A 144,179-nucleotide genomic window follows, 5' to 3' on the forward strand; every position below is an offset into this window, starting at 1 on the left:
AGGAGGACGTACTCAATCAGAATGAGGAATTCACTTACCCCTCCCAGTGAGACACTCACCGACACAGTCACACTGCGGAGAGGCTGTTCACCTGCCCCACGTATGGGAAGGGATTTACTCGATCTGACAATCTGCTGAGGCACCAGAGATGGCACAGTGGATTTAGACCCTTCACCAGCTCCACGTGTGAGAAAGGATTCATTCAAATCTCTCATCAGCGGAGACATTAGTGCATTCCCACCAGGGAGAGGCCATTCGCCTGCTCAGTGTGTGGGAAAGCATTCACTCAGTCCTCTGACCTGCTTAAACACCAGCGAGCTCACTCTGGGGAAAAGGTCATTCACTTGTTCCCAGTGTGGGGGGAGATTCACTCAAATGCAGCATCTGTGGAGTCCCCAGTGAGCCCACACAGGGGGAGAGGCCATTCAGATGGTCAGTGTGGGAGAAGGGATTCAGTGATTCATTCTGCCCCCAAGACCCCAGTGTGTTCACACTGAGTAGGAGCTGTTCAACCCCCTGTGTGACAAGAGATTTGTTTCGTCTTCAACACTATTGAGAGCCCAGTGAGTGCTCACAGGGAAATGGTCACCCCCCTGCTCCGTGTGGACAGTAGGACTCTGATTCTGATGTTACTGTCCATCAGAGTCAGGAGTGGACCTTGTACATGATGACACTGCTGGAGTATTGATGTGGTTGTTGTTAACCACATTAACTGGGCTGGAGGTGACTGAACTTACATTCCCACTTTCTGAACCTCAGGATGTCTCTCTGGGCAGTAAGTCTCCACAAACAGCAATGTGACAATGAGCAGGGATCATCTGCTTTGATTTAAATTGTGACTGTAGCACGGCTGCTTCACAGCATCAGGTACAAGGTTGGAGTCCAGCCTTGGTCAACGGCCTGCGTCGAGTTCCCACATTCTCCCCATGATAGTGTGGGTCCCCTCCAAGTGCTCTGGTTGCCTCCCACAGCCCAGAGATGTGCAGGTCAGGTGGATCAGTCGTGCTAAATTGTCCACCGTGTCCAGGATTGTGCAGAATAGGTGGATCAGCCATGGGAAATGCAGTGTTACAGTGCTCTGGGCGTGATGTTCTTCGGATGGTCAGTCGGGTTTGATGGACCAATGCTCTCCTTCCACACTGTAGGGATTTTATTCTATGATTGAGGATAAAGGCTACACAGCAGGGTGTCCTTGGAGAAGGAGCATGTGGTGTGGATCAATGCTCTCGATGCCTTTAGATAGAGGTGGGCACCTCAGGGGATACAGTGCTTTATCTCCACCGCTACCCCCTCCCCCCCAACTCTACTTTGATTTAGTCCCTTCTCACTCTGTCACTTGTAATGGTTTGCTTGGCCTGTAATGGGCTTTGTTTAGAAATATTCAATTGGTTACACAAATGGTTTACTGCTGGTGATTATATGTCTAGATTAGAGTAGTGCTGGAAAAGCACAACAGGTCAGGCAGGATCCGAGGAGCTGGAAATCAACGTTTTGGCAAAAGGCCTTTTCCAGCACCACTCTAACCTAGGCTCTGGCTTCCAGCATCTGCAGTCCTCACTTTTGCACTGCTGGTTATGTTAACCAAAAGCAAAATGGCGTAATGATGATTTTGATGGTGGGAAGGTTGCTGTGATCACATTTCTGGGTCAGAGAAATGGGTAAAAAGAACACTTCACAGCTAATAGAACGAGAACGGAAAAGCTGTTAAATCAAACCAAAGGTTCAGACAGGGAGGGAATATTTCCCTGGAGTTTGAGTAGCTGGAAAGTGATGGTGTCTGGGAATAGACAGGATTTTGTTTTACAAAGTTTGAAAGCTTTAAAACTTTAATATTCAAACAGTTCATTTTATTTTCTTTAATTTTATTTGCGGTGCAAAAAGCTCTTACAACGTTTTAAAACCAAAATTTACAAACCTTGTGTTAAAGATAAATGTTAAATAAAATCCATCAAACCATCCCTCACTGAAAACTGTTGTGGAAATGCAATCTCCTGGAGAATCCCTGCCCACTCCTTCCTACCCGTGCTCCATGACTATATACATACCTGGGAGATAGCAGCAGGAGGAGACCATTCAGCCTTTCAATCCTGCTCCACCATTCAATGGGAAACAGCTGACCATCCAGCTCAGTCTCCTGTTCCTGCTGTGTTCCAATCCCTTTTCATGACTTTACCTCGAAGAACTATATCTAAGTCCTCCTTTGGCTTCACTGCCTTTTGTTCCAGTGATGTTGCTATGTTACTGTGTTGGTGTAAGTAGGGATAATGTGATGGTGCTGCCTCCTGGAGGATGCACTCAGCCTCCCTCATCATCCTGCAGTAACATCAACCGGGTTTCAGCAACTAGAGATAGAAACCATTTCCAGGATATGGGCATCACTGGCTCAGCCAGCATTTATTCCCCATCTCTCGTTACCCTTGAGAAGATGGTAGTGAGCTGCTGTCTTGAACCATTCACAGTCCATTTGGCGCAGAGAGACCGACAATGCTGGGAGGGAGAGTGTTGCAGGATTTTGGCCAAGTGAATCTCCATCTTTGGTTCTTCAAATGTTGTTTAACTTTTTCATGATCTGCACCTGATTTTGAGATTTCAGTCTGCAAATCTTCACTATCTAGCACCCTGTATAAAGGAATATGTACATATTAGAGAATCAGAACAGACAATTCTAGTTTCTCTGGAATACCCTTTTCCCCCTTTCTTCCCCCAAAACTGTAACCCTCCAGCCCACTTACTCTCTCCCACCATTCTGACTCTGCTACCCCTATTGCACACCCTCCCCATTCTCATGGAGTTACTGATAAACAGATCCATGCCACCACTTCCCGTCCCTGGTTAGACTCTGCACCCTTTCTGGGTTCACTTCCTTTCCCTTCAGTTGCTGCAAGTCAATAATGTAACAGCAGAATGAAACAAAAGGAAACAGACAGGGAGATGGCAGATCCTGGACAGAAGAGGAACCTTCAGTCTGGGAGAATGGGTCAGATTCTTCCTTGTTTCCCATTGGTCAATTCCCAGTGTTATGACAAGTTGCGAATAGAACTTGGTCCCATCTAGGCGTAGTGACACTTTGACCCCCCAACTGATCAGTATTATAGGCAGATGCGTCCCTTCTCCTGCCAATCACAGTGTGATATGCTTTCTGTTAGTTATCCCAAAGAACATGCTCCAAAACCCACCCACATTCTGTACATGTATAGTGCCGTGTTTCCTCACACACATGTGGTTCCTGCCTCAGGGACTGTGGGAGTTGTAGTCCCCATGAAGCCTCTGGAGACCTGTCCCTGGAAAGTGAAAGAAAGTGTGGGCTGGAGGGTGTTGTTTATAGGATATCCATTCAGACACACAGGACATGTGGGCTGTCACTGGGATTTACTGAGACATCCGCTTAGACACCCGGACTTCTGACGTAAGGAATATACATTCAGCCATTTGCGGGGTGGGGAGGTTATTAATGGGCAGCAGATTTTAAGCAGAGGTGGCTCAGTGGCTAGCACTGCTGCTTCATAGCGTCAGCGACCCGGGTCTGATTCCAGCGTTAGGCAACTGTGTGGAACTTACACATTCTCCCCATGTCTGCATGGTTTTGTTCGGTGCTCCAGTTTCCTCCCACAGTCCAAAGATGTGCAGGTGAGGTGGATTGGTCATGCCAAATTGCTCACAGGGTCCATGCATGTGCTGGTTAGGTAATTAGCCACGGGAAATGCAGGGATACAGGGAACGGGTGGGTCTGAATGGGCTGGTCATCATAGGGTTGGTGTGGATTAGAGGGATGAATACCCCGTTTCTGCACTATAGGGACTCTATTCTATTCTCATGAAGAAGAATGTACCTATCTCAATGTGTTGTGAATCTGTGGAATTCCCTATTCAAAATGCGGTGGATGCCAAGACAATGAGCAAATTTAATGAAGAGATACAGATTTTTAATTTGCAATGAGATAAAGGGTGAGAGAGAGCAGGCGGGAAAATCCAGCTGAGACCGAGGTGAGCTCAATCATCACCGCATTAAATGGTGGAGCTGGTTCGAAGGGCTGCATTGCCTCTCCTGTGCCCAGGGCTTATATTCTTACGGTAATAACCAGAAAGATGAATCCAAAACTCACCATCTTCACCAAAGGAGATTTTCAGAAAGAGCAGGATAGTCAGGTGGATTAGCGTTCCAAACTTAGATAGTGAGGAATCGTGGAGGAGATAATGGTTTTGCAATTTTAAACTGAGGGGAGACAGTGATTTATGGTTTTAGATTGCGTCGTACATTCACACCGTCCAGAATACTCTGGTGTGAATATCTATCCTGTACTTTATTACAAAGCCAAGGTCACTGACAATGAAACCAAAACACCCAGGAAACATCGCCTCACCTCGTAATCTGATAAAAAGACTTGTCATTAATCTGGTTGAATTTAGAACACAGATGGAACGCGAGAAGATTAAATCCAATCGCAAGATACTGTGCTTAAACAAAGGAGACTACAATAGGATGAGGCAGGAGTTGGCTAATGCAGACTGGAAGCAAAGACTTTACTGTGGGACAGTTCTCAGACAGTGGAGGAATATGAAAGTAATTTTTCAAATTTCTCAGCAAAAGTATATATCAGTGAAAAGGAAGGACTGTAGGAAAAGGATTAATCTGCATGTCTAAGGAAATAAGGGAGTCTATCAAATTGAAGTAGAAGACATACAAACTGTCAAAGACCAAGGATAAATTCGGAGATTGGAAAAACTTCAAAGATCTACAGAAAGCATGATGAAATTGGGGATAAAAAGTGATGAGTAGCTATCCCCAGGGCCAGAATAGCAGTTTACACTGCTAGAGGGAAACCTATTGTGTAGGGAACATATGGCCTCTGTAATTGTTGAAGCATTTAACAGTTACCATAGAGATAATCCTGATCAAGTTAAAAATCACAGCACACCCCAAAAGCTTGTACTTCCAAATAAACCTGTCGGACTATAACCTGGTGATGTGTGGTTTTTAACTCTGTCCACCCCACCCCAACCCCGGCTCCTCCACATCAGAGTCCCGATAGACAGCCCCACGGAAACTGAAGTGCCTGTCAGATACTTGAGGGAGCCACAGGGGTGTGGGGAAGGGTGTGCGGTTTAACCACAAAGTGCTGAACTGAACTAGACTTTCTAACTGCCGTTGCCATGGAGATAATACTGAGAGACAGTCTGTATTCAAAGTCCCAAACCACAAAGGTTTAAGAATGGGAGTGGCACATCCGACAGGCGGGGAGTTACCTGATGCTGCCTGGAGGTGTTTTCTATGTACACTATCCAGGTAACTGCCGTGTCTCATCAATAAAGACTCAAAGAAGACATCTCAGAGTTCTGTGCCCAGTTATTCCTATCCAGCAGGGTTCAGGAATATGAGCACACAGCAGTCAGTCTTCACAGTGGAGGATACGAAGAACATGCCAGTAATTGATAAGGAGACTGAGGAAGGTGAGGCCCTAGATAATAACCATTATCGTGAAAGAGTTAGAGCTAGGCAAGCTAATGGAGCTAAAGGTAAACAAGTCTCATTGCCCTGATGGAATACATCCCAGGATACCAACAGAGTTAGGGGGAGAAATAGCAAATGCACTTAGAGTTATAGAATCCGACAGCAGAGACAGGCCCTTTGGCCCAAACTGGCCCATACCAATCAATGTCCATCCACACTAACCCCATATCCCTGCACTTGGCCCATCTGCCTCTGAAACTTTCCTATCCTTGTATTTGTCCAAATGTCTTTCACTTGTTGTTAATATACCCACCTCAACCACTTCCACTGGCAGCTCATTCCATATCCATACCACCTTTGTGTAGAACACTTGCCCCTCAGTTTCCCATGTATTCTTTCTCCTCTAACTTAAACCGGATGCCCTCCAATCCTTGAGTCCCTGCGAAAAAGACCGAGGCATTCACCTTACCCATGCCTCTCATAGTCTTATACACTACTATAAAATATTCCCCCACAGTTACCTGTGCTCTAAACAAAAAAGTCCTCGCTTGTCCAACCTCTCCCTGTAACTCAGACCCCTGAGACCTGGCATCATCCTTGTAAATTTCTTCTTCACTTTTCCAGTTGAATAACTTAAACTGACACTGCATTCATCACATTTCCAGTGTTTCCCTACGGCGCTGGAACCGATGTGACAACACCAATGGATTACAATCAATGATCAATAATTCACTCCATTACAACAATCCCATTTTCATAGCTTTTTCCATGATGCAGGAATCCTTTTGTCTTTCTGGTTTCATGGCTAATTGTCCTCATACAAAACCAATCTGTGGCTTGACTGTTCCAGGGAAATGTGCCATGATTGTTTAGACTTTCAAAAACCAAGTCCCCACGCTAACATGGACTTCACTGTCTCAGTACTTTTTTCGTCACACGGACATTTGAAATATTAGCCCATGAACAGAATGCAAACCTTTCCTTCCAGATGAAAAGGCCAATGATATTCAGATCGGCACGGATCAAGTAACATGAAGTTCAATTTGAATTTCTCAACTGCAAATCCCCCCATTCAATACTCTATAACAGAGAAAACATAACAGAGAAAACAGAAAGTGCTGGAGATCCTCAGCAGGTCTGGCAGCATCTGAAACGCTGACAGATGCAGGAAACATTGCAGCCTTGAAGAAGTGTTTAGATGATCACACCAGGCATGTGTGCTTGATGACCATTATGGATAAGATGGGGGCAGGGAACCCTTTCTGGAAGGGCCTTGGTGAGACCACACCTGGAATACTGTATACACCTTTGTTCCCCTTTTCCAAGGAAGGCTCTCCTGGTTATTGAGAGAGTGTAAAGGAGGATCACCAGAGGAGTCCTGGGATGTGAAGATAGTTAAGGACTGCAGATGCTGGAAGTCAGAGTCTGTACAATGTGGACCTGGGGAGGTGCAGCAGGTCAGGAAGCATCAGAGGAGCAGGAAGGTTGATGTTTTGGGTCAGGACCCTTTGTCAGTCTTGATAAATAGCCCTGACCCAAAACGTCAACTTTCCAGCCCCATCGTATTCATGCTGGTCATCAAGCACCTAGTTATGCTAGTCGCACGTTCTGGCACTCAGCGTGTAACCGATATTGTAGTGCCTGGTGTGATCATCTAAACACTTCTTCAAGGCTGCAATGTTTCCTGCATCTGTCACCATTTCCAGTGCTGCCCGACCTGCCGAGGATCTCCAGCGCTTTTTGTTTGTATTGCAGATTTCCACCATTTTGCTGAAGCACAGAGTCATAGACATGTACACAGCTCCATATTTTGTTGACTCACATTCCTGGGATGTCAGGACTGATGGCTGAAGAGGGACTCAATCTTCGTTTAATCCTCCTTTTCTTTGGCTTTCTGAGCCGCTGACTACATCACTAATATTCTCCCTCCCATTCCCTGTCCTGAATCTGACCCATCTAAGCCTACACTTTCGTTCCCATCCACCTGCCAGACTAGTTACAAACTCACCAACAGAACTGGCAAAAGCCCCCACCAGATTTGTCTCAGCTCTACCCGGGGTAACCGATCAGGCTGGTATAGGTCCCACCCTGAAACAGTCCCAGTGCCTGAAGAATCAAAACCCTTCTGTGGTACACCATTACCCCAGCCACACATCCAGCTGATCTACCTTCTCATTCCTGCTCTCATTAGCACATGGCACTGGGAGTAAGTCTGACATTATTACATTTCAGGAGCTACATTTTAATGTATCTCTGCTCTCCCTATATCCAGCTTTCAGGCCCTCATCCCTCTGTTTAGCGATGTCGTTGGTATCTGTGTGTTGCACAACCACGGCCTGTTTACCCTCCAGCTCCAGAACGTCCTGCAGCCACTCCATGATATCATGGATCTTGGCACCAGGGAGATTACATACCATCCTGGATTCATGTCTGTGGGCACTGCAGTGCCTGGCTGTACCCCTGATTATTGAATCCCCTGTCACTATAGCCCTGCCACTCTCATTCCTCTTGTTCTGATCAGCAGAGCTCTCTGTGGTGTCATGAACCTGGCTGTTGCTGATTTCCCGAGAAGCCACCCCACCCATTCCCGCCCTTACAGAATCCCAAGTGGTATACAGTATCTGTATGAGAAGGGGATAACAACGGGGGACTCCTGTACTCACTTCCTGAGCCTTTTACTTGATCTGATGGTCACCCATTCCCTTTCTGCCTGTGTAACCCTCACCTGCAGTGTGACTAACTCACTAAACGTGCTGTCCATAACATTCTCAGTATTGAAGATGCTCCACAGTGAGTCCACTCTCAGCTCCAGATCTGAAAGGCAGTTTCCCCGTAGCTGCAGATGGGAACACTTGCTGCACAAATAGCCGTCAGGGACACTGGAAGCGGCCCTTATTTCCCACATTGTGCAAGAGGAGCACACCACGGGTCTGAGGGCTCCTGTCACAACGTCTCTCTACATTCATCTAGTTACTCCCATTAAGAGAATTTAAATGAGTGAGTAACCTTCCTTCACTTCAAACATGTCCATTATAATAACAAAAAATATCTTTACTTAAGCTGATATGTCATACTTTAAAAACTTAAATACTCCACAGGTATCACTGAAAAAATGGCTATTCCCATTTGGACTGTGAATTTCTGAAAGGCCTGAACTAAAACTGAGTTTCAGCTTCACCTTCTCCCTGTCTCACCTCACTATTTACACCCAACTCCAAAACACTCTCATTGAGCCAAGCAGCCCTCACAGTGCAGCCCTGTCATTTTCATTGTCTGCTCACACCTACACTGCCCTCAGTCTCCTGTACTGTTCCAATGCATCTCAATGGGAGCTCAGGACCAGCACTGCATCTTTCAATTCAGCCCTTTGTAACCCCAGAGTCAAAATGGACTTCAGCAGTTTCTGAATGAACAGACAGTTGTCAGAATCTGGAACATTCCACCTGAAATGGTGCTGGAATTTGAGTCCACGAGAAATTTGCAGAGAATTGGAAGTAGGGAGTTTACAGATTAACATTATAAAGTGGATGATTGAGACTAAATCTGACAGTTCCTGCAAAAAGACGAGGTGTAATTTGGATAAATCTGTGCTCTCTCTCGGGCCAATACCTCCTTCCACAGCTGCAGGGCCAAGAATTGAACACATACCCCAAGGGTGATCCAACCATGAACTTGAACATCTTTCTGCTTTTGGCTTGACAAAAATATTGAAGATATGTTCCCACAGACAGAACAGACAAACCTTTCTCGTTCCACAGTTAAATGCCAATGATATTCAGATCCTGATGACTCCGCTGACTGTAGAAACATGTTTTTTGAGATCCCAGTCTCAATTATTCTCAATTAATATTCTATAAAATGAATTCACAAAACAAAGCTCACAGTCAGTGCAAGATGAACAGTGAAGGTAAACACTTCTCTTGGTATGTGTTGGATGTGTAAATGCTCCTCTTCAAATCACCCCACCCCCACCCAGGAAGAGGACAAGTACATGCTCCTTACTGTACTTTGCCCCAAATAAAGATGGTGGCTATAACCAAGGACCTCTCACTGCCTGAGGCCCAAGCCATCTTCCCCTTTGCTGCAAATGTGGGACCAAGAGTTTCTAATTCAGACTAACGACTTGCAGAGTGTAACTAAACCCACCCAGTCTACACTGATACATTCCATCCGGTTTCTGCTGCCACTCTCCCCTTTCCTCCTCCTACACACACCATGGGTCATCATGGGTCCAGTGACCCTTCCTCCGAACCGATGACAGCTGGGAAAATTAGAATCCCTTCAGGAAACAGGCCCTTTGGCCCAACAATTCCACACCCACCCTCCGAAGTTTATCCCACCCAGACCCATTCTCCTATTCTATTACTCTCCATTTCCCCCGAACTAATGCACATCCCTGAACCCTACGGGAACCTTAGCTGGGCCAATTCACCGAACCTACAGATCTTTGGGCTACAGGAGATAGGGGTTAAAGAGTAAATAATAGGTGGGGACAGAGTCCAAAGAGACACAGGAACATTTGGAAAGATAAAGGAGTGGGAAGGTGGAAAGTTGTTAATGGAGGAGACAGGAACCTTCTAGCATTTCAGTGGCAGTGGTGGAAATGGTAGCTACATTGTGCCTGCAAAAAATACCTTGAGCTTCCAGTTGCCTGCTCTTTAACACACAAGACTGTTCCCTGTCCAACATCTCTGTCTCATGCTTACTGCAGTGTTCCAGTGAAGCTTGATGCAAGCTGGAAGAACACTTCAGAACATACTAAATGGCTTCCTATTTCAAGGGTTGCAATCTCCCCTCACATGTTGTTAACAATGCCTTCCAGTGTATCTCCTCCACTTCCCACACCACTGCCCTTGAACTCCACCCCGTCAAATTCAACTAAGATGGAACCCCACCATCCTCACCTTCCACCATCCGATCCAAACACCTGAGATATATTTCCCTCCCCACCCCTTTCATACCTTCTGTGACTTCCACTTTAGATCCACACTCCCCACCAACCCACTCTTCACTCCAGGCACCTTTGCTTGCCACTGCAAGAGATGGAAAATCTTTGCCCAAACCCTCCCTTTAACTCCATCCAAGGCACCACTGGATCCTCCCACATCCAGCAGACATTTCCCTGCCCACCCAAACACCTCAAATTGTGGAATATTTCAGGGAACATATCTGGGACACATGCACCAACCAAACCCACCGCCCTGTGGCCGACCATTTCGGCTACCCCCCACTCCCTCCGCCACCATGCTGCCAAGGACATGCAAGTCCTCCATCCCCAAATCCGAGCCACCCAACATCTGGAGGAAGAACACCTCATCTTTGCCCCCTACCCCACATACCAGGCCTTGTTATTACGTAGCCTACCATTACACATTACCTATGGTTAGCCACTAACAGTCCCCATAAACAGCTATTCACCTCCCCCCCCCCCCATCCGATCGTTATTCAGTCCTTTGTCCAACTGCTCCTCTCTCTCTCTCTTTGGACTCTATCCCCACCTATCATTTACTCCTTAACCCCTACCTTCTGCATAAAAACAGACTTTTTTTCTCAGTAACGTCAGTTCCTGAGGAAGCGTCACTGGATCGAAAATGCGAACTGATTTCTTTTCACAGATGCTGCCAGATCTGCTGAGCATTTCCAGTACCTTCTGGTTGTTGTGTGTGATTTACAGCATCCGCAGTTCTTCTGGTTCTAATTTACCCGGAGTATCTAATTCAGGTCCAGCAGAATGAAACAGTGTTTATCAACCTTCCCAGTCCACACTAACTCCATCTCTCTCCCAGTATCTGCTGTCTCTCCCACTCCTTCACATTCAGTCCCCTCTCACAGTGACACTGCGCCTGCAAAGCTGATGGTCATGTGTTGGCCTGCTGGACCCACCCCTCATTCACTCCCATTGGCTGGAGGATCACGCCAACTCTCCTATTGGTCTGAAGCTGTGTCAATCAGCCAGGCCCCATTGTGACCTGAGTGGTGGGATCCTCCCAGGTGCATCAGAGGCTGAGGGGTGACCTCATACAGGTTTATAAAACCATGAGGGTCATGGGTAGGATAAATAGACAAGGTCATTTCCCTGGGGTCGGGGAGTCGAGAATGAGAGGGTGTAGGTTTAAGGTGAGAGGGGAAGGATTTAAAATGGATCTGAGGGGCATTTTTTTCCCCACTGAGGTTGGTGCGTGTATGGAGTCTTCTGTCAGGAAGTGGAGGATGTTGGTACAATTATACCATTTGGCATCTGGATGGGTATATGTATAGGAAGGGTGTAGAGTGATACGTGCCAAGTGTTTGCAAAAGGGACAAGATTAGATTGGGATATCTGGTCAGAATGGCCCAGTTTAACCAAAGGGTTTTGTTTTCATGCTGTACATCTCTACGGCTCTGCCCTGTGATGAGCTTCATCATTCACAGTGAATGGGTCAGTGTCACAGAGGACAGGGGCTGAGGGCTATTCAGCCCATTGGGGCTGTACACTCTCCCTCTGGAGATGGTACCAGTCAGTCCCAACTCACCTCCCATTTGGACAGAGCCCTCCAAATCCTTCCTTAAAAATGTTAAATTTCAAATTTGTTTAGACAATAATTACTGAATCTGCATCCAGCTGTTGGTCAAACTGTTCCAGATGCTCAGAACTTAGTGAGTAAAATAATCTTCACATTTTTCTTTGCATTATTTGCCAGTTACCTGAAAATAGTTACTAAAAATTGTGACGTTAAAAATTTCTCACTCTGTCTCTCTGTAAATGAAATACCCTGGAAACAAATCAACTCCTGGTCGAAATCACTGCTTAACCTTCTCAGCTCCAAGGAGAATTGTCAGACCTTCTGCTAACTCTCCATAAAAGAGAAACCTATCTTAATTTTAATTTATTAGTGCCATAGAGATGTACAGCACAGAAACAGACCCTTCAGTCCAACTTGTCCATGCTGACCAGATATCCTAAATTAATCTCGGCCCATATGCCAACAGTTGGCCCATATCCTTCTAAACCTTTCCCAATCACAAATCCAATGAGATGCCTTTTAAATATTGTAACTGTACCGGCCTCCACACTTTCTCTGGCAGCTCATTCCATACACGTACCATGTTCAGCTTGAAACTTTGCCCCTAATATCCCTTTTCAATCTTTTCCCTCATGCCTGTGCTTTCTGGTGTTGGACTCACCTAAACAGGAATAAGACCCTGGCTGTTTACCCTATCCATGTCCCTCACGATTTTATCAAACTCTACGGTCACCTCTCAGCATCCGATTCTCCAGTGAAAACAGCCTCAGTCTATTCAGCCTCTCCCTATAGCTCAATCCCTCAACCCTGGCAATATCTTTGCATTATTTCTGAATCCTTTCAAGTTTAACAATATCATTTCGATAGCAGAGAGAGCAGGACTGAAAGCAGAATTCCAGAAGTGGCTGAATGAATGTCCTGTACAGCCGCAAAATGACGTCACAACTCCTGTACTCAATGCACTGACCAATAAAGGCAAGTACACCAAACACTTTCTTCACTACCCTGCCTATCTATGATTCCACTTTCAAGGAACTATGAACCTGCACTCCACGATCTCTTTGTTCAGCAACAATCACCAGGACCTTCCCATTAAGTGTAGAAGTCCCACCCTGATTTGCTTTTCCAAAATGCAGAAACTCATATTTATCTAAATTAAACTGAATCTGCCACTCCTCAGCACATTTGATTGGAGTCTCATTGTACTCTCGGGTAACTTTGCTGTCCACTGCACCTCCAATTTTGGTGTCTATTGTAAACCTACTAACCATAGCTCCTATATTCACATAGAAATCATTTATATAAATGGCAAAAAGCAGTGGACCCAGTACACAGCCTGACAGCATATTGGTCATCACAGGCTTCCTGTCCAAAAAGTACCCTCCACTCTGACACTGACTTCTCAGCAAGGTTAGTGCTCATGGCATACAGGGAGATCTAACCATTTGGATACAGAACTGGCTCTTCACACTGGAGGCCTGTGACTAGTGGACTGTTACAAGGATCACTCCTGGATCCACTACCTTTCATCATTTATATCAATGACTTGGATGTGAACATTGGAGGTATAGTTAGTGAGATGACACCAAAACTGGAGGTGTAGTGGACAGTGATAAACAGTACCTCAGAGTACAATGGGATCTTGATCAGATGGGTGAATGGGCTGAGGATTGGCATTTTGGAAACTCAAATCTTAGCAGGTCTTATACACTTAATGGTAAGGTCCTGGTGAGTGTTACTGAACAAAGAATCCTTGGAGTGCAGGTAGATAGGATAGTGAAGGCGGCATTTGGTATGCTTTCCTTTATCGGACAAAGTATTGAGTACAGGAGTTGTGAGGTCATGTTGTGGCTGTACAGGACATTGGTTAGGCCACTTTTGGAACGTTGTGTACAAATCTGGTCTCCCTCCTATTGGAAGGATGTTGTGAAACTTGAAAGGGTTCAGAAAAGATTTACAAGACCTTTGCCAGGGTTGGAGGATTTGAGTTAGGCTGGGGGGTTGAATAGAGGTTGAATAGATTGGGGCTGTTTTCCCTGCAGCGTCGGAGGCTGAGAGGTGATCTTATCTATGTATATAAAAACCTGAGATGGATTGATATGATAAATAGACAAAGTCTTTTCCCTGGCGTGGGGGTTCCCAGCACAAGAGGGCATAGGTTTATAGTACGAGGGCAAGACTTTAAAGAGACTTGAGAGACAACGTTTTCACACAGAGGGTGGGACGTGTATGGAATGAGCTGCCAGAGGAAGTGATGGAGGCCATTACAATTGCAACATTTAAAAGGCATCTTCATGTCTATATGAATAGGAAGGATATGGGCCGGGTGCTGACAGGTGGGACTAGATTGCATTGGGATATCTGATCAGCATGTACTGGTCGGACTGACGGGTCTCTGTTTCTGTGCTGTCCATCTATGACTGTTTGACCTTCCAGCCAATTCCGTATCCAAACAGCTAGTTCTGACAGAATTCTATGGTACTGAACCTGCTAACCAGTGTGTTATGTGAAACCTTGTGTCTTTCTCAAGTCCAAGGTACTGATTTCAATGCACAAAGCTATGCTGACTCTCCCTAATATTTTCTTGCTTTTCCAATGACATGTAAATCCCGTCCCTAAGAATCCCTTCCAACAACTTCTTTGCCACTGACTTCAGGCTCACCGGTCTATAGTTCCCTGGCTTTTCCTTACCACCTTTCTCAAATAATGGGACAAATCTTCCAGCACCTCACATGTGGCGATCAATGATACAAATATCACAGTGAGGGGCCCAGCAAAAGCTTCTCTAATTACCTACAAAGTTCTGGGATATACATGATTAAATTCCAGGGATTTATCCACTTTTATGCATTTTAAGACATCCAGTACTCCTCCTCTTTAATATGTACACTCGCCAAGTTATCACTATTTATTTCTCCAACTTCTCTAACTTCCACATCCCCTTTCAGTAAAAACTGACATGAAATACTTACAGAATCTCTCCCACCTCCTGCTGTTCCATAGACAGTCTTGTTGATCATTGAGGGTCACTATTCTCTGCCTAGTTATTCTTTTGTCTTTAGTGTATTTGTAGAATCTCTTTGGATTCTCCTTAAACCTTTTTCCCAAAGCTATCTCATGTCCCCTTTTTCGCCTCCTGGTTTCCCGCGAGTATACTCCTACTGCCCTTATAGTCCCCTAGGGACTCACTCAAACCCCATGGTCTGTACCTGCCATATCTTCCCTTCATTTTCTTGACCAGAGCCTCAATTTCTCAGGTCATGCAGCATTCTCGACACCTCCCAGCCTTGGCCTTAACAGGAACATACTGTCAGTGTACTCTCATTGTCGCAGGCCTATGGAGGATGTGGCAGATGAGGACAGAGAAACAATCATTATCAGTAAAGAGGTAGTGTTGGGAAAGCGAACAACTCATCCTTATCTCTGTAATTCCTCTCTAGCCTCACTATCTCTGGCATCAAAGACATCTCAATCTCTGCAACATCCTCCAATCTCTAATCTCCTCCAGTCTCAACACACTTTCTATCTTTAATCTTTTCCACCCTCTCAAATCTCGGTGATGTGCCTTTCTTTAATTCCAGCCTTCAAGATAACCCATTTTTATTTCAGATTCCTGCACCCAGAGATCCACAATGTCCCGCTTAACCTCTGTCACATTTTTCCTCCAAAAAACATTATTTAATCACGTATCATCTATTCTAATATCACCTTCTCTGACCTGGTTTCTATTGTGGCTTGTCATATTCCTATATTACGCGTTTGTGGTCTACATGAAAAAACCGGTTTGTGGTCCATTGGATTTATGCTGTAAAGAAATCTCCCAGCTAACTATTTTAATCCCATTTTCCAGCACAGAGCCCATAGACCTGTCAGCTTTGGCCTTGCAAGTGTGTTCCGAAATAGATTTTAAATGCCTTCAGGATTTCTGTCTCTCACTCTCTTCCAGACAGTGAGGTTTAATGCAACTGTTGCTCTATGCTATCACCCACAGGAACACAGAGCAGCTGGGTCTGTGCGAACCACAGATCGCCCACACATTGTGAAGGATGGCAGGGTCCCTGATAGGGGGCACAGGAGATTTACCAGGATGGTTCAAGGAATGGGGGATTTTAGTTGCAGAATTTGTGGGCCTTTTTTAACATTAATTGTTCACGTGACATGTGTGTTGCTAATACACATCAAGAATAACCATCCGCAATTAATGGACTCTCCTTTTCAACCTCTCCCCTTGCCTGCGCTGTGGTAATATTCAGGTTAACCACTACCAGACATCTCTCTCTCATGAGAGAGCAGTCCTATGGTCGGGGAGGACAATGCTGACTTGGTCTTTTACACAGTGATGCCACTGTGCCTCGAGGGTGGGGAAAGGAAATGCTGAAGGTGGTGGATGGGAACTCACTCGGGTACAGTACTTTATCCTGGAGGCTGTTCACTTTCTTTAATATTGTTGGGGGGGGGGGGGGGGGGTGCACTGATGCAGGCAAGTGGAGAATGTTCCAACACAACCCTGATGTGTACCTTATAGAGAGCAAACAGACATTGGGAAATCAGGGGTTTGGGGTGTTCTCCTTGTAGCAAAAGAAATTTGGGGAGCTGTGACAAAGTGGTTTACAAAAGTTACGCATTATTATAATAAACCTTAGACCCTTCAGCTCATTATACAAGGATTACAGGACACATGTTGAAGATTTGGGAAGATCTATTGAAAGGATGGTTTGTTTCAAGGGAGAACTTTTATTCAGCAAATGGTATTGATCTGGAACACAATACGAATATCCAGGCCCTGATGTATTGAGTAATTCTGTCAGTTTGGCGTTACAGTGACTGAGATTACCATCTGAATATCTGCCTATAATACAAGTTTATAAAATCCGTCACTGTCAGTTCAAGTTTGAAACTCATACAATCCCTTCCTCCTGGCCCAGGAGGACTGTACACATTACCCCTGGTGGAGGTCAGCAGGCTCTTCAAGGGCAAATCTATGTGGGTTTCTATGAGTTTCCACCTTGGGACTTCATGTGACTGAACATGGGACAGAATATCCCAAGATTCAGTGAGATATGGAGAGCAGGATTTCCTTCCTTTTCTTTCCTTCCATTCTGCCGCTGTGCCTCCTCAATAAGACATGGGGTGTGAAAGGCTCATGCACCTTGATGGGCAAGATGTCTCCATTCTGACCAATGGGCAACAAGCTCCGCCCAATCATGAAACAGAGTATCCCTGAAAGATAGCAACTGTGCATGCTTCCCACTGCCCAGTGCTCTTAGTACATGTTTCGAATTATGAGGGGGAAATCTCCTAGAAAAGGCATAACAGGAAAGTTCCAAAAGGATTATAAACAGTTAACAGAGAGATATTCACAGGAAACTTGGGCAACAAGTTGGCAAATAGAGTATAACTTGGGATAAACTGTAGAAAGCTGCATCACAAAGGGACTGGGGGAAAATGAGCAGGAAACAGAAAGCGAGCACACAGTTACAACAGGGAATCAGGAAAGGGAATGGAATACTGTCCCTTATTTCAAAGAGTTTGCAATATAAGAGTTTGGAGTATATACCTTAGGGCAACTAAACAAATGACAAGTGAGACCACATCTGGAGTAACGTGAACAGATTTGGTCACTTTAGTTCATGAAATAGAGCAGTTTATTGGAGGCATTTCAGAGAAGATCCATTGGGATGATCCCTGTTTTGAAGGGATTATCCTGTAAGCAAAGGGTGAACAAGTTGGGAATCTACTCACTGGACTTTGGAAGAATGAGAGGTGATCCTTTTGAAACATACAGGATTCTGTCAAGGTTTGACAGGGTAAATATGGAGAGGATGTGTCCCATTACGGTGAGTCTTGAACCAGATTCTGGATCAGTCGCGGAATCAAGGGTTCTGTTTCAGATTTCTCAAGTTAAAGGCAACACCAACACAGGTTAGGGTTTCAGTAGCAATGGAGCTGGAGTGAGAAGGAGATAAGCAACGTTTTAGAGATTGGAATTCCTGGTGTTTGTGATTGTGTAGATGTCTGATCAGAAGGTCACCTTGGGGTCAGATATGAGAGCAATATTGTGAAGAGTGTAGTTCTGCCTCAGACACTTCCCAGTGAGAGGGAGGGACACAGCAGTAAGGGAAATGAATTTGGAATAGCAACTGAAGGCAATGGGTTTAACAATGACAGTGTATCATTGGAGTGAATTGCAGCTAATCGAAGCGTGGTAAGCAGTTTGATAACTGAGTAATAGTGGAGTAATGGAGAGGGATGATGGGGAGGGAGAGCTGGACATTGTCAGTGTACATGTGAAACTCAACAGTGCTTTTGGGCGGTTATCTCCTGGCAGTATGTAGGTCAGAAACAGGACGGACCAAGGATAGACCCTGGAGGGACACCAAATACAAGGAATTCAGAAAGGAAAGGGAGAGTGGAGACGGAGCAGGATTTTCCAACAATGGTGAGGTCAAATATTAGGTTTTAGGAGAATGGGAGAGAAGGACATAACCAGAAAAGACAGACAGACAGATCATGGAACAATATCTGTGAATTGCAAGTGGGGGGGGGGGGGGGAGGTGACCGTGGTGGAAGGAGGGAGGGCGGTGACAAGTGGGAGGATGAGACAGAGATTTGGAATGTCCATGATTTATCTACACTAGGGTAAATGGTCAAGATGACCTCTAATAAGGCTTGACAAGGGACTCGAAATGCAAGTTTAGGACTAAAATGAGGAGCACTCTTGTGAGGCAGTTTGGCTCGGTGGGCTAGTGGAGAGGGAGGAAAGAAGCAGAGGCAGCTGATTGGATTGTCTCAATGTTATAGACAGAGAAACTCCATGTGCTCCTCACTCTTGTTGTTGGAGGGGAGGATGGAGGAAACAGGGTAATGGACAGTGTTTTTATTTCCAAAACAATAAACAAAACCTGTGATAGTGATTCTAAAAATAAGTGAACAAACCTGTCGTATTTATCATTTATCAAGAATATTAAAATATACAACTGAACTTCAGGTTTGAATCCCAAATCGGTAGAGGGTGGCTCTGAATTTAAGAAAAAAAATAACTGGCATGAAGAATCTACTGTTTGCCACGGAACCATTGGGGATGTTTTTCTGCCATTGACAATGTCCTTGAGGGAAAGAAACCCGACAGTGGCCCATCAAGTTACTCATTGTATTAATCACTGCACAGTCTCAACAAAGGAATGAAACTGGATGGACCACATTACATCTACCAATGCACTGGAAAATACAACACAATCAGCCCTCTTGACCCTGCAACTTCTGTCTCACTGTGGGCCAACAACAGCAGCATAACTGTACTCCAGCCCAATCTGAAATCTCATGGCCTGATATCCCCCACTTAACCATTAACATCAAGGCAGGGGAATCAACCCTGGTTCAATGGTGAATGCAGGAGGGCATGCCAGGAGCAGTACAAGGCATACCTAAAAATGAGGTGCCAACCTGGTGCAGCTACCAAACTTGCATGGCAAACAGCACAAGCAACACCAAATAGAACTAAGTGAGCCCATAACCAACAGATTAGATCGGAGTTCTGCAGTTCTGCCACACCTAGTCAAGAATAGTGATGGACAATTAAACTCCTCACTGGAGGAACCATCACAGATATCCCCACCCTGACCGATGGAGGGGTCTCACACATTCATGCAACAGATAAGAGGACAGCATTAGCAGCGCTTTTCAGCCAGCAGTGCCAGGTGGATGAGCCTTCTCCATTGGTCCCTCACATCACAGATATGAATCAACTTGGCTGAAAACTCATTTCAAATCAGATCAAGAAATGGATAAGCAGTGTAAATGTATGGGCCCTGCCAATATTCTGGCAATAATACTGTTGGCTGTGCTCCAGAATCTGCTGCCCACGAAGGCAAGTACTGTTCCAGCACTGGCGCCTACCGACTTTGTGGAACATTGCTCAGGGATGTTCCAACACAACACAGGGCAGATCCAACTCAGCCAATTGTCCTCCATCAGTCCACACTCACTCAGCAGTGAGGTGATGGAAGGTGTCATCAACAGTGCTGTCAAGCAACTGCTCAGCAATAACCTGCTCAGCGATGCCCAGTTTGGGTTCTGCCAGGGCCACTCAGTTCCTGAGCTTGTTGCAGACTTGATTCACAAACTGACAAACAGCTGAATGAGGTGAGGATGACAGGCCAGACCCCCTCCAGGTCCACTATTTCGACTTCAGTGATATCACCTGACCTCACCACAGTCTCAGCTCATTTGCTGAAACTCTCATTCATTCCTTTTGTTAACTCTAGATTTCACTATCTAAACCCACTCCTGGCCAGCATCCCACATTCACCCTCCCGATAATCTCAAGAATATTGAAAACACTACTGCCGAACTGCTCACTTGTACCAAAACTTGCTGATCAATCAAAAGACTCCCATTTATAAGCAACAACCATTTACTTTCGCACCTTTGAATTAATTCCTGGCTGTAATCATTCCTATCTCCCTGCACCACACACCCTTTCATATCTCAATAACTCATTTTAGTTCAGACTCTCAATGATGTGTTTATTTTTGAGTTCTCCTGTGTGAATGTTTCTATAGACTCCAAGGGAACTTGGTCTGGAATCCCCACTCTAACTCTCTAAGATCTACTTTCTTCCTTTAAGGCATTCTTGAAAAACTGCTTATTTGGCAATGGTTTTGGTTACTGTACACAATATTCTCCATCTGTAGCCTTATGTCCAAACTTCTCAATAATATTTTTGTGAAATTAAAACCATGATGATTTGCACAGATATCTTCTACTCTTCAATATCGCTGAGTGAATAATCTGTAACGTCTCTTACCCAACCACGTTGTGGGAGCACCTTCACCATACAAACTGCAGCAGTACAAGTCAGTCAAACATCACCCTCTCCACTGGCAACCAGGCTTTGGCATTGATCACTGGTTTCTGTGGAAGGAGAAATACACAGTTGATGTTTGAGGGAGTACAACATGAATTACAGGGAATGAAAATGGTGCAGAATTTGACTGTCAGAAATTGAAGGAAAATGCACTCGCTTATTGGAAAAAAGAATTCTTGACTGTCAAAGATATTGTGGAAAAAATAACCTGATAATCGAACAGCGTATGCTCAGGAGCCAAGCAGCAGTGGACAATTCATTTACCTTCCTGAAGAAGGGCTTCTGCCCAAAACGTCGATTCTCCTGCTCCTCGGATGCTGCCTGGCCTGCTGTGTTTTTCCAGCTCTACATTTTTGAATTCATTTACAAAACAGCTGTGAAAGTAATAGTAAAATACTATACAGAGCAAAAATATACCCATGAGAGACTGAGGAAGCTAGATAATGAACAAGTGGACATCAGAGAACCCAGAGGTGAACCAGAGCAGAGTTCACTTTTATGATCCCACAGTCAAAGATGTCTAGCACAAAAACAGGCTTTTTCGGTCCAACCTATGCCAACCAGATATCCTAGCTTAATCTATCTAAATTAAATCCTATCTGCCACTTCTCAGCCCATTGGCCCATCTGACCAATATCCCACTGTACTCTGAGATAACCTTCTTCATTGTCCACAATACCTCCAATTTTGGGGTCACCTGCAAACTTACTAACTATACGGCCTCTATTCACATCCAAATCATTTAAATGAATGACGAAACAAATCCAGAAAAAAAAAATCAATTTCTGTGGGTTTGAATGTGCTCTGTGTAAATCCTGCCCTATGACTCTTTTTACCAGAGAAGGCTGTACATACATCCCTCTGAACTTTGCCCCCTACAAAGCTGGCGGCCGCGCACGTGTCCAGTGACTCATTGCCCCGAATAAAGATGGCGGCGCTCACTCGGGCCGATTACTCAACGAGGCATTTTCCCATTTGCTGCAAAAACTGGACTGTAAGTTTCAAATTTGTATTTTCCGATGTGTACCAAATGATTGTAAAACCTCTCAGACCATACCAACACCATTTCCCTCCCGCTTCCTGCTGTTTATTTCTTTCCTTACCGACAGCTCTCCGCACACACACACACTGAACATCCGCGCCCACCGCGAGGATGATCACGTGATATAGTCTAGTCCCGCCCCTCATTCACTGATTGGCCGGAGGACCAACTGCCCCGCCAGGTCCTCCAGCTCCGCCCCTGCCTTTCCATTGGTCCGCCGCTGACATCAATCACTTCTTCGGTCCAACCTGTCTATGACAACCAGCTGTCCTAACCTAATCTATTTAAATTAAATCCTATCTGCCTGTCCTCAGCCCATCTGATCAATATCCCATTGTATTCTGAGATAACCTTCTTCATTGTCCACAAACCAACTGTTGGCTGGAGCTTGCACACGGCTTTTGTTGCTGTTTATCAGTTACAAGAGTGAGGGACAAAGTTAAAAATCACACAACCACCTGATGAAGGACCAGCAACATAGTGCTTCCAAATAAACCTGTTGGACTATAACCTGGTGTTCTGTGAATTTTAATTTTGTCCCTCCTAATCCAACACCAGCCCCTGCAACAAGCACCAAGACGTGGCTTGGCTGGCGGTGAGAAGGGCTCTGCCTGTGAGATCCTTTATGCACGCGCGGACTCTCTGCCGCACCGCACGCTGTCCTCGAAGTGGCTGCGGGGGGGAAGAGACTGTCACACACCTCCTTCTGGAATGTGCCTATGCAGAGGAAGTCTGGAGAGGAATGCAGTGGTGCTTGTCGAGGTTCGTCCCGAGCAGCGCCATGACACGGGACTCCGTGCTCTACGGCCTGTTCCCCGGGACTCACACCGAGACGAACATTAACTGCGCCTGGAGGATCATCAACTCGGTGAAGGACGCTCTCTGGGCGGTCCGAAACTTGTTGATCTTCCAGCTGAAGGAGTTGACCCCGACCGAGTGTTGCAGACTGGCACAGTCCAAGGTCCAAGACTACGTGTTGAGGGACACGCTGAAGCTTGGGGCAGCTGCCGCCAAGGTGCGGTGGGGAAAGACCACCGTGTAAGATCGGCCTGCCTAAAGAAGAACAGGGGGCCCATGCGGACGTTTTTTTGGGCTCTGCTGATGCCTCAGCCAAAAATATGTACAAGATTGAAAAATGCACAGGATTGTAAATGACAAGGATAAATTCGAATCTGTGTTTGGAAATGTGGACATATGTATGGCATGATCAAATGTACAGACCATCAAATCTTTTTATGAATAAAGTATATTTTTGAAATAAAAAAAAACACCAGCCCCTCCAAGTCACGAGTGATGGAGGCATGCATAACATAAGAACAAAAGATCGAGGAAAAGGAGAAGGCCGTCCTGCCCTTCGAGCCTGCTCTACCATTCAATAAGATCATGGCTGATCATTTCGTGGATGCAGAACCATTTACCCACGTTCTCACCGTTTTCCTTAATTAATTATTTCTTTTAAAAAAAACTAACTTATCTTTAAAAACGTTCATTGAACCAGCATCAAATGCTTCCCTGGGCAATGCACTCCATCAAGGTCAAGACGTTCCTTCTCAATTCACTCCTAAATTTGCTGCCTCTAACCTTGTGGTGATGCCCTCTTGTCCTAGCTTCACCTGCCAGTGGAAACATCCTCTCTACTTCTATTTTATTCGTTCCATTCATTATTTTATATCTATCCATTCTTCTGAATTCCAATTAATATAATCTCAATCTACTCAGTCTCTGTTAAGTCAAACCTCTCACCTCTGTAATCAACATAGTTATCCTCCTCTGCACCCCCTCTAGTGCCGGTACATCCTTGAGCAAGAAAGGAGACAGAAACTGCATGCAGTACTCCAGGTGTGGCCTCACCAGCACCCAATACAGCTGGAACATAACCTCTGCTTTTAAACACGATCCCTTCAGCAATGAAGGCCAAAATTCCATTTGCTTTCTGAATTGATTGTTGTACCTGGTGACTAACCCTCCTGCAGAAGGATGTTCAGGTGCCTCTGCATAGCAAATAATGTAACTTTTTAAAAAATTCAAGTAATAATCGTTTTATTAATGTTACTCCAACCAAAGAGTATGACTTTACATTTATGAATATAATATTTCACTTGCCAAACCATTGCCCACTCACTCAATGTATCTATGTTCCCCTGCAAAGTTTCCCAGTCCTCCGCACACTTTGTCCTGCTACTCATCTTAGTCTAATATGCAAACTTTGACACCCTACATGTGGTCCCCAACTCCAAATCATCTGTATCACTTCTAAATAATTGCAGTCCCAACACTGATCCGAGAGGCACGCTACTAGTTACTGATTGCCAGCCAGAATAAGGCTTATTTATCCCCACTCTTTGCTTCCTGTTAGTCAACCAATCTTCTATCCATGCTAATACTCTATCCCATGCACCCTTATATAAAGCAACAGCCACTTGCGTGGCACACTGTTGAAGGCCTTTTGGAAATCCACGTACACCGCATCCACTGGGTCACTGTTGTCCACCTTGTTCAAAATGTCTTCATAGATTTCCAAACGATTTGTCAAGCATGACCTGCCCTTTGTGAATCCATGCTCTGTCTGCCCAATGGGACAATTTGTATCGGGATTCCCTGCTATTTCTTCCTTGATAATAGACCCAAACATCTTTCCAACTGCAGAGAATAAACTAACTGGTGTAGAATTCCCTATCTTTTGTCCACCGCCTTTTCTTACAGTCCTTCCTTTTCACTGGAATATGCCTTTGCTGAGCACTTCCTAAAATGTCTTTGAAAATCTTTCACTGCTCATCAACTGTTCCACCATAAAATCTTTGTTTCCAGTCTACGTTATCCAGGTTCTTCCTCATTCTATTTTAGTTCCCCATGTTCAAGCACAGGACCAAGGTATTAGATTTTATCTTCGCACTGGAGAAGAAAGTGAGGACTGCAGATGCTGGAGCTCAGAGCTGAAAATGTGTTGCTGGAAAAGCGCAGCAGGTCAGGCAGCATCCAAGGAACAGGAGAATCGACGTTTTGGGCACAAGCCCTTCTTCAGGAATGAGGAAAGTGTGTCCAGCAGGCTAAGATAAAAGGTGGGGAGGAGGGATTTGGGGGAGGGGCGTTGGAAATGCGATAGGTGGATGGAGGTCAAAGTGAGGGTGATAGGCCGGAGTGGGGGTGGGGGCGGAGAGGTCAGGAAAAAGATTGCAGGTTAGGAAGGCGGAGCTGAGTTCGAGGGATTTGACTGAGAGAAGGTGGGGGGAGGGGAAATGAGGAAACTGGAGAAATCAGAATTCATCCCTTGTGGTTGGAGGGTTCCTAGGCGGAAGATGGGGTGCTCTTCCTCCAACCGTTGTGTTGCTATGGTCTGACAATGGAGGAGTCCAAGGACCTGCATGTGCTTGGAGTGGGAGGGAGAGTTGAAGTGTTGAGCCACAGTGGTTGTGTTGGTTGGTCCAGGTGTCCCAGAGGAGTTTTCTGAAACGTTCCGCAAGTAGGCGGCCTGTCTCCCCAATATAGAGGAGGCCACATCGGGTGCAGCACATGCAGTAAATGATGTGTGTGGAGGTGCAGGTGAATTTGTGGTGGATATGGAAGTATCCCTTGGGGCCTTGGAGGGAAGTAAGGGGGGGGGGGGGGGGGGGGGAGGTGTGGGCGCAGGTTTTGCATTTCTTGCAGTTGCAGGGGAAGGTGCTGGGAGTGGAGGTTGGGTTGGTGGGGGGTGTGGACCTGACGAGGGAGTCATAGAGGGAGTGGTCTTTTCGGAACGCTGATAGGGGAGGGGAGGGAAATATATCCCTGGGCGTGGGGTCCATTTGGAGGTGGCTGAAATGATGACGGTTGATACGCTGTATATGGAGGTTGGTGGGGTGTTAGGTGAGGACCAGTGGGGTTCTGTCCTGGTGGTGGTTGGAGGGGCGGGGCTCAAGGGTGGAGGAGCAGGAAGTGGAGGAGATGCGGTGTAGGGCATCGTCGACCACATCTGGGGGGAAATTGCGGTCTTTGAAGGAGGCGGCCATCTGGGTTGTACGGTATTAGAACTGGTCCTCCTGGGAGCAGATGCGGTGGAGACGAAGGAATTTGGAATATGGGATGGCGTTTTTTTACAGGGGTCAGGGTGGGAGGAGGTGTAGTCTAGGTAGCTGTGGGAGTCGGTCGGTTTATAGTAAATGTCCGTGTTGATTCGGTCGCCCGAGATAGAAATGGAAAGATCTAGGAAGGGGAGGGAGGAGTCTGAGACAGTCCAGGTGAATTTGAGGTGGGGTGGAAGGTGTTGGTAAAGTGGATGAACTGTTCAACCTCCTCGTGGGAGCATGAGGCAGCGCCAATACAGTCATTGATGTAGCGGAGGAAAAGGTGGAGAGTAGTGCCAGTGTAGTTGCGGAAGATGTTCCACATATCCTACGAAGAAGCAGGCATAGCTGGGGCCCATGCGGGTGCTCATGGCTACTCTTTTGGTTTGGAGGAAATGGGAAGATTGGAAAGAGAAGTTGTTCAGGGTGAGGACCGGTTCAGTCAGTTGAAGGAGGGTGTCAGTGGAAGGATACTGGTTGGTATAGTGGGAAAGGAAGAAGCGGAGGGCTTTGAGTTCTTTGTGATGGGGGATGGAGGTGTATAGGGACTGGTGAAGATAAGGCGTTGGGGCTGGGGAAACGAAAATCATGGAGGAGGTAGAGGGCGTGGGTGGTGTCCCGAACGTAGGTGGGGAGGTCTTGGACTAAGGGGGACAGGACCGTGTCGAGGTATGCAGAGATGAGTTCGGTGGGGTAGAATCAGTCTGAGACAATGAGTCGGCCGGGGCAGTCATGTTTGTGGATTTTGAGCAGGAGGTAGAAACTGGCGGTGTGGGGTTGAGGGACTATGGGGTTGGAGGCAGTGGATGGGAGATCCCCTGAGGTGATGAGGTTATGGATGGTCTGGGAGATGATGGTTTGGTGGTGGGAGGTGGGGTCATGTTCAAGAGGGCAGTAGGAGGAGGTGTCCACAAGCTGGCGTTTAGCCTCAGCGGTCTAAAGGTCGGTGCGCCAAACTACTACTCCCTTGTCTGCCAGTTTGATAGTGAGGTTGGGGTTGGAACGGATGGAGTGGAAGGCTGCACGTCCCGAGGTGAGAGGTTGGAGTGGGTGAGAGGAGTGGAGAAGTTGAGGCGGTTAATGTCGCAGCGGCAGTTGGCTATGAAGAGATCGAGGGCAGGTAATTTATCTTCACACCTCTCCATATGTATTCTAACTTCAACTATACAGTGATCACTTCTTCCAAGAGGATTCCTAATTCTGAGGTCATTAATTATTCCTGTCTCATTGCACAGGGGCCAGATCTTGGATAGCTTGCTCCTTGTCGGTTACATTTCATACTGTTCAAAAAAACTATCATGTATACACTTAATGAACTCCTCAAGGCTACCCTGACTGAGCTGGTTCGACCAATCTACATGTAGATTAAAATCACCCATGGTAATAGACATGCCATTTTTACAGGCATCAGTTATTTCTTTGTTTATTGTCCATCCCAATGTGATGTTATTATTTGGCCGACACACTGTGCCTATCAGTGACTTTCTTGTTAGAATTTTGAAAGCATCATTTCTGTTTCCCCTAATGTACAGCAATAACAACAACTACTTGCTTTATATGGAATCTTTCATAATGGCAAATCTCCTAAGGTGTTTCATGGATGATCAAAACATTGATTAAGGAGAATGATTTTAAAATACATCTTAAAAGAGGCTAGAGAAGGTTAGGGAGGGTATTCCACAGACTTCTGCTCTTGACAGCTCCAATTGTGGAGTGATGCAGGTGGGGTGGGGTGGGTTGAAAAGGGAACGTGCAAAAGGGAAATGGAGGAGCGTAGGCAGTGCATAAGGTCTTAAGGATAGAGGAGGTTCCAGACTGAGTCTGTCTGTCATAGACAGTGTGGCTGCCTCATGGAATTTGAAGCAACGCAATGGGCCCATGCATGTCATGTTAGTCAAGGATAGTATAACGGTGGCTGAGAGAACATTTGGTGAGGACTTGTCTACTGAAGTAGCGTGGGCTGAGGTTAGAAACAGGAGAGGGGAGGTCACATTGCTTGGATTTTTTATAGGCCACCACAGAGTTCCAGGGAGGGGGAAGAGAGGATTAGAAAAATTACTCTGGGTAGTAGTGAAAGTAACATGGTGGTCATTATGGGGGACTTTAATTCCCCAACATTGACTGGAAATGCTATAACTCTAGTACATTGGATGGATTAGTTTTTGTCCAATGTGTACAGGAGGGTTTCCTGACACAGTATGTCAAAGTGCCGACAAGAGGGGAGGCCACATTGGATCTGGTGCTTGGTCATGAACCGGACTAGGTGTTTGATTTAGTTGTAGGTGAGCACTTTGGAGAGAGTGATCATAATTCAGTTATGTTTAGTTTGGCAATGAAAAGGGATAGGTATATGTAAAGGTCAAGACTTATCGATGGGGCAGTGGCAATTATAACGCGATTCAGCAAGAATTAGGATGCATAGGATGGGGTAGCGAAATGCAGTGGATGCAGACAATGGAAATGTGGAGCTGGTTTAAGGAACAGATATTGCGTGTCCTTGATAGGTATGTCCCTGTCAGGCAGGGAGGAAGTGATAAGGTAAGGGAACTGTGGTTTACCACAGAAATTGCATCTCTTGTTAAGAAGAAATAGGAGGCTTATGTGTTGATGAGACAAATGGTACAGATGAGGCCATGCAGACTTACAGATCAGCTAGGAAGGATTTAAAGAGAGTTAAGAAGAGCAAAGAGAGGACATGAGCAGTCTTTAGCAAATAGAATAAAGGAGAACCCTAAAGCTTTCTAAAGGTATGTGAGGAATAAAGGATAGGGTAGGAATAGGGCCAATCAAAGACAGAAGTGGGAAGTTGAGTGTGGACACTGTGGAAATCGGAGAGGTGCTAAACAAACATTTCTCATTGGTTTTCACTCAGGAAAATGAGAATATTGTAGATAATGAGATAGAAGATGTTAGACTAGAAAGGATCGAGGTTAGTTACGAACAGGTGTTATCAATTCCAGAAGGATTGAAAGTAGACAAGTCCCCTGGGCTAGATGGGATTTATCCGTAGATTGTCTGGGAAGCTAGGGAGAAGTTAGCAAAGACTTCAGCTTTGATATTGAGTTGTCATTGCCTACAAGTTCAGTACCAGAGGACTGGATGATTGCAAATGTTATGCCCTTGATCAAGAAGGGCAGTAGAGATGACCCAGGTAATTATATACCAGTGAGCCTTACTTCTGTTGTAGGAAAGGTTTTGGAAAGGATTATAAGAGACACTATTTGTAATCATCTGGCAAACAACAATATGATTTCAGATCGTCAATATGGTTTCGTCAAGGGCAGGTCGTGTCTCACAAACCTCATTGAGTTTTTCGAGAAGCACACAGAGTAATAGACATGTAAACAGCTCCATATTTTGTTGACTCACATTCCTGGGATGTCAGGACTGATGGCTGAACAGGGACTCAATCTTCGTTTAATCCTCCTTTCCTTTGGCTTTCTGAATCGCTAACTACATCACTAATATTCTACCTCCTATTCCCTGTCCTGAATCTGACCCATCTAAGCATACACTTTAGTTCCCAACCCCCTGCCAGACTAGTTACAAACTCACCAATAGAACTGGCAAAAGCCCCCACCAGATTTGTCTCAGCTCTGCCCAGGGGTAAACGGTCAGGCTGGTACAGGTCCCATCCAGAAACAGTCCCAGTGCCTGAAGAATCAAAACCCTTCTGTGGTACACTATTTCCCCAGCCACACATCCAGCTGATCTACCTTCTCATTCCTGCTCTCATTAGCACATGGTACTGGGAGTAAGTCTGACATTATTACATTTCAGGAGCTACATTTTAATGTATCTCTGCTCTCCCTATGTCCAGCTTTCAGGCCGTCATCCCTCTGTTTAGCGATGTTGTTGGTATCTGTGTGTTGCACCACCACGGCCTGTTTACCCTCCAGCTCCAGAATGTCCTGCAGCCACTCCATGATATCATGGATCTACGCCCCAGGGAGAATACATACCATCCTCGATTCATGTCTGTCGGCACAGAAGTGCCTGGCTGTACCCCTGACTATTGAATCCCCTGTCACTATAACCCTGCCACTCTCAGTCCTCTTGTTCTGAGCAGAGCTCTCTGTGGTGTCATGAACCTGGCTGTTGCTGATTTCCCGAGAAGCCACCCACCCATTCCCACCCTTACAGAATCCCAAGTGGTATACAGTATCTGTATGAGAAGGGGATAACAACGGGGGACTCCTGTACTCACTTCCTGAGCCTTTTACTTGATCTGATGTTCACCCATTCCCTTTCTGCCTGTGTAACCCTCATCTGCAGGGTGACTAACTCACTAAACGTGCTGTCCATAACATTCTCAGGATTGCAGATGCTCCACAGTGAGTCCACTCCAAGCTCCAGCTTTGAAAAGCAGTTTCCCAGTAGCTGCAGATAGGAACCCTTGCTGCACAAATAGCCGTCAGGGACACTGGAAGCGGCCCTTATTTCCCACATTGTGCAAGAGGAGCACACCACGGGTCTGAGGGCTCCTGTCACAACGTCTCTCTACATTCATCTAGTTACTTCCATTAAGAGAATTTAAATGAGTGAGTAACCTTCCTTCACTTCAAACATGTCCATTATAATAACAAAAAAAAATCTTTACTTAAGCTGATATGTCATACTTTAAACACTTAAATACTCCACAGGTACAGATTACAGATTAACATTATAAAGTGGATGATTGAGACTAAATCTGACAGTTCCTGCAAAAAGACGAGGTGTAATTTGGATAAATCTGTGCTCTCTCTCAGGCCAATACCTCCTTCCACAGCTAGGGGGCCAAGAATTGAACACACAGCCCAAGGGTGATCCAACCATGAACTCGAACATCTGTCTGCTTTTGGCTTGACAAAAATATTGAAGATATTTTCCCACAGACAGAACAGACAAACCTTTCTCGTTCCACCGTGAAATCCCAATGATATTCAGATCCTGAGGACTCCGCTGACTGTAGAAACTTGTTTATTGAGATCCCAGTCTCAATTATTCTCAATTAATATCCTATAAAATGAATTCACAAAACAAAGCTCACAGTCAGTGCAAGATGAATAGTGAAGACAAACACTTCTCTCGGTACGTGTTTAATGTGTAAATGCTCCTCTTCAAATCACCCCTCCCCCACCCAGGAAGAGGACACGTTCATGCTCCTTGCTATTCCTTGCCCCAAATAAAGATGGTGGCTAAAACCCGGGACCTCTCACTGCCTGAGGCCCTTTGCTGCAAATGTGGGACCAAGAGTTTCTAATTCAGACTAACGACCTGCCCAGAGTGTACCTAAACCCACCCAGTCTACACTGATACATTCCATCCGGTTTCTGCTGCCACTCTCCCCTTTCCGCCTCCTACACACACCATGGGTTATCGCGGGTCCAGTGATCCTTCCTCCGAACCGATGACAGCTGGGAAAATTAGAATCCCTTCAGGAAACAGGCCCTTTGACCCAACAATTCCACACCCACCCTCCGAAGTTTATCCCACCCAGACCCATTCTCCTATTCTATTACTCTCCATTTCCCCCGAACTAATGCACATCCCCGAACACTACGGGAACCTTAGCTGGGCCAATTCACCGAACCTACAGATCTTTGGGCTACAGGAGATAGGGGTTAAAGAGTAAATAATAGGTGGGGACAGAGTCCAAAGAGACACAGGAACATTTGGAAAGATAAAGGAGTGGGAAGGTGGAAAGCTGTTAATGGAGGAGACAGGAACCTTCTAGCATCTCAGTAGCAGTGGTGGAAATGGAAGCTGATGATCTACATTGTGCTTGCAAAAAAGACCGAGCTTCCAGTTGCCTGCTCTTTAACACACAAGACTGTTCCCTGTCCAACATCTCTGTCTCATGCTTACTGCAGTGTTCCAGTGAAGCTTGATGCAAGCTGGAAGAACACTTCAGAACATACCAAATGGCTTCCTCTTTCAAGGACTGCAATTTCCCCTCACATGTGGTCAACAATGCCCTCCAGTGTATCTCCTCCACTTCCCACACCACTGCCCTTGAACCCCACCCCGTCAAATGCAACAAAGATGGAATCCCACCATCCTCACCTTCCACCCAGATACAACCCATCATCCTCTGCTCTTTCCACCATCAGATCCAACCCCCTGAGATATATTTCCTTCCCCACCCCTTTCAGCATTCCACAGAGATCATACCTTCTGTGACTTCCACGTTAGATCCACACTCCCCACCAACCCACCCTCCACTCTAAGCACCTTCGCTTGTCACTGCAAGAGGTGGAGAACCTGTGCCCACACCTTCCCCTCACCTCCATCCAAGGCACCACTGGATCCTCCCACATCCAGCAGAGATTTCCCTGCCCACCCAAACACCTCACCTATTGTGTCCCTTGCTCTCAGGACGCCAAATTGTGGAATATTTCAGGGACACATGCACCAACCAACCCCACCTCCCTGTGGCCGACCACTTCGGCTACCCCTCACCCCCTCCGTCACCACGCTGCAAAGGACATGCAAGCCCTCCATCCCAAATCCGAGCCACCCGACACCTGGAGAAAGAACTCCTCATCTTCCATCTTGGGAACTTTCAACCACACGGCATCAAGGTTTCCTCATCTCCCACCCCCCAACTTATATCAGATTCAACCCTCCAACTCAGCACTGGCCTCTTGAACAGTCCCACCTGTCTATCTTCCTTCCCAATTGTCCATTCCACCCTCTCACCACGACCCTCCATCTACAACCACCTATTGCCTCCGAGCTCCCTTCCCCCCAACCCCAAACACCCCTCCCTATTTATCTCTCAGCCGTATTCCAGCACCCACATTTCTGATGAAGTGCTGACATGCCCAATACGTCAATTCTCCTGCTCCTTGGATGCTGCCTGACCTGCTGTGCTTTTCCAGAGCCACACTTTAACACAAGCTGGAAGAACAACACCTCATCTCCCACTCGGGAACCCTGCAACCCTCTGGCTTCAACATCAAATTCAATAATTTTAGGTCCTCAACTCTCCCACGTCCAAGTGTCTTTGCCCCCTACCCCACATACCAGGCCTTGTTATTATGTAGCCTGCCATTACACACTACCTATGGTTAGCCACTAACAGTGCCCATAAACAGCTCTTCACCCTCCCCCCGTCCGATCGTTATTCACTCCTTTGTCCAACTGCTCCTATCTCTCTCTTTGGACTCTATCCCCACCTATCATTTACTCCTTAACCCCTACCTTCTGCATAAAAACAGACTTTTTTTTCTCAGTAAAATCAGTTCCTGAGGAAGCGTCACTGGATCAAAAATGCGAACTGATTTCTTTTCACAGATGCTGCCAGATCTGCTGAGCTTTTCCAGCACCTTCTGGTTGTTGTGTGAGATTTACAGCATCCGCAGTTCTTTTGGTTCTAATTTACCCGGAGTATCTAATTCAGGTCCAACAGACTGAAACAGTGTTTATCAACCTTCCCAGTCCACACTAACTCCATCTCTCTCCCAGTATCTGCTGTCTCTCCCACTCCTTCACATTCAGTCCCCCCTCACAGTGACACTGCACCTGCAAAGCTGATGGTCATGTGTTGGCCTGCTGGACCCACCCCTCATTCACTCCCATTGGCTGGAGGATCACGCCAACTCTCCTATTGGTCTGAAGCTGTGTCAATCAGCCAGGCCTCATTGTGACATGAGTGTTGGGATCCTCCCAGGTGCATCAGAGGCTGAGGGGTGACCTCATAGAGGTTTATAAAACCATGAGGGACAATGGGTAGGATAAATAGACAAGGTCATTTCCCTGGGGTCGGGGAGTCCAGACTGAGAGGCCATAGGTTTAAGGTGAGAGGGGAAGGATTTAAAATGGATCTGAGGGGCAAGTTTTTTCCCACTGAGGTTGCTGCGTGTATGGAATCTTCTGTCAGGAAGTGGAGGATGTTGGTACAATTAAACCATTTGGCATCTGGATGGGTATATGAATAGGAAGGGTGTAGAGTGATATGTACCAAGTGTTGGCAAATGGGTCTAGATTAGGTTGGGATATCTGGTCAGCATGGACCAGTTTAACCAAAGGGTTTATTTTCATGCTGTACATCTCTCCGGCTCTGCCCTGGGATGAGCTTCATCATTCACAGTGAATGGGTCAGTATCACAGAGCACAGGGGCTGGAGGCTATTCAGCCCATTGGGGCTGTACTCTCTCCTTCTGGAGATGGTGCCAGTCTATCCCAACTCACCTCCCATTTGGACATAGCCCTCCAAATCCTTCCTTAAAATTGTTAAATTTCAAATTTGTTTTGACAATAACTACTGTATCTGCATCCAGCTGTCTTTTAAACTGTTCCAGATGCTAAGAACTTAGTGAGTAAAATAATCTTCACATTTTTCCTCTGCATTATTTGCCAGTTACCTGAAAATAGTTACTAAAAATTGTGACGTTAAAAATTTCTCACTCTGTCTCTCTGGAAATGAAATACCCTGGAAACAAATCAACTCCTGGTCGAAATCACTGCTTAACCTTCTCAGCTCCAAGGAGAATTGTCAGACCTTCTGCTAACTCTCCATAAAAGAGAAACCTATCTTAATTTTAATTTATTAGTGCCATAGAGATGTACAGCACAGAAACAGACCCTTCCGTCCAACTTGTCCATGCCGACCAGATATCCTAAATTAATCTCGTCCCATATGCCAGCCCTTGGCCCATAGCCTTCTAAACCTTTCCCAATCACATATCCAATGAGATGCCTTTTAAATGTTGTAACTGTACCGGCCTCCACACTTTCTCTGGCAGCTCATTCCATACACGTGCCACGTTCAGCTTGAAACTTTGCCCCTAATATCCCTTTTCAATCTTTTCCCTCACGCCTGTGCTTTCTAGTTTTGGACTCACCTAAACAGGAATAAGACCCTGGCTGTTTATCCTTTCCATGCCCCTCACGATTTTAATCAACCTCTATGGTCACCTCTCAGCATCCGATTCTCCAGTGAAAACAGCCTCAGTCTATTCAGCCTCTCCCTATAGCTCAATCCCTCAACACTGGCAACATCTTTGCATCTTTTCTGAATCCTTTCAAGTTTCACAATATCATTCCAATAGCAGGGAGACTAGGACTGAAAGCAGAATTCCAGAAGTGGCTGAATGAGTGTCCTGTACAGCCGCAAAATGAGGTCACAACTCCTGTACTCAATGCACTGACCAATAAAGGCAAGTACACCAAACACTTTCTTCACTACCCTGCCTATCTATGGTTCCACTTTCAAGGAATTATGAACCTGCACTCCACGATCTCTTACTTCAGCAACACTCCCCAGGACCTTCCCATTAAGTGTAGAAGTCCTGCCCTGATTTGCTTTTCCAAAATGCAGAACCTCACATTTATCTAAATTAAACTGCGTCTGCCACTCCTCAGCCCATTTGATCGGAGTCTCATTGTACTTTCTGGTAACCTTGCTGTCCACTGCACCTCCAATTTTGGTGTCTATTGTAACTATAGCTCCAGTATTCACATAGAAATCATTTATATAAATGGCAAAAAGCAGTGGACCCAGCACCCAGCCTGATAGCATATTGCTCATCACAGGCTTCCAGTCCAAAAAGCACCCTCCACTATGATACTGACTGCTCAGCAAGGTTAGAGCTCATGGCATATAGGGAGATCTAACCATTTGGATACAGAACTGGCTCAAAGGCAGAAGACAGAGGGTGGTGATGGAGGGTCGCTTTTCAGACTGGAGGCCTGTGACTAGTGGAGTGTTACAAGGATCACTGCTGGATCCACTACCTTTCGTCATTTATATCAATGGCTGAGATGTGAACATAGGAGGTATAGTTAGTGAGATGACACCAAAACTGGAGGTGTAGTGGACAGTGAAAAAGATTACCTCAGTGTACAATGGGATCTTGATCAGATGGGTGAATGGGCTGAGGAGTGGCATTTTGGGAAAGCAAATCTTAGCAGGACATACACACTTAATGGTAAGGTCCTGAGGTGTGTTACTGAATAAAGAGACCTTGGAGTGCAGGTAGATAGGATAGTGAAGGCAGCATTTGGTATGCTTGCCTTTATTGGACAATGTATTGAGTACAGGCGTTATGAGATCATGTTGCAGCTGTACAGGACATTGGTTAGGCCACTTTTGGAACGTTGCGTACAAATCTGGTCACCCTCCTATTGGAAGGATGTTGTGAAACTTGAAAGGGTTCAGGAAAGATTTACAAGACCTTTGCCAGGGTTGGAGGATTTGAGATAGGCTGGGGGTTGAATAGACTGGGGCTGTTTTCCCTGCAGAGTCGGAGGCTGAGAGGTGATCTTATCTATGTATATAAAAACCTGAGGTGCATGGATAGGATAAATAGACAAAGTATTTTCCCTGGCGTGGGGGATCCCAGCACTAGAGGGCATAGGTTTATGGTATGAGAGGAAAGACTTTAAAGAGACTTGAGAGACAACGTTTTCACACAGAGGGTGGGACGTGTATGGAATGAGCTGTCAGAGGAAGTGGTGGAGGCCATTACAATTGCAACATTTAAAAGGCATCTTCATGTCTATATGAATAGGAAGGATATGGGCCGGGTGCTGACAGGTGGGACTAGATTGCATTGGGATATCTGATCAGCATGTACTGGTTGGACCGACGGGTCTCTGTTTCTGTGCTGTCCATCTATGACTCTTTGACCTTCCAGCCAATTCCGTATCCAAACAGCTAGTTCCGCCAGAATTCTATGGTATTGAACCTGCTAACCAGTGTGTTATGAGAAACCTTGTGTCTTTCTCAAGTCCAAGTTAATGATTTCAATGCACAAAGCCATGTTGGAGAATGTTCCAACACAACCCTGATGTGTACCTTATAGAGAGCAAACAGACATTGGGGAATCAGTGGTTTGGAAAAACTGAGATTGTTCTCCTTGTACCAAAGGAAACTTGGGGAGCTGTGACAAAGCGGTTTACAAAAGTTACACGTTATAATAATAAACCTTAGACCCATCAGCTCATTATACAAGGGTTACAGAACACATGTTGAAGATTTGGGAAGATCTATTGAGAGGATGGTTTCATTCAAAGGAGAACTTTTATTCAGCAAATGGTATTAATCTGGAACACAATACTCTCACACAATATGAATATCCAGGTCCTGATGAATGGAGTAATTCTGTCAGAGTTTGGCGTTACAGTGACTGAGATTACCATCTGAATATCTGCCTATAATACAAGTTTATAAAATCCGTCACTGTCAGTTCAAGTTTGAAACTCATACAATCCCCTCCTCCTGGCCCAGGAGGACTGTACACATTATCCCTGGTGGAAGTCAGCAAGCACTTCAAGGGCAAATCTATGTGGGTTTCTATGAGTTTCCACCTTGGAACTTCATGTGACTGAACATGGGACAGAATATCCCAAGATTCAGTGAGATATGGAGAGCAGGATTTCCTTCCTTTTCTTTCCTTCCATTCTGCCGCTGTGACTCCTCAATAAGACATGGGGTGTGAAAGGCTCATGCACCTTGATGAGCAAGATGTCTCCATTCTGACCAATGGGCAACAAGCTCCTCCCAGTCATGAAACAGAGTATCCCTGAAAGATAGCAACTGAGCATGCTTCCCACTGCCCAGAGCTCACAGTACATGTTTCAAATAATGAGGGGGGGAAATCTCCGAGAAAAGGCATAACAGGAAAGTTCCAAAAGGTTATAAACAGTTTCCAGAGAGATATTCACAGGAAACCTGGGCAACAAGTTGGCAAATAGAGTATAACTTGGGATAAACTGTAGAAAGCTGCACCACAAAGGGACTGGGGGAAAATGAGCAGGAAACACAGAAAGCGAGCACACAGTTACAACAGGGAATCAGGAAACGGAATGGAATGCTGTCCCTTATTTCAAAGAGTTTGCAATATAAGAGTTTGGAGTATATACCTTAGGGCAACTAAACAAATGACAAGTGAGACCACATCTGGAGTAACGGGAACAGATTTGGTCACTTTAGTTCATGAAATAGAGCAGTTTATTGGAGGCATTTCAGAGAAGATCCATTGGGATGATCCCTGTTTTGAAGGGATTATCCTGTAAGCAAAGGCTGAATAAGTTGGGAATATACTCACTGAACTTTGGAAGAATGAGAGGTGATCTCTTTGAAACTTACAGGATTCTGTCAAGGTTTGACAGGGTAAATATGGAGAGGATGTGTCCCATTACGGGTGAGTCTTGAACCAGATTCTGGATCAGTCGCGGAATCAAGGGTTCTGTTTCAGATTTGTCAAGTTAAAGGCAACACCGACACAGGTTAGGGTTTCAGTAGCAATGAAGCTGGGGTGAGAAGGAGACAAGCAACGTTTAAGAGATTGCAATTCCTGGTGTTTGTGATTGCGTAGATGTCTGATCAGAAGGTCACCTTGGGGTCAGATATGAAAGCAATATTGTGAAGAATGTAGTTCTTCCTCAGACACTTCCCAGTGAGAGGGAGGGACACAGCAGTAAGGGAAATGAATTTGGAATAACAACTGAAGGCAATGGGTTTAACAATGACAGTGTGTCATTGGAGTGAATTGCAGCTAATCGAAGTGTGGTAAGCAGTTTGATAACTGAGTAATAGTGGAGTAATGGAGAGGGATGATGGGGAGGGAGAGCTGGACATTGTCAGTGTACATGTGAAACCTAACAGTGCTTTTGGGCGATGTTATCTCCTGGCAGTGTGGAGGTGAGAAACAGGACGGGCCAAGGATAGATCCTGGAGGGACACCAAATACAATGAACTCAGACAGGAAAGGGAGAGTGGAGATGGAGCAGGATTTTCCAACGATGGTGAGGTCAAATATTAGGTTTTAGCAAAATGGGAGAGAAGGACATAACCAGAAAAAAACAGACAGACAGATCATGGAAAAATATTGCAATGTTGGGGCGGGGGGCGGGGGGGGGGGGGGGGGGGGGGGAGGTGACCGTGGTGGAGGGAGGGAGGGCGGTGACAAGTGGGAGGATGAGACAGAGATTTGGAATGTCCATGATTTAGCTACACTAGGGTAAATGGTCAAGATGACCTCTAATAAGGCTTGAGAAGAGACTCTAGGAAATGCAAGTTTAGGACCAAAATGAGGAGCACCCTTGTGAGGCAGTTTGGCTCGGTGGGCTAGTGGAGAGGGAGGAAAGAAGCAGAGGCAGCTGATCGGATTGTCTCAATGTTATGGACAGAGAAACGGCATGTGCTCCTCACTCTTGTTGTTGGAGGGGAGGATGGAGGAGACAGGATAATGGACATTCTTTTTATTTTCAAAACAATAAACAAAACCTGTGATAGTGATTCTAAAATTAAGTGAACAAACCTGTCGTATTTATCATTTATCAAGAATATTAAAATATACAACTGAAGTTCAGGTTTGAATCCCAAATCGGTAGAGGGTGGCTCTGAAGTCAAGAAAAAATTAACTGGAATGAAGAATCTACTTTTTGCCATGGAACCATTGGGGATGTTTTTCTGCCATTGACAATGTCCTTCAGGGAAAGAAACCCGACAGTAGCCCATCAAGTCACTCATTGTATTAATCACTGCACAGTCTCAAGAAAGGAATGAAACTGGATGGACCACATTACATCTATCAATGCACTGGAAAATACAACACAATCAGCCCTCTTGACCCTGCAACTTCTGTCTCACTGTGGGCCAACAACAGCAGCATAACTGTACTCCAGACCAATCTGAAATCTCATGGCCTGGTATATTCCCCATTTAACCATTAACATCAAGCCAGGGGAATCAACCCTGGTTCAATGGTGAATGCAGGAGGGCATGTCAGGAACAGTACAAGGCATACCTAAAAATGAGGTGCCAACCTGGTGCAGCTACCAAACTTGCATGGCAAACAGCACAAGCAACACCAGATCGAACGAAGTGATCCCATAACCAACAGATGAGATCGGAGTTCTGCAGTTCTGCCACACCTTGTCAAGAATAGTGATGGATGATTAAACAACTCACTGGAGGAAGCATCACAGATATCCCCACCCTGACCGATGGAGGGGTCTCACACATTCATGCAACAGGTAAGAGGACAGCATTAGCAGCGATTTTCAGCCAGCAGTGCCAAGGGAATGAGCCTTCTCCATTGTACCAATGGAGCCTTCTCCACTTGTACCAAAACTTGCTGATCAATCAAAAGACTCCCATTTGTAAGCCACAACAATTTACTTTTGCACCTTTGAATTAATTCCTGGCTGTAATCATTCCTATCTCCCTGCACCACACACCTTTTCATGTCTCAATAACTCATTTTAGTTCAGACTCTCAATGATGTGTTTATTTTTGAGTTCACCTTTGTGACTGTTTCTATAGACTGCAAAGGAACATGGTCTGGAATCCCCACACTAACCCTCTAAGATCTACTTTCTTCCTTTAAGGCATTCTTGAAAAACTGTTTATTTGGCAATGGTTTTGGTCACTGGACACAATATTCTCTATCTGTAGCCTTATGTCAAAACTTCTCAATAATATTTTTGTGAAATTAAAACCATGATGATTTGTACGGATATCTTCTACACTTCAATATCGCTGAGTGAATAATCTGTAATGTCTCTTACCCAACCACGTTGTGGGAGCACCTTCACCATACAAACTGCAGCAGTACAAGGAAGTCAAACATCACCCTCTCCACAGGCAACAAGACTTTGGCATTGATCGCTGGTTTCTGTGGAAGGAGAAATACACAGTTGATGTTTGAGGGAGTACAACATGAATTACAGGGAATGAAAATGGTGCAGAATTTGACTGTCAGAAATTGAAGGAAAATGCACTCGCTTATTGGAAAAAAGAATTCTTGACTGTCAAAGATATTGTGGAAAAAATAACCTGATAATGGAACATCATACGGTCAGGAGCCGGGCAGCAGTGGACAATTCATTTACATTCCTGAAGAAGGGCTTATGCCCGAAACGTTGATACTGCTGCTCCTCGGATGCTGCCTGGCCTGCTGTGTTTTTCCAGCTCTACATATTTCAATTCATTTACAAAACAGCTGTGAAAGTAATAGTAAAATACTATACAGAGCAAAAATACACCCATGAGAGACTGAGGAAGCTATATACTGAACAAGTGGACATCAGAGAACCCAGAGGTGAACCAGAGCAGAGTTCACTTTTATGATCCCACAGTCAAAGATATCGAGCACAGAAATAGACTTCTTCGGTCCAACCTATGCCAACCAGATATCCTAACCTAATCTACCTAAATTAAATCCTTTTTGCCACTTCTCAACCCATTGGCCCATCTGATCAATATCCCACTGTACTCTGAGATAACCTCCTTCATTGTCCACAATACCTCCAATTTTGGTGTCACCTGCAAACTTACTAACTATACGGCCTCTATTCACATCCAAATCATTTAAATGAATGACGAAACAAATCCAGAAAAAAGTCCATTTCTGTGGGTTTGAATGTGCTCTGTGTAAATCCTGCCCTATGACTCTTTTTACCAGGGAAGGCTGCACATACATCCCTCTGAACTTTGCCCCCTACAAAGCTGGCGGCCGCGCACGTGTCCAGTGACTCATTGCCCCGAATAAAGATGGCGGCGCTCACTCGGGCCGATTACTCAACGAGGCATATTCCCGTTTGCTGCAAAAACTGGACTGTAAGTTTCAAATTTGTATTTTCCGATGTGCAGCAAATGATTGTAAAACCTCTCAGACCATACCAACACCATTTCCCTCCCGCTTCCTGCTGTTTATTTCTTTCCTTACCGACAGCTCTCGCAGACATGCCGAACATCCGCGCCGACCGCGAGGATGATCACGTGGTATAGTCTAGTCCCGCCCTCATTCACTGATTGGCCGGAGGACCAACTGCCCCACAAGGTCCTCCAGCTCCGCCCCTGCCTAGGCATTGGTCCGCCGCTGACATCAATCACTTCTTCGGTCCAACCGGTTTTTGCCAACCAGATATTCTAACCTAATCTCTCTAAATTAAATCCTATCTGCCTGTCCTCAGCCCATCGGCCCATCTGATCAATATCCCATTGTATTCTGAGATAACCTTCTTCATTGTCCACAATACCAACTGTTGGCTGGAGCTTGCGCACTGCTTCGTGACTTTTGTTGCTATTTCTCAGTTACAAGAGTGAGGGACAAAGTTAAAAATCACACAACCACCTGATGAAGGACCAGCAACATAGTGCTTCCAAATAAACCTGTTGGACTATAACCTGGTGTTGTGTGAATTTTAATTTTGTCCATCCTAATCCAACACCAGCACCTCCAAGTCACGAGTGAGGGAGGAATGCATAACATAAGAACAAAAGACTTTGGAAAAGGAGAAGGCCGTCCTGCCCTTCGAGCCTACTCTACCATTCAATAAGATCATGGCTGATCATTTCGTGGATGCAGAACCATTTATCCATGTTCTCACCATATTCCTTAATTAGTTATTTATTTTTTTTAAAAAAACTAACTTAGCTTTAAAAACGTTCATTGAACTAGAATCAACTACTTCCCTGGGCAATGCACTCCATCGTGGTCAGACGTTCCTTCTCAATTCACTCCTAAATTTGCTTCCTCTAATCTTGTGGTGATGCCCTCTTGTCCTGGCTTCATCTGCCAATGGAAACATTCTCTCTACTTCTATTTTATTCATTCCATTCATTATTTTATATATTTCCCATTCTTCTGAATTCCAATGAATATAATCCCAATCTACTCAGTCTGTATTAAGCCAAACCCCTCACCTCCGGAATCAACATAGTTAACCTCCTCTGCACCCCCTCTAGTACCAGTACATCCTTGAGCACGTAAGGAGATAAAAACTGCATGCAGTACTCCAGGTGTGGCCTCACCAGCACCCACTATAGCGAGAACATAACCTCTGCTTTTAAACGCAATCTGTTCAGCAGTGAAGGACAAAATTCCATTTGCCTTCTGAATTGATTGTTGTACCTGGTGACCAACCCTCCTGCAGAAGGATGTTCAGGTGCCTCTGCATAGCAAATAATGTAACTTTTTTTTTAAAATTCAAGCAATAATCTTTTTATTAATGTTACTCCAACCAAAGAGTATGACTTTACATTTATGAATATAATATTCCACTTGCCAAACCATTGCCCACTCACATGTATCTATGTTCCCCTGCAAAGTTTCCCAGTCCTCCACACACTTTGTCCTTCTACTCATCATAGTCTAATATGCAAACTTTGACACCCTACATGTGGTCCCCAACTCCAAATCATCTGTATCAATTCTAAATAATTGCAGTCCCGACACTGATCCGAGAGGCACGCTACTAGTTACTGATTGCCAGCCAGAATAAGGCTTATTTATACCCACTCTTTGCTTTCTGTTAGTCAACTAATCTTTTATCCATGCTAATACTGTATCCCATGCACCCTTATATAATGCAACAGCCACTTGCGTGGCACCTTGTTGAAGGCCTTTTGGAAATCAAGGTACACCACATCCACTGGGTCACTGTTGTCCACCTTGCTCGAAATGTCTTCATAGAATTCCAAACGATTTGTCAAGCAGGACCTGCCCTACATGAATCCATGCTCTGTCTGCCCAATGGGACAATTTATATCGAGTTTCCCTGTTATTTCTTCCCTGATAATAGACCCAAGCATCTTTCCAACTGCAGAGAATAAACTAAATGGTGTAGAATTCCCTATCTTTTGTACACCGCCTTTTCTGACAGTCCTTCCTTTTCACTGGAATATGCCTTTGCTGAGCACTTCCTAAAATGTCTTTGAAACTCTTTCACTTCTCATCAACTGTCCCACCATAAAATCTTTGTTTTCAGTCTACATTATCCAGGTTCTCCCTCATTCTATTTTAGTTCCCCGTGTTCAAGCACAGGACCAAGTTATTCAATTTTATCTTCACACTCTCCATATGTACTCTAACTTCAACCATACAGTGATCACTTCTTCCAAGAGCATCCCTAACTCTGAGGTCATTAATCATTCCTGTCTAATTGCACAGGGGCCAGATTTTTGATAGCATGCTCCTTGTCGGTTACATTTCATACTGTTCAAAATAACTATCATGGATACACTTAATGAACTCCTCAAGGCTACCCTGACTGAGCTGGTTTGACAAATCTGCATGTAGATTAAAATCACTCATGGTAATAGACATGCCATTTTTACAGGCATTAGTTATTTCGTTGTTTATTGTCCATCCCAATGTGATGTTGTTATTTGGCCTACACACTGCGCCTATCAGTGACTTTCTTGTTAGAATTTTGAAAGCATCATTCCTGTTTCTCCTAATGTACAGCAATAACAACAACTATTTGCATTGTATGGAATCTTTCATAATGGCAAATCTCCTATGGTGCTTCATGGATGATCAAAACATTGATTAAGGAGAATGATTTTAAAATACGTCTTAACGGAGGATAGAGAAGGTTAGGGAGGGTATTCCACAGACTTCTGCCCTTGACAGCTCCAATTGTGGAGTGATGCAGGTGGGGTGGTTTGAAAAGCGAACGTGCAAAGGGGAAATGGAGGAGCGTAGGCAGTGCATAAGGTCTTAAGGATAGAGGAGGTTCCAGACTGAGTCTGTCTGTCATAGACAGTGTGGCTGCCTCATGGAATTTGAAGCAACGCAATGGGCCCATGCATGTCATGTTAGTCAAGGATAGTATAACGGTGGCTGAGAGAACATTTGATGAGGACTTGTCTACTGAAGTAGCGTGGGCTGAGGTTAGAAACAGGAGAGGGGAGGTCACATTGCTTGGATTTTTTATAGGCCACCACAGAGTTCCAGGGAGGGGGAAGAGATGATTAGCAAAATTACTCTGGGGAGGAGTGAAAGTAACATGGTGGTCATTATGGGGGACTTTAATTCCCCAACATTGACTGGAAATGCTATAACTCTCGTACTTTGGATGGATCAGTTTTTGTCCAATGTGTACAGGAGGGTTTCCTGACACAGTATGTCAAAGGGCCGAACAAGAGGGAGGCCACATTGGGTCTGGTACTTGGTCATGAACTGGACTAGGTGTTTGATTTAGTTGTAGGTGATCACTTTGGAGAGAGTGATCATAATTCAGTTATGTTTAGATTGGCGATGAAAAGGGTACATGCCAAGGTGAAGACTTATCGCAATTATAATGCGATTCAGCAAGAATTAGGATGCATAGGATGGGGTAGCGAAATGCAGTGGATGCAGACAATGGAAATGTGGAGCTGGTTTAAGGAACAGATATTGCGTGTCCTTGATAGGTATGTCCCTATCAGGCAGGGAAGAAGTGATAAGGTAAGGGAACTGTGGTTTACCACAGAAATTGCATCTCTTGTTAAGATGAAGTAGAAGGCGTATGTTTTGATGAGGCAAATGGTACAGATGGGGCGATGGAGACTTACAGATCAGCAAGGAAGGATTTAAAGTGAATTAAGAAGAACAAAGAGAGGACACGAGCAGTCTTTAGCAAATAGAATAAAGGAGAACCCTAAAGCTTTCTATAGGTATGTGAGGAACAAAGGAAAGGGTAGGAATCGGGCCAATCAAAGACAGAAGCGGGAAGTAGAGTGTGGACACTGTGGAAATCAGAGAGGTGATAAACGAATATTTCTCATTGGTTTTCACTCAGGAAAGTTAGAATATTGTTGATAATAATGAGGTAGAAGATGTTAGACTAGAAAGGATAGAGGTTAGTTACGAACAGGTGTTATCAATTGTGGAAGGATTGAAAGTAAACAAGTCCCCTGGGCGAGATGGGATTTATCCATAGATTGTCTGGGAAGCTAGGGAGAAGATAGCAAAGACTTTGGCTTTGATATTGAGCTGTCATTGCCTACAAGTTCAGTACCAGAGGACTGGATGATTGCAAATGTTATGCCCTTGATCAAGAGGGCAGTAGAGATGACCCAGGTAATTATATACCAGTGAGCCTTACTTCTGTTGTAGGAAAGGTTTTGGAAAGGATTTTCAGAGACACTATTTGTAATCATCTGGCAAACAACAATATGATTTCAGAGCGTCAATATGGTTTCGTCCAGGGCAGGTCGTGTCTCACAAATCTCATTGAGTTTTTTGAGATGGTGACCAAACACATAGATGAGGGTAGGGCAGTTGACGTGGTATACATGGACTTCAGTAAAGCCTTTGATAAGGTTCCACATGGTAGGCTGTTAGAGAAAATGCAGTGACATGGAATTGAGTGTGATTTAGCAGTTTGGATTAGAAACTGGCTTTCTGACAGAAGGCAGCGAGTGGTGGATGATGGAAAATAATCAGATTCCAGTTCGGTTATTAGTGGTGTGCCACAAGGATCTGTTTTGGGACCACTGCTGTTTGTCATTTTTATAAAAGTCTTAGACACAGGAATAGGTGGATGGATTAGTAAATTTGCAGATGACACCAAAGTCAGTAGAGTAGTGGACAGTGTTACAGGTTGCAGGAGGACTTGGATAAACTGCAGAATTGGGCTGAATATGGCAAATGGAATTCAATGCAGCTAAATGTAAGGTGATGCACTTTGTGAGGAATAACAGGAAGGCAGAGTACTGGGTCAATGGAAAGATTCTTGGTAGTGTAGATGTGCAGAAGGATGTTGGAGGCCATGTACATCGATGCCTGAAAGTTGCCACCAGGTGTACAGTACTGTTAAGGCGGCATACAGTGTGTTAGATTTCATTCGTAGATGGATTAAGTTCTGGATCCGCAAAATCATGCTGCAACTATCCAAAACACTGGTGCGGCCATATTTGGAATATTGTGTGCAGTTCTGGTGCTCATATTTCTGGAAGGATGTGGAAGCATGGGAAAAGGCGCAGAGGATATTTACCAGGATGTTGTGTGGTCTGGAGGGAAGGTCTTATGAGGAAAGGTTGAGAGACTTGAACGTGTTCTCATTGGCAAGAAGAAGGCGAGGAGAGCATTTGATAGAGACAAACAATATGATCAGAGGCTGAGAGAGTGAAAATATATGGCTTACTTATAATTATATGGCTGGCTGCCACTGTAAATATACTCTGCATTCGGAGACCTTTGGGGACACTCCGTCACGCGCGCGTGCAGGATAAGATCACGTGGTGCATCGCACCGTTCCAAAACAAGGTCACGTGATGCACTGTTGCACGCGCCGGAGGAGTGCAGGGAGGTCACGTGATGCACTGTTTCACGCGCTGGAAGAGTGCAGGGAGGTCACGTGGTCCTCCGTTTCGTGGGCAAAATGGGGTCACGTGGGACTCTGTTTCGCGCGCGACACAAGGTCACGTGGGGTCGAACATCCAGGAATGGAAAGAGGCAGAGAATGGAGTCCGACTAACAACCAATCAGAAGATAATCCCACCTCAGTGACTGCATGATGTTTTTTACTATATAAAAAGACTGGGTCAGGGACAAGGGTGTGGTATTTTTCTGAACTGACTCACTGTATAGTTTGTCAGGGATGGAAAGGTCTAGACCCAGAACTCTGTATGCTTTATCCACTTACTGTAAAATAAACTCAAAAAGTGTGACAACGAATACCTTCTCCTCTTGCTTCATTTTAAAGAACACGCAGGACTTGGCTCACACATAGAAGAAAGTAAGTTAGTAGATTGAGCCAGAGTCCGACAATAGGGTAGACAGTGAAAGTCCTTTTCCGAGGATGAAGACATTAGTGTGTATAAGGGGGCATATCTACAAATCAAGGGGTGATAGATTTAAGACAGATGTCAGAGGCAGGTTCTTTACTCAGAGTGGTTCGGGCATGGAATCCACTACCTACTAATGTAGTTAACTCAGTCAGTATAGCGAGATTCAAACAATCCTTTAGGTAAGCACATGGGTGATTTCAGGATAGTGTAGGGGGATGAGCTGAGAATAGTTCATAGGTTGGCGCAACATCAAGGACCAAAGGGCCTGTTCTGCGCTGTATTGTTCTCTGACTATTGTGCTACAAGAGATTTTTACTGACTTAAACAGAGTGATGGATCTTGTATTGTGGGCTTACGAAATGTCACTGATCTCTACCAAACATGTACGAGGTACAGAATGCTGCCTGACCTGCTGCGCTTTTCCAGCAACACATCTTTCAGCTCTGATCTCCAGCATCTGCAGTCCTCACTTTCTCCATGTACGAGATAGAGTCAGGTCAATAATAAGAGGCTGCAACAGGAGGGGGACAGGTAGCTCCATACAAAACCAGACTCCTTCTCAACTGTTTTCACCACAAAAACTGAGCGCCTTCCAGAAAAGCACCTCTATATCCCACCACTTTGCCCTACAATCGTGGTATCTGGCTGTGCACGAAGAGCAGTGCAACAGTCTGAACTGGGACCCTGAAATGCTTGGTAAAGAGTCAAATCATCTGAGCATTGAAAGCCACATCACATTGCATGCATTTTCTCTTGTTTTCACTGTTCCTGACTTCCCTTAGTTTTCCTAATGGACCTGCTAAAGTTGTTATTATACACATCTGCACAAGCAGTGAATTGAACCCAGGCCTCTCGTCCAAGATTCGGGATATTTTCACCGCGTCACAAAACATCGACTCGAACTTCCTTTGTCCCTTGCCTGCTAAGTCACGCCCGAGTCAACTCTGCAATTGGGAGGAAGGGGCGGAACAGGAGGACCGAGGAGTGGCCGGTCCTCCAACCAGAGTGAATGAGGAGAGGGGCCAAAGCATTCTCGGGAGTGAACGCTTCAAGATTGGTCAGAGAGCAAACTATTTTGCCGGATTGAACATTCTCACGACATAGTGGAGCATTAAACGTCTCTCATAAATCAATGTGAGATTTTTAAAAAATACTGTAGTTGAAATGTAAATCTGATAACGTACATATTTCCAATCGATTTACACGACTCGAGTAAGAAACTTCTTTTCAAACTCCCAGAACAGTTGGTAATTTACATAGCTGGCCGGTGTGGTTGATTTGGACCAGACAATATGCATGTTAGACATCCATATGATTATAACTCGACAAAGCAATTGTTAATGACTAATATTTTACCCATCGGTCTGTGCAGTTATGAATATTCTCTATAAATCCACTGATAACCTCAGACGCACGCGCAGTTTGGTGTCTATGCAGAGCATGCGCAGTGTCACATTGGTCAGGACAGAGAGAGACATGAAGCTACTTTCTTCGGCAGCGGCTGTGAGCGGCTTCAGAGAGCGGCGCTCAGAGCCGGTGTGTGGGAGCTTCGCCGGGAGAAAGGAGCGGAGAGAATTCACAAGTTCCGGATTAATTTTTTAAAAACTAGGAAAAGACCCACCAGGCCCGGGTAAGGGGGTGGCGGTCTCTGATCAGGGAAGGGGCCCAGGGCCACGGCCGCCATTTGTTTGAGGGAAGAGGGAGCGCGGAGCTGAGGGCCGCCATCTTGAGAAGGTCAAGGTGCAGGAGGGCGGGATTATCGGGGTCTGTAGAACAATCAGAGGAAAGGGAAGCCCCATTGTTATTGATTAATTCCACGAACACAGCGTCACTGGGCGGTCCTGCAGGAATATCCTCTCTCAGTCCTGCTGGGATGTTTCACCCCATCAGAACCAGCAGCTCTCCTCCTCTCTCAGCTCCACTTCTATCCTTCCTGCAGTATCTGTCCCCTGGAACATTGAGCTGCCTGTCCTGTCCCTCCCTCAGCTGTTGTTTCTGTAATACCTGTGATATCCCAGTCCCATCTTAGATTACTTCACTAAAGACAGGAATGCACCCGATGGATTTTTCTTTACATCAGCAATTGTTTAATACTCACTGACAGGTTTTTAATTACATCTTTTTTGAAGCATTTACTTCACATTCAATCATTTGCAATGGTGGGATTTGAACCTGTGTCCAGAGAACACTTGCTGAGTTTCTGGATAAATTGTCACACAATAATGCCATTCGGCCATCACTTCGCCTGCTCACAGGTTGTATATCTAAGTGCAACATGAATCAAAACCCTTTCTTCCCGCACAATTATTTGATCCTGAACTCTGGTGATATCAGTCAGTATTTTTCCATGTGTGATCCCTCACTGTATGCGTCTAATTGCTGCCTCTGTCAGTGTCTCTCACTCTTGCAGCTACTCCAGATCCTGGGCCAACAGAATTCTCCACTTCAGAGAGATGAGGCAGCACAGGCATTGGAGACTGGAATTTTCCAGATCTCTGTGGGCTCACTGCCATTCTACATGTGTAACCCTCAGAGCATCAGTCTAATTTCCCATTCTGCTTATATATGTGTCTACTATAGGTACTCGGGGAGTTCCTGACTCAATAGGCTTGCCAACTGCTGGTTGGGAAGATGATTGGTCAGCCAGAGAGATGAAGGTCTGGGAGGTCAGGAGGCTTTAATAAATCCTGCTGCCAGGTAAGATCACTCACAGTGCACAGAGCAGAGAGCAATGAGAAGGCTCCAAACATCAGCTAACAAGACATGACATAGACATAGTGCTGGAGGGGGAGCACAGTACAGACACACCCCAGGGTCAATCACCACCCCTACTTTAAGTTTTGTTGCACTGAGACAGCATCGGGAGTTCCCAGTTTTCAATCCAGATGTGTGCTGTCTTGGTGAGCACTAGGACAACAGAAGGGAATGCAGGCCTCACATGAGTAAGTGGTCATGCTGCCTGGGATCTTTCTGTTCTCTATTCCCTCTCGAACATTGTATCTATGGGCCATCTTGTGGACCAGTGTCTTCAATCATTCTAACTCCTATAACAGTTCCTATCTCTGTCATCTCCTCCCCTCTTACCAATTAATTGACATATTTGAAACCTCCAGTCCAGACGGCCATCCATATCGTTGTAACTTGCTTTAGTCTCTACAACATGCCTTGTCTCGATAGTCTCCTCCTCCAACAATTAGAGTCATCGGGTCTGTTTCTGTGCGGCATGACTCTTTGTTTGAGGTTTCCTAAACGGAATCAGTTGCATTTGCTTGTGTTTGGCCCATACCCCTTCCAATCTTCTCCTCTCCATGTACCTGTCCAATTATCTTTTCCATGTTGTAATTGTACTTGTTTTTACCAATTTCTCTGGGTGTCCATTCTGTCTATGCACCATCCTCTGTGGAAAATGTTGCCCCTCAGCTCCCTCTTTAAATCGTTGCTCTCTCACCTCACGTTTATGCCTCTAGCTTTGGACTCACCTACCCTTGGCTTTTCACCTTACCTCGGCTCTCAAATGGTTTCATAAACCTTTGAGGCCACCCCGTGGCCTCCTTTTCCCAGGAGAAATATTGACGACAATGTTACAAATATCTCCAACTCATGTACTCAGTGCTCTGACCGATGAACGCAAGTGTGCCAAATGCTGCTTTCCCCACCATGTCCCCCGATGATTCCATTCCAAAACAGTGTAACTGCACCCCTTGGTCTCTCTCTGTTTGACAACACTGTCCAGGACCCGACCATTACCTGTGTTAGTCCTCCCTGGTTTGTCTTATCTAAATCCAACACATGAATTAAATTCCATCTTTTATTCATTGTCCAACTGGCCCAGTTGATTAACATCCCCTTCGATATCTATATTCTCTGCCCACTCGTCCACTAATTTTGGTATCCGCAAACATTCAAACAGTGACTCCTATATTTTTACCCAGATCCTCTATATAAATGATGCACATCAGTGGCCCCAGCACCAATCCTTACAGCACACTGCTGATCTAAGGCCTCCAGTCTGAACAACAACCCTCTACCTCCTCCTATCAAACCCATTGTGTCTCCAGTTGGGTCGCTCTCCCTGAACCCATGTGACCGAACCTTACTAACCCATGAAGCCTGCTCAACCCTATCAAAGGCCTTCTGAACCAAAAAACAATGTCTATTGCTCTGCTTCCATCTATTTTCTTGGTCACATCTTCAACAAACTCAGGCAAGTTTGTGAGACATGTTTTCCTGCGCACAAAGCCACTCTAACTGTCTGTAATCAGTCCTGTCTTTCCAAATGAATATGTAAATCCTACGTCTCAGAATGATCTCCAACACCTTCCCCATCCATGATTTCTGTCTCCTCAGTCTGCAGTTCCTTGGCTTCCCCTTGCAGTCTTTCTTAAATAGGGCACAACATTATTTTCACAGTCAGACAGTCATACAGCACAGAAACTGACTGTTCGGTTGATACCGACCATAATCTTAAACTAACCTCGTCCCTCCTGCCTCTTCCTGGATCACATCCCTTCAAACCTTTCCTACTCCTGTACTAATATTTCAAGCATTGTAATTGTACACACAGTCACCCTTTCCTTGGGAATTTCATTCCACACACAAAACACACTCAAACAGTTTGCTCCTTATGTTTTCTGATTTTAAATCTCTCCCTTCTAACCTTAAGAAATGTAGCCCCTAGTTCTAAAATGATCTGCTGTTGGGAAAAGACAAGTCATGTTAACTCTATCTATACCCCTCATTATTTTATAGACTTCTATACGCTCACCTCTCAATCTCCAGGTTCAAGTCAAAAATGTCCCAGACTATACAACCTTCCTTTATAACTGAAACCTTCTATACCCATCACAATCCTGGTAAATGTGATCTGAACCCTCTCCAGCTTAATATCCTTCCTATAACTGGGCAGAGTATTCCAGAACAGGCCTTACCAATGTCCTGGACAATCTACACACGACTTCCCAAACTCCTAAACTCGAATGACTGAGCAATGAAGGCAATTACCATTTATAACCATCCTGTCTCTCCTTGTGGCAAACTTCAAAGAACTACGTACCTGAACCCCAAGGCGTACAACAATACTGAAGACCCTACCATTAATTATGAAAGCTCGACCCTTGTTTGTTGTAACCTAAATGCATTACCTCGCATTTACCTGAATTGAACTCCGTCTGCAGTTTTTCAGCCATTCACGCCTATCATCAAGATCCCTTTGTAATCTCAGAAAACCTCCATCACTGCCCAGGATGCCACAAATATCACTGCTCAGGCCCCTACAATTTCTTCCCCAGCTTCCCACAATGTTCTGAGATACACTTGATCAGGTCTTGGGGATTTATCTACCTCTATGTTTTAAAACTTCCAACACCGCCTCTTCTATAATGTGGGCTCATTTTAAGACATGGAGTCATCGAGATGTACAGCACAGAAACTGACCCTTTGGTCCAACTCCTCCATGATGTTTTTCATCCCATTTGCCAGAACTTTGTCAATATCCCTCTAAAATCCTGCTATTTATATACACATCCAGATGCCTGCTAAATATATTTCTGCCAGCCTTCACCATTTCTTCTGGCAGTTTATATCATATTATATATATACCAACCTCTGCAGGAAACAGCTGTCCCTTTGGTCCCACCTAAATCTTTTCCTCTCACCTTAAAGCTATGCCTTGTAGGTTTGGACTCACCCCCCCCACGACCGGAGAAAAGTCTTTATCTATTGACCCTATCCATGATCATCATGATTTTAAGAAACCTTTATAAGATAACTCCTCAGCGTCCCATGTTAAAGTATAAATAATCCCAGTCTCTTCAGCTTTTCTCTGTCGCGCAAACCCTCCAACCCTGGCAACATCCTTATTCATTTCTTCTGAAACTTTTCAAGTTCCACAACATCTTTCCAATGGCATTGAGACCAGAATTGCATACAATATTCCAATAGTGTTCAGGCCAAACACTGAGCGCCCCAGACCTTATCCACAGTAAGTTCCAAAGTGAAATATTTGTTTAGGATCTTGTAGTTCCACACATCGTTGGATTTGTTGATCATTAAGAATATTGGTTTTGTCCCTAGCTCTTCTTTTGCTCTTAATACACTTTGGATTCTCCTTAACTTTATCTGCCAAAGTTATTTCATGTCCCCTTTCTGCATTCCTGATTTCCATCCAAAGAGTATTCCTACAGCCCCTATGCTCCTCAGGGATTCCCTTGATCCAGCTGGCTATACCTGACATGTGCCCCCTTTTCCTTGAGCAGACCCTCAGTAGACAGCCAGTGTTTCTGAAAGCTGTCAGCATTGAGCTGCACACAAACAGGAACATGCTGGTGCTGAACGGTCCTTTTATCTCACATTTAAAATATTTCCAATTGTCAGAATTCCCTTTACCTGCAAATAGACTCTCTAACCAACTTTAAAAACTTAAAAACTTTTTAAAAAGTTCATGTCTAATACTAAGATTTGTCTTACCACATTTTATAACTTTAACTTTTGGATCAGGTCTGTCTTTCAGCAAAGCTATTTTCAAACTAATAGAATTGTGGTCACTTTGCCAAAGTGTTCCCTCACTAACACCTCAGTCCTATTCCCTACCTTCCCAAGGGGAGGTCAGGTTTCATTCCTTTCTCCAGTTGGGCCACTTACATATTGACTGAGACCTTGTCAAAGGCCTTCCCGAACGCCATGATAACCACATCATCTGCACTGCTCTCATAAATATTTTGAGATAACTTTTCAAAAAAACTCAATTGAATTCATCAGACAGGATTTTCCTTTATAAAATCTGTCCTGAATCAATTCCTTCCTTTTCAATATTGATACATCTTGTCCCTCAGAATTGTTCCCAATTTTTACCCAATATCCCTGTGGCCAGCAAAGTATTAAAGAGGTCCAAAAGGGCCCCAGCAATCTCCTCCCTTACCTCCCACTGCAGCCTGCAATACATTTCATTGGGCACTGGGGATGTCTCCCTCTTTATGCGTGTGAAAGCATTTAATACCTCCTTATTGATCTTAACATGTTTTCGAGGCTCAACATCCCGACTGAAATCCCCGGCTACAGTGTCTTCCTCCTGTATGAATACAGATGGGAAGCATACATTGAAGACCTCAGCTCCTTCCTCTGGCTCCATGCGCAGATCGTCCCTTTGGTTTCCAACAGGCCGCACTCTTTAGCTGGACATCTTCTTACTCTGACTCTCGTCATAAAATATCTTGTAGCTTTTCCAAACTCGTGTCTGCAAAGGAGGTTTCATGGCCATTGAGTGCCCCTCATTTTTAAGGACCCCCTTGCACTCTCAATAGTTGTTGAAGGGCTTCACCTGGTTTTATTGCACTGTATTTTCTTTACCAAACTCACAATATCACTTGGTCAGTATTCGCTGAACTTGGTGCCTTTGTCATTCACTGTTCATGGTACACGCTGGCCCTGAATTCTCACTGTATCACTTGAAAATACTCGCGCTTTCCAATTGTAGGCTCGACTGCAAATAGTTCCTCTGAGTCTATATTTTTCAAATCCTGTCTAATGCTAGTAATAATGATCAGTGATAGTGATAATGAAATGATAAGTAGCCTTCCCCAAATTTGGACACACAACATCTGCATGATCCTTAGCTCTTTCCATCATGACTTCAAAACGTACAGAATTATGGTCATTATCCCCAAACACTACCTTATCCTTCTCTCTGTCAAAATGTTCAGTACCTACAGCCCACCCTGTCTCTTTAATATCCTCCAGCCGTTACCAAAAGCTTGTACCTTCCTCAAGCCTTTCCATCATATGATATCACTGCAAACTTCTCCAGTCCCCACAGCACTCCTCCATCCTATCCTACAGCACCTCACTCCCATGAACCTTCTACCATCCCTATAAACCTCCTTATCTGTACAAATCCCTCCAGCTCCCACAGCCATTCCTGCCCATCCTCCCTTTGAAGCCACATGACCGTTCCCCAGATCTGTAACCTTGGCCAATATCTGCAAGCTTATCTATCTCTGTGACCTCCTCCCATCACTACTAGCCTTCTTAACTCTGTAACATCCTGCAGTCACTAAAATCATCCGTGAATGTGTACCATCCTATTGAGGACTGTCACCTCTTCCAGTCCCAACAGCTCTCTCTACCAGTAACCTTGGCCAGTCTGAAGAGTCCTTATTAATTCTTCAACCCTCGGTATTGATAACTTCATCCAGTTTCGATAACTGAGAAGAGAGGATTGAGAAGGCTCCAAACCTCTGTTAACAAGACATGACATCGATACAGATCTGGAGGGGGAATACAGTACAGGCCCACCCCACGCACAATCCCCACCCCTACTTTAAGTTCTGTTGTACTAAAACTTGCTACACTCCAACACTGCACCTATGGCATGTCTTGTGGACTGGTGTCTTCAATAATTTTTAACTCCAATAACAGTTCGTATCCCTGTAACCTCCTCCTATCCCAATAGTCACTCCACGTATTTGAAACGTACTGCATTCCGATTACTATCCCTATCACTGTAACTTGCTTCAGTGTCTACAACATGCCTTATCTCGGTTGTCTCCAGTTATTGGAGGAGGAGACTGAGTCATGCAGCACGAAAATAGTTCCTTCAATCCAACTCGTCCATGTTAACCAGAGTTCCTGACCGAGTCGTGTTTCCCTGCATTTGACCCAAATCCATTCAAACCTTCTCCTCTCCATGTTTCTGCCCAAATCGTTTTTACATGTTGTTATTGTACTTTTCTCTACCACCTGCACCATCCTCTGTGTGAAAAATGTTCTCCTCCAATCCCTTTTAAGTCTTTCCCCTCTCACCTGATATTTATTCCCTCTAGAACATAGAACATGGCAGCACAGTACAGGCCCTTCAGCTCTCGATGTTGTGCCAACCTGTGGAACCAATGTGAAGCCCGAGTAGCCAACACTATTCCATTCTTGTCCATGTGACTATCCAATGACTGTTTAAATGCCCTTAAGGATAGCAGATCTACTCCTGTTGCAGGCAGTTTGTTCCATGCCCCTACTCCTCTGAGTAAAGAAACTATCTCTGACATCTGTCATATATCTTTCACCCCTCAATTTAAAGCTATCCCCCCTCATGCTCGGTATTGCCATCTGAGGGAAAAGGCTCTCACTGTCCAATCCATTTCACTTTCTGATTATCTTAATATCTCAATTCATTCATCTCAAACGTCTTCACTCAAACAAAAACAGCTTCCTCATATCACGTTCCCTCCATACCAGGTAACATCCTAGTAAAGCTCCACTGAACCCTTTCCAAATCTTACACATCGTTCCTCTCATGGGGTGACCTATCTGTTCTGTCATTTCCTGGCCTATCCCTGCTGCCCTTCTTGAACAAAGGAACCACATTTGCTATCCTCCAGTCATTCGGCATTTCATCCGTGATCAGCAATGTATTAAATATATCCACCAGGGCCCCAGCAATCTCCTCCCTTACCTCCCAAAGCAGATTGGGATACATTTCATTCAGAGGGACGGGAGACCTGGAGCCTTCAAGAAATCCTGCAGCGAGACAGGACCACTCACAGTGAACAGAGCAGAGAGCATTTCAGCGATCGATCTTTGGTATGGAGGACATGACATAGGTACAGAGTTGAAGGGTGAACACAGAGTGTGATGGTCCCAGGCTCAATCCCCACTCTCTTGTTTACTTTCTTCTCTGCTGTATTGAGTCTTCCTTTGTCAATATAGGAAGTTGACAGTTATCAATCCAGGCCTGTGCTGTCTTAGTGAGGATCAGTACAACAGTGGGGAAAGCAGGCCTCCCCCAAGGAGATGGTTTTGAATCCTGGGATCTTTCTATTCCATACTTCCCCCGATCATGTTGACTTTTGTCATGGGATGAAGTCATACATTAAGGAAACATACCTTTCGGTCCAACTCATCTGTGCCAGGGACTTGAACGTTTGTAATTCCCAGAAAAGTTCTTATTTCTGTAACCTTAACCCTGCCCACAATCCCACTATTAATTTGATCCCTACTCCAATACTGATGATTCTTCATATTTGTAAATTGCTCTAGTCTTGATAACTTGCCGAATCTCAATAATCTCATCCTGCACTCAGTACAATAATCGCTATTTCTGTGGTTTTTCACAATAACTACAGTCCACCCTGTCACTGTAAAATCCTTTTCAGACCCTTTTCCAGTCGCAACAACACTCCACATCTCTGTTTGCTTCTCCGAGCACCTCTAACGCTCTCACTTTGTGTGGCCAGTAATCTGTGTGAATAACCCTTGGCATGTGGATGGACAATATGGTATGTGAATAATCCTGTCGCCAGAGGATGGTCAATATTGCGTTGGAATAATCCTGTGGCCACATGCTGGTCAATAAAGTGTGTGCATAATCGTGTGGGCTCAGAATGTTGAATATTGTGTGTGAATACCCCTTTGGCTTGAGATTGGTCAATACAGTTTGTGAATGATCCTTTGGCCTGTGAATGGTCAATACTGTGTGTGAATAACCCTTGGCCTGAGGATTGTCCAAACTTTGTGTAATTAATCCTGTTGCCTGACGTTATTCAGTACTATGTGTGAATAATCCTGTGCACTGTGAATACTCAACACAGAGTGTGAGAAATCCTGTGGCCTGAGAGCAGTCAATACTGTGTGTAAATAACCCTATGGCCTGTGAATTGTAAATACTGTGTGTGAATAACCATTGGCCTAAGGATGGTTAATACTGTGTGTGAATAATCCTTTGGACTGTAAATGGTCAATGCACAGTGTGAATAATCCTGCAGCCCGAGGATGGTCAATACTGTGTGTGAATAATCCTGTGGCCTGTGGATGGTCAATGCAGTGTGATAATAATCCTGTAGCCTGTGAATGGTCAATACTATGTGTGAGTAATCCTGTGGCCTGTGCATGGTTAATATTGTTTGTAAATAAGCCTTTGGTTTGAGGATGACCAATACTGTGTGTGAATAAGACAGTGGCCTGTGAATGGTCAATACTGTGTGTGAATAATCCTGTGGCCTGAGGATGATCAATACTGTGTAGGAATAACCCTTTGGCCTGTGAATGGTTAAGACTGTGTGTGAGTAATCCTGTGGCCTGTGTACTGTCAATATTGTGTAAAAATAATCCTGTGGCCTGAGGATGATCAATAATGTGTGTGAAAGATCCTTTGGCCTGAGATGGGCAATACTGTGTAGGAATAATCCTGTGTTCTGTGGATAGTCAGTACTGTGTGTGAATAATATTCTGGCCTGGGGTTGTTTAATACTGTGTGTGATTAATCTTGAGGCCTGAGGCTGGTCAATAATGTGTGTGTATAATCCTGTGGCCTGAGGATGTTCAATACTGTGTGTGTATAATCCTCTGGCCCGAGGTTTGTCAATACTGTGTGTGAACAATCCTGTGGATTGAGGATGGTCAATACTGTGTGTGAACAATCCTGTGACCTGTAAATGGTCAATACAGCGTGTTCATTAATGCTGTAGCCATAGGCTGGTCAATTCTGTGTGGGAATAATCCTGTTGGTTGAGAATGTTGAATACTGTGTGTGAATACTCCTGTAGCCTGAGGTTGGTCAGTACAGTGAATGAATGATCCTGTGGTATGAGGATGGTCAATTCTGTGTGTGAATAATCCTCTGCAGTGTGAATGGTAATACAGTGTGTAAAAAAAAAAAAAAAAAATACTCTTGGCCTGAGGATAGTCAATACTATGTGTGAACAATCCTGTGGCCTGAGGATGGTCAGAGCTGTATGTAATTAATCCTGTTGCCTGAGGTTGTTCAATACTGGTGTGAATAATCCTGTGCCCCATGAATGGTCAATGGTGTGTGTGCATATTGCTGTGGACTGTGAATGGTCAATACTCTGTGTGAATAATCCTATGGTTTTAGGATGGTAAATACTGTGTATGAGCAATCCTGTGGATGGAGGATGGTTGATACTGTGTGGGAATAATCCTTTTGGACTGTGCATGGTCAATGCATTGTGTGAATAATCCTATGCACTGTGAATGTTCAGTACCGTGTGTATGCTCAATACCATGTGTGAGTAATCCTGTGGACTGAGGCCAGTCAATACCATGTGTCACTAATCCTGTGGCCTGTGAATCGTAAATACTGTAAATAAGTGTTTGCATAAGGATAGGCAATACTGTGTGTGAATAATAATGTGGACTGTGGATTGTCAATGCTGTGTGATAATCATCCTGTGAGCCGTGGATGGTCAATATTGTGTGTTAATAATCCAGTGGCCTGAGGGTAGTCAATGCTGTGTGCGAATAATCATGTGGATTGAGAATGGCCAATACTGTGTTGGAATACCCTTTTAGTCTAAGAATAGTCACTACTGTGTGAGAATAATCCAGTGGACTGAAGATTGTGAATACTGTATGAGTAATCCTGTGACCTGTGTACTGCCAACACTGTGTAAATAGTTCTGTGGCCAGAGGATGATCAATACTGTGTTGAATAATCCTCCGGCCTGATGCTGGTCAATACTGTGCGGGAATAATCCAGTGGCCTGAGGATGGTGAATACAGTGTGTGAAAAATATTGTTGCCTGAGAATGGTCAATAAAGTGTGCGAATAATCCTGTGTCCTAAGGTTGGACAATACTGTGTGGGAACAATCCTGTGGCCGGAAGATGGTCTTCACTGTGTGTGAATAATCCTATGGCCTGACAATGGTCAATACTGTGTGTGAACAATCCCGTGGCTTGAGGATAGTCAATACTGTATGGGAATAATCATGTGCCCTGTGAATGGTCAAGACAGTGTGTTTGTTAATCCTGTGTCCATATGCTGGTCAATACTCTGTGTGAATAATCCTGCTGGCTGAGAATATTGAATATTTTGTGTATGTACTCCTGTGGCCTGAGGTTTGTCAATAAAGTGTGCGAATGATACTGTGGCCTGATCATGATCAATACTGTGTGTGGTAATCCTCTGGCCTGTGAATGGTCAATACTGTGTGTGACTAATCCTTGGCATGAGCGTGATCAATACTATGTGTGAACAATCATGTGGCTGTGAATGGTCAATACTGTGTCAGAATAATCCTGTGGCTTGAGGATGTTCAATACTGTGTGGGAATAGTCCTGTGACCTGTTAATTGGTAAAGAGAATATGTTCATCAATCCTGTGGCCTCAGGTTGGTCAATACAATGTGTGAATGATCTAATGTCCTTAGGATGGTCGATACTGTGTGTGAATAATCCTGTGGCCTGTGAATGGTCAATACTGTGTGTGAATAACCCTTGACCTGAGGATGATCAATACTGTGTGTGAATAATCCTGTGGACGGAGGTTGGTCAATACTGTGTGGGAATAATCCTGTGGCCTGATGATGTTCAATACTTTGTGAATACCCCTGTGGCCTGAGGATGGATAAAACTGCGTGGTAATAATCCTGTGACCTGTAAATGATCAAGACAGTGTGTGCACTAATCCTGTGGCCGTAGGCTGGTCTATACTTTGTGAATAATCCTGGGCTGAGAATATTGAATATTGTGTGTGAATACTCCTGTGGCCTGAGATTGGTCAATACTGTGTGTGAATAATACTCTGGCATGTGAATGGTCATTACTGTGTGTGACTATACCTTGGCCTGAGTATGATCAATACTATGTGTGAATGATCCTGTGGCCTGAGCATGGTCAATAGAGTGTCAGAATAATCCTGTGGCTTGAGGATGTTTAATACAGTGTGTGCATAATCCTCTGGGCTGAGAAAGGTCAATACTGTGTGTGAATAATCCTGTGGCCTGAGGATGTTCAATACTGTGTGTGAATAATCCTGTGGCCTGAGGATGTTCAATACTGTGTGTGAATAATCCTGTGGCCTGAGGATGTTCAATACTGTGTGTGAAAAGTCCTGTTGCAAGAGGATGGTCAAAACAGGGTGGGAATATTCCAGTGGCCTGAGAATGTAAAATACTGTGTGGGAATAATCCTGTGCTCCGTGGATGTTCAATACTGTATGGGAATAATCCTATGGCCTGAGAATGGTCAGTACTGTGTGGGAATAATCCTCTGACCTGTAAATGGTCAAGACAGTGTGTTCATTGATCCTGTGGCCATAAGCTAGTCAATGCTGTGTGTGAATAATCCTGTTGGCTGAGAATGTTGAATATTGTGTGTGAATAATTCTGTGGCCTGTGGTTGGGCAATACAGTGTGCGAATGATCCTGTGGCCTAAGGATTATCAATACTGTGTGTGAACACTCCTCTGGCCTGAGGATCGTCAATACTGTGTGGGAGTAATCCTGTGACCTGAGGTTGGTCAATACTATGTGTGAATAATTCTGGGGCCTGAGTGTGGTCATACTCTTTTTGTGAAAAATCCTGTGGACAGAGGACGGTCAATATTGTGTGTGAATAATCCTTTGGACAGTGATTGGTCAATACCATGTGTGCATCATGCTCTGGCCTCTGAATCATCAGTACTGTGTGTGAGTAATCCTGTTGACTGACCATCCTCAGTACTGTGTTTGAATAATCCTGAGGCCTCAGGATGTAGAATACTGTGTGTGAATAACCTCTAGCCTGTGATGGTCAATGCTGTGTATGAATAATGCTGTGATCTGTAAATGGTCAATACCGTGTGTGACGAATCCTATGGTTTTAGGATGATCCATACTGCGTGTGAGTAATCCTGTGGACTGAGGATGGTCTATATAGTGTGTGAATATTCCTGTGCACTGTGAATGCTGAATACTGTGTGTGATTAACCATTTGCCTAATGATTATCAATACTGTGTGTGAATGATAATGTGGCCTGTGGATGGTCAATACTGTTTGTTAATAATCCAGTGGCCTGTGGATGGTCAATTCTGTGTGGGAGTAATCCTGTGGCCTGAAGTTAATCAATGATGTGTATGAAAACTCGTGGTCTGAGGATGGTCAATACTGTGTTGAAAAATGCTGTGGACTGTGAACGGTCAATACTGTGTGAGAGTAATCCTGTGGACGGAGGATTGTCAATACTGTGTGTGAATAACACTTGGCCAAAGAATGGTCAATACTGTGTGTGAATAATCCTTTGAACTGTGAATGGCAAATACACTGTATGAATAATCCTGCGGCCTGAGGATGGTAAATAAATACACTGTGTGAATAATCCTGTGGCCTGTGAATTGTCAAGACTGTGTCTGAATAGTCCTTTGCCGAAGGATGGACAATACTGTGTGTGAATAATAATATGGCCAGTGGATATTCAATGCTGTGTGATCATAAACCTGTGGGCTGTGGATGGTCAATACTATGTGTTAATAATCTCTGGCCTGTGCATGGTCAATACTGATTGCAAATAATACTGTGGCCTGTGGATGGACTATATTATGTGTGAATAATCCTGTGGTTTGAGAATGGTCAATACTGGGTGTGAATAATCCTTTGGCCTGAGGATGGTCAATGCTGGGTGTGAATAATCCTGTGACCTGCAAATGGTCAAGACATTTTGTTCACTAATCCTGTGTCTGTATGCGAGTCAATACTATGTGGGAATAATCCTGTCCGCTGAGAATGTTGAATATTGTGTGTGAGGACTTGTGTGGCCTGAGGATGTTCAATACTGTGTAGGAATAATCCTGTGGTTTGAGGGTTGTCAATACTGTGTGGGAATAATCCATGGCCTGAGGATGGTCAATACTGTGTGGGAATAATCCTGTGGCCTGAGGATGGTCAATACTGTGTGGGAATAATCCTGTGACCTGTAAATGGTCAAGACAGTGTGTTCATTAATCCTGTGGCCGTAGGCTGGTCAATACTGTGTGTGAATAATCCTGTTGGCTGAGAATATTGAATATTGTGTGTGTATACTCCTGTGGCCTGAGGTTGGTCAATACAGTGTGTGAATGATCTTATGGCCTTAGGGTGGTCAATACTGTGTGAATCATCCTCTGGCCTGTGAATGGTCAATACTGTGTGTGAATAACCCTTGACCTGAGGATGATCAACACTGTGTGTGAGTAATCCTGTGGACGGAGGATGGTCAATACTATGTGTGAATAATAATGTGGCCTGAGGGCAGTCAGTACTGTGTGTGAATAATGCTACGGGCTGTGAAACGTCAGTACTGTGTGTGTATAACCCTTTCTCTAAGGATGGGCAATACTGTGAGTGAATATTAATGTGGGCTGTGGATGGCCAATACTGTGTGATAATAATCCTGTGGCCTGTGGATGGTCAATGCTGTGTGATAATAATCCTTTGTGATGTGGATGGTCAATACTGTGAATCAATAATCTGTGCCCTGTGCATGTTCAATACTGTTTGTTAATAAAACTGTGGCCTGTGGATGGTCAATGCTAGGTGTTAATGAACTGTGGCCTGTGCATGTTCAGTACTGTTTGTACTGAATGGTCAAGGCAATGTGTTTATTAATCCTGTGGCCGTGTGTTTGTCAATAGTGTGTGGGAATAATCCTGTGGCCTGAGAATTGTGAATACAGTGTGGGAATACTCCTGTGCACTGTGAACGCTCAATACTGTGTGTGAATAATCCTGTGGCCTGAGGTCAGTCAATACTGTGTCGGAATAATCCAATGGCCCATGAATCGTAAATACTGTGTGAATAACCCTTGGTCTAAGGATGGTCAATACTGTGTGTGAATAATCCTGTGGCCTGAGAATGGTCAATACAGTGTCTCAATAGCCCTTTGCCTAAGGATGGTCAATGCTGTGTGATAATAATCCTGTGGGCTGTGGATGGTCAATACTATGTGTTAATAATCTGTGACCTGTGCAATGTCAGTATTGTTTGCAAATAATACTGTGGACTGTGCATGGTCAAGACTGTGTGTGAACAATATTGTGATTTGAGAATGGTCAATACTGTGTGTGAATAATCCTGCGGCCTGTGAATCATCAGTACTGTGTGTGAATAACCTTTGGCCTGAGGTTGGTCAATACAGTGTGTGAACAATCGTGTTACCTGAGGTTGTTCAATTCTGTGTGTGAATAATCCTGTGGCCTGAGAATGGTCAATACTGTGTGAAAATAATCCTGTTGCCTGAGGATGATCCGTACTGTGTAGGAATAATCCTGTGGCTTTAGGGTTATCAATACTGTGTATGAATAATCCATGGCCTGAGGATGGTCAATCCTGTGTTGGAATAATCCTGTGACCTGTAAATGGTCAAGACAAAGTGTTCATTAATCCTGTGCCGTGTGCTAGTCAATACTGTATGTGAATAATCCTGTGCCCTGTGAATGGTCAATACGGTGTGTGAATATTCCTGTGCTCTGAGACTCGTCAATACTGCGTGGAAATAATCCTGTGACGTGTAAATGATCAAGACAGTGTGTTCATTAATGATGTGGCCGAATGGTGGTCAATACTGTGTGTGAATAATCCTGTGCCCTGTGGATTGTCAGTACTGTGTGGGAATATTCCTGTGACCTGTTAATTGGTAAAGAGAATGTGTTAATTTATCCTGTGGCCTCAGGTTGGTCAATACATTGTGTGAATGATCTAATGGCCTTAGGATGGTCAATATTGTGTTTGAATAACCGTTGATCTGAGGATGATCAATACTGTATGTGAGTAATCCTGTGGACGGAGGATGGTCAATACTGTGCGTGAATAATAATGTGGCCTGAGGGCAGTCAATAATGCTATGGGCTGTGAATTATCAGTAGTGTGTGTGTATAACCTTTGGCCTGCAGATGGTCAATAATATAACTGAACAATCGTGTTGCCTGAGGTCGTTCAGTACCGTATGAGAATAATCCTGTGGCCTGAGAATGGTCAATACAGTGTGAGAATAATCCTGTTGCCTGTGGATGGTCAATACCGTGTAGGAAAAATCCTGTGGCTTCAGGATTGTCAATACTGTGTGTGAATGATCCATGGCCTGAGGATGGAGATACTTTGTGTAAATATTCCTGTTCCTTGAGGATAGTCAATACTGTGTGGGAATAATCCTGTGACCTGAAAATGATCAAAACAGTGTGTTCATTAATCCTGTGGCCGTCGGCTGGTCAATACTGTGTGTGAATAATCATGTAGCCTGAGGATTGTCAATTCTATGTTGGAACAATCCTGTGACCTGCAAAAGTTGAAGACCGAGTGTTCATTAATCCTGTGCCGTATGCTAGTCAATACTGTATGTGAATAATCCTGTGCCCAGTGAATGGTCAATACTGTGTGTGAATAATCCTGTGGCCTGAGAATTGTCAATACTGCGTGAAAATAATCCTGTGACGTGCAAATCATCAAGACAATGCGTTCATTAATCCTGTGGCCATATAGTGGTCAATACTGTGTGTGAATAATCCTGTGGACTGAGAATATTCAATACTGTGTGGGAATAACCGTTGGGCCGAAGGATAGTCAACACTGTGTGTGTGTGTGTGTGTGTGTGTGTGTTAAATATCCTGCTGCCCGTGGATGTTCAATACAGTGAGTGAATAATCTTGTGGCCTGAGAATGGTCAATAATGTATGGGAATAATCCTGTGGCCTGTGAATCATCAGTACTGTGTGTGAATAACCTTTGGCCTGAGGATGGTCAATACTGTGTGTGAATAATCCTTTGGACAGTGAATGGTCAATACCATGTATGCATAATGCTCTGGCCTGTGAATCGTCAATACTGTGTGTGAACAATCCTGTAATTTGAGAATTGTCAATATTGTGAGTGAATATTCCTGTAGCCTGATGATGGTCAATACCATGTAAATATAATCATGTGCCCTGAGGGGATGGTCAATACTGTGTGTTAATAATCCTGTGGCCTGAGGATAGTCAATACTGTGTGAATACTCCTTTGGTCTGAGGACAGTTAATACTGAGTGTGAACAATCCTGTGGCTTGAGGATGGTCAATACTGGGTGCGAATATTTCTGTGACCTGTAAATCATCAAGACAGTGTGTTCATTAATCCTGTGGTCGTATGATGCTCAATACTGTGTGTAAATAATCCTGTGGCCTGAGAATGGTCAATACAGTGTGTGAATGCTCCTGTGGTCTCAGAATGTTCAATACTGTGTATGAACAATCCTGTGGTTTGAAGATAGTCAATATTGTGTGAAAGTAATTCTGTGACCATGTAAATGGTTAAAACAGTGTGTTCATTAATCCTGTGGCCGTGTTCCAATCAAGACTGTGTGTGAATAATGCTGTGGGCTGGGAATATTGAGTATTGTGTGTGAATACTAGTGTGTCCTGAGGATGGTCAGTACTGTGTGTGGATAATCCAGTGACCTGAGGATGTTCAATACAGTCTGCGAATAATCCTGTGGCCTGAGGATTGTGAATACAGCGTGTGAATAATCCTGTGGCCTGGATACTGTCAATATTGTGTGTAAATAATCCTGTGGTCTGAGGATGATCAATACAATGTGTGAATAATCCTGTGGCCTGAGGATTGTCAATACTGTGTGTGAATAATCCTGTTGCCTGAGGACGGTCCGTACTGTGTGTGAATAATCCTGTGGCTTTAGAATGGTCAATAATATATAGGAATAATCCTGTTGGCCTGAGAATGGTCAATACTGTGTGTGAATAATCCTGTTGCCTGAGGACGGTCCGTACTGTGATTTAATAATCATGTGGACAGAGAATGGTCACTACTATGGGAGAATAATCTTGTGACCTGAGAATGGTCAGTACAGTGTGTGAACTATCCTGTGCACGGAATACTGTGTGTGAACAATCCTTGGACTAAGGATGGTCACTACTGTGTGTGAACAATCCTGTGGCCTGAGGGTAGTGAGTACTATCTGTTGTCAAAATCTGCTGATGGGTAACTTACATTGGAACAGGAGGAGGCCATTCAGCCCCTCAACTCTGCTTTGCCATTCATGATGATCATAGCTGATGTGTGACCTAACGTACAACTTTCAAAACCGTCTAATTTCATCAATAAACTCCTCTGAAACACACAAGATGAGTGTTGGAAAACTAAACATCTGCAAACTCTGGGACATCAGAAACAAAATCAGAAATTGCTGGAAAAATTCAGTAGATCTGGCAGCATCTGTGGAGAGTGAACCGTTCGTGTCCAGTGATCAGTCAGGTGACCAGCTGTAGCTGACCATTCTGTTGTTTCCGTAACACTGGAACAGGTTCTGGTGCGATGGGAATGAGATTGTCAATAACAAACGAGAAAACAGGAGGACGTACTCGATCAGAATTAGGAATTTACTTACCCCTCCCAGGTGGGACACTCACCGATACAGTCACACTGCGGAGAGGCCATTCACCTGCCCCACATATGGGAAGGGATTTACTCGATCTTACAATCTGCTGAGAAACCAGAGATAGCACAGTGGATTTAGACCCTTCACCAGCTCCACGTGTGAGAAAGGATTCAATCAAATCTCTCACCCGCGGAGACATTTGTGCATTCCCACCAGGGAGAGGCCATTCACCTGCTCAGTGTGTGGGAAAGGAATCACTTAGTCCTCTGACCTGCTGAAACACCAGCGAGCTCACTCTGGGGAAAGGTCATTCACTTGTTCCCAATGTGGGGGGAGATTCACTCAAATGCAGCACCTGTGGAGTCCCCAGTGAGCCCACACAGGGGGAGAGGCCATTCCGATGGTCAGTGTGGGAGAAGGGATTCAGTGATTCATCCCATCCCCCGAGACCCCAGTGGGTTCACTCTGGGTAGGAGCTGTTCACCCCTCTGTGTGACAAGGGGTGTGCTGCGTCTTCATCACGATTGAGAGCCCAGTGAGTGCTCACAGGGAAGTGGTCATCCCCCTGCTCCATGTGGACTGCAGGACTCTGATTCTGATGTTACTGTCCATCAGAGTCAGGAGTGGACCTTGTACATGATGACACTGTTGGAGTATTGATGTTGTTGTTAACCACATTAACTGGGCTGGAGGTGATTGAACTTACATTCCCACTTTCTGAACCTCAGGATGTCTCTCTGGGCAGTAAGTCTCCACAAACAGCAATGTGACAATGAGCAGGGATCATCTGTTTTGATTTAAATTGGGATTATAGCACGGCTGCTTCACAGCATCAGGTACAAGGTTGGAGTCCAGCCTTGTCCAACGCTTTGCGTGAAGTTCCCACATTCTCTCCATTATAGTATGGGTGCCCTCCAGGTGCTCTGGTTTCCTCCCACAGTCCAGAGATGTGCAGGTTAGGTGGATCAGTCGTGCTAAATTGTACATAGTATCCAGGATTGTGCAGACTAGGTGGATCAGCCATGGGAAATGCAGTGTTACACTGTTAGAGTGCTCTGGGAGTGATGTTCTTCGGATGGTCGGTGGGGTCTGATGGGCCAATGCTCTCCTCCCACACTGTAGGGATTTTATTCTATGATTGAGGATAAATGCTACAGAGCAGGGTGCCCTTGGAGAAGGAGCATGTGGTGTGGATCAATGCTCTCGATGCCTTTAGATAGAGGTGGGCACCTCAGGGGAAAAAGTGCTTTATCTCCACCGCTGCCCCCTCCCCCCAACTCTACTTTGATTTAGTCCCTTCTCACTCTGTCACTTGTAATGGTTCGTTTGGCCTGTAATAGGCTTTGTTTGGAAATATTTATTTGGTTACACAAATGGTTTACTGCTGGTGATTATATGTCTAGATTAGAGTGGTGCTGGAAAAGCACAGCAGGTCAGGCAGGATCCGAGGAGCTGGAAAATCAACGTTTTGGCGAGAGGCCTTTTCCAGCACCATTCCTAATGTAGGCTCTGGTTTCCAGCATCTGCGGTCCTCACTTTTGCACTGCTGGTGATTATATGTTAACCAAAAGCAAAATGGCGTAATGATGATTTTGATGGTGGGAAGGTTGCTGTGATCACATTTCTGGGTCGGAGAAATGGGGAAAAAGAACGCTTCACAGCTCATAGAACGATAACTGAAAAGCTGTTAAATCAAACCAAAGGTTCAGTCAGGGAGGGAATATTTCCCTGGAGTTTGAGGAAAGTGATGGTGTCTGGGAATAGACAGGATTTTGTTTTACAGAGGTTGAAAGCTTTAAAACTGTTATATTCAAACAGTTCAATTTATTTTCTTTAATTTTACTTGCGGTGCAAAAAACTCTTACAACATTTTAAAACCAAAATTTACAAACCTTGTGTTAAAGATAAATGTTAAATAAAATCCATCAAACCATCCCTCACTGAAAACTGTTGTGGAAGTGCAATCTCCTGGAGAATCCCTGCCCCCTTCTTCCTACCCGGGCTCCATGGTTATATACATACCTGGGAGATAGCAGCAGGAGGCCATTCGGCCTTTCAATCCTGCTCCACCATTCAATGGGAAACAGCCGACCATCCAGCTCAGTCTCCTGTTCCTGCTCTGTTCCAATCCCCTTTCATGACTTTATCTTGAAGAACTATATCCAAGTCCTCCTTTGGCTTCACTGCCTTTTGTTCCAGTGGCGTTGCGGTGTTACTGTGTGGGTGTAGGCGGGGGTAATGTGATGGTGCTGCCTCCTGGAGGATGCACTCAGCGTCCCTCTTCATCCTGCAGTAACATCAACTGGGTTTCAGCAACGAGAGATAGAACCCATTTCCAGGATATGGGCATCACTGGCTCAGCCAGCATTTATTCCCCATCTCTCGTTACCCTTCAGAAGATGGTCGTGAGCTGCTGTCTTGAACCATTCACAGTCCATTTGGCGCAGAGAGACCGACAATGCTGGGAGGAGAGTGTTGCAGGATTTTGGCCCAGTGATTCTCCATCTTTGGTTCTTCAAATGTTATTTAACTTAATCATAATCTGCACATGATTTTGAGATTTCAGTCTGCAAATCTTCACTACCTAGCACCCTGTATAAAGGAATATGTACAGGTTAGAAATTCAGAACAGACAATTCTAATTTCTCTGGAATATCTTTTTCCCCTTTCTTCCCCCAAAGCTGTAACCCTCCAGCCCACTTACTCTCTCCCACCATTCTGACTCCACTACCTACTAATGTACACCCTCTACATTCTCATGGAGTTACTGATAAACAGATCCATGGCACCACTTCCCGTCCCTGGTTAGAGTCTGCACCCTTTCTGGGTTCACTTCCTTTCCCTTCAGTTGCTGCAAGTCAATAATGTAACAGCAGAATGAAACAAAAGGAAACAGAAAGGGAGGTGGCAGATCCTGGACAGAAGAGGAACCTTCAGTCTGAGAGAATGGGTCAGATTCTTCCTTGTTTCCCATTGGTCAATTCCCAGTGTTATGACAAGTTGCGAATGGAACTTGGTCCCATCTGGGCGTAGTGACACTATGACCCCCCCCTCCCCCACCTGATCAATACCATAGGCAGATGCATCCCTTTTCCTGCCAATCACAGTGTGAAATGCTTTCCGATAGTTACTCCAAAGAACATGCTCCAAATCCCGCCCACATTCTGTACACGTACAATGGTGGGTTTCCCCACACACGTGTGGTCCCTGCCTCAGGGACTGTGGGAGTTGTAGTCCCCATGAAGCCTCTGGAGACCTGTCCCTGGAAAGTGAAAGAAAGTGTGGGCTGGAGGGTGTTGTCGATAGGATATCGATTCAGACACACAGGACATGTGGGCTGTCACTGGGATTTACTGAGACATCCACTTAGACACCTCGATTTCTGACGTAAGGAATATAATTCAGCCAATTGTGGGGTGGGGAGGTTATTAATGGGCAGCAGATTTTACGCAGAGGTGGCTCAGTGGCTAGCACTGCTGCCTCACAGCGTCAGGGACCCGGGTTTGATTCCAGCGTTAGGCAACTGTGTAGAGTTTACACATTCTCCCCATGTCTGCATGGTTTTGTTCGATGCTCCAGTTTCCTCCCACAGTCCAAAGATGTGCAGGTTAGGTGGATTGGTCATGCCAAATTGCTCACAGGGTCCATGCATGTGCTGGTTAGGCAATGAGCCACAGGAAATGGAGGGTTACAGGGAATGGGTGGGTCTGAATGGGATGCTCATCATAGGGTTGGTGTGCAATCGACGGATGAATACCCCGTTTCTGCACTATCGGGACTCTATTCTATCCTCATGAGGACGAATGTACCTATCTCAATGTGTTGTGAATCTGGAATTTCCTATTCAAAATGCGGTGGATGCCAGGACAATGAGCAAATTTAATGAAGAGATACAGATTTTTAATTTGCAATGAGTTGAAGTGTGAGAGAGAGCAGGCGGGAAAATCCAGCTGAGACCGAGGTGAGCTCAATCACCACCGTATTAAATGGCGGAGCTGGTTCGAAGGGCTGCATTGCCTCTCCTGTGCCCAGGGCTTATCTTCTTATGGTACTAACCAGAAAGATGAATCCAAAACTCACCATCTTCACCAAAGGAGATTTTCAGAAAGAGCAGGATAGTCAGGTGGATTAGCGTTCCAAACTTAGATAGTGAGGAAGCGTGTAGGAGATAATGGTTTTGCAATTTTAAACGGAGGGCTGACAGTGATTTATGGTTTTAGACTGTGTAGTACACTCACACCGTCCAGAATATTCTGTTGTGAATATCTATCCTGTACTTTATTACAATGAAACCAAAACACCCAGGAAACATTGCCTCCCCTCGTAATCTGATAAAAAGACTTGTCATTAATCTGGTTGAATTTAGAACACAGAAGGAAAGCGGGAAGATTAAATCCAATCCCAAAATACTGTGCTTAAACAAAGGAGACTACAATAGGATGAGGCAGGAGTTGGCTAATGCAGACTGGAAGCAAAGACTTTACTGTGGGACAGTTGATGGACAGTGGAGGAATATCAAAGTAATTTTTCAAATTTCTCAGCAAAAATATATATCAGTGAAAAGGAAGGACTGTAGGAAAAGGAGTAATCTGCCATGTCTAAGGAAAGAAGGGAGTCTGAAATTGAAGTAGGAGGCATACAAATTGGCAAAGACCAAGGATAAATTCGGAGATTGGAAAAACTTCAAAGATCTACAGAAAGCATGATGGAATTGGGGATAAAAAGTGATGAGTAGCTATGCCCAGGGCCAGAATAGCAGTTTACCCTGCTAGAGGGAAACCTATTGTGTGGGGAACATATGGCCTCTGTAATTGTTGAAGCACGTAACTGTTACCATAGAGATAATCCTGATCAAGTTCAAAATCACAGCACACTCCAAAAGCTTGCACTTCCAAATAATCCTGTTGGACTATAACCTGGTGATGTGTGGTTTTTAACTTTGTCCACCCCACCCCAACCCCAGCTCCTCCACATCACCATCCCGATAGACAGCCCCACGGAAACTGAAGTGCCTGTCAGGTACTTGAGGGAGCCATGGGGGTGTGAGGGAGGGGTGTGTGGTTTAACCACAAAGTGCTGAACTGAACTAGATTTTTGAACTGCCGTTGCCATGGACAACGCCAATGGATTACAATCAATGATCAATAATTCACTCCATTACAACAATCCCATTTTCATAGCTTTTTCCATGATGCAGGAATCCTTTTGTCTTTCTGGTTTCATGGTTAATTGTCCTCATACAAAACCAATCTGTGGCTTACCTGTTCCAGGGAAATGTGCCATGATTGTTTAGACTTTCAAAAACCAATGAAATCTCTCTCCACAGTCCCCACGCTAACATGGACTTCACTGTCTCAGTACTTTTTTCCAGTCACACTGACATTTGAAATATTCGTCCATGGACAGAATGCACCACCTTTCCATCCAAATGAAAAGTTCAATGATATTCAGATCGGCACGGATCCAGTAACATGAAGTTCAATTTGAATTTCTCAACTGCAAACCCCCCCTTTCAATACTCTATAACAGAGAAAACAGAAAGTGCTGGAGATCCTCAGTCGGTCTGGCAGCATCTGAAATGGTGACAGATGCAGAAAACATTGCAGCCTTGAAGAAGTGTTGAGATGATCACACCAGGCACGTGTGCGTGATGACCGGTATGGAGAAGATGGGGGCAGGGATCTCTTTCTGGAAGGGCCTTGGTGAGACCACACCGGAGTACTGTATACACCTTTGTTCCCCTTTTCCAAGGAAGGCTCTCCTGGTTATTGAGAGAGTGTAAAGAAGGATCACCAGATGAGTCCTGGGATGGGAAGATAGTTAAGGACTGCAGATGCTGGAAGTCAGAGTCTGTACAATGTGGACCTGGGGAGGTGCAGCAGGTCAGGCAGCATCAGGGGAGCAGGAAGGTTGATGTTTTGGGTCGGGACCCTTTGTCAGTCTTGATAAATAGCCCTGACCCGAAACGTCAACTTTCCAGCCCCATCGTATTCATGCTGGTCATCAAGCACCTATTTATGCTAGTCCCACGTTCTGGCACTCAGCGTGTAATCGATATTGTCCTGCTTGGTGTGATCATCTCAAGACTTCTTCAAGGCTACAATGTTTCCTGCATCTGTCACCATTTCAGATGCTGCCCGACCCGCTGAGGATCTCCAGTGCTTTGTTTTTTTTTGCAGATTTCCACCATTTTGCTGAAGCACAGAGTCATAGACATGTAAACAGCTCCAGATTTTGTTGACTCACCTTCCTGGGATGGCAGGACTGATGGCTGAAGAGGGACTTAATCTTCATTTAATCCTCCTTTCCTGTGGCTTTCTGAGCCGCTAACTACATCATTAATATTCTCCCTCCCATTCCCTGTCCTGAATCTGACCCATCTAAGCCTACACTTTCGTTCCCATTCCTCTGCCAGACTAGTTACAAACTCACCAACAGAACTGGCAAAAGCCCCACCAGATTTGTCTCAGCTCTGCCCGGGGGTAACCGGTCAGGCTGGAATAGGTCCCACCCAGGAACAGTCCCAATGCCTGAAGAATCAAAACCCTTCTGTGGTACACCATTACCCCAGCCACACATCCAGCTGATCTACCTTCTCATTCCTGCTCTCATTAGCACATGGCACTGGGAGTAAGTCTGACATTATTACATTTCAGGAGCTACATTTTAATGCATCTCTGCTCTCCCTATGTCCAGCTTTCAGGCCCTCATTCCTCTGTTTAGCGATGTCCTTGGTATCTGTGTGTTGCACGACCACGGCCTGTTTACCCTCCAGCTCCAGAATGTCCTGCAGCCACTCCATGATATCATGGATCTTGGCACCAGGGAGATTACATACCATCCTGGATTCATGTCTGGGGGCACAGAAGTGCCAGGCTGTACCCCTGATTATTGAATCCCCTGTCACTATAGCCCTGCCACTCTCAGTCCTCTTGTTCTGATCAGCAGAGCTCTCTGTGGTGTCATGAACCTGGCTGATGCTGATTTCCCGAGAAGCCACCCCACCCATTCCCGCCCTTACAGAATCCCAAGTGGTATACAGTATCTGTATGAGAAGGGGATAACAACAGGGGACTCCTGTACTCACTTCCTGAGCCTTTTACTAGATCTGATGGTCACCCATTCCCTTTCTGCCTGTGTAACCCTCACCTGCAGTGTGACTAACTCACTAAACGTGCTGTCCATAACATTCTCAGTATTGCAGATGCTCCACAGTGAGTCCACTCTCAGCTCCAGATCTGAAAGGCAGTTTCCCCGTAGCTGCAGATGGGAACACTTGCTGCACAAATAGCCGTCAGGGACACTGGAAGCGGCCCTTATTTCCCACATTGTGCAAGAGGAGCACACCACGGGTCTGAGGGCTCCTGTCACAACGTCTTTCTACATTCATCTAGTTACTCCCATTAAGAGAATTTAAATGAGTGAGTAACCTTCCTTCACTTCAAACATGTCCATTATAATAACAAAAAATATCTTTACTTAAGCTGATATGTCATACTTTAAAAACTTAAATACTCCACAGGTATCACTGACAAATTGGCTGTTCCCATTGGGACTGTGAATTTCTGAAAGGCCTGAACTAAAACGGAGTTTCAGCTTCACCTTCTCCCTGTCTCACCTCACTATTTGCATCCAACTCCAAAACACACTCATTGAGCCAAGCAGCCCTCACAGTGCAGCCCTGTCATTTTCATTGTCTGCTCACACCTACACTTCCCTCAGCCTCCTGTACTGTTCCAATGCATCTCAATGGGAGCTCAGGACCAGCACTGCATCTTTCAATTCAGCCCTTTGTAACCCCAGAGTCAAAATGGACTTCAGCAGTTTCTGAATGAACAGACAGTTGTCAGAATCTGGAACGTTCCACCTGAAATGGTGCTGGAATTTGAGTCCACAAGGAATTTGCAGAGAATTGGAAGTAGGGAGTTTACAGATTAACATTACAAAGTGGATGATTGAGACTAAATCTGACAGTTCCTGCAAAAAGACGAGGTATAATTTGGATAAATCTGTGCTCTCTCTCGGGCCAATACCTCCTTCCACAGCTGCAGGACCAAGAATTGAACACATACCCCAAGGGTGATCCAACCATGAACTTGAACATCTTTCTGCTTTTGGCTTGACAAAAATATTGAAGATATTTTCCCACACACAGAACAGACAAACCTTTCTCCTTCCACAGTTAAATGCCAATGATATTCAGATCCTGATGACTCTGCTGACTGTAGAAACTTGTTTATTGAGATCCCTGTCTCAATTATTCTCAATTAATATCCTTTCAACTGAATTCACAAAACAAAGCTCACAGTCAGTGCAAGATGAATAGTGAAGACAAACACTTCTCTTGGTATGTGTTTGATGTGTAAATGCTCCTCTTCAAATCACCCCGCCCCCACCCAGGAAGAGGACACATTCATGCTCCTTGCTGTACCTTGCCCCAAATAAAGATGGCGGCTATAACCCAGGACCTCTCACTGCCTGAGGCCCAAGCCATCTTCCCCTTTGCTGCAAACGTGGGACCAAGAGTTTCTAATTCAGACTAACGACCTGCCCAGAGTGGAACTAAACCCTCCCAGTCTACACTGATACATTTCATCCGGTTTCTGCTGCCACTCTCCCCTTTCCCCTTTCCGCCTCCTGCACACACCTGCAAAAAAGACCCTGAGCTTCCACTTGCCTGCTCTTTAACACACAAGCCTGTTCCCAGTCCAACATCTCTGTCTCATGCTTACTGCAGTGTTCCAGTGAAGCTTGATGCAAGCTGGAAGAACACTTCAGAACATACCAAATGGCTTCCTATTCCAAGGACTGCAATTTCCCCTCACATGTGGTCAACAATGCCCTCCAGTGTATCTCCTCCACTTCCCACACCACTGCCCTTGAACCCCACCCCTCCAAATGCAACAAAGATGGAATCCCACCATCCTCACCTTCCACCCATATACAACCCATCATCCTCTGCTCTTTCCACCATCAGATCCAACCCCCTGAGATATATTTCCCTCCCCACCCCTTTCACCATTCCACAGAGATCATACCTTCTGTGACTTCCACGTTAGATCCACACTCCCGCCCAACCCACCCTCCACTCTAAGCACCTTCGCTTGCCACTGCAAGAGGTGGAAAACCTGTGCCCACCCCTTCCCCTCACCTCCATCCAAGGCACCACTGGATCCTCCCACATCCAGCAGAGAATTCCCTGCCCACCCAAACACCTCACCTATTGTGTCCCTTGCTCTCAGGACGCCAAATTGTGGAATATTTCAGGGAACATTTCTGGGACACCTGCACCAACCAACCCCACCGCCCTGTGGCCGACCACTTCGGCTACCCCCACCCCCTCCGTCACCACGCTGCCAAGGACATGCAAGCCCTCCATCCCAAATCCGAGCCACCTGACACCTGGAGGAAGAACACCTCATCTTCGACATTGGGAACTTTCAACCACACAGCATCAAGGTTTCCTCATCTCCCACCCCCCAACTTATCTCAGATTCAACCCTCCAACTCAGCACTGGCCTCTTGAACAGTCCCACCTGTCTATCTTCCTTTCCAATTGTCCATTCCACACTCTCACCACGACCCTCCATCTACAACGACCTATTGCCTTGCGAGCTCCCTTCCCCCCAACCCCAAACACCCCTCCCTATTTATCTCTCAGCCGTATTCCACCACCCACATTTCTGATGAAGTGCTGGCATGCCCAATACATCAATTCTCCTGCTCCTTGGATGCTGCCTGACCTGCTGTGCTTTTCTAGAGCCACACTTTAACACAAGCTGGAAGAACAACACCTCATCTCCCACTCGGGAACCCTGCAACCCTCTGGCTTCAACATCAAATTCAATAATTTTAGGTCCTGAACTCTACCACGTCCTAGTGTCTTTGCCCCCTACCCCACATACCAGGCCTTGTTATTATGTAGCCTGCCATGACACACTACCTATGGTGAGCCACTAACAGTCCCCATAAACAGCTATTCACCCTCCCCCCCTCAGATCGTTATCCACTCCTCTGTCCAACTGCTCCTATCTCTCTCTTTGGACTCTATCCCCACCTATCATTTACTCCTTAACCCCTACCTTCTGCATAAAAACAGACTTTTTTTTCCTCAGTAACATCAGTTCCTGAGGAAGCATCACTGGATCGAAAATGCGAACTGATTTCTTTTCACAGATGCTGCCAGATCTGCTGAGCTTTTCCAGTACCTTCTGGTTGTTGTGTGTGATTTACAGCATCCGCAGTTCTTTTGGTTCTAATTTACCCGGAGTATCTAATTCAGGTCCAGCAGACTGAAACAGTGTTTATCAACCTTCCCAGTCCACACTAACTCCATCTCTCTCCCAGTATCTGCTGTCTCTCCCACTCCTTCACATTCAGTCCCCCCTCACAGTGACACTGCATCTGCAAAGCTGATGGTCATGTGTTGGCCTGCTGGACCCACCCCTCATTCACTCCCATTGGCTGGAGGATCATGCCAACTCTCCTATTGGTCTGAAGCTGTGTCAATCAGCCAGGGCCCATTGTGACATGAGTGTTGGGATCCTCCCAGGTGCATCAGAGGCTGAGGGGTGACCTCATAGAGGTTTATAAAACCATGAGGGACATGGGTAGGATAAATAGACAAGGTCATTTCCCTGGGGTCGGGGAGTCCAGACTGAGAGGCCATAGGTTTAAGGTGAGAGGGGAAGGATTTAAAATGGATCTGAGGGGCAATTTTCTTTCCTCACTGAGGTTGGTGCGTGTATGGAATCTTCTGTCAGGAAGTGGAGGATGTTGGTACAATTAAACTATTTGGCATCTGGATGGGTATATGAATAGGAAGGGTGTAGAGTGATATGTGCCAAGTGTTGGCAAATGGGACTAGATTAGGTTGGGATATCTGGTCAGCATGGACCAGTTTAACCAAAGGGTTTATTTTCATGCTGTACATCTCTACGGCTCTGCCCTGTGATGAGCTTCATCATTCACAGTGAATGGGTCAGTATCACAGAGCACAGGGGCTGGAGGCTATTCAGCCCATTGGGGCTGTACTCTATCCCTCTGGAGATGGTGCCAGTCAGTCCCAACTCACCTCCCATTTGGACATAGCCCTCCAAATCCTTCCTTAAAGTTATTAAATTTCAAATTTGTTTTGACAATAACTACTGTATCTGCATCCAGCTGTTGGTCAAACTGTTGCAGATGCTCAGAACTTAGTGAGCAAAATAATCTTCACATTTTTCTTTGCATTATTTGCCAGTCACCTGAAAATTAGTTACTAAAAATTGTGACGTTAAAAATTTCTCACTCTGTCTCTCTGTAAATGAAATACCCTAGAAACAAATCAACTCCTGGTCGAAATCACTGCTTAACCTTCTCAGCTCCAAGGAGAATTGTCTGGCCTTCTGCTAACTCTCCATAAAAGAGAAACCAATATTAATTTTAATTTATTAGTGCCATAGAGATGTACAGCACAGAAACAGACCCTTCAGTTCAACTTGTCCATGCCAACCAGATATCCTAAATTAATCTCATCCCATATGCCAGCCCTTGGCCCATAGCCTTCGAAACCTTTCCCAATCACATATCCAGTGAGATGCCTTTTAAATATTGTAACTGTGCCGGCCTCCACACTTTCTCTGGCAACTCATTCCATACACATACGACGTTCAGCTTGAAACTTTGCCCCTAATATCCCTTTTCAATCTTTTCCCTCACGCCTGTGCTTTCTAGTTTTGGACTCACCTAAACAGGAATAAGACCCTGGCTGTTTATCCTTTCCATGCCCCTCACGATTTTATCAACCTCTATGGTCACCTCTCAGCATCCGATTCTCCAGTGAAAACAGCCTCAGTCTATTCAGCCTCTCCCTATAGCTCAATCCCTCAACCCTGGCAACATCTTTGCATCTTTTCTGAATCCTTTCAAGTTTCACAATATCATTCCAATAGCAGGGAGACCAGGAATGAAAGCAGAATTCCAGAAGTGGCTGAATGAATGTCCCGTACAGCCGCAAAATGATGTCACAACTCCTGTACTCAATGCACTGACCAATAAAGGCAAGTACACCAAACACTTTCTTCACTACCCTGCCTATCTATGGTTCCACTTTCAAGGAATTATTAACCTGCACTCCAAGATCTCTTTGTTCAGCAACACTCCCCAGGACCTTCCCATTAAGTGTAGAAGTCCCACCCTGATTTGCTTTTCCAAAATGTAGAACCTCACATTTATCTAAATTAAACTGTATCTGCCACTCCTCAGCCCATTTGATCGGAGTCTCATTGTACTCTCGGGTAACTTTGCTTTCCACTGCACCTCCAATTTTGGTGTCTATTGTAACCATAGCTCCTATATTCACATAGAAATCATTTATATAAATGGCAAAAAGCAGTGGACCCAGTACCCTGCCTGACAGCATATTGCTCATCACAGGCTTTCAGTTCCAAAAGTACCCTCCACTATGACACTGACTGCTCAGCAAGGTTAGAGCTCATGGCATACAGGGAGATCTAACCATTTGGATACAGAACTGGCTCAAAGGTAGAAGACAGAGGGTGGTGATGGAGGGTCGCTTTTCAGACTGGAGGTCTGTGACGAGTGGAGTGTTCCAAGGTTCAGTGCTGGATCCACTACCTTTCGTCATTTATATCAGTGACTTGGATGTGAACATAGGAGGTATAGTTAGTGAGATGACACCAAAACTGGAGGTGTAGTGGACAGTGAAAAAGATTACCTCAGAGTACAATGGGATCTTGATCAGATGGGTGAATGGGCTGAGGAGTGGCATTTTGGGAAAGCAAATCTTAGCAGGACTTATACACTTAATGGTAAGGTCCTGAGGAGTGTTACTGAACAAAGAGACCTTGGAGTGCAGGTAGATAGGATAGTGAAGGCAGCATTTGGTATGCTTGCCTTTATTGGACAATGTATTGAGTACAGGAGTTATGAGATCATGTTGCAGCTGTACAGGACATTGGTTAGGCCACTTTTGGAACGTTGCGTACAAATCTGGTCACCCTCCTATTGGAAGGATGTTGTGAAACTTGAAAGGGTTCAGAAAAGATTTACAAGAACGATGCCAGGGTTGGAGGATTTGAGATAGGCTGGGGGTTGAATAGACTAGGGTTGTCTTCCCTGCAGCGTCGGAGGCTGAGAGGTGATCTTATCTATGTATATAAAAACATGAGGTGCATGGATAGGATAAATAGACAAAGTATTTTCCCTGGCGTGGGGGATCCCAGCACTAGAGGGCATAGGTTTATGGTATGAGAGGAAAGACTTTAAAGAGACTTGAGAGACAACGTTTTCACACAGAGGGTGGGACGTGTATGGAATGAGCTGTCAGAGGAAGTGATGGAGGCCATTACGATTGCAACATTTAAAAGGCATCTTCATGTCTATATGAATAGGAAGGATATGGGCCGGGTGCTGACAGGGGGGACTAGATTGCATTGGGATATCTGATCAGCATGTACTGGTTGGACCGACGGGTCTCTGTTTCTGTGCTGTCCATCTATGACTGTTTGACCTTCCAGCCAATTCCGTATTCAAACAGCTAGTTCCGCCAGAATTCTATGGTATTGAAGCTGCTAACCAGTGTGTTATGTGAAACCTTGTGTCTTTCTCAAGTCCAAGTTAATGATTTCAATGCACAAAGCTATGTTGACTCTCCCTTATAATTTCTCGCTTTTCCAATGACATGTAAATCCTGTCCCTGAGAATCCCTTCCAACAACTTCTCTGCCACTGACTTCAGGCTCACCAGTCTATAGTTCCCTGGCTTTTCCTTACCACCTTTCTCAAATAATGGCACCAGTCTTCCAGCACCTCACCTGTGGCGATCGATGATACAAATATCGCAGCGAGAGGCCCAGCAAAAGCTTCCCTCATTACCCACAAAGTTCTGGGATACACCTGATCAGATTCCAGGGATTTATCCACCTTTATGCATTTTAAGACATCCAGTACCTCCTCCTCTGTAATATGTACACTTGCCAAGTTATCACTATTTATTTCTCCAACATCTCTAACTTCCATATCCCCTTTCAGTACAAACTGACATGAAATACTTATAGAATCTCTCCCACCTCCTGCTGTTCCATAGACAGTCTTGTTGATCTTTGAGGGTCGCTATTCTCTGCCTAGTTATTCTTTTGTCTTTAGTGTATTTGTAGAATCTCTTTGGATTCTCCTTAAACCTATTTCCCAAAGCTATCTCATGTCCCCTTTTTTGCCTCCTGTTTTCCCGTGAGTATACTCCTCCTGCCCTTATAGTCCTCTAGGGATTCACACAAACACAGAGGGGTCTGTACCTGCCATATCCTTCCTTCATTTTCTTGACCAGAGCCCCAATTTCTCAGGTCATGCAGCATTCTCGACGCCTCCCAGCCTTGGCCTTAACAGGAACATACTGTCAGTGTACTCTCATTGTCGCAGGCCTATGGAGGCAATGGCAGATGAGGACAGAGAAACAATCATTATCAGTAAAGAGGTAGTGTTGGGAAAGCTAACAACTCATCCTTTCTCTATAATTCCTCTCTAGCCTCAGAACTATCACAATCTCTGTATCAAATACATCTCAATCTCTGCAACATCCTCCAATCTCTAATCTCCTCCAGTCTCAACACACTTTCTATCTTTCATCTTGTCCACCCTCTCAAATCTCTGTGATGTGCCTTTCGTTAATACCAGCCTTCAAGATAACCCATTTTTATTTCAGATTCCTGCACCCAGAGCTCCACAATGTCCCGCTTAACCTCTGTCACATTTTCCTCCAAAAACATTAATTAATCACGTATCATCTATTCTAATATCACCTTCTCTGACCTGGTTTCTATTGTGGCTTGTCATATCCCTATATTACGCATCTGTGGTCTACATGACAGAAAACGGTTTTGTGGTCCATTGGGTTTATGCTGTAAAGAAATCTCTCAGCTAACTATTTTAATCCCATTTTCCAGCACAGAGCCCATAGACCTGTCAGCTTTGGCCTTGCAAGTGTGTTCCTAAATAGATTTTAAATGCCTTCGGGATTTCTGTCTCTCACTCTCTTCCAGACAGTGAGGTTTAGTGCAACTGTTGCTCTATTCTATCACCCACAGGGTTCACAGCAGCTGGGTCTGTGCAAACCACAGAACGCCCACACATTGTGAAGGATGGCAGGGTCCCTGAGACAGGGCACAGGAGATTAACCAGGATGGTTCAAGGAATGGGGGATTTTAGTTGCAGAATGTGTGGGGCTTTTTTAACATTAATTGTTCACGTGACATGTTGTTGCTAATACACATTAAGAATAACCATCCGCAATTAATCGACTTTCATTTTCAACCTCTCCCCTTGCCTGTGCTGTGGTAATACTCAGGTTAACCACTACTAGACATCTCTCTCTAATGAGAGAGCAGTCCTATGGTCGGGTAGGACAATGCTGACTTCATCTTTTACACAGTGATGCCACTGTACCTCGGGGGTGGGGAGAGGGAATGCTGAAGGTGGTGGATGGGAAACATCTCAGGGACAGTACTTTATCCTGGAGGATGTTCACTTTCTTTAATATTGTTGGGGGTGGGGGGGGTGCACTGATGCAGGCAAGTGGAGAATGTTCCAACACAATCCTGATGTGTACCTTATAGAGAACAAACAGACATTGGGGAATCAGCGGTTTGGAAAAACTGAGTGTGTTCTCCTTGTAGCAAAGGAAATTTGGGGAGCTGTGACAAAGCGGTTTACAAAAGTTACACATTATAATAAACTTAGACCCTTCAGCTCAATATACAAGGATTACAGGACACATGTTGAAGATTTGGGAAGATCTATTGAGAGGATGGTTTGATTCAAAGGAGAACTTTTATTCAGCAAATGGTATTGATCTGGAACACAATACTCTCACACAATATGAATATCCAGGGCCTGATGTATTGAGTAATTCTGTCAGAGTTTGGCGTTACAGTTACTGAGATTACCATCTGAATATCTGCCTGTAATACAAGTTGATAAAATCCGTCACTGTCAGTTCAAGTTTGAAACTCATACAATCCCCTCCTCCTGGCCCAGGAGGACTGTACACATTACCCCTGGTGGAGGTTAGCAGGCAATTCAGGGGCAAATCTGTGTGGGTTTCTATGAGTTTCCACCTTGGGACTTCATGTGACTGAACATGGGACAGAATATCCCAAGATTCATTGAGATATGGAGAGCAGGATTTCCTTCCTTTTCTTTCCTTCCATTCTGCCGCGGAGCCTCATCAATAAGACATGGGGTGTGAAAGGCTCATGCACCTTGATGGGCAAGATGTCTCCATTCTGATCAATGGGCAACAAGCTCCGCCCAATCATGAAACCGAGTATCCCTGAAAGATAGCAACTGAGCATGCTTCCCACTGCCCAGTGCTCTTAGTACATGTTTCGAATTATGAGGGGGAAATCTCCTAGAAAAGGCATAACAGGAAAGTTCCAAAAGGATTATAAACAGTTAACAGAGAGATATTCACAGGAAACCTGGGCAACAAGTTGACAAATAGAGTATACCTTGGGATAAACTGTAGAAAGCTGCACCACAAAGGGACTGGGGGAATATGAGCAGGAAACACAGAAAGCTAGCACACAGTTACAACAGGGAATCAGGAAAGGGAATGGAATGCTGTCCCTTATTTCAAAGAGTTTGCAATATAAGAGTTTGGAGTATATACCTTAGGGCAACTAAACAAATGGCAACTGAGACCACATCTGGAGTAACGGGAACAGATTTGGTCACTTTAGTTCATGAAATAGAGCAGTTTATTGGAGGCATTTCAGAGAAGATCCATTGGGATGATCCCTGTTTTGAAGGGATTATCCTGTAAGCAAAGGCTGAATAAATTGGGAATATACTCACTGAACTTTGGAAGAATGAGAGGTGATCTCTTTGAAACTTACAGGATTCTGTCAAGGTTTGACAGGGTAAATATGGAGAGGATGTGTCCCATATCGGGTGAGTCTTGAACCAGATTCTGGGTCAGTCGCGGAATCAAGGGTTCTGTTTCAGATTTGTCAAGTTAAAGGCAACACCGACACAGGTTAGGGTTTCAGTAGCAATGGAGCTGGGGTGAGAAGGAGATAAGCAACGTTTAAGAAATTGCAATTCCTGGTGTTTGTGATTGTGTAGATGTCTGATCAGAAGGTCACCTTGGGGTCAGATATGAAAGCAATATTGTGAAGCATGTAGTTCTGCCTCAGACACTTCCCAGTGAGAGGGAGGGACACAGCAGTAAGGAAAATGTATTTGGAATAACAACTGAAGGCAATGGGTTTAACAATTGCAGTGTTTCATTGGAGTGAATTGCAGCTAATCGAAGCGTGGTAAGCAGTTTGATAACTGAGTAATAGTGGAGTAATGGAGAGGGATGATGGGGAGGGAGAGCTGGACATTGTCAGTGTACATGTGAAACTTAACAGTGCTTTTGGGCGATGTTATCTCCTGGCAGTGTGTAGGTGAGAAACAGGACGGACCAAGGAGAGATCCTTAAGGGACACCAAATACAATGAACTCAGAAAGGAAAGGGAGAGTGGAGATGGAGCAGGATTTTCCAATGAGGGTGAGGTGAAATATTAGGTTTTAGCAAAATGGGAGAGAAGGACATAACCAGAAAAAAACAGACAGACAGATCATGGAAAAATATTGCAATGTTGGGGTGGGAGGGAAGAGCGGTGACAAGTGGGAGGATGAGACAGAGATTTGGAATGTCCATGATTTATCTACACTAGGGTAAATGGTCAAGATGACCTCGAATAAGGCTTGACAAGAGACTCGAGGAAATGCAAGTTTAGGACCAAAATGAGGAGCACCCTTGTGAGGCAGTTTGGCTCGGTGGGCTAGTGGAGAGGGAGGAAAGAAGCAGAGGCAGCTGATCGGATTGTCTCAATGTTATGGACCGAGAAACTCCATGTGCTCCTCACTCTTGTTGTTGGAGGGGAGGATGGAGGAGACAGGATAATGGACATTCTTTTTATTTTCAAAACAATAAACAAAACCTGTGATAGTGATTCTAAAATTAAGTGAACAAACCTGTCGTATTTATCATTTATCAAGAATATTAAAATATACAACTGAAGTTCAGGTTTGAATCCCAAATCGGTAGAGGTTGGCTCTGAATTCAAGAAAAAAATAACTGGAATGAAGAATCTACTGTTTGCCATGGAACCATTGGAGATGTTTTTCTGCCATTGACAATGTCCTTGAGGGAAAGAAACCCGACAGTGGTCCATCAAGTCACTCATTGTATTAATCACTGCACAGTCTCAACAAAGGAATGAAACTGGATGGACCACATTACATCTACCAATGCACTGGAAAATACAACCACACAATCAGCCCTCTTGACCCTGCAACCTCCGCCTCACTGTGGGCCAACAACAGCAGCATAACTGTACTCCAGCTCAATCTGAAATCTCATGGCCTGATATCCACCACTTAACCATTAACATCAAGCCGGGGAATCAACCCTGGTTCAATGGTGAATGTAGGAGGGCATGTCAGGAACAGTACAAGGCATACCTAAAAATGAGGTGCCAACCTGGTGAAGCTACCAAACCTGCATGCCAAACAGCACAAGCAACACCAGATCGAACTAAGTGATCCCATAACCAACAGATGAGATCGGAGTTCTGCCACACCAAGTCAAGAATAGTGATGGATGATTAAGCAACTCCTTGGAGGAAGCATCACAGATATCCCCACCCTTACCGATGGAGGGGTCTCACACATTCATGCAACAGATAAGAGGACAGCGTTAGCAGCGATTTTCAGCCAGCAGTGCCAAGTGGATGAGCCTTCTCCATTGGTCCCTGACATCACAGATATCAATCGACTTGGTTGAAAACTCATTTCCAATCAGTTCAAGAAATGGATAAGCAGTGTAAAGGTATGGGCCTTGCCAATATTCTGGCAATAATACTGTTGGCTGTGCTCCAGAACCTGCTGCCCAACAAGACAAGTACTGCTCCAGCTCTGGCAACTACTGACTTTGTGGAACATTCCTCAGGGATGTTCCAACACAACAACACAGGGCAGATCCAACTCAGCCAATTCCCCTCTATCAGTCCACACTCGCTCAGCAGTGAGGTGATGGAAGGTGTCATCACAGTGCTGTCAAGCAACTGCTCAGCAATAACCTACTCAGCGATGCCCAGTTTGGGTTCTGCCAGGGCCACTCAGTTCCTGAGCTTGTTACACACTTGATTCACAAACGGACAAACAGCTGAATGAGGTGAGGATGACAGGCCAGACCCCCTCCAAGACCACGATTTCGACTTCAGTGATATCACCTGACCTCACCACAGTCTCAGCTCATTTGCTGAAACTCTCATTCATTTCTTTTGTTAACTCTAGATTTCATTATCTCAACCAACATCCCACATTCACCTTCCCGATAAACTCAAGAATATTGAAAACTCTACTGCCGAAGTGCTCACTTGAACCAAAACTTGCTGATCAATCAAAAGACTCCCATTTATAAGCAACAACCATTTACTTTCGCACCTTTGAATTAATTCCTGGCTGTAATCATTCCTATCTCCCTGCACCACACACCCTTTCATATCTCAATAACTCATTTTAGTTCAGACTCTCAATGATGTGTTTATTTTTGAGTTCACCTGTGTGAATGTTTCTATAGACTCCAAGGGAACATGGTCTGGAATCCCCACTCTAAGCCTCTAAGATCTACTTTCTTACTTGAAGACATTCTTGAAAAACTGCTTATTTGGCAATGGTTTTGGTCACTGGACACAATATTCTCCATCTGTAGCCTAATGTCAAAACTTCTCAATACTATTTTTGTGAAATTAAAACCATTATGATTTGTACCGATATCTTCTAATCTTCAATATCGCTGAGTGAATAATCTGTAACGTCTCTTACCCAACCACGTTGTGGGAGCACCTTCACCATACAAACTGCTGCAGTACAAGGAAGTCAAACATCACCCTCTCCACAGGCAACAAGGCTTTGGCATTGATCACTGGTTTCTGTGGAAGGAGAAATACACAGTTGATGTTTCAGGGAGTGCAATATGAATTACAGGGAATGAAAATGGTGCAGAATTTAACTGTCAGAAATTGAAGGAAAATGCACTCGCTTATTGGAAAAAAGAATTCGTGACTGTCAAAGATATTGTGGAAAAAATAATCTGATAATGGAACAGCACATGATCATGAGCCAGGCAGCAGTGGACAATTCATTTACATTCCTGAAGAAGAGCTTATGCCTGAAACGTTGATCCTCCTGCTCCTCGGATGCTGCCTGGCCTGCTGTGTTTTTCCAGCTCTACATTTTTCAATTCATTTACAAAACAGCTGTGAAAGTAATAGTAAAATACTATACAGAGCAAAAATATACCCATGAGAGACTGAGGAAGCTAGATAATGAACAAGTGGACATCAGAGAACCCAGAGGTGAACCAGAGCAGAGTTCACTTTTATGATCCCATAGTCAAAGATGTCTAGCACAGAAACAGACTTCTTCAGTCCAACCTATGCCAACCAGATATCCTAATCTAATCTACCTAAATTAAATCCTTTTTGCCACTCCTCACACCATTGGCCCATCTGATCAATATCCCACTGTACTCTGATGTGAGAGGCGATTTCGGTTCAAGCAATTAAGATGTGCCTGACCCAACAGGCTTCTCTATAATAAAAGGCAAGACATGCTTCTTTTTGTAAGAACATTTTGTATACTCAAAAGTGGGATAATTTAAATTGTGTAAATGCTGACATTTTGTGAGCAGAGTAAAAACAAGTCCTTGATTGATGAGACCACTCACACAGACAGAGAAGAATGAGTCCTTGATTGATAAGACTATAGGATAGAAAAACAACTTGAGAGACATCTGCTACAGATTGATAAGACCACTAACACAGACAGAGAAGAATAAGTCCTTGACTGATAAGACTACAGGGTAAAAAACAACTCTGGAGACATCTGTTGCAGACTTTGTGACGAGGGTGCAAAATGGAAAATACTGACGGTTTAGAATGTGAACCTCGTGGCTCTTTAGAGCCAAGGAGGGGAGGGACTTGTGCTGTATAAAATGAGAAACTTTGTCAGCCTCGGCGCGCCTTTTTCTCAGAAGGGTGCCCAACTCTGCAGACTTGCTAATAAAACTTTGTTTTCCTGAATTTGTCTCGAGCAATTATTAAGAAGCGATTTACGTTTCTAACATCTGAGATAACGTTCTTCATTGTCCACAATACCTCCAATTTTGGTGTCACCTGCAAACTTACTAACTATACGGCCTCTATTCACATCCAAATCATTTAAATGAATGATGAAACAAATCCAGAATAAAAGTCCATTTCTCTGGGTTTGAATGTGCTCTGTGTAAATCCTGCCCTATGACTCTTTTTACCAGAGAAGGCTGTACATACATCCCTCTGAACTTTGCCCCCTACAAAGCTGGCGGCCGCGCACGTGTCCAGTGAATCATTGCCCCGAATAAAGATGGCGGCGCTCACTCGGGCCGATTCCTCAACGAGACATATTCCCGTTTGCTGCAAAAACGGAACTGTAAAGTTTCAAATTTGTATTTTCCGATGTGTACCAAATGATTGTAAAACCTCTCAGACCATACCAACACCATTTCCCTCCCACTTCCTGCTGTTTATTTCTTTCCTTACCAACAACACTCCGCACACACACACTCTGAACATCCGCGCTCACCGCGAGGATGATCACGTGGTATAGTCTAGTCCCGCCCCTCATTCACTGATTGGCCGGAGGACCAACTGCCCCGCCAGGTCCTCCAGCTCCGCCCCTGCCTTTCCATTGGTCCGCCGCTGACATCAATCACTTCTTCGGTCCAACCTGTCGATGCCAACCAGATATTCTAACCTAATCTCTCTAAATTAAATCCTATCTGCCTGTCCTCAGCCCATCGGCCCATCTGATCAATATCCCATTGTATTCTGAGATAACCTTCTTCATTGTCCACAAACCAACTGTTGGCTGGAGCTTGCACACGGCTTTTGTTGCTGTTTATCAGTTACAAGAGTGAGGGACAAAGTTAAAAATCACACAACCACCTGATGAAGGACCAGCAACATAGTGCTTCCAAATTAACCTGTTGGACTATAACCTGGTGTTCTGTGAATTTTAATTTTGTCCCTCCTAATCCAACACCAGCCCCTGCAACAAGCACCAAGACGTGGCTTGGCTGGCGGTGAGAAGGGCTCTGCCTGTGAGATCCTTTATGCACGCGCGGACTCTCTGCCGCACCGCACGCTGTCTTCGAAGTGGCTGCGGGGGGGAAGAGACTGTCACACACCTCCTTCTGGAATGTGCCTATGCAGAGGAAGTCTGGAGAGGAATGCAGTGGTGCTTGTCGAGGTTCGTCCCGAGCAGCGCCGTGACGCAGGACTCCGTGCTCTACAGCCTGTTCCCCGGGACTCACACCGAGACGAACATTAACTGCGCCTAGAGGATCATCAACTCGGTGAAGGACGCTCTCTGGGCGGTCCGAAACCTGTTGATCTTCCAGCTGAAGGAGTTGACCCTGACCGAGTGTTGCAGACTGGCACAGTCCAAGGTCCAAGACTACGTGTTGAGGGACACGCTGAAGCTTGGGGCAGCTGCCGCCAAGGTGCGGTGGGGAAAGACCACCGTGTAAGATCGGCCTGCCTAAAGAAGAACAGGGGGCCCATGCGGACGTTTTTTTGGGCTCTGCTGATGCCTCAGCCAAAAATATGTACAAGATTGAAAAATGCACAGGATTGTAAATGACAAGGATAAATTCGAATCTGTGTTTGTAAATGTGGACATATGTATGGCATGATCAAATGTACAGACCATCAAATCTTTTTATGAATAAAGTATATTTTTGAAATAAAAAAATACACCAGCCCCTCCAAGTCACGAGTGACGGAGGCATGCATAACATAAGAACAAAAGATCGAGGAAAAGGAGAAGGCCATCCTGCCCTTCGAGCCTGCTCTACCATTCAATAAGATCATGGCTGATCATTTCGTGGATGCAGAACCATTTACCCACGTTCTCACCGTGTTCCTTAATTAATTATTTCTTTTAAAAAAAACTAACTTATCTTTAAAAACGTTCATTGAACCAGCATCAAATGCTTCCCTGGGCAATGCACTCCATCAAGGTCAAGACGTTCCTTCTCAATTCACTCCTAAATTTGCTGCCTCTAACCTTGTGGTGATGCCCTCTTGTCCTAGCTTCACCTGCCAGTGGAAACATCCTCTCTACTTCTATTTTATTCGTTCCATTCATTATTTTATATCTATCCATTCTTCTGAATTCCAATTAATATAATCTCAATCTACTCAGTCTCTGTTAAGTCAAACCTCTCACCTCTGTAATCAACATAGTTATCCTCCTCTGCACCCCCTCTAGTCCCGGTACATCCTTGAGCAAGAAAGGAGACAGAAACTGCATGCAGTACTCCAGGTGTGGCCTCACCAGCACCCAATACAGCTGGAACATAACCTCTGCTTTTAAACACGATCCCTTCAGCAATGAAGGCCAAAATTCCATTTGCTTTCTGAATTGATTGTTGTACCTGGTGACTAACCCTCCTGCAGAAGGATGTTCAGGTGCCTCTGCATAGCAAATAATGTAACTTTTTTAAAATTCAAGTAATAATCGTTTTATTAATGTTACTCCAACCAAAGAATATGACTTTACATTTATGAATATAATATTTCACTTGCCAAACCATTGCCCACTCACATGTATCTATGTTCCCCTGCAAAGTTTCCCAGTCCTCCACACACTTTGTCCTGCTACTCATCTTAGTCTAATATGCAAACTTTGACACCCTACATGTGGTCCCCAACTCCAAATCATCTGAATCACTTCTAAATAATTGCAGTCCCAACACTGATCCGAGAGGCACGCTACTAGTTACTGATTGCCAGCCAGAATAAGGCTTATTTATCCCCACTCTTTGCTTCCTGTTAGTCAACCAATCTTCTATCCATGCTAATACTCTATCCCATGCACCCTTATATAAAGCAACAGCCACTTGCGTGGCACACTGTTGAAGGCCTTTTGGAAATCCACGTACACCGCATCCACTGGGTCACTGTTGTCCACCTTGTTCAAAATGTCTTCATAGATTTCCAAACGATTTGTCAAGCATGACCTGCCCTTTGTGAATCCATGCTCTGTCTGCCCAATGGGACAATTTGTATCGGGATTCCCTGCTATTTCTTCCTTGATAATAGACCCAAACATCTTTCCAACTGCAGAGAATAAACTAACTAGTGTAGAATTCCCTATCTTTTGTCCACCGCCTTTTCTTACAGTCCTTCCTTTTCACTGGAATATGCCTTTGCTGAACACTTCCTAAAATGTCTTTGAAAATCTTTCACTGCTCATCAACTGTTCCACCATAAAATGTTTGTTTCCAGTCTACTTTATCCAGGTTCTCCCTCATTCTATTTTAGTTCCCCATGTTCAAGCACTGGACCAAGGTATTAGATTTTATCTTCGCACTGGAGAAGAAAGTGAGGACTGCAGATGCTGGAGCTCAGAGCTGAAAATGTGTTGCTGGAAAAGCGCAGCAGGTCAGGCAGCATCCAAGGAACAGGAGAATCGACGTTTTGGGCATAAGCCCTTCTTCAGGAATGAGGAAAGTGTGTCCAGCAGGCTAAGATAAAAGGTAGGGAGGAGGGATTTGGGGAAGGGGCATTGGAAATGCGATAGGTGGAAGGAGGTCAAAGTGAGGGTGATAGGCCGGAGTGGGGGTGGGGGCGGAGAGGTCAGGAAAAAGTTTGCAGGCTAGGAAGGCGGAGCTGAGTTCGAGGGATTTGACTGAGAGAAGGTGGGGGGAGGAGAAATGAGGAAACTGGAGAAATCGGAATTCATCCCTTGTGGTTGGAGGGTTCCTAGGCGGAAGATGGGGTGCTCTTCCTCCAACCGTCGTGTTGCTATGGTCTGACAATGGAGGAGTCCAAGGACCTGCATGTGCTTGGAGTGGGAGGGAGAGTTGAAGTGTTGAGCCACAGTGGTTGTGTTGGTTGGTCCAGGTGTCCCAGACGTGTTTTCTGCAACGTTCCGCAAGTAGGCGGCCTGTCTCCCCAATATAGAGGAGGCCACATCGGGTGCAGCACATGCAGTAAATGATGTGTGTGGAGGTGCAGGTGAATTTGTGGTGGATATGTAAGTACCCCTTGGGGCCTTGGAGGGAAGTAAGGGGGGGGGGGGGGGGGGGAGGTGTGGGCGCAGGTTTTGCATTTCTTGCGGTTGCAGGGGAAGGTGCTGGGAGTGGAGGTTGGGTTGGTGGGGGGTGTGGACCTGACGAGGGAGTCATGGAGGGAGTGGTCTTTTCGGAACGCTGATAGGGGAGGGGAGGGAAATATATCCCTGGGCGTGGGGTCCATTTGGAGGTGGCTGAAATGATGACGGTTGATACGCTGTATATGGAGGTTGGTGGGGTGTTAGGTGAGGACCAGTGGGGTTCTGTCCTGGTGGTGGTTGGAGGGGCGGGGCTCAAGGGTGGAGGAGCAGGAAGTGGAGGAGATGCGGTGTAGGGCATCGTCGACCACATCTGGGGGGAAATTGCGGTCTTTGAAGAAGGAGGCCATCTGGGTTGTACGGTATTGGAACTGGTCCTCCTGGGAGCAGATGCGGTGGAGACGAAGGAATTTGGAATATGGGATGGCGTTTTTTACAGGGGGCAGGGTGGGAGGAGGTGTAGTCTAGGTAGCTGTGGGAGTCGGTCGGTTTATAGTAAATATCCGTGTTGATTCGGTCGCCCGAGATAGAAATGGAAAGATCTAGGAAGGGGAGGGAGGAGTCTGAGACAGTCCAGGTGAATTTGAGGTCGGGGTGGAAGGTGTTGGTAAAGTGGATGAACTGTTCAACCTCCTCGTGGGAGCATGAGGCAGCGCCGATACAGTCATTGATGTAGCGGAGGAAAAGGTGGAGAGTAGTGCCAGTGTAGTTGCGGAAGATGTTCCACATATCCTACGAAGAAGCAGGCATAGCTGGGGCCATGCGGGTGCTCATGGCTACTCCTTTGGTTTGGAGGAAATGGGAAGATTGGAAAGAGAAGTTGTTCAGGGTGAGGACCAGTTCAGTCAGTCGAAGGAGGGTGTCAGTGGAAGGATACTGGTTGGTACAGTGGGAAAGGAAGAAGCGGAGGGCTTTGAGTTCTTCGTGACGGGGAATGGAGGTGTATAGGAACTGGTGAAGATAAGGCGTTGGGGGCCGGGGAAACGAAAATCATGGAGGAGGTAGAGGGCGTGGGTGGTGTCCCGAACATAGGTGGGGAGTTCTTGGACTAAGGGGGACAGGACCGTGTCGAGGTATGCAGAGATGAGTTCGGTGGGGTAGAATCAGTCTGAGACAATGAGTCGGCCGGGGCAGTCATGTTTGTGGATTTTGAGCAGGAGGTAGAAACTGGCAGTGTGGGGTTGAGGGACTATGGGGTTGGAGGCAGTGGATGGGAGATCCCCTGAGGTGATGAGGTTATGGATGGTCTGGGAGATGATGGTTTGGTGGTGGGAGGTGGGGTCATGTTCAAGAGGGCAGTAGGAGGAGGTGTCCACAAGCTGGCGTTTAGCCTCAGCGGTCTAAAGGTCGGTGCGCCAAACTACTACTCCCTTGTCTGCCAGTTTGATAGTGAGGTTGGGGTTGGAACGGATGGAGTGGAAGGCTGCACGTCCCGAGGTGAGAGGTTGGAGTGGGTGAGAGGGGTGGAGAAGTTGAGGCGGTTAATGTCGCAGCGGCAGTTGGCTATGAAGAGATCGAGGGCAGGTAATTTATCTTCACACCTCTCCATATGTATTCTAACTTCAACTATACAGTGATCACTTCTTCCAAGAGGATTCCTAATTCTGAGGTCATTAATTATTCCTGTCTCATTGCACAGGGGCCAGATCTTGGATAGCTTGCTCCTTGTCGGTTACATTTCATACTGTTCAAAAAAACTATCATGTATACACTTAATGAACTCCTCAAGGCTACCCTGACTGAGCTGGTTCGACCAATCTACATGTAGATTAAAATCACCCATGGTAATAGACATGCCATTTTTACAGGCATCAGTTATTTCTTTGTTTATTGTCCATCCCAATGTGATGTTATTATTTGGCCGACACACTGCGCCTATCAGTGACTTTCTTGTTAGAATTTTGAAAGCATCATTTCTGTTTCCCCTAATGTACAGCAATAACAACAACTACTTGCTTTATATGGAATCTTTCACAATGGCAAATCTCCTAAGGTGTTTCATGGATGATCAAAACATTGATTAAGGAGAATGATTTTAAAATACATCTTAAAAGAGGCTAGAGAAGGTTAGGGAGGGTATTCCACAGACTTCTGCTCTTGACAGCTCCAATTGTGGAGTGATGCAGGTGGGGTGGGGTGGGTTGAAAAGGGAACGTGCAAAAGGGAAATGGAGGAGCGTAGGCAGTGCATAAGGTCTTAAGGATAGAGGAGGTTCCAGACTGAGTCTGTCTGTCATAGACAGTGTGGCTGCCTCATGGAATTTGAAGCAACGCAATGGGCCCATGCATGTCATGTTAGTCAAGGATAGTATAACGGTGGCTGAGAGAACATTTGATGAGGACTTGTCTACTGAAGTAGCGTGGGCTGAGGTTAGAAACAGGAGAGGGGAGGTCACATTGCTTGGATTTTTTATAGGCCACCACAGAGTTCCAGGGAGGGGGAAGAGAGGATTAGAAAAATTACTCTGGGTAGGAGTGAAAGTAACATGGTGGTGGTTATGGGGGACTTTAACTTCCCCAACATTGACTGGAAATGCTATAACTCTAGTACATTGGATGGATTAGTTTTTGTCCAATGTGTACAGGAGGGTTTCCTGACACAGTATGTCAAAGTGCTGACAAGAGGGGAGGCCACATTGGATCTGGTGCTTGGTCATGAACCAGACTCGGTGTTTGATTTAGGTGTAGGTGAGCACTTTGGAGAGAGTGATCATAATTCAGTTATGTTTAGTTTAGCAATGAAAATGGATAGGTACATGCCACAGGTGAAGACTTATCAATGGGGCAGTGGCAATTATAATGCGATTCTGCAAGAATTCGGATGCATAGGATGGGGTAGCGAAATGCAGTGGATGCAGACAATGGAAATGTGGAGCTGGTTTAAGGAACAGATATTGCGTGTCCTTGATAGGTATGTCCCTGTCAGGCAGGGAGGAAGTGATAAGGTAAGGGAACCGTGGTTTACCACAGAAATTGCATCTCTTGTTAAGAAGAAATTGGAGGCTTATGTGTTGATGAGACAAATGGTACAGATGAGGCGATGGAGACTTACAGATCAGCTCGGGAGGATTTAAAGAGAGTTAAGAAGAGCAAAGAGAGGACATGAGCAGTCTTTAGCAAATAGAATAAAGGAGAACCCTAAAGCTTTCTATAGGTATGTGAGGAATAAACGATAGGGTAGGAATAGGGCCAATCAAAGACAGAAGTGGGAAGTTGAGTGTGGACACTGTGGAAATCGGAGAGGTGCTAAACAAACATTTCTCATTGGTTTTCACTCAGGAAAATTAGAATATTGTAGAAAATAATGAGGTAGAAGATGTTAGACTAGAAAGGATCGAGGTAGTTACGAACAGATGTTATCAATTCCAGAAGGATTGAAAGTAGACAAGTCCCCTGGGCTAGATGGGATTTATCCGTAGATTGTCTGGGAAGCTAGGGAGAAGTTAGCAAAGACTTCAGCTTTGATATTGAGTTGTCATTGCCTACAGGTTCAGTACCAGAGGACTGGATGATTGCAAATGTTATGCCCTTGATCAAGAAGGGCGGTAGAGATGACCCAGGTAATTATATACCAGTGAGCCTTACTTCTGTTGTAGGATAGGTTTTGGAAAGGATTATAAGAGACACTATTTGTAATCATCTGGCAAACAACAATATGATTTCAGATCGTCAATATGGTTTCGTCAAGGGCAGGTCGTGTCTCACAAACCTCATTGAGTTTTTCGAGAAACACACAGAGTAATAGACATGTAAACAGCTCCATATTTTGTTGACTCACATTTCTGGGATGTCAGGACTGATGGCTGAACAGGGACTCAATCTTCGTTTAATCCTCCTTTCCTTTGGCTTTCTGAGCCGCTAACTACATCACTAATATTCTACCTATCATTCCCTGTCCTGAATCTGACCCATCTAAGCCTACACTTTAGTTCCCAACCCCTGCCAGACTAGTTACAAACTCACCAATAGAACTGGCAAAAGCCCCCACCAGATTTGTCTCAGCTCTGCCCAGGGGTAAACGGTCAGGCTGGTACAGGTCCCATCCAGAAACAGTCCCAGTGCCTGAAGAATCAAAACCCTTCTCTGGTACACCATTTCCCCAGCCACACATCCAGCTGATCTACCTTCTCATTCCTGCTCTCATTAGCACATGGCACTGGGAGTAAGTCTGACATTATTACAATTCAGGAGCTACATTTTAATGTATCTCTGCTCTCCCTATGTCCAGCTTTCAGGCCGTCATCCCTCTGTTTAGCGATGTTGTTGGTATCTGTGTGTTGCACGACCACGGCCTGTTTACCCTCCAGCTCCAGAATGTCCTGCAGCCACTCCATGATATCATGGATCTTGGCCCCAGGGAGAATACATACCATCCTCGATTCATGTCTGTGGGCACAGAAGTGCCTGGCTGTACCCCTGACTATTGAGTCCCCTGTCACTATAGCCCTGCCACTCTCAGTCCTCTTGTTCTGAGCAGAGCTCTCTGTGGTGTCATGAACCTGGCTGTTGCTGATTTCCCGAGAAGCCACCCACCCATTCCCACCCTTACAGAATCCCAAGTGGTATACAGTATCTGTATGAGAAGGGGATAACAACAGGGGACTCCTGTACTCACTTCCTGAGCCTTTTACTTGATCTGATGTTCACCCATTCCCTTTCTGCCTGTGTAACCCTCATCTGCAGGGTGACTTAACTCACTAAACGTGCTGTCCATAACATTCTCAGTATTGAAGATGCTCCACAGTGAGTCCACTCCAAGCTCCTGCTTTGAAAAGCAGTTTCCCAGTAGCTGCAGATGGGAACCCTTGCTGCACAAATAGCCGTCAGGGACACTGGAAGCGGCCCTTATTTCCCACATTGTGCAAGAGGAGCACACCACGGGTCTGAGGGCTCCTGTCACAACGTCTCTCTACATTCATCTAGTTACTCCCATTAAGAGAATTTAAATGAGTGAGTAACCTTCCTTCACTTCAAACATGTCCATTATAATAACAAAAAAAAATCTTTACTTAAGCTGATATGTCATACTTTAAACACTTAAATACTCCACAGGTACAGATTACAGATTAACATTATAAAGTGGATGATTGAGACTAAATCTGACAGTTCCTGCAAAAAGACGAGGTGTAATTTGGATAAATCTGTGCTCTCTCTCAGGGCAATACCTCCTTCCACAGCTAGGGGGCCAAGAATTGAACACACAGCCCAAGGGTGATCCAACCATGAACTCGAACATCTTTCTGCTTTTGGCTTGACAAAAATATTGAAGATATTTTCCCACAAACAGAACAGACAAACCTTTCTCGTTCCACAGTGAAATCCCAATGATATTCAGATCCTGAGGACTCTGCTGATTGTAGAAACTTGTTTATTGAGATCCCAGTCTCAATTATTCTCAATTAATATCCTATAAAATGAATTCACAAAACAAAGCTCACAGTCAGTGCAAGATGAATAGTGAAGACAAACACTTCTCTCGGTACGTGTTTAATGTGTAAATGCTCCTCTTCAAATCACCCCGCCCCCACCCAGGAAGAGGACACGTTCATGCTCCTTGCTGTACCTTGCCCCAAATAAAGATGGTGGCTAAAACCCAGGACCTCTCACTGCCTGAGGCCCTTTGCTGCAAATGTGGGACCAAGAGTTTCTAATTCAGACTAACGACCTGCCCAGAGTGTAACTAAACCCACCCAGTCTACACTGATACATTCCATCCGGTTTCTGCTGCCACTCTCCCCTTTCCCCTTTCCGCCTCCTACACACACCATGGGTTACCGCGGGTCCAGTGACCCTTCCTCAGAACAGATGACAGCTGGGAAAATTAGAATCCCTTCAGGAAACAGGCCCTTTGACCCAACAATTCCACACCCACCCTCCGAAGTTTATCCCACCCAGACCCATTCTCCTATTCTATTACTCTCCATTTCCCCCGAACTAATGCACATCCCTGAACCCTACGGGAACCTTAGCTGGGCCAATTCACCGAACCTACAGATCTTTGGACTACAGGAGATAGGGGTTAAAGAGTAAATAATAGGTGGGGACAGAGTCCAAAGAGACACAGGAACATTTGGAAAGATAAAGGAGTGGGAAGGTGGAAAGCTGTTAATGGAGGAGACAGGAACCTTCTAGCATCTCAGTAGCAGTGGTGGAAATGGAAGCTGATGATCTACATTGTGCCTGCAAAAAAGACCGAGCTTCCAGTTGCCTGCTCTTTAACACACAAGACTGTTCCCTGTCCAACATCTCTGTCTCATGCTTACTGCAGTGTTCCAGTGAAGCTTGATGCAAGCTGGAAGAACACTTCAGAACATACCCAAATGGCTTCCTATTTCAAGGACTGCAATTTCCCCTCACATGTGGTCAACAATGCCCTCCAGTGTATCTCCTCCACTTCCCACACCACTGCCCTTGAACCCCACCCCTCCAAATGCAACAAAGATGGAATCCCACCATCCTCACCTTCCACCCATAAACAACGCGTCATCCTCTGCTCTTTCCACCATCAGATCCAACCCCCTGAGATATATTTCCCTCCCCACCCCTTTCAGCATTCCACAGAGACCATACCTTCTGTGACTTCCACGTTAGATCCACGGTCCCCACCAACCCACCCTCCACTCCAAGCACCTTCGCTTGTCACTGCAAGAGGTGGAGAACCTGTGCCCACACCTTCCCCTCACCTCCATCCAAGGCACCACTGGATCCTCCCACATCCAGCAGAGATTTCCCTGCCCACCCAAACACCTCACCTATTGTGTCCCTTGCTCACAGGACGCCAAATTGTGGAATATTTCAGGGAACATTTCAGGGACACATGCACCAACCAACCCCACCTCCCTGTGGCCGACCACTTCGGCTACCCCTCACCCCCTCCGTCACCACGCTGCAAAGGACATGCAAGCCCTCCATCCCAAATCCGAGCCACCCGACACCTGGAGGAAGAACTCCTCATCTTCCATCTTGGGAACTTTCAACCACACGGCATCAAGGTTTCCTCATCTCCCACCCCCCAACTTATCTCAGATTCAACCCTCCAACTCGGCACTGGCCTCTTGAACAGTCCCACCTGCCCATCTTCCTTCCCAATTGTTCATTCCACCCTCTCACCACGACCCTCCAACTACAACCACCTATTGCCTCCCTAGCTCCCTTCCCCCAACCCCAAACACCCCTCCCTATTTATCTCTCAGCCGTATTCCACCACCCACATTTCTGATGAAGTGCTGACATTCCCAATACGTCAATTCTCCTGCTCCTTGGATGCTGCCTGACCTGCTGTGCTTTTCCAGAGCCACACTTTAACACAAACTGGAAGAACAACACTTCATCTCCCACTCGGGGACCCTGCAACCCTCTGGCTTCAACATCAAATTCAATAAGTTTAGGTCCTGAACTCTCCCACGTCCGAGTGTCTTTGCCCCCTACCCCACATACCAGGCCTTGTTATTACGTAGCCTGCCAGTACACATTACCTATGGTTAGCCACTAACAGTCCCCATAAACAGCTATTCATCCTCCCCCCGTCAGATCGTTATTCACTCCTTTGTCCAACTGCTCCGATCTCTCTCTTTGGACTCTATCCCCACCTATCATTTACTCCTTAACCCCTACCTTCTGCATAAAAACAGACTTTTTTTCTCAGTAACATCAGTTCCTGAGGAAGCGTCACTGGATTGAAAATGTGAACTGATTTCTTTTCACAGATGCTGCCAGATCTGTTGAGCTTTTCCAGTACCTTCTGGTTGTTGTGTGTGATTTACAGCATCCGCAGTTCTTCTGGTTCTAATTTACCCGGAGTATCTAATTCAGGTCTAGCAGACTGAAACAGTGTTTATCAACCTTCCCAGTCCACACTAACTCCATCTCTCTCCCAGTATCTGCTGTCTCTCCCACTCCTTCACATTCAGTCCCCCCTCACAGTGACACTGCGCCTGCAAAGCTGATGGTCATGTGTTGGCCTGCTGGACCCACCCCTCATTCACTCCCATTGGCTGGAGGATCACGCCAACTCTCCTATTGGTTTGAAGCTGTGTCAATCAGCCAGGCCCCATTGTGACATGAGTGTTGGGATCCTCCCAGGTGCATCAGAGGCTGAGGGGTGACCTCATAGAGGTTTATAAAACCATGAGGGACAATGGGTAGGATAAATAGACAAGGTCATTTCCCTGGGGTCGGGGAGTCCAGAATGAGGGGGCATAGGTTTAAGGTGAGAGGGGAAGAATTTAAAATGGATATGAGGGGCAGTTTTTTTCCCCCACTGAGGTTGGTGCATGTATGGAGTCTTCTGTCAGGAAGTGGAGGATGTTGGTACAATTATACCATTTGGCATTTGGATGGGTACATGAACAGGAAGGGTGTAGAGTGATATGTACCAAGTGTTGGCAAATGGGTCTAGATTAGGTTGGGATATCTGGTCAGCATGGACCAGTTTAACCAAAGGGTTTATTTTCATGCTGTACATCTCTACGGCTCTGCCCTGGGATGAGCTTCATCATTCACAGTGAATGGGTCAGTATCACAGAGCACAGGGGCTGGAGGCTATTCAGCCCATTGGGACTGTACTCTCTCCCTCTGGAGATGGTGCCAGTCTATCCCAACTCACCTCCCATTTGGACATAGCGCTCCAAATCCTTCCTTAAAATTGTTAAATTTCAAATTTGTTTTGACAATAACTACTGAATCTGCATCCAGCTGTCGGTCATACTGTTGCAGATGCTCAGAACTTAGTGAGCAAAATAATCTTCACATTTTTCTTTGCATTATTTGCCAGTTACCTGAAAATAGTTACTAAAAATTGTGACATTAAAAATTTCTCACTCTATACCCTAGAAACAAATCAACTCCTGGTCGAAATCACTGCTTAACCTTCTCAGTTCCAAGGAGAATTGTCTGGCCTTCTGCTAACTCTCCATAAAAGAGAAACCTATATTAATTTTAATTTATTAGTGCCATAGAGATGTACAGCACCGAAACAGACCCTTCAGTTCAACTTGTCCATGCCAACCAGATATCCTAAATTAATCTCATCCCATATGTCAGCCCTTGGCCCATAGCCTTCTAAAACTTTCCCAATCACATATCCAGTGAGATGCCTTTTAAATGTTGTAACTGTACCGGCCTCCACACTTTCTCTGGCAGCTCATTCCATACACATACTACATTCAGCTTGAAACTTTGCCCCTAATATCCCTTTTCAATCTTTTCCCTCATGCCTATACTTTCTGGTTTTGGACTCACCTAAACAGGAATAAGACCCTGGCTGTTTACCCTATCCATGTCCCTCACGATTTTATCAACCACTATGGTCACCTCTCAGCATCCGATTCTCCAGTGAAAACACCCTCAGTCTATTCAGCCTCTCCCTATAGCTCAATCCCTCAACACTGGCAACATCTTTGCATCTTTTCTGAATCCTTTCAAGTTTCACAATATCATTCCGATAGCGGGGAGACCAGGACTGAAAGCAGAATTCCAGAAGTGGCTGAATGAATGTCCTGTACAGCTGCACACTGATGTCACAACTCCTGTACTCAATGCACAGACCAATAAAGGCAAGTACACCAAACACTTTCTTCACTACCCTGCCTATCTATGATTCCACTTTCAAGGAATTATGAACCTGCACTCCAAGATCTCTTTGTTCAGCAACACTCCCCAGGACCTTCCCATTAAGTGTAGAAGTCCCACCCTGATTTGCTTTTCCAAAATGCTGATCCTCACATATATCTGAATTAAACTGCATCTGCCACTCCTCAGCCCATTTGATCAGAGTCTCATTGTACTTTCAGGTAACTTTGCTGTCCACTGCACCTCCAATTTTGGTGTCTATTGTAAACCTACTAACCATAGCTCCTATATTCACATAGAAATCATTTCTATAAATGGCAAAAAGCAGTGGACCCAGTACCCAGCCTGACAGCATATTTCTCATCACAGGCTTCCAGTCCAAAAAGCATCCTCCACTATGACACTGACTGCTCAGCAAGGTTAGAGCTCATGGCATATAGGGAGATCTAACAATTTGGATACAGAACTGGCTCAAAGGCAGAAGACAGAGGGTGGTGATGGAGGGTCGCTTTTCAGACTGGAGGCCTGTGACTAGTGGAGTGTTACAAGGATCACTGCTGGATCCACTACCTTTCTTCATTTATATCAATGAGTTAGATGTGAACATCGGAGGTATAGTTAGTGAGATGGCACCAAAACTGGAGGTGTAGTGGACAGTGAAAAAGATTACCTCAGAGTATAATGGGATCTTGATCAGATGGGTGAATGGCTGAGGAGTGGCATTTTGGGAAAACAAATTTTAGTAGGAATTATACACTTAATGGTAAGGTCCTGAGGAGTGTTACTGAACAAAGAGACCTTGGAGTGCAGGTAGATAGGATAGTGAAGGCGCCATTTGGTATGCTTGCCTTTATCGGACTAAGTATTGAGTACAGGAGTTATGAGATCATGTTGCAGCTGTACAGGACATTGGTTAGGCCACTTTTGGAATGTTGCGTACAAATCTGGTCTCCCTCCTATTGGAAGGATGTTGTGAAACTTGAAAGGGTTCAGAAAAGATTTACAAGAATGTTGCCAGGGTTGGAGGATTTGAGCTAGGCTGGGGGTTGAATAGAGGTTGAATTGACTGGGGCTGTTTTCCCTGCAGAGTCGGAGGCTGAGAGGTGATCTTATCGAAGTATATAAAAACAAGAGGAGCATGGATAGGATAAATAGACAAAGTATTTTCCCTGGCGTGGGGGATCCCAGCACTAGAAGACATAGGTTTATAGTACGAGGGCAAGACTTTAAAGAGACTTGAGAGGCAACGTTTTCACACAGAGGGTGGGACGTGTATGGAATGAGCTGTCAGAGGAAGTGGTAGAGTCCATTATGATTGCAACATTTAAAAGGCATCTTCATGTGTATATGAATAGGAAGGATATGGGCCGGGTGCTGACAGGTGGGACTAGATTACATTGGGATATCTGATCAGCATGTACTGGTTGGTCCGACGGGTCTCTGTTTCTGTGCTGTCCATCTATGACTGACCTTCCAGCCAATTCCGTATTCAAACAGGTAGTTCCGCCAGAATTCTATGGTACTGAACCTGCTAACCAGTGTGTTATGTGAAACCTTGTGTCTTTCTCAAGTCCAAGTTACTGATTTCAATGCACAAAGCTATGCTGACTCTCCCTAATATTTTCTTGCTTTTCCAATGACACATAAATCCTGTCCCTGAGAATCCCTTCCAACAACTTCTCTGCCACTGACTTCAGGCTCACCAGTCTATAGTTCCCTGGCTTTTCCTTACCACCTTTCTCAAATAATGGCACCCATCTTCCAGCACCTCACCTGTGGCGATCGATGATACAAATATCGCAGCGAGGGGCCCGGCAAAAGCTTCCCTATTGACCCACAAAGTTCTGGGATACACCTGATCAGATTCAGGGATTTATCCATCTTTATGCATTTTAAGACATCCAGTACCACCTCCTCTGTAATATGTACACTTGCCAAGTTATCACTATTTATTTCTCCAACTTCTCGAACTTTCATATCCCCTTTCAGTAAAATCTGACATCAAATACTAAGGATCTCTCCCACCTCCTGCTGTTCCATAGACAGTCTTGTTGATCTTTGAGGGTCGCTATTCTCTGCCTAGTTATTCTTTTGTCTTTAGTGTATTTGTAGAATCTCTTTGGAATCTCCTTAAACCTATTTCCCAAAGCTATGTCATGTCCCCTTTTTTGCCTCCTGGTTTTCTGCGAGTATACTCCTACTTCTCTTATCATCCTCTATGGATTCACACAAACACAGTGGGGTCTGTACCTGACATATCCTTCCTTCATTTTCTTGACCAGAGCCTCAATTTCTCAGGTCATGCCGCATTCTCGATGCCTCCCAGCCTTGGCCTTAACGGGAACATACTATCTGCATACTCTCATTGTCACAGGCCTATTGAGGCAATGGCAGATGAGGACAGAGAAACAATCATTATCAGTAAAGAGGTAGTGTCGGGAAAACTAACAACTCATCCTTTTCTCTATAATTCATCTCTAGCCTCAGAACTATCACTATCTCTGTATCAAAGACATCTTAAAATCTCTGCAACATCCTCCAATCTCTAATCTCCTCCAGTCTCAACACACTTTCTATCTTTAATCTTGTCCACCCTCTCAAATCTCTGTGATGTGCCTTTCTTTAATTCCAGCTTTCAGGATAACCCATTTTTATTTCAGATTCCTGCACCCAGAGCTCCACAATGTCCTGCTTAACCTCTGTCACATTTCCTCCAATAGACATTAATCAATCACGTATCATCTATTCTAATATCACCTTCTCTGACCTGGTTTCTATTGTGGCTTGTCATATTCCTATACTACGTGTCTGTGGTCTACATGACCGAAAACGGTTTTGTGGTCCATTGGGTTTATGCTGTAAAGAAATCTCCCAGCTAACTATTTTAATCCCATTTTCCAGCACAGAGCCCATCGACCTGTCAGCCTTGGGCTTGCAAGTATGTTCCTAAATAGATTTTAAATGCCTTCGGGATTTCGGTCTCTCACTCTCTTCCAGAGAGTGAGGTTTAGTGCAACTGTTGCTCTATGCTATCACCCACACAGTTCAGAGCAGCTGGGTCTGTGCGAACCACAGATCGCCCACACATTGTGAAGGATGGCAGGGTCCCTGAGACAGGGCACAGGAGATTAACCAGGATGGTTCAAGGAATCGGGGATTTTAGTTGCAGAATTTGTGGGGCTTTTTTAACATTAATTGTTCACGTGACATCTGTGTTGCTAATACACATCAAGAATAACCATCCGTAATTAATGGACTCTCCTTTTCAACCTCTCCCCTTGCCTGCGCTGTGGTAATATTCAGGTTAACCACTACCAGACATCTCTCTGTAATGAGAGAGCAGTCCTATGGTCAGGTAGGACAATGCTGACTTGATCTTTTACACAGTGATGCCACTGTGCCTCGAGGTTCGGGAGAGGGAATGCTGAAGGCGGTGGATGGGAAACCGCTCGGGTACAGTACTTTCCCTTGGAGGATGTTCACTTTCCTTAATATTGTTGGGTGGTGGGGAGGGGGTGCACTGATGCAGGCAAGTGGAGAATGTTCCAACACAATCCTGATGTGTACCTTATAGAAGCAAACAGACATTGGGGAATCAGGGCTTTGGGGAAACTGAGGTGTTCTCCTTGTAGCAAAGGAAATTTGGGGAGCTGTGACAAAGCGGTTTACAAAAGTTACACGTTGTAATAATAAACCTTACACCCATCAGCTCATTATACAAGGGTTACAGGACACATGTTGAAGATTTGGGAAGATCTATTGAGAGGATGGTTTGATTCAAAGGAGAACTTTTATTCAGCAAATGGTATTGATCTGGAACACAATACTCTCACACAATATGAATATCCAGGTCCTGATGTATTGAGTAATTCTGTCAGAGTTTGGCATTACAATGACTGAGATTTCCATCTGAATATCTGCCTGTAATACAAGTTTATAACATCCGTCACTGTCAGTTCAAGTTTGAAACTCATACAATCCCCTCCTCCTGGCCCAGGAGGACTGTATACATTACCCCTGGTGGAGGTTAGCAGGAACTTCAAGGACAAATCTATGTGAGTTTCTATGAGTTTCCACCTTGGGACTTCATGTGAATGAACATGAGACAGAATGTCCCAAGATTCAGTGAGATGTGGACAGCAGGATTTGCTTCCTTTTCTTTCCTTCCGTGCTGCCGCTGAGCCTCCTCAATAAGACGTGGGGTGTGAAAGGCTCATGCACCTTGATGGGCAAGATGTCTCCATTCTGACCAATGGGCAACAAGCTCCTCCCAGTCATGAAACAGAGTATCCCTGAAAGATAGCAACTGTGCATGCTTCCCACTGCCCAGTGCTCTTAGTACATGTTTCGAATTATGAGGGGGGAATCTCCTAGAAAAGGCATAACAGGAAAGTTCCAAAAGGTTATAAACAGTTTACAGAGAGATATTCACAGGAAACCTGGGCAACTAGTTGGCAAATAATGTATAACTTGGGATAAACTGTAGAAAGCTGCACCACAAGGGGACTGGGGGAAAATGAGCAGGAAACACAGAAAGCGAGCACACAGTTACAACAGGGAATCAGGAAAGGGAATGGAATGCTGTCCCTTATTTCAAAGAGTTTGCAATATAAGAGTTTGGAGTATATACCTTAGGGCAACTAAACAAATGGCAACTGAGACCACATCTGGAGTAACGTGAACAGATTTGGTCACTTTAGTTCATGAAATAGAGCAGTTTATTGGAGGCATTTCAGAGAAGATCCATTGGGATGATCCCTGTTTTGAAGGGATTATCCTGTAAGCAAAGGGTGAACAAGTTGGGAATCTACTCACTGGACTTTGGAAGAATGAGAGGTGATCTCTTTGAAACATACAGGATTCTGTCAAGGTTTGACAGGGTAAATATGGAGAGGATGTGTCCCATATCGGGTGAGTCTTGAACCAGATTCTGGGTCAGTTGCGGAATCAAGGGTTCTGTTTCAGATTTGTCAAGTTAAAGGCAACACCAACACAGGTTAGGGTTTCAGTAGCAATGGAGCTGGGGTGAGAAGGAGATAAGCAACGTTTTAGAGATTGGAATTCCTGGTGTTTGTGATTGTGTAGATGTCTGATCAGAAGGTCACCTTGGGGTCAGATATTAGAGCAATATTGTGAAGAATGTAGTTCTGCCTCAGACACTTCCCAGTGAAAGGGAGGGACACAGCAGTAAGGGAAATGAATTTGGAATAGCAACTGAAGGCAATGGGTTTAACAATTACAGTCTTTCATTGGAGTGAATTGCAGCTAATCGAAGCGTGGTAAGCAGTTTGATAACTGAGTAATAGTGGAGTAATGGAGAGGGATGATGGGGAGGGAGAGCTGGGCATCGTCAGTGTACATGTGAAACTCAACAGTGCTTTTGGGCAATGTTACCTCCTGGCAGTATGTAGGTGAGAAACAGGACAAGCCAAGGATAGACCCTGGAGGGACACCAAATACAATGAATTCAGAAAGGAAAGGGAGAGTGGAGACGGAGCAGGATTTTCCAATGATGGTGAGGTCAAATATTAGGTTTTAGCAGAATGGGAGAGAAGGACATAACCAGAAAAGACAGACAGACAGATCATGGAACAATATCTGTGAATTGTGAGGGGGAGTTGGGAGGGCGGTGACAAGCAGGAGGATGAGACAGAGATTTGGAATGTCCATGATTTAGCTACACTAGGGTAAATGGTCAAGAGGACCTCTAATAAGGCTTGACAAGAGACTCGAGGAAATGCAAGTTTAGGACTAAAATGAGGAGCACCCTTCTGAGGCAGTTTGGCTCGGTGGGCTCGTGGAGAGGGAGGAAAGAAGCAGAGGCAGCTGATCGGATTGTCTCAATGTTATGGACAGAGAAACTCCATGTGCCCCTCACTCTTGTTGGAGGGGAGGATGGAGGAGACAGGATAATGGACAGTGTTTTTATTTCCAAAACAATAAACAAAACCTTGATAGTGATTCTAAAAATAAGTGAACAAACCTGTCGTATTTATCATTTATCAAGAATATTAAAATATACAACTGAAGTTCAGGTTTGAATCCCAAATCGGTAGAGGGTGGCTCTGAATTCAAGAAAAAAAATAACTGGAATGAAGAATCTACTGTTTGCCATGGAACCATTGGGGATGTTTTTCTGCCATTGACAATGTCCTTGAGGGAAAGAAACCCGACAGTAAGCCATCAAATCACTCATTGTATTAATCACTGCACAGTCTCAACAAAGGAATGAAACTGGATGGACCACATTACATCTACCAATGCACTGGAAAATACAACCACACAATCAGCCCTCTTGACCCTGCAACTTCCGCCTCACTGTGGGCCAACAACAGCAGCAGAACTGTACTCCAGCCCAATCTGAAATCTCATGGCCTGATATCCCCCACTTAACCATTAACATCAAGGCAGGGGAATCAACCCTGGTTCAATGGTGAATGCAGGAGGGCATGCCAGGAACAGTACAAGGCATACCTAAAAATGAGGTGCCAACCTGGTGCAGCTACCAAACCTGCATGGCAAATAGCACAAGCAACACTAAATAGAACTAAGTGATCCCATAGCCAATAGATTAGATGTGAGTTCTGCAGTTCTGCCACACCTAGTCAAGAATAGTGATGGACAATTAAACAACTCACTGGAGGAAGCATCACAGATAACCCCACCCTGACCGATGGAGGGGTCTCACACATTCATGCAACAGATAAGAGGACAGCATTAGCAGCACTTTTCAGCCAGCAGTGCCAAGTGGATGAGCCTTCTCCATTGGTCCCTGACATCACAGATATGAATCGACTTGGTTGAAAACTCATTTCAAATCAGATCAAGAAATGGATAAGCAGTGTAAAGGTATGGGCCCTGCCAATATTTTGGCAATAATACTGTTGGCTGTGCTCCAGAACCTGCTGCCCACCAAGGCAAGTACTGCTCCAGCACTGGCACCGACTGACTTTGTGGAACATTGCTCAGGATGTTCCAACACAAAAACACAGGGCAGATCCAACTCAGGCAATTCCCCTCCATCAGTCCACACTCACTCAGCAGTGAAGTGATGGAAGGCTGATGCACCTGCTCAGCATTAACCTACTCAGCGATGCCCAGTTTGGGTTATGCCAGGGCCACTCAGTTCCTGAGCTTGTTACAGACTTGATTCACAAACTGACAAACAGCTGAATGAGGTGAGGATGACAGGCCAGACCCCCTCCAAGTCCACTATTTCGACTTCAGTGATATCACCAGACCTTACCACAGTCTCAGCTCATTTGCTGAAAATCTCATTCATTCCATTTATTAACTCTAGATTTCATTATCTAAACCAACATCCCACATTCACCCTCCCGATAATCTCAAGAATATTGAAAACTCTACTGCCGAAGTGCTCACTTGTACCAAAACTTGCTGATCAATCAAAAGACTCCCATTTATAAGCAACAACAATTTACTTTCGCACCTTTGAATTAATTCCTGGCTGTAATCATTCCTATCTCCTTGCACCACACACCCTTTCATATCTCAATAACTCATTTTAGTTCAGACTCTCAATGATGTGTTTATTTTTGAGTTCACCTGTGTGACTGTTTCTATAGATTGCAAGGGAACATGGTCTGGAATCCCTACTCTAACCCCCTAAGATCTGCTTTCTTCCATTAAGGCATTCTTGAAAAACTGCTTATTTGGCAATGGTTGTGGTCACTGGACACAATATTCTCCATCTGTAGCCTTATGTCCAAACTTCTCAATAATATTTTTGTGAAATTAAAACCATGATGATTTGTACAGATATCTTCTACTCTTCAATATCGCTGAGTGAATAATCTGTAATGTCTCTTACCCAACCACCTTCACCATACAAACTGCAGCAGTACAAGGAAGTCAAACATCACCCTCTCCACAGGCAACAAGGCTTTGCCATTGTTTACTGGTTTCTGTGGAAGGGGAAATACACAGTTGATGTTTCAGGGAGTGCAATATGAATTACAGGAAATGAAAATGTGCAGAATTTGACTGTCAGAAATGGAAGGAAAATACACTCGCTTAATGGAAAAAAGGATTCTTGACTGTCAAAGATATTGTGGAAAAAATAACCTGATAATGGAACAGCATATGGTCAGGAGCCGGGCAGCAGTGGACAATTCATTTACATTCCTGAAGAAGGGCTTATGCCCAAAACGTTGATACTCCTGCTCCTCAAACTCTGCCTGGCCTGCTCTACATTTTTCAATTAATTTACAAAACAGCTGTGAAAGTAATAGTAAAATACTATACAGAGCAAAAATACACCCATGAGAGACTGAGGAAGCTAGATAATGAACAAGTAGATATCAGAGAACCCAGAGGTGAACCAGAGCAGAGTTTACTTTTATGATCCCACAGTCAAAGATGTGCGAGCAGCAGCTAAGGTAAGACTGTTTGTTTTAGAAGTACTTACGGTAGCGGGCAGCGGTGTTTTTTTTACACTCTCTCTTCACAGAAAGAGCAGGAGCAGCAGGGGGAAGTGACGATGACCAGAGAGGCAGCCGAGACCCGGAAGCAGGTAGAGCGTAAGCTTACCTGGGTTGGTTTGTTTCCCCTTTAAAAGCACGCAGCTGAAGATGGCAGATGGATGGGTGACAGTGAGGGGGACTGGGAGGAAGCAGCCAGTGCAGGGACCCCCTGTGGTCGTTCCCCTCAAGAACAAGTATACCGTTTTGGATACTTGTGGGGGGGTGGGGGGACTTACCAGGGGTAAGTAACGGGGCTCAGGCCTCTGGCACGGAGCCTGTCCCCGCTACTCAGAAGGGAAGGGTGGAGAAGAGCAGAGCAATAATAATTGGGGACTCGATAGTTCGGGGCACAGATAGGCAGTTTTGTGGGAACGAGAGAGACTCACGTTTGGTATGTTGCCTCCCAGGTGCAAGGGTACGTGACGTCTCTGATCGTGTTTTCCGGGTCCTTAAGGGGGAGGGGGAGCAGCCTGAAGTCGTGGTCCATATTGGCACCAATGACATAGGTAGGAAAAGGGCTGAGGATGTTAGACAGGCTTTTAGGGAGCTAGGTTGGAAGCTCAGAGTTAGAACGAACAGAGTTGTTGTCTCTGGTTTGTTACCCGTGCCACGTGATAGAGAGTCAAGGAATAGGGAGAGAGAACAGTTCAATGTGTGGCTACAGAGATGGTGCAGGAGGGAGGGATTTCGGTACTTGGATAACTGGGGTTCTTTCTGGGGAAGGTGGGACCTCTATAAACAGGATGGTCTGCACCTGAACCTGATGGGCACCAGTACCCTTGGGGGGAGGTTTGCTAGTGCTCTTGGGGGGGGGGGGGGGGTTTAAACTAACTCTGCAGGGGCATGGGAACCCAGACTGTAGCTTTTGGGTGCAGGACCTGGAGTGTAGGGAGGTTAGGAATATGGCATCAATATTAAAGGAGGGTGCCTGTAAACAGAAGAGTGGCTTGAAGTGTGTATACTTTAATGCCAGAAGTATACTAAATAAGGTAGGTGAAATCTCAGCGTGGGTTGGTACCTGGGACTTCGATGTTGTGGCTATTACGGAGACGTGGCTAGATCAGGGACAGGATTGGCTGTTGCAGGTTCCAGGGTTTAAATGTTTTAGTAGGGTCAGAGGTGGGGGTAAAAGAGGGGGGGGTGTGTGGCTTTGCTTGTCAAAGATAGTATTACAGCGGTGGAAAGGAAGATGGACGAAGATTTGCCATCTGAGGTAGTTTGGATTGAGGTTAGGAATAGGAGAGGTGAGGTCACCCAGTTAGGAGTCTTTTACAGGCCCCTCATAGTCCTCGAATCGTTGAAGAAAGGATTGCGAAGATGATTCAGGAGAAGAGTGACAGTAATAGGGTGATTGTTATGGGAGACTTTAACTTTCCTAATATTGATTGGGAAAGCTATAGCTCAAGTTCGTTAGATGGGTCAGTGTTTGTGCAATGTGTGCAGGAGAGTTTCCTGACACAATATGTAGATAAGCCAACAAGAGGTGAGGCCATACTGGATTTGGTTCTGGGTAACGAACCAGGCCAGGTATTAGAACTAGAGGTAGGTGAGCACTTTGGGGACAGTGACCACAATTCGGTGATTTTTACTCTAGTGATGGAGAGGGATAAGTGTGTACTACAGGGCAAGAGTTATAGCTGGGGGCAGGGAAATTATGATGCGTTGAGGCATGACTTAGGATGTGTGGATTGGAAAAGTAGATTCCAAGGCAAGAGCGTAATTGATATGTGGAATTTGTTCAAGGAGCAACGATTGAGTGTCCTTGATAAGTACGTACCTACCAGGCAGGGAGGAAAGGGTCGTGTGAGGGAGCCGTGGTTTAATAAGGAATTGGAATCCCTTGTTAAATGGAAGAGGGCGGCCTTTGTAAAGATGAGGTGTGAAGGTTCAATAGGGGCGATTGAGAGTTATAAGGTAGCCCGGAAGGACCTGAAGAGAGAGCTAAGAGCAGCAAGGAGGGGACATGAAAGGTCCTTAGTTGGTAGGATTAGGGAAAACCCTAAGGCTTTCTATAGATATGTTAGGAATAAAAGAATGACTAGGGAAGGAATAGGTCCAATCAAGGATAGTAATGGGAAGTTGCGTGTGGAGGCTGAAGAGATTGGGGAGGCACTGAATGAATACTTTTCGTCAGTATTCACTCAGGAACAGGACATTGTTGTCGATATGAATACTGAGGCACGAATAAGTAGAATGGATGGTTTTGAGATATGTAGAGAAGAGGTGTTGGAAATTCTGGCAAGGGTGAAAATAGATAAGTCCCCTGGGCCTGATGGCATTTATCCTAGGATTCTCTGGGAAGCAAGGGAGGAGATTGCAGAGCCATTGGCCTTGATTTTTGTGTCCTCTTTGTCTACAGGAGTAGTGCCAGAGGACTGGAGGCTAGCAAACGTGGTTCCCTTGTTCAAGAAGGGGAGTAGGGATAATCCTAGTAACTATAGGCCAGTGAGTCTCACTTCTGTTGTGGGCAAAGTCTGAGAGAGAATTGTAAGGAATAGGATTTATGCACATCTGGATAAGAATGATGTGATCAAGGATAGTCAGCATGGTTTTGTGAAGAGCAGGTCGTGCCTCACAAACCTTATTGAATTCTTTGAGAAGGTGACTAAGGAGGTAGATGAGGGGAAAGCGGTAGATGTGGTGTATATGGATTTTAGTAAGGCGTTTGATAAGGTCCCCCATGGTAGGCTACTGCAGAAAATACAGAGATATGGCATTGAGGGTGAGTTGGAGGTTTGGATTAGGAATTGGCTGGCTGGAAGAAGACAGAGGGTAATAGTTGATGGCAAAGGTTCATCTTGGAGTGGCCGTCACTAGCGGTGTTCCGCAAGGATCTGTTTTGGGACCATTGCTGTTTCTCATTTTTATAAATGACCTGGAGGAAGGGTTAGAAGGTTGGGTGAGCAAGTTTGCGGATGATACGAAAGTCGGAGGAGTTGTAGACAGTGAGGACGGATATGACAGGTTACAGCGGGATATAGAGAAGCTGCAGAGCTGGGCAGAAAGGTGGCAAATGGAGTTCAATGTAGCTAAGTGTGAGGTGATTCACTTTGGTAAGAGGAACAAAAAGATGGGGTACTGGGCTAATGGTAGACTACTTGGTCGTGTGGAAGAGCAGAGGGATCTTGGTGTCCATGTACACAGATCTCTGAAAAGTTGCCACCCAGGTAAATAGTGCAGTGAAGAAGGCATATGGCGTACTGGCTATTAGTGGTAGAGGAATTGAGTTCCGGAGTCCTGAGGTCATGCTGCAGTTGTATAAGACTCTGGTGCGGCCGCATCTGGAATATTGTGTGCAGTTTTGGTCGCCATACTATAGGAAGGATGTGGAGGCACTGGAACGGGTGCAGAGGAAGTTTACCAGGATGTTGCCTGGTATGGTAGGAAGATCCTATGAGGAAAGGCTGAGGCACTTGGGGTTGTTTTCATTCGAGAAAAGAAGGTTTAGGGGTGACTTGATAGAGGTGTACAAGATGATTAGGGGGTTAGATAGGGTTGACAGTGAGAACCTTTTTCCACGTATGGAGTCAGCTATTACAAGGGGGCATAGCTTTAAATTAAGGGGGGGTAGATATTGGACTGATGTTAGGGGTAGGTTCTTCACTCAGCGAGTCGTAAGCTCATGGAATGTCCTGCCAGTAGCAGTAGTGGACTCTCCCTCTTTATAGGTATTTAAGCGGGCATTGGATAGGTATATGGAGGATAGTGGGTTAGTGTAGGTTAGGTGGGCTTGGATCGGCGCAACATCGAGGGCCGAAGGGCCTGTACTGCGCTGTATTCTTCTATGTTCTATGTTCTCTCTCTCTCCACCCATCTCTCTCCACCCATCTCTCTCTCCACATCACTCTCCATCCATCTCTCTCCCCCTCTCTCCCCCCTCTCTAACCCCCTCCCCCCTCTCTCTCTTCCCCATCCCACGCCCACTACCTTCCCCTCTGTCTCCGCCCCCTCTCTCCCCCTCCCCGTCTCTCTTCCGTCTCTCTCTCCCCACCTCTCTCTCCCTTCCTCTTTCTCCCCACCTCTCTTCCCGTCTCTCCCTGACTCTCTCCCCATCTCTCTCCCCATAATTTCTTCCCTAGCCCCCTTTCTAGCTCCATACTCTCTCGCCACTCTCTCCCCACTCACTCTCCTCTCTCTCTCTCCCCCGTCTCTCCCCCTCTCCCCCATCTCTCCCCCTCTCTCCCCACTCTCTCTCCCCCTCTCTCTCCCCCCTCTCCCCCTCTCTCTCCTCCCTCTCTACCCCCTCTCCCCCTCTTCCCCCTCCCTCCCCCTCTCTCTCCCCCCTTTCTCCCCCTCTCTCTCCCCCCTCTCTCCCTCTCTCTTCCCGCTCTTTCTCCCCCCTCCCTCACCCCCATTCTGTCCTCCTGTCTCCCTCTCCCTCCCTCTCTCTCTCCCCCTCTTCCCCCCACTCTCATGTCTCTGTCCCCCGCTCTCCTGTCTCTCTACCGTCTCTCTCTCCCACTTCTCTCTCCCCCCTCTCTCCCACCCTCTCTCTCCCCTTCTCTCTCCCCCCTCTCTACACCCCACTTTCTCCACCCCACTGTCTCCACCCTCTCCCCCCTCTCTCTCCCCACACTCTCTATCCCCGCTCCTCACCCTCTCTCTCTCACCCCCCGCTCTCTCACCCCCACTCTCTCATCCCGCTCTCTCACCCCGCTCTATCAAACCACCCTCTCCCTCTCTCACCCCCTCACTCTCCCCTCACTCTCCCCCTCACTCTCCCCCTCACTATCCCCCTCACTCTCCCCCTCACTCTCCACCCTCTCTCTTCCCCCTTTTTATCCCTCCGCTCTCTGCCCCCTCTCTCTCTCCATTGCCTCTCTCTCTCTCTACCCCCTCTCTCCGCACGATTCTCTACCGATCTCCACCCACTCTCCCCACACCCCCTCTCTCCCCTCCCTCTCTCTCCCTCCTTGCCTCCTCTCTCTCTCTCTCCTCTCTCTCTCTCTTCCTCTCTCACCCCTCTCCCTTGCCTCCTCTCCCTCCCGTCTTTCGCCCTCCCTCTCTAGCCCCCTCTCTCTACCCCTCACGCTGCCCTCTCTCTCTCTCTTTTCACTCTGTCACCTCACGTCTCCCTCCCTCTCTCTCACTCTGTCCCCCAATCTCACTCACCATCTTTCTCTCCCCCTTTCCCTCCCCCCTTTTTCTGCCCTCTCTCTCTCCCCCAACCCCCACAATTCCCCCGACCTCTCTCTCTCACCCCCTCTCTCTCACCCCTTTCTCTCTCACCCCTCTCTCTCACCCCCTCTCTCTCATCCCCTCTCTCTCACCCCCTCGCTCTCACCCTCTCTCTCCCCTTCTCTCTCACCCCCTCTCTCTCACCCCTCTCACTCGCCCCACTCTCGCGTGGTCGCTCTCTCAACCCCAGTCTCTCCCCCTCTCTCACCTCCTCTCATACACCCTCTCTCTCACACCCTCTGTCTCACCCATCTCCCCACTCTCTCTCCCGTTACGCAAACCTCTCTCTCCCCCACTCTCCCAAACACCCTCTCTCCCTCTCTTCCCCCTCTCTCCCCCTCTCTCTCGCCTCTCTCTCTCACCCCCTCTCTCTGCACCCTCTCTCGACCCACTCTCTCTCGCCCGCTCTCGCTTGTCCCCCCTCTTTCACACCCTCTGTCTCGCCCCCTCTGTCCCCCGTCTCACCCACTCTCTCGCCTTTTTTCTCTCTCTCCCCTTTCCCTCCCCTCTCTTTCTCACCTCCTCTCTCCACCCCTTTCTCTCCATCTCTCTCGCTTCACTAGCTCCCTCCCCTTACTCTGTCACCTCACTCTCCCTCCGGCTCTCACTCCATCCCTTTCTCCCTCCCTCCCTCTCACTCTCCCCTCTCTCACCCCCACTCACTCGCCTGTCTCACCCCCACTCACTCCCCTCTCTCTCTCCCCCCTCTCTCCCCCTCTCTCCCCCTCTCTCTCTCCCCCTCTCTCTCGAAACGCCTCCATCACTCCCTCTCTCTACCCTCTTTCTCCACCCCGCTCACTCCCTCTCTCTACACATCAATTTCTTTCTCCCCTCTCTCTGTCCACTAACTCTCTCCCCCACCCTGTCACTTAAATCTCTCCCCTCTCTTCCTCTCTCACTCCCTCCATCTCTCCCCCTCTTACTCTCCCCTCTCTCCCCGCTGTCTTTCCCCAATCTCTCCCCAATATCTTCCCCCACTCTCACCGCCATCGCACTCCCCTCTCTCCCTCTCCCTCTTTCTCTCTCCCCCTCTTTTCCCTCTCTCTCCACCCTCTTTCTCCCCATCCCTCTCTCACCCTCTCACTCTCCCTCTCTGTCTCTCAATTGCTCCCTACTCTCTCCCCCAATCTCACTCCCCCACTTTCTCTCCCCATCTCTGCCCCTTTCTGTCCCCCTTTCTCTGCCCCCATCTCTCTCCCCTACATCCCACTTTTCCCTCCCTCTCTGTCCCCCACTATCTCTTTTCCTCCCTCTCTGCCCCCTCTCGCTCTGTCCCCCCTCGCTCTGTCCCCCTGCCCTCTGCTCCCCTCCTCTGTGTCCCCCCTTCCTCTCTGTTCCCCCCTTCTATCTGTCCCCCCCCTCTCTCCCCTTCTCTCTGTCCCCCTCTCTCTCTCTGCCTCCCTCTCTTTGTCCCCCTCTTTCTGTCCCCCTCTGTCCCCCCAGTCTCCCTCTCTCTGTCCCTCTCTCTCTGACCCCCCTCTTTTTGCCACCTCCCTCTTATTCCCCACCCCCCCTCTGTCCCCATCTCTCTGTCCCCCTCTCTCTGTCCCCAATCTTTGACTCCCCCTCTCTCTGTCATTCTCTCCCTCTCCCCCGTCCCCCTCTCTCTTCCCCCCTTCTGTCCCCCCCTCTCTGTCCCCCCTCTGTCTGTCCCCCTCTCTCTTCCCCACTTCTGTCCACCCCTTTTTTCCCCTCTCTCTGTCCCCCCTCTCTCTGCCCCCCTCTCTGCCACTCTCTCTGTCCACCCTCCCTGTCCGCTGTCTCTCAGTCTCCCCCTCGCTCTGTCACCTCCTCGCTCTGTCGCCCCCTCGGTCTGTCCCTCTGCTCTCTACCCCCCTCCTCTCTGTCCCCCAATTCCTCTCTGTTCCCCCGTCTCTGTGTCCTCCCTCTTCCTGAACCCCTATGACCCACTCTCTCTGTCCCCGTCTCTGTGTCCCCATCTCTGTCCCTTTATCTCTGTCCCCCTCTTTCTGACCTCCCTCTCTCTGTCCTCACTCTCTCTGTCCCCCACTCTCTATCCCTGTCTCTCTCTGTCCCCACTCTCTGTCCCCCTCTCTCTACCCCACTCTGTCCCCCACATTCTGTCGCCCCCACTCTGTGCCCCGCTCTCTGTCCCCCCTCTGTCCCCCCTTTCCATTCCCCTCTTTCTGACCCCCACTCTGTCTGCACTCTCTCTCTCCGCCCTCTTTCTCCGCCCTCTCTCTCTGTCCCAATCTCTCTGTCCCCATCTCTCTGTCCCCATCTCTCTGTCACCCTCTCTCTGTCCGCACTCTCTCTCTCCGCCCTCTTTCTCCGCCCTTTCTCTCTGTCCTCATCTCTCTGTCCCCATCTCTCTGTCCCCATCTCTCTGTCCCCATCTCTCTGTCACCCTCTCTCTGTCCGCACTCTCTCTCTCCGCCCTCTTTCTCCGCCCTCTCTCTCTGTCCCCATCTCTCTGTCCCCATCTCTCTGTCACCCTCTCTCTGTCCGCACTCTCTCTCTCCGCCCTCTTTCTCCGCCCTCTCTCTCTGTCCCCATCTCTCTGTCCCCATCTCTCTGTCCCCATCTCTCTGTCCCCATCTCTCTGTCACCCTCTCTCTGTCCGCACTCTCTCTCTCCGCCCTCTTTCTCCGCCCTCTCTCTCTGTCCCCATCTCTCTGTCCCCATCTCTCTGTCATCCTCTCTCTGTCCGCCTCTCTCTTTCCCCCTCTCGTTGTCCCCCTCTCTGTGTCCCCCCCACTCTGTGTCCCCCTTGCTCTGTGCCCCCCTCGCTGCACCCCTTGCCCACTTCTCTCTGTCCCCTTCTCTCTGTTCCCTTCTCTCTGTCCTCCTTCTCTCTGTCCCCCCTCATTCTCCCTCACTCTCTGCCCACTCTCTCTGCTCCCTGTGACACCCATCTCTCTGTCCCCCATATCTCTGTCCCCCATCTCTCTGTACCCACCCTCTGTTCCCCCCTCTGTCCCCGTCCCTCCTCTTTCTGTTCCCCTCTTTCTGTCCCCCCTGTTTTCCCCCCGTCCCCCCCCTCTGTCCACCCCTCTCTGGCCCCCCTCGCTGTCCCTCACTCTCTCTGCTCCCCATGGTCCCCTTTCTCTGTCCCCGTCTCTCTGGTCCCCGTCTCTCTGTCCCCCGTCTCTCTGTCCCCCGTCTCTCTGTCCCCAGTCTCTCTGTCCCCGTCTCTCTGTCCCCATCTCTGTCTCCCTTTCTGTCCCACCTCTCTGTCCCACACCCTCTGTCCCCCCCTGTCACCCCATCCCTCCTCTTTCTGTCCCCCTCTCTCTGTCCCCCTCTTTCTGTCCCGCTCTCTCTGTCCCCCCTCTCTCTGCTCCGCTCTCCCTCTGCCCCCTCTCTTTCCTCCTCTCCGTGTCCCACTCTCTATGTCCCCTCTCTCTATCCCCCTGTCTCTGACCCCCTCTCTCTGTCACCCCTTTCGCTATCCCTCTCTCTGCGTCTCCCTCTCTGTCCCTTTCTCTCTGTTCCCTTCTCTCTGTTCCCGCTCTCTCTGTACCCCACTCTCTGTCCCTCCTCTGTCTGCCCCCTCTGTCGCCTTCTCTCTGCCCCAGTCACCCTCTTTCTGTCCATCTGTCTCTCTGTCCCCCCTCTCTCTGACCCCACTCTCTCTGTCCCACTCTCTCTGTCCCGCTCTCTCTGTCCCCCCTCTCTCCCTGTCCCCACTCTCTCTCTGTCCCCCCCCTCTCTCTGTCCCCCCTCTCTCTCTGTCCCCCCTCTCTCTGTCCCCTCTCTCTCTGTCCCCCTCTCTCTGTCCCGCTCTCTCTGTCCCCCCTCTCTCCCTGTCCCCACTCTCTCTCTGTCCCCCCTCTCTCTGTCCCCCCTCTCTGTCCCCAGCCTCTGTTACCCCTTCCTCTTTCTGTTCCCCTCTTTCTGTCCCCCTGTCTGCCCACCCTCTCTCTGTCCGCGCTCTTTCTCTGTCCCTCTCTCTCTTTCCCCTCTCTCAGCACCCTCTCTGGGTCCCGACTCTCTCTGTCCGCTCTCTCTCACTGTCCCCCCCCTCTCTGCCCCCCTCTCTCTTTCGTCCTCTCCGTGTCCCACTCTCCTTATTCCCTCTCTCTATCCCCCTGTCTCTGTCCCCCCTCTCTCTGTCACCCCCTCTCTGTCCCTCTCTCTGTCCCTCTCTCTGTCCCTTTCTCTCTGTCCCTTTCTCTCTGTTCCGCGCTCTCTCTGTACCCCACTCTCTGTCACCCCTCTGTCTCTCCCCCCATCTGTCCCCCCTCTCTCTGTCCCCTCGTCTCTCTCTGTTCCCCCTCTCTCTGACTTAATCTCTCTGACCGCCTCTTTCTGTCCCCCCCTCTCCCTGAACCACCCCTCTCAGCCCCCTATGACCCCCTTTCTCTGTCAGCCGTCTCTCTGTCCCCATCTCTGTCCACATCTTGTTCCTTTCTATCTGTACCCCCTCTCTGTACACACTCTCTGTCCCCCCTCTCTGTCCCCACTCTCTCCGTCCCCCACTCTCTATCCCTGTCTCTCTTGTCCCCCTTCTGTCCAACTTTCAATTTCCTCCCTCTCTCTGCCCCCAATCTCTGCTCCCCCGCCCCCTCTCTCTGAACCCCTCCCACAGTCGACCTCTCTGTACCCACTCTTTCTGTCCCCCTCCTCTGTCCCCCCTCTCTCTGTCCCCCACTCTCTGTACCCCCTCTCTGTCTCCCCCCCCGCACTCCCCCCCGTACCACCCCCTCTGTCCCCTATCTCTGTCCCTTCTCTCTCTGTCCCCCCGTTCCCCTCTCTCTGTAGCCCCTCTCTCTGTCGCACTCTCACTATTCCTGCTCTCTCTGTCCCCCTCTCGTTGTCCCCCGCTCTCTGTCCCCCCTCTCTGTCTCCCCTCTTTCTGTTGCCCATCTCTTTGTCCGTCTCTCTATTCCTGCTCTCTCTCCTCCTCTCTCTCTCCCTCCTCTCTCTGTCCCCCTCTCTCTGTCCCCCGATCTCTGTCCCCCGCTCTCTGTTCCCCCCTCTCTGTCGCCCCTCTTTCTGTCGCCCCTCTCTCTGCCCCTCTCCCTATCCCTTTCTCTGTCCCTCCTCTCTCTTTCCCCCTCTCTCTGCCCCCTTCTCTCTCTCCCCGCTCTCTGTCCCCCCTCTTTCTGTCTCCCCTCTCTTTGTCCCTCTCTCTATTCATGCTCTCTCTCTCCTCCTCTCTCTGTCCCTTCTCTCTCTGTCCCACTCTCTCTGTCCCCCTCTCTCTGCCCGCCCTATCTGTTCCCCCCCTCTCTGTCCCCGTCTCTCTGTTCCCCTCTCTATTCCTCCCTCCCTATTTCCCCCTCTCTCTGCCCCTCTCTCTGCTCCCCTCTCTCTGCAACCCTCACTCTGTCCCCCTCCTCTCTGTCATCCTGCTCTCTGTCCCCCGCTCTCTGTCCCCTGCTCTCTGTCACCTCCTCTCTGCCCCCTCCTCTGACCCCCTCTCTATTTCCCCTTATCTATTTCCCCCTCTCTCTGTCCCCCTCTCTCTGCCCCACTTACTCTGTCCCTCTCTATCTGTCCAGCTCATCTCTGTCCCCCTCGTCTCTGTCCCCCGCTCTCTGTCCCCCCGCTCTGTCCCCCTCTATCTGTCCAGCTCCTCTCTGTCCCCCTGCTCTCTGTCCCCCTCTCTCTCTGCCCCCCTTTCTATATCCCCATCTCTATGTTCCCGCGCTCTATGTCCACCCTCTCTCTGTCCCCCTCTCCGTCCCTCCTCTCTCTGTCAATCTCTCTCTGTCCCCCCTCTCTCTTCAACCTCTCTGCACCCCTCTCTCTGTCCCCCATCTCTCTATCCCCATCTCTCTGTTCCAGCGCTCTCTGTCCCCCGTTTCACTGTCCCCCTCTTTGTCTCTCCTCTCTATATCCCCCTCTCTCTGCCTCTCTCTCTGCCCCTCTGTCTGCCCCACATCTCTGACCCATCTTTCTGTCCCCTCTTTCTGCCCCCTCTTTCTGCACACTCTTTCTGTCCCCTCTTTCTGTCCCCCTCTCTCTGCCCCCCTCTCTCTGTCTGCACTCTCTCTGTCCCCCCTCTCTCTATCCACCCTCACTCTGTCCCCATCTCTCTGTCCCCGTCTCTCTGACCCCCGTCTCTCTGTCTTCCCACTCTCTGTCCCCACTGCCTCTGTCCCTGCGCTCTCTATCTCCCCTCTCTCTATCCGCCTCTCTCTGTCCGCCCTCTCCCTGTCCCCCTCTGTCTCCCACTCTCTCTTTCTCCACCTCTCTGTCTCCCCTCTCTGCCCCCCGTCCTCACGTCTCTCTGTCCCCCTAAGTCTGTCGCCTCTCTCTCTGTCATCCTTCTCTCTGTCCCACCCGATCTCTGCCCGCTCGCTCTGTCCACCCTTCCTGTCCCACTGTCTCTCTGTCGCCTCTCTCTGTCCCCCTCTGTTCCCTCTCTCTGTCCCTCTCTCACTGTCCCCCTCTCTCTCTGCCCCCCGCCACCTCTATCTATCCCCCCTCCCTGTCCCCTTGTCTCTGTCCTCCCATCCCTGTCCCCTGACTCTCTGTCACCCCCCTCTCTGCCCCCTATCTCTCGCCCCCCGCCCCCTCGCTCTGTCCACCCTCCCTGTCCCCTTGTCTCTCTGTCCGCTCTCGCTCGCTCACCCCTCTCCATCCCCCTTCACTCTGCCCCCCCCTCTCTCTGTCCCCACGGTTCTCTGTTCCCCAGGTCTGTCCCCCCTCTCTCTGTCCCCTTCTCTCTGTCCCCTTCTCTCTGTCCCCTTCTCTCTGTCCCCTTCTCTCTGTTCCCTTCTCTCTGTACCCTGCTCTCTGTTCCCTTCTCTCTGTCCCCACTCTCTGTCCCTCACTCTTTGTCCCTTTCTCCCTCTGCCCCCCTCTCTCTGTCCCCATTCTCTCTGTCCCCCTCTCACTGTCCCCCTCTGTATGTCCCCCTCTCTCTGTCCCTGTCTCACTCTGTCCCCTCTCTCTCTGACCCCCCTCTCTCTGTCCACCTCTCACTCTGTCCACCTCTCTCTGCACCTCCTCTCTGCCCCCTCTCTCTGCCCACCCTCTCTCTGCCCACCCTCTCTCTGCCCACCCTCTCTCTGCCCACCCTCTCTCTGCCCACCCTCTCTCTGCCCACCTCTCTCTGCCTCCCTCTCTCTGACCCCCTCTCTCTGACCCTCTCTCTCTGCCCTCCCTCTCTCTGCCCACTCTCTCTGCCCCTCTCTCTGTGACCCTCTCTCAGCACCCTCCCTGAAACCCTCTCTCTGCCCCCCTATGACCTCCTCTCTTTATCACTCATCTCTCTGTTCCCCCCTCTCTCTTTCCCCCTCTCTCTTTCCCCCTCTTTCTGTCCCCCTCTCTCTGTCTACCCTCTCTCTGTCCCCACTCTCTCTGTCCCCCTCTCCTTGTCCCCACTCTCTCTGTCCCCACTCTCTCTGTCCCCCATCCCTCTGCCCCCCATCTCTCTGTGCTCACTCTCTCTGCCCCCCATCTCTCTGTGCTCACTCTCTCTGTCCCACTCTCTCTGTCCATCTCTCATTGTACCACGCTCTTTGGCCCTGTCCCTCTGTCCCCGTCTCTCTGTACCCTGTCTCTCTATCCCCCCTCTCTCTGTCACCCCTCTCTCTGTCCCCCTCTCTCTGCCCCCCTCTCTGTCACCCTCTTTCTGTCCTCCCAACTCTCTGCCACCTCTCTCTGTTCACTCTCCCTGTCCCTCTGTTTCTCTGTCCTCCCCTCTCTCTGTCCCACTCTCTTTTTGTTCCCCTCTTTCTCTGTCCCTCTGTCTCTCTATCCCCCACTCTCTCTGTTCCCATCTCTCTGTCTCCATCTCTCTGTCCCTTTGTCTCTGTCCCCCCTCTCTGTCCCCCACTCTCTCTGACCACACATCTCTGTCCCCTTCTCTCTGTCCCACTCTCTCTGTCCCCCGCTCTCTGTCCCCCTCTCTCTGATCTTCTCTCTCTGACCATCTCACTCTGTCCCGCTCACTCTGTCCCCCCTCGCTGTCCCCCTCTCGCTGTCCCCCTCTCGCTGTCCCCCACTCTCTGACCCCCTCTCTGACCCCCTCACTCTGAACCCCCTCTCTCTGTCCCCTATCTCTGCTCCTCCTCTTTCTCTGTCCCCCTTTCACTCTCCCCCCATCCCCCCTCTCGCTGCCCCCCTCTCTCTGTCCCCCAGTTTCTGACCATTCCTCCCTCTGTCCGCCCGTCCACCCCCTCTCTGTCCATCCTTCACTCTGCCCCCCTCTCGCTGTCCCCCTCTCGCTGTCCCGCTCTCTCTGACCCTCTGTCTCTGACCCCCTCACTCTGACACCCCACTCTCTCTCTCTGTCCACCCCTCACGCTGTCCCCCTCTCTATGTCCCGCTATTTCTGCTCCTCCTCTCTTTCTGTCCCCCTTTCACTATCCCCCTCTCTGTCCCCCCCTCTCGCTGTTCCCCCAACCTTCGACCTCTCTCTGTCCCCTGCTCTGTGTCCCCCCCTCTGACCCCCTCACTCTGTCACGCTCACTCTGTCCCCCTCTCTCTGTCCCCCTCTCTCTGCCCCCCTCTCTCTATCCCCTCCTCTCTGTCCCCCTATCTCTGCTCGTCTTCTCTCTCTGTCCCCATTTCTCTTTCCCACCTTTCTGACCCCTTCTCGCTATCCCACTCTCTCTTCCCCCCCCGTCCCCCAGTCTCTGACCATCCTCTCTTTGTCCGCCCGTCCACCCCCTCTCTGTCCACCCCTCGCTCTGTTCCCCCCTCTCTCTGTCTCCCTATCAATATTCCCCTCTCTCTGTTCCCCTCTCTCTGTCCTGCTCTTTCAGTTCCCTCTCTCTGACCGCCCTCTCACTGACCCCCTCTCTCTGTCGGCCTTTCTCTATCCCCCCCTCTCTCTGTCTCCCCTCACGCTGCCGCCCCGTCCCCTAGTCACTGACCATCCCTCTCTCTGTCCGCCCGTTCACCCCCTCTCTGTCGACCCCTCGCTCTGTCCCTCTCTCTCTGTCCCCCCCTCTCTGCCCCTCCTTTCTCTCTGTCCCCTTTCACTATCCCCCGTCCCCCCTCTCTGTCCCCCGCTCTCTGTCGCCCCTCTGTCTGTCGTTCCTCTCTTTGTCCCTCTCTCTATTCCTGTTCTCTGTCCTTCTCTCTCTGTCCCCCGACTCTCTGTCTCCCGCTCTCAGTCCCCAGCTCTCTGTTCCCATGCTCTCTGTCCACCCTCTCTGACCCCACCCTCTCTGTCCCCCTCCCTCTGTCCCCTCTCCCTCTGTCCCCACTCTCTCTGTCACCCATGTCTCTCACCCCCATTTGTCCCCGTCTCTCTGTGCCCCTCTCTCTCTCCCCTCTCTCTGCCCCCCTCTCTCTGTCCCCACTTTCTCTGTCCCCCTCTCTCTGTGACCTTCTCTCCGTGCCCCTCTCTGTGCCCCCTCTCTCTGCCCCCCATGATCCCCTCTCTCTGTCCCCCCACTCTCTGCCCCCCGTCCCCACTCTCTCTGTCCCACCTCTCTCTGTCCGCCCTCTTTCTATCCCCGCTCTCTCTGTTACCCATTTCTCTGCCCCCCCATCTGTCCCCCTCTCTCTGTACCCTTCTCTCTGTCGCCCTCTCTCTGTCCCCACTCTCTCTGTGACCTTCTCTCTGTGCCCGTCTCTGTGCCCCTCTCTCTGTCCCCCCACCCTCTGCCCCCCTGTCCCCCCTCTCTCTGTCCCCCCTCTCTCTGTCCCCTTCTCTCTGTCGCCCTCTCTCTGTCCCCACTTTCTCTGTGACCTTCTCTCTGTGCCCGTCTCTGTGCCCCGCTCTCTGTCCCCACCCTCTCTGCCCCCCTCTCCCTTTGACCCTCACTCTGTTACCCCTCTCCCTGCCCACCATGACCCCCTCTCTCTGTCCCCGTCTCTCTGTTGCCATCTCTCTGTTCCCACGCTCTCTGTCCCACCATTCTCTGTCCCCCTCTCTTTACCCCTCTCTCTGTCCCCTTCTCTCTGTCCCCCCCTCTCTGTCTGCCCTCTCTCTGTTACCCCCCTCTGCCCCCCTCTCTCTTTGCCCCTCTCTCTGTCCCCTCCCTGAAGCCCTCTCTCTGCCCTTCTATGACCTCCTCTCTATGTCCCTCATCTTTCTGTACCCCCTCTGTCCCTCCTCTCTCTGTCCCACTCTCTCTGTCCCCCTCTCTCTGTCTCCACTCTCACTGTCCACCTCTCACTGCCTCCTTCTCGCTCTGTCCCCCGTCTGTGACCCCATCTCTCTGTCCACCTCTCGCTGTCCCCCCCCTCTGTCCCCCTCCTCTCTGTCCCCCTCCTCTCTGTCCCCTACTCTCTGTCCCCTACTCTCTGTCCCCTACTCTCTGTCCCCCTCTCTCTGTCCCCGTGTCTCTGTCCCCCCTCTCGGTCCCCCTTCTCTGTTCCCCCCTCTGTCCCCCTCACTGTTTCCTCTCTCTCTGTCCCACTCTCTCTGTCCCCCTCTCTCTGTCCACCTCTCTCTGTCCCCCCTCTCTGTCCCCCTTCTCTGTTCTCCCCTCTGTCCCCCTCACTGTCTCCCCTCTCTCTGTCCCCGACTTTCTGTCCCCACCCCCCGTCCCGCCTCTCTGTCCCGCCTCTCTGTCCCACATCACTGCCCCTCCTGCCCCCCCTGTACATCCACCCCGGACCCCCCACTCGCGGTCCACCCTCTCTCGGTCCCCCCTCTCTCTGTCCCTTTCTCTCTGTACCCCATCTCTGTCCCCCAACTCTCTGTACCCCCTCTCTCTGTCCCCCTCTCTCTGTCCCCTCTCTCTGTCCACCATCTCTCTGTCCCTCCTCCCTGTCTCCCTCGCTCTGTCTCCCTGAACACCTCTCTGCCCCCCGTCCCCCTCTCTCTGTCCCCACTCTGTGTCCCATGCTCACTGTTCCCTTCTCTCTCTCTGCCCCCTCTCTCTGACCCCTCTCTCTGCTCCCCTCTCTCTCTATCCCCCACTCTCTGTCCCTGTCTCTCTGCCTCCCTCTCTCTGCCCCTCTCTCTCCCGCTCCTCTCTGTCCCCCTCCTCTCTGTCACTCTCTCTCTGTCCCCACTCTCTCTGTCCCCCCTCTCTCTGAACTCCCTTGCTCTGACCCGCTCTCCATGAACCTCTCTCTCTGCCCCCTATTACGCCCTCTCTCTCTGTGCCCCCTCTCTCTGCCCCCTAACTCTGTCCCCACTCTCTGTCCCCCACTTTCTATCCCACCTCCCTCTGTACCCCTCTCTCAGTCCCCCTTCTCACTGACCACCTTCTCGCTGCTCCCCCTTCTTACTGTCCCCCCCTTCCTGTCCCCCACTCTCGCTGACCCCCTCTCTGCTCCCCCGTAACCCCTCACTCGGTCGCCCCTCTCTCTGTCGCCCTCTCACTGTTCCCCTCTCTCTGACCCCCCTTGCTTTGTCCATCCTCTCTCTGTCCCGCTCTCTCTGGCCCCCTCTCTCTGTCCCCCCTCTCTCTGCCCCCCCGATCTGTCCCCACTCTCTGTCCCCTCTCTTGCTGTTCCCCCCTCCCCGTACCCCCTCACTCTGTTGCCCCTCTCTCTGTCCCTCTCTGTCGCCCTCTCACTGTTCCTCTCTCTCTGCCCCCCTTGCTCTCTCCTCCCTCTCTCTGTCCCCCTCTCTCTGTTCCCCTCTCTCTGTCCCCCCTCTCTCTGCCCCCCTCTCTCTGTCCCCCTTCTCTCTGCCCCCTCTCTCTCTGTCTCCCCTCTCTCTGTCCCCATCTCTCTATCCCCCCATGTCTTTGTCCCCCTGTCTCTGTCCCCCCTCTCTCTGTCCCCCTCTCTCACTGTTCCCGTCTCTCTGTCACCCCTCTCTCTGTCCCCCTCTCTCTGAGTCCCCTCTCTCTGACCACCCTCTCTGACCCCTCTCTCTCTGCCCCCTCTCTCTCTGCCCCCTCTCTCTCTGACCCCACTCTCTCTGACCCCACTCTCTCTGACCCCACTCTCCCTGCTCCGCTCTCTCTGTCCACCTCTCTCTGTCGCCCCAACTCTGTCCCCCTGTCTCTGTCCCCCTCACTCTGTCCCACCTTGCTCTCTGCCCTGTCTCTCTCTGCCCCCTCTCTCTGCCCCCTCTCTCTGCCCCACCTCTCTCTGGCCCCTCTCTGTCCCCCTATCTCTGTCCCAACTCTCTGTACCCCCCGTCCCTCTCTTTCTGCCCCTCTTTCTCTGTCCCACTCCTCTCTGTCCCTCTCTCTCAGTCCCCCTCTCTTCGCCCACCCGTCCCTCCTCTCGCTGTCCCCCTCTCTCTGTCCCCCACTCTCTGTCACCCTTCTCTCTGTTCCACCTCTCTCTATCCCCCCTCTCTCTGTCCCTCTCTCTCTGCCCATTCTCTCTCTCCCCCGTCCGTCTCTCTCTGTTCCCCCATCTCTCTGTCAGCCCTATCTCTATCCCCCCTCTCTCTCTGTCCCTCTCTCTCTGCCCCCGTCCCTCTCTCTCTGTCCCCCCATCTCTCTTTCCCCCAACTTTCTGTCCCCCAACACTGTCCACAACTCTCTGCACCCCCTCTCTCTGTCCCCCTCTCTCTGTCCCCCTCTCTCTGTTCCACGTTCTCTGTCCCTCTCTCTCTGCCCTCCTTTCCCTGTCCCCTTCTCTCTGTCCACCCCTCGCTCAGTCCCCCTTTCACGCCCCCCGCTATCTGTCACCCGTCTCTCTGTCCCCCACTCTCTGCCTCCTCTATCTATCGATCCTCTCTCTGTCGCCCACTCTCTGTAACCTCTTTGTTCCCCTATCTCTATTCCCCCCTGTCCCCCCCGTCCCGCCTCTCACTGTTCCCCTCTCTCTGTACCCCATCTCTGTTTCCCCTCTCTGTTCCCCCCTCTCTGTCCCCGCTCTCAATGTCTACCCTCTCTCTGCCCCCAACTCTCTGTCCCACCACTCTCTGTACACCTCTCTTCCCGCCTCTCTGCCCCCCTCTCTATACAACTTTCTCTGTCCCCCTCTCACTGTCCCCCCTCTCTCTGCACCCCCGGCCTCCTCTCACGTTACCCCCTCTCTCTGTCGCCCCTCTCTCTTTCGTCCCTCTCTCTGTCGTCCCTCTCTCTGTCGCCCTCTCATTTTCCACCCTCCACCCTCTCTCTGCCCCCCCCTCTCTGCACCCCCTCTCTCTGTCCGCCCTCTGTCTGTTCCCACGCTCTCTGCCCCCTCTCTCTGAGCCCCCTCTCTCTGACCCCCCTCTCTGACCCCACTCTCTCTGACACCACTCTCTCTGCCCCCTCTCTCTGTCTTCCCTCTCTCTGTCCCCCCTCTCTCTATCCCATCATGTCTCTGTCCCCCTGCCTCTGTACCATCTGTCTCTGTACCCCGTCTCTGTCCCCCCTCGCTCTTTGCCCCCTCTCTCCCCCCCTCTCTCTATCCCTCTATCTCTGTCCCAACTCCCTGTTCTGCCTTTCGCTGTCCCTCTCCTCTCTGTCCCCCTCTCTCTGTCCCCCTTTTCTCTGTTCCCCCTCTCTCTATCACCCCTCTCTCTGTGCCGCTCTCTCTGCCCCCAGTCCGTCTCTCTCTATCCCCCATCTCTCTGTCAGCCCTCTCTCTATCCCCGCTCTCTCTATCCCCCTACTCCCTGAACACCCTCTCTCTGTCCACCCTCTCTCTGTTCCCACGCTGTCTGTCCCCTTTTCTCTGCCCACTCTGACTGTCCACCCTCTCTCTGCCCCCACTCTCTCAGACACCACTCTCTCTGTCCCCCCTCTCTCTGTCCCCTCCCTGAAGCCCTCTCTCTGCCCTTCTATGACCTCCTCTCTATGTCCCTCATCTTTCTGTACCCCCTCTGTCCCTCCTCTCTCTGTCCCACTCTCTCTGTCCCCCTCTCTCTGTCTCCACTCTCACTGTCCACCTCTCACTGCCTCCTTCTCGCTCTGTCCCCCGTCTGTGACCCCATCTCTCTGTCCCCCTCTCGCTGTCCCCCCCCTCTGCCCCCTCCTCTCTGTCCCCCTCCTCTCTGTCCCCTACTCTCTGTCCCCTACTCTCTGTCCCCCTCTCTCTGTCCCCGTGTCTCTGTCCCCCCTCTCGGTCCCCCTTCTCTGTTCCCCCCTCTGTCCCCCTCACTGTTTCCTCTCTCTCTGTCCCACTCTCTCTGTCCCCCTCTCTCTGTCCACCTCTCTCTGTCCCCCCTCTCTGTCCCCCTTCTCTGTTCTCCCCTCTGTCCCCCTCACTGTCTCCCCTCTCTCTGTCCCCGACTTTCTGTCCCCACCCCCCGTCCCGCCTCTCTGTCCCGCCTCTCTGTCCCACATCACTGCCCCTCCTGCCCCCCCTGTACATCCACCCCGGACCCCCCACTCGCGGTCCACCCTCTCTCGGTCCCCCCTCTCTCTGTCCCTTTCTCTCTGTACCCCATCTCTGTCCCCCAACTCTCTGTACCCCCTCTCTCTGTCCCTCTCTCTCTGTCCCCTCTCTCTGTCCACCATCTCTCTGTCCCTCCTCCCTGTCTCCCTCGCTCTGTCTCCCTGAACACCTCTCTGCCCCCCGTCCCCCTCTCTCTGTCCCCACTCTGTGTCCCATGCTCACTGTTCCCTTCTCTCTCTCTGCCCCCTCTCTCTGACCCCTCTCTCTGCTCCCCTCTCTCTCTATCCCCCACTCTCTGTCCCTGTCTCTCTGCCTCCCTCTCTCTGCCCCTCTCTCTCCCGCTCCTCTCTGTCCCCCTCCTCTCTGTCACTCTCTCTCTGTCCCCACTCTCTCTGTCCCCCCTCTCTCTGAACTCCCTTGCTCTGACCCGCTCTCCATGAACCTCTCTCTCTGCCCCCTATTACGCCCTCTCTCTCTGTGCTCCCTCTCTCTGCCCCCTAACTCTGTCCCCACTCTCTGTCCCCCACTTTCTATCCCACCTCCCTCTGTACCCCTCTCTCAGTCCCCCTTCTCACTGACCACCTTCTCGCTGCTCCCCCTTCTTACTGTCCCCCCCTTCCTGTCCCCCACTCTCGCTGACCCCCTCTCTGCTCCCCCGTAACCCCTCACTCGGTCGCCCCTCTCTCTGTCGCCCTCTCACTGTTCCCCTCTCTCTGACCCCCCTTGCTTTGTCCATCCTCTCTCTGTCCCGCTCTCTCTGGCCCCCTCTCTCTGTCCCCCCTCTCTCTGCCCCCCCGATCTGTCCCCACTCTCTGTCCCCTCTCTTGCTGTTCCCCCCTCCCCGTACCCCCTCTCTCTGTTGCCCCTCTCTCTGTCGCCCCTCTCTGTCGCCCTCTCACTGTTCCTCTCTCTCTGCCCCCCTTGCTCTCTCCTCCCTCTCTCTGTCCCCCTCTCTCTGTTCCCCTCTCTCTGTCCCCCCTCTCTCTGCCCCCCTCTCTCTGTCCCCCTTCTCTCTGCCCCCTCTCTCTCTGTCTCCCCTCTCTCTGTCCCCATCTCTCTATCCCCCCATGTCTTTGTCCCCCTGTCTCTATCCCCCCTCTCTCTGTCCCCCTCTCTCACTGTTCCCGTCTCTCTGTCACCCCTCTCTCTGTCCCCCTCTCTCTGAGTCCCCTCTCTCTGACCACCCTCTCTGACCCCCCTCTCTCTGACCCCCCTCTCTCTGCCCCCTCTCTCTCTGCCCCCTCTCTCTCTGACCCCACTCTCTCTGACCCCACTCTCTCTGACCCCACTCTCCCTGCTCCGCTCTCTCTGTCCACCTCTCTCTGTCGCCCCAACTCTGTCCCCCTGTCTCTGTCCCCCTCACTCTGTCCCACCTTGCTCTCTGCCCTGTCTCTCTCTGCCCCCTCTCTCTGCCCCCTCTCTCTGCCCCACCTCTCTCTGGCCCCTCTCTGTCCCTCTATCTCTGTCCCAACTCTCTGTACCCCCCGTCCCTCTCTTTCTGCCCCTCTTTCTCTGTCCCACTCCTCTCTGTCCCTCTCTCTCAGTCCCCCTCTCTTCGCCCACCCGTCCCTCCTCTCGCTGTCCCCCTCTCTCTGTCCCCCACTCTCTGTCACCCTTCTCTCTGTTCCACCTCTCTCTATCCCCCCTCTCTCTGTCCCTCTCTCTCTGCCCATTCTCTCTCTCCCCCGTCCGTCTCTCTCTGTTCCCCCATCTCTCTGTCAGCCCTATCTCTATCCCCCCTCTCTCTCTGTCCCTCTCTCTCTGCCCCCGTCCCTCTCTCTCTGTCCCCCCATCTCTCTTTCCCCCAACTTTCTGTCCCCCAACACTGTCCACAACTCTCTGCACCCCCTCTCTCTGTCCCCCTCTCTCTGTCCCCCTCTCTCTGTTCCACGTTCTCTGTCCCTCTCTCTCTGCCCTCCTTTCCCTGTCTCCTTCTCTCTGTCCACCCCTCGCTCAGTCCCCCTTTCACGCCCCCCGCTATCTGTCACCCGTCTCTCTGTCCCCCACTCTCTGCCTCCTCTATCTATCGATCCTCTCTCTGTCGCCCACTCTCTGTAACCTCTTTGTTCCCCTATCTCTATTCCCCCCTGTCCCCCCCGTCCCGCCTCTCACTGTTCCCCTCTCTCTGTCCCCCATCTCTGTTTCCCCTCTCTGTTCCCCCCTCTCTGTCCCCGCTCTCAATGTCTACCCTCTCTCTGCCCCCAACTCTCTGTCCCACCACTCTCTGTACACCTCTCTTCCCGCCTCTCTGCCCCCCTCTCTATACAACTTTCTCTGTCCCCCTCTCACTGTCCCCCCTCTCTCTGCACCCCCGGCCTCCTCTCACGTTACCCCCTCTCTCTGTCGCCCCTCTCTCTTTCGTCCCTCTCTCTGTCGTCCCTCTCTCTGTCGCCCTCTCATTTTCCACCCTCCACCCTCTCTCTGCCCCCCCCTCTCTGCACCCCCTCTCTCTGTCCGCCCTCTGTCTGTTCCCACGCTCTCTGCCCCCTCTCTCTGAGCCCCCTCTCTCTGACCCCCCTCTCTGACCCCACTCTCTCTGACACCACTCTCTCTGCCCCCTCTCTCTGTCTTCCCTCTCTCTGTCCCCCCTCTCTCTATCCCATCATGTCTCTGTCCCCCTGCCTCTGTACCATCTGTCTCTGTACCCCGTCTCTGTCCCCCCTCGCTCTTTGCCCCCTCTCTCCCCCCCTCTCTCTATCCCTCTATCTCTGTCCCAACTCCCTGTTCTGCCTTTCGCTGTCCCTCTCCTCTCTGTCCCCCTCTCTCTGTCCCCCTTTTCTCTGTTCCCCCTCTCTCTATCACCCCTCTCTCTGTGCCGCTCTCTCTGCCCCCAGTCCGTCTCTCTCTATCCCCCATCTCTCTGTCAGCCCTCTCTCTATCCCCGCTCTCTCTATCCCCCTACTCCCTGAACACCCTCTCTCTGTCCACCCTCTCTCTGTTCCCACGCTGTCTGTCCCCTTTTCTCTGCCCACTCTGACTGTCCACCCTCTCTCTGACCCCACTCTCTCAGACACCACTCTCTCTGTCCCCCCTCTCTCTGTCCCCCTCTCTCTGTCCCCTTCTCACTGTCCCAATCTCTCTCTGTCCTCCCTCTCTCTGTCCCCTTCTCACTGTCCCCATCTCTCTCTGTCCCCCTCTCTCTGTCCCCCTCTCTCTGTACCCCCATCCCCCTATTCTCTGACCCCCTCTGTCCTCTCCCTCTCTGTTCCCCCTCTCTATGTCCCCCCACTCTCTCTGTCCCTCCTCTCTCTCTCTGTTCCCCATCTCTCTCTCCCCGCTCTCTCTGTCCCCCCTCTCTGTACCCCCCTCTCTGTCGCCCCTCTCTCTGTATTCCTCTCTCTGTCCCCCCTCTTTTACCCCACTCTCTGCCCCCCCGTCCGCCATCTCTCTGTCTCCCCCTCTCTGTACACCCCTCTCTGTCCCCCTCTCAGTCCCCCTCTTCTCTGTACCCCTTCTGTCCCTTCCCTCTCTATCTCCCCTCTCTGTGCACCTCTCTCTGTCCGCCCTATGTCTGTTCCCGCGCTCTCTGCCCCGTCTCTCTGCCCTCCTCTCTCTGTCCCCACTCTCTGTCCGCCCTCTGTCTGTTCCCGCGCTTTCTGCCCCCTCTCTCTGCCCCCTCTCTCTGTCCCCCTCTCTCTGTCCCCCTCTCTCTTAAACCACTCTCTCTGCCCCACTCTCTCTGCCCCCCTCTCTCTGTCCCGCTCTCTCTGTCCCCCCCCTCTGTCCCCTCTCTCTGACCCCACTCTCTCTGACCTTCTCTCTCTGTGCCTCTCTCTCTGTCCCCCTCTCTCTGTCCTTCTCTCTCTGTCCTTCTCTCTCTGACCCCACTCTCTCTGCCCCTCCTCTCTCTGTCCCCCTCTCTCTGTCCCCCTCTCTCTGTCCCCCTCTCTCTCACCCCAATCTCTGTGACCCCACTCTCACTGCCCCCCTCTCTCTGTCCCCCTCTCTCTGTCGCCCTCTCTCTGTCCCCCTGTCTCTGTCCCCCCTCGCTCTGTCCCACCTTGCTCTCTGCCCCGTCTCTTGCTGCCCCCTCTCTCTGCCGCCCCTCTCTCTGCCCCCTCTCTGTCCCGCTATCTCTGTCCCAACTCTCTGTCCCCGTCCCTCTCACTCTTCCCCCCTTTCTCAGTTACTCTCCTCTCTGTCCCCCTCTCTCTGTCCCCCTCTCTTCGCCCTCCCGTCCCTCCTCTCTCTGTCCCCCTCTCTCTGCCCCCCTTCTCTCTGTTCCACCTCTCTCCATCCCTCTCTCTCTGTCCCACTCTCTCTGCCCCCCCCTCTCTGCCCCCCGTCCATCTCTCTCTGTCCCCCCATCTCTCTGTCCCCCCATCTCTCTGTCAGCCCTCTCTCTATCCCCTCTCTCTCTCTGTCCCTCTCTCTCTCTGCCCCCGTCCCTCTCTCTCTGTCGCCCATCTCTCTTTCCCCCAACTCTGACCCCAACACTCTGCACCCCCTCTCTCTGTCCCCCTCTCTCTGTTCCCACTCTCTGTCCCAATTCTCTCTGCCCCCACTCTCTGTTCCTCTCTCTCTGTCCCTCTTTCTCTGCCGTCCTTTCTCTGTCCCCTTCTCTCTGTCCACCCCTCGCTCAATCCCCCTTTCACGCCCCCCGCTATCTGTCACCCGTCTCTCTGTCCCCCACTCTCTGCCTCCTCTCTGTATCGATCCTCTCTCTGTCGCCCACTCTCTGTACCCTCTTTGTTCCCCTATCTCTATTCCCCCCTCTGTCCCCCCCGGCCCGCCTCTCACTGTCCGCCTCTCTCTGTACCCCATCTCTGTTTCCCCTCTCTGTTCCCCCCCTCTGTCCCCGCTCTCAATGTCTACCCTCTCTCTGTCCCCAACTCTCTGTCCCCCCACTCTCTGTACACCTCTCTCCCCGCCTCTCTGCCCCCCTCTCTATACACCTTTCTCTGTCGCCCTCTCACTTTCCCCCCTCTCTCTGAACCGCCGGCCCCCTCTCACGTTACACCCTCTCTCTGTCGCCCCTCTCTCTTTCGTCCCTCTCTCTCTGTCGCCCTCTCATTTTCCACCCTCTCTCTGCCCCCCCTCTTTGCACCCCCTCTCTCTGTCCGCCCTCTGTCTGTTCGCACGCTCTCTGCCCCCTCTCTCTGACCCCCCTCTCTGACCCCACCCTCTCTGACCCCACTCTCTCTGTCCCCCTCTCTCTGTCCCCCTCGCTCTGCCCCCTCTCTCTCTCCCCCTCTCTCTGCCCCCTTTTCTGTCCCTCTCTCTCTGTCCCTCTATCTCTGTCCCAACTCTCTGTTCCGCGTTTCTCTGTCCCTCTCCTCTCTCCCCCTCTCTCTGTCCCCCTTTTCTCTGTTCCACCTCTCTCTATCACCCCTCTCACTGTCCCGCTTTCTCTGCCCGCCGTCCGTCTCTCTCTGTCCCCCCATCTCTCTGTCAGCCCTCTCTCTATCCCCCCTCTCTCTGTCCCCCAACTCCCTGCACACCCTCTCTCTGTCCACCCTCTCTCTGTTCCCGCGCTGTCTGTCCCCTTCTCTCTGCCCCCTCTGTCTGTCCACCCTCTCCCTGTTCACCCTCTCTCTGACCCCACTCTCTCTGACCCGACTCTCTCTGTCCCCCCCTCTCTCTGTCCCCCTCTCTCTGTCCCCTTCTCTCTGTCCCCCTTCTCTCTGTCCCCCTCTCTCTGTCCCCCTCTCTCTGTACGCCCCCGTCCCCCTCTTCTCTGTCCCCCTCTGTCCTCTCCCTCTCTGACACCCCTCTCTCTCTCCCCCCACTCTCTCTGTCCCTCCTCTCTCGCTCGGTCCCCCCTCTCTCTGTCCCCCCTCTCTCTGTCCCCCCTCTCTCTGTCCCCCCTCTCTGTACCCCACTCTCTACACCCCCGTCCCCATCTCCCTTCCCCCCCTCTCTGTACACCCCTCTCTGTCCCCCTCTCTGTCCCCCTCTTCTCTGTCTCCCCTCTGTCCCCTCCCTCTCTGTCCCTCCCTCTCTGTCCGCCCTCTGTCTGTTCCCGCGCTCTCTGCCCCCTCTCTCTGCCCCCTCTCTCTGCCCCCTCTCTCTGCCCCTTCTCTCTGTCCCCTCTCTCTGACCCCACTCTCTCTGACCGCATTCTCTCTCCCCCCCTTGCTCTGTCCCCCCTCTCTCTGCCCACCTCTCTCTGTCCCCACTCGCTCTGTGCCCCCTCTATCCCCCCATGTCTCTGTACTCCCTGTCTCTGTCCCCCCGTCTCTGTCACCCCTCGCTCTGTCCCACCTTGATCTCTGCCCCCTCTCTGCCCCATCTCTCTCTGCCCCCTCTCTCTGCACCCCCCTCTCTCTGTCCCCTATCTCTGTCCCAACTCTCTGTCCCCCTCTCTCTGTCCCTCTCTCTCTGCCCCCTTTTCTCTGTCCCTCTCCTCTCTGTCCTCCTCTCTCTGTCCACCCCTCGCTCCGTCTCCATGCCAAGCCCCCCGCTTTCTGTGCCCCGTCTGTCTCTGCCCCCCCCACTCTCTGCCCCCTCTCTCTGTATGCCCTCACAGTGCCCCCTTTCTCTGTCACTCCCTCTCTCTGTCCCCCACTTTCTGTACACCCTCTTTGTTCCCCTCTCTCTATCCCCCTCTGTCCCCCACTGTCCCGCCTCTCACCGTCACCCCTCTCTATGTCCCTATCTCTCTGTACCCCATCTCTGTCACCCCCTATATTGTCCCTTCTCTGTTCCTCCCCTCTGTCCCCCCTCTCAATGTCTCCCCTGTCTCTGTCCACAATTCTCGGCCCCCCCAATCTCTGTAGACCTCTCTGTCCCGCCTATTTGTTCCCCCACTCACTGTACCTCTTTCTCTGTCCCCCCTCACTTTCCCCCTCTCTCTGCACCCCGGCCCCCTCTCTCTGTCCCCTCTCTCTATCGACCCTCTCTCTGTCCCCCTTTTTCTTACCCCTTCTCTCTGTTCCCCCTCTCTCTATCCATCTCTCTCTGTCCCCCTCTCTCTGTCCCCCTTCTCTCTGTTCCCCTCACTATATCCTCCCTCTCTCTGTCCCGCTCTCTCTGCCCCCCCGTCCGTCTCTATTTGACCCCCCATCTCTCTGTCAGCCCTCTCTCTCTATCCCCCCTCTCAGTTCCTCTCCCTCTGCGCCCCCGTCCCTCTCTCTCTGTCCCCCATCTCTCTGTCCCCCCTCTCTCTGTTCCCCTCTCTCTGTCCCCTTCTCACTGTCCCCATCTCTCTCTGTCCTCCCTCTCTCTGTCCCCCCTCTCTCTGTCCCACTCTCTCTGTCCCCCTCTCTCTGTTCACCCCGTCCCCCTCTTCTCTGTCCCCCCTCTGTCCTCTCCCTCTCTGTCCCCCCTCTCTCTGTTCCCCCACTCTCTCTGTCCCTCCTCTCTCTCTGTCCCCCATCTCTCTCTCCCCGCTCTCTCTGTCCCCCCTCTCTGTACCCCCCTCTCTGTCGCGCCTCTCTCTCTCGCCCCTCTCTCTGTCCCCCCTCTCTGTACCCCACTCTCTGCCCCCCCGTCCCCCATCTCTCTGTCTCTCCCTCTCTGTACACCCCTCTCTGTCCCCCTCTCAGTCCCCCTCTTCTCTGTCCCCCCTCTGTCCCTTCCCTCTCTATCTCCCCTCTCTGTTCCTCTCTCTCTGTCCGCCCTATGTCTGTTCCCGCACTCTCTGCCCCCTCTCTCTGCCCCCCTCTCTGTCCCCACTCTCTGTCCGCCCTCTGTCTGTTCCCGCGCTCTCTGCCCCCTCTCTCTGCCCCCTTTCTCTACCCCCTCTCTCTGTCCCCCTCTCTCTTAAACCACTCTCTCTGCCTCCCTCTCTCTGCCCCCTCTCTGTGTCCTGCTCGCTCTGTCCCCCTCTCTCTGTCCCCTCTCTCTGACCCCACTCTCTCTGACCTTCTCTCTCTGTGCCCCTCTTTCTGTGCCCCTCTCTCTGTCCCCCTCTGTCTGTCCCCCTCTCTCTGACCCCACTCTCTCTGCCCCTCCTCTCTCTGTCCCCCTCTCTCTGTCCCCCTCTCTCTGTCCCCCTCTCTCTGTCCCCCTCTCTCTGACCCCACTCTCTCTGACCCCACTCTCACTCCCCCTCTCTCTGTCCCCCTCTCTCTGTTGCCCTCTCTCTGTCCCCCTGTCTCTGTCCCCCCTCGCTCTGTCCCACCTTGCTCTATGCCCCGTCTCTCTCTGCCCCGTCTCTCGCTGCCCCCTCTCTCTGCCCCCCTCTCTCTGCCCCCTCTCTGTCCCCCTATCACTGTCCCAACTCTCTGTCCCCCGTCCCTCTCACTCTTCCCCCCTTTCCCTGTTACTCTCCTCTCTGTCCCCCTCTCTCTGTCCCCCTCTCTTCGCCCTCCCGTCCCTCCTCTCTCTGTCCCCCTCTCTCTGCCCCCCTTCTCTCTGTACCACCTCTCTCCATCCCTCTCTCTCTGTCCCACTCTCTCTGCCCCCTCTCTCTCTGCCCCCCGTCCGTCTCTCTCTGTCCCCCCATCTCTCTTTCCCCCAACTTTCTGTCGCCCAACTCTGTCCCCAACTCTCTGCACCCCCTCTCTCTGTCCCCCTCTCTCTGTTCCCACTCTCTGTCCCAATTCTCTCTGCCCCCACTCTCTGTTCCTCTCTCTCTGTCCCCCTCTCTCTGTTCCACGTTCTCTGTCCCTCTCTCTCTGCCCTCCTTTCTCTGTCCCCTTCTCTCTGTCCACCCCTCGCTCCGTCCCCCTTTCACGCCCCCCGCTATCTGTCACCCGTCTCTCTGTCCCCCACTCTCTGCCTCCTCTTTCTATCTCTCCTCTCTCTGTCGCCCACTCTCTGTACCCTCTTTGTTCCCCTATCTCTATTCCCCCTTCTGTCCCCCCGTCCCGCCTCTCACTGTCCCCCTCTCTCTGTACCCCATCTCTGTTTCCCCTCTCTGTTCCCCCCCCTCTGTCCCCGCTCTCAATGTCTACCCTCTCTCTGTCCCCAACTCTCTGTCACCCCACTCTCTGTACACCTCTCTCCCCGCCTCTCTGCCCCCCTCTCTATACACCTTTCTCTGTCCCCCTCTCTCTGTCGCCCCTCTCTCTTTCGTCCCTCTCTCTCTGTCGCCCTCTCATTTTCCACCCTCTCTCTGCCCCCCTCTTTGCATCCCCTCTCTCTGTCCGCCCTCTGTCTGTTCCCACGCTCTCTGCCCCCTCTCTCTGACTCTCTCTCTCTGACCCCCCTCTCTGACCCCACCCTCTCTGACCCCACTCTCTCTGACCCCCTCTCTCTGTCCCCCTCGCTCACTGCCACCTCTCTCTCTCTCCCCCTCTCTCTGCCCCCTTCTCTGTGCCCCTCTCTCTGCCCCCCTCGCTCTGTCCCGCGCTCTCTGTCCCCCTCTCTCTGTCCCCTCTCTCTGACCCCACTCTCTCTGCCCCTCCTCTCTCTGTCCCCCTCTCTCTGTCCCCCTCTCTCTGTCCCCCTCTCTCTCACCCCAATCTCTCTGACCCCACTCTCACTGCCCCTCTCTCTGTCCCCCTCTGTCTGTCCCCCTCTCTCTGTCGCCCTCTCTCTGTCCCCCTATCTCTGTCCCCCCTCGCTCTGTCCCACCTTGCTCTCTGCCCCGTCTCTCTCTGCCCCGTCTCTCGCTGCCCCCTCTCTCTGCCCCCCTCTCTCTGCCCCCTCTCTGTCCCCCTATCACTGTCCCAACTCTCTGTCCCCCGTCCCTCTCACTCTTCCCCCCTTTCCCTGTTACTCTCCTCTCTGTCCCCCTCTCTCTGTCCCCCTCTCTTCGCCCTCCCGTCCCTCCTCTCTCTGTCCCTCTCTCTCTGCCCCCCTTCTCTATGTTCCACCTCTCTCTGTCCCACTCTCTCTGCCCCCCTCTCTCTCTGCCCCCCGTCCATCTCTCTCTGTCCCCCCATCTCTCTGTCAGCCCTCTCTCTGTTCCCACTCTCGGTCCCAATTCTCTCTGCCCCCACTCTCTGTTCCTCTCTCTCTGTCCCTCTCTCTCTGCCCTCCTTTCTCTGTCCCCTTCTCTCTGTCCACCCCTCGCTCCATCCCCCTTTCACGCCCCCCGCTATCTGTCACCCGTCTCTCTGTCCCCCACTCTCTGCCTCCTCTCTCTATCGATCCTCTCTCTGTCGCCCACTCTCTGTACCCTCTTTGTTCCCCTATCTCTATTCCCCCTTCTGTACCCCCTGTCCCGCCTCTCACTGTCCCCCTCTCTCTGTACCCCATCTCTGTTTCCCCTCTCTGTTTCCCCCCCTCTGTCCCCGCTCTCAATGTCTACCCTCTCTCTGTCCCCCCACTCTCTGTACACCTCTCTCCCCGCCTCTCTGCCCCCCTCTCTATACACCTTTCTCTGTCCCCCTCTCACTGTCCCCCCTCTCTCTGAACCCCCGGCTCCCTCGCATGTTAGCCCCTCTCTCTGTCGCCCTCTCATTTTCCACCCTCTCTCTGCCCCCCTCTTTGCTCCCCCTCTCTCTCTGTCCGCCCTCTGTCTGTTCCCACGCTCTCTGCCCCCTCTCTCTGACCCCCTCTCTCTGACCCCCCTCTCTGACCCCACCCTCTCTGACCCCACTCTCTCTGTCCCCTTCTCTCTGTCCCCCTCGCTCTCTGCCCCCTCTCTCTCTCCCCCTCTCTCTGCCCCCTTCTCTGTCCCTCTCTCTCTGTCCCTCTATCTCTGTCCCAACTCTCTGTTCTGCCTTTCTCTGTCCCTCTCCTCTCTCCCCCTCTCTCTGTCCCTCTTTTCTCTGTTCCACCTCTCTCTATCACCCCTCTCTCTGTCCTGCTTTCTCTGCCCGCCGTCCGTCTCTCTCTGTCCCCCCATCTCTCTGTCAGCCCTCTCTCTATCCCCCCCTCTCTGTCCCCCAACTCCCTGCACACCCTCTCTCTGACCACCCTCTCTCTGTTCCCGCGCTGTCTGTCCCCTTCTCTCTGCCCCCTCTGTCTGTCCACCCTCTCCCTTTTCACCCTCTCTCTGACCCCACTCTCTCTGACCCGACTCTCCCTGTTCACCCTCTCTCTGACGCCACTCTCTCTGACCGGACTCTCTCTGTCCTCCTATCTCTCTGTTCCCCCTCTCTCTGTCCCCATTCTCTCTGTCCCCCTCTCTCTGTACGCCCCCGTCCCCCTCTTCTCTGTCCCCCTCTGTCCTCTCCCTCTCTGTCCCCCCTCTCTCTGTCCCCCCACTCTCTCTGTCCCTCCTCTCTCTCTCGGTCCCCCCTCTCTCTGTCCCCCCTTTCTCTGTCCCCCCTCTCTGTACCCCACTCTCTGCACCCCCGTCCCCCATCTCCCTTCCCCCCCCTCTCTGTACACCCCTCTCTGTCCCCCTCTCTGTCCCCCTCTTCTCTGTCTCCCCTCTGTCCCCTCCCTCTCTGTCTCCCCTCTCTGTCCCCCTTCTCTCTGTCCCCCCCTCTCTGTCCGCCCTCTGTCTGTTCCCGCGCTCTCTGCCCCCTCTCTCTGCCCCCTCTCTCTGCCCCCTTCTCTCTGTCCCCTCTCTCTGACCCCACTCTCTCTAAACGCATTATCTCTGCCCCCCTTGCTCTGTCCCCCCTCTCTCTGCCCACCTCTCTCTGTCCCCACTCGCTCTGTGCCCCCTCTCTCTATCCCCCCATTTCTCTGTACTCCCTGTCTCTGTCCCCCCGTCTCTGTCACCCCTCGCTCTGTCCCACCTTGATCTCTGCCCCCTCTCTCTCTGCCCCATCTCTCTCTGCCCCCTCTCTCTGCACCCCCCTCTCTCTGCCCCCTCTCTCTGTCCCCTATCTCTGTCCCAACTCTCTGTCCCTCTCTCTCTGTCCCTCTCTCTCTGCCCCCTTTTCTCTGTCCCTCTCCTCTCTGTCCTCCTCTCTCTGTCCACCCCTCTCTCCATCTCCATGCCAAGCCCCCCGCTTTCTGTGCCCCGTCTCTCTGTGCCCCGTCTCTCTCTGCCCCCCCCCACTCTCTGCCCCCTCTCTCTGTACGCCCTCACAGTGCCCCCTTTCTCTGTCACTCCCTCTCTCTGTCCCCCACTTTCTGTACACCCTCTTTGTTCCCCTCTCTCTATCCCCCTCTGTCCCCCACTGTCCCGCCTCTCACCGTCACCCCTCTCTATGTCCCTATCTCTCTGTACCCCATCTCTGTCCCCCCCTATATTGTCCCTTCTCTGTTCCTCCCCTCTGTCCCCGCTCTCAATGTCTCCCCTGTCTCTGTCCACAATTCTCTGTCCCCCCACTCTCTGTAGACCTCTCTGTCCCGCCTATTTGTTCCCCCACTCACTGTACCCCTTTCTCTATCCCCGCCCCTCACTGTCCCCACTCTCTCTGCACCCCGGCCCCCTCTCTCTGTCCCCTCTCTCTATCGACCCTCTCTCTGTCCCCCTTTCTCTGACCCCTTCTCTCTGTTCCCCCTCTCTCTATCCGCCTCTCTCTATCCGCCTCTCTCTGTCCCCCTTTTCTCTGTTCCACCTCTCTCTATCACCCCTCTCTCTGTCCCGCTTTCTCTGCCCGCCGTCCGTCTCTCTCTGTCCCCCCATCTCTCTGTCAGCCCTCTCTCTATCCCCCCTCTCTCTGTCCCCCAACTCCCTGCACACCCTCTCTCCGTCCACCCTCTCTCTGTTCCCGCGCTGTCTGTCCCCTTCTCTCTGCCCCCTCTGTATGTCCACCCTCTCCCTGTTCACCCTCTCTCTGACCCACTCTCTCTGACCCGACTCTCCCTGTTCACCCTCTCTCTGACCCCACTCTCTCTGACCCGACTGTCTCTGTCCTCCTATCTCTCTGTCCCCCCTCTCTCTGTCCCCCTTCTCTCTGTCCCCCTTTCTCTGACCCCTTCTCTCTGTTCCCCCTCTCTCTATCCGCCTCTCTCTGTCCCCCTCTCTCTGTCCCCCTTCTCTCTGTTCCCCCCTCTCTATCCTCCCTCTCTCTGTCCCACGCTCTCTCTGCCCCCCCGTCCGTCTCTGTTTGACCCCCCATCTCTCTGTCAGCCCTCTCTCTCTATCCCCCCTCTCAGTTCCTCTCCCTCTGCGCCCCCGTCCCTCTCTCTCTGTCCCCCATCTCTCTGTCCCCCTACTCTGCACCTCCTCTCCCTGTTCCCGCGCTGTCTGTCCCATAGAACATAGAATATAGAAGAATACAGCACAGTACAGGCCCTTTGGCCCTCGATGTTGCGCCGATGCAAGCCCACCTAACCTACACTAGCCCACTATCCTCCATATGCCTATCCAATGCCCATTTAAATGCCCATAAAGAGAGAGAGTCCACCACTGCTACTGGCAGGGCATTCCATGAACTCACGACTCGCTGAGTAAAGAATCTACCCCTAACATTTGTCCTATACCTACCACCCCTTAATTTAAAGCTATGCCCCCTCGTAATAGCTGACTCCATACGTGGAAAAAGGTTCTCATGGTCAACCCTATCTCAACCCCCTAATCATCTTGTACCCTAATCATCTTGTCCCCTTCTCTCTGCCCCCTCTCTCTGTCCCACTCTGTCTGTCCACCCTCTATCTGTCCACCCTCTATCTGTCCACCCTCTATCTGTCCACCCTCTATCTGTCCACCCTCTCCCTGTCCACCCTCTCCCTGTCCACCCTCTCTCTGTCCACCCTCTCTCTGTCCCCCTTTCTCTGACCCCCTTCTCTCTGACCCCCCTCTCTGTCCGCCCGCCTGCTCTTCCCCCCCCCACTCTGTCCCCCCTCTCTCTGTCCCCCTTCTCTCTGTCCCACTTCTTTCTGTCTCCATCCCTCTCTATCCCCCCTCACTCGGTCCCCTTCTCCCTGTCCCCCTTCTTTCTGTCTCCATCCCTCTCTGTCCCCCCTCTCTGTCCCCCTCTCTCTGTCCCCCTTCTCTCTCTTCCACTTCTTTCTGTCTCCCTCCCTCTCTGTCCCCCCTCTCTCTGTCCCCCTCTCTAGTTCTCCCCTCTCTCTTGCCGTCCCCTCTCTGGTCCTCCTCTCTCTCGCCCTCCTCCTCTCTCGCACTCCCCTCTTTTACACTCCCGTCTTACACTCTCCCTCTCTCTCGCGCTCCCCTCCCTACCGCCTCTGTCTCGTCCTCCTCTCTCTCAACATCTCCACTCTCTCTCTCACCCCTCCCTCTCCACCTCTCTCGCCCTCCAAACCCTCCCTCACCTCTTTCGCACTCTCCCTCCCTCTCGCCCTGCCCTCCCTCTCCCCTCTCTCTCGCCCTCCCCCTCGCTTGCCCTCCCCCTCACTCGTGCTGCCTCACCTTTCTCAACCTCTCCTTTCCTCTCACCCTCCCCTCCCTCCGTCCCCTCTCTCACCCTCTCCCTTC

At 48.3% G+C, this 144,179-nt stretch overlaps 2 long non-coding RNA genes across 7 annotated transcripts; both read right to left on the reverse strand.

Moving 5' to 3' along the window:
• Window positions 1-1,841: 1,841 nt before the first annotated feature.
• LOC140458924 (uncharacterized) lies at window positions 1,842-67,592 on the reverse strand. Of its 5 annotated transcripts, XR_011953762.1 has the most exons (7): window positions 41,562-41,615; window positions 40,402-40,508; window positions 30,789-30,897; window positions 20,758-20,864; window positions 15,161-15,286; window positions 9,191-9,299; window positions 1,842-2,619 (listed from the first exon to the last, which is right to left on the reverse strand). It is a non-coding gene; the product is annotated as an uncharacterized lncRNA (long non-coding RNA). The 5 variants fall into 5 exon arrangements; XR_011953761.1 differs by lacking the exon at window positions 9,191-9,299; XR_011953763.1 differs by lacking the exons at window positions 9,191-9,299; window positions 15,161-15,286; window positions 41,562-41,615 and adding an exon at window positions 67,514-67,592.
• A 1,763-nt stretch (window positions 67,593-69,355) lies between these two features.
• On the reverse strand, window positions 69,356-104,556 carry LOC140458925 (uncharacterized). 2 transcript variants are annotated; one of them, XR_011953765.1, is made up of 5 exons: window positions 104,535-104,556; window positions 98,013-98,121; window positions 87,382-87,488; window positions 81,801-81,926; window positions 75,701-75,779 (listed from the first exon to the last, which is right to left on the reverse strand). It is a non-coding gene; the product is annotated as an uncharacterized lncRNA (long non-coding RNA). The 2 variants fall into 2 exon arrangements; XR_011953764.1 differs by lacking the exons at window positions 75,701-75,779; window positions 81,801-81,926; window positions 98,013-98,121; window positions 104,535-104,556 and adding exons at window positions 69,356-70,096; window positions 89,139-89,215.
• Window positions 104,557-144,179: the final 39,623 nt, after the last annotated feature.

Source organism: Chiloscyllium punctatum, chromosome 34 (genome assembly GCF_047496795.1).
Source record: "Chiloscyllium punctatum isolate Juve2018m chromosome 34, sChiPun1.3, whole genome shotgun sequence".
Taxonomy (NCBI): domain Eukaryota; kingdom Metazoa; phylum Chordata; class Chondrichthyes; order Orectolobiformes; family Hemiscylliidae; genus Chiloscyllium; species Chiloscyllium punctatum.